At 54.0% G+C, this 139,114-nt stretch overlaps 4 protein-coding genes and 1 non-coding gene across 22 annotated transcripts; 1 reads left to right on the top strand and 4 right to left on the bottom strand.

Moving 5' to 3' along the window:
- Positions 1 to 40,134: 40,134 nt before the first annotated feature.
- LOC141748728 (Krueppel-like factor 5) lies at positions 40,135 to 67,080 on the bottom strand. 2 transcript variants are annotated; one of them, XM_074601222.1, is made up of 5 exons: positions 65,692 to 67,080; positions 51,011 to 51,058; positions 46,550 to 47,453; positions 43,661 to 43,720; positions 40,135 to 40,313 (listed from the first exon to the last, which is right to left on the bottom strand). In XM_074601222.1, exons 1-5 carry the CDS (start codon positions 65,854 to 65,856, stop codon positions 40,135 to 40,137), a joined length of 1,356 nt encoding a protein of 451 aa, XP_074457323.1. In that variant the 5' UTR covers positions 65,857 to 67,080. The 2 variants fall into 2 exon arrangements, with proteins under 2 accessions (XP_074457323.1, XP_074457324.1); XM_074601223.1 differs by lacking the exon at positions 51,011 to 51,058 and having other exon boundaries at positions 46,550 to 46,826; positions 46,884 to 47,453.
- A 10,489-nt stretch (positions 67,081 to 77,569) lies between these two features.
- Positions 77,570 to 87,419, bottom strand: KLF8 (KLF transcription factor 8). 5 transcript variants are annotated; one of them, XM_074601227.1, is made up of 5 exons: positions 87,291 to 87,419; positions 82,688 to 83,234; positions 81,984 to 82,086; positions 81,728 to 81,861; positions 77,570 to 80,474 (listed from the first exon to the last, which is right to left on the bottom strand). In XM_074601227.1, the coding sequence occupies exons 1-5, from the start codon at positions 87,315 to 87,317 to the stop codon at positions 80,293 to 80,295; spliced, it is 993 nt and encodes a 330-aa protein (XP_074457328.1). In that variant the 5' UTR covers positions 87,318 to 87,419; the 3' UTR covers positions 77,570 to 80,292. The 5 variants fall into 5 exon arrangements, with proteins under 5 accessions (XP_074457328.1, XP_074457327.1, XP_074457329.1 ...); XM_074601226.1 differs by having other exon boundaries at positions 77,576 to 80,474; positions 81,984 to 82,110; XM_074601228.1 differs by lacking the exon at positions 87,291 to 87,419 and adding an exon at positions 84,386 to 84,469 and having other exon boundaries at positions 77,576 to 80,474; positions 81,984 to 82,110.
- Positions 87,420 to 93,272: 5,853 nt separating this feature from the next.
- LOC141748391 (ras-related GTP-binding protein A) lies at positions 93,273 to 107,325 on the bottom strand. The gene is made up of 10 exons (XM_074600355.1): positions 107,072 to 107,325; positions 106,539 to 106,572; positions 104,206 to 104,305; positions 103,127 to 103,193; positions 101,958 to 102,180; positions 99,760 to 99,855; positions 98,058 to 98,180; positions 95,812 to 95,903; positions 94,808 to 94,923; positions 93,273 to 93,811 (listed from the first exon to the last, which is right to left on the bottom strand). The coding sequence occupies exons 2-10, from the start codon at positions 106,563 to 106,565 to the stop codon at positions 93,714 to 93,716; spliced, it is 942 nt and encodes a 313-aa protein (XP_074456456.1). The 5' UTR covers positions 106,566 to 106,572; positions 107,072 to 107,325; the 3' UTR covers positions 93,273 to 93,713.
- A 171-nt stretch (positions 107,326 to 107,496) lies between these two features.
- Positions 107,497 to 107,568, top strand: TRNAE-UUC (transfer RNA glutamic acid (anticodon UUC)). Its single transcript has one exon. It is a non-coding gene; the product is annotated as a tRNA-Glu (tRNA).
- Positions 107,569 to 111,596: 4,028 nt separating this feature from the next.
- Positions 111,597 to 118,903, bottom strand: LOC141748748 (DNA polymerase beta-like). 13 transcript variants are annotated; one of them, XM_074601254.1, is made up of 8 exons: positions 118,519 to 118,821; positions 118,019 to 118,230; positions 117,320 to 117,381; positions 116,297 to 116,357; positions 115,296 to 115,329; positions 114,576 to 114,688; positions 113,040 to 113,476; positions 111,597 to 112,128 (listed from the first exon to the last, which is right to left on the bottom strand). In XM_074601254.1, the coding sequence occupies exons 2-5, from the start codon at positions 118,221 to 118,223 to the stop codon at positions 115,322 to 115,324; spliced, it is 336 nt and encodes a 111-aa protein (XP_074457355.1). In that variant the 5' UTR covers positions 118,224 to 118,230; positions 118,519 to 118,821; the 3' UTR covers positions 111,597 to 112,128; positions 113,040 to 113,476; positions 114,576 to 114,688; positions 115,296 to 115,321. The 13 variants fall into 13 exon arrangements, 12 of the variants coding, with proteins under 12 accessions (XP_074457355.1, XP_074457364.1, XP_074457353.1 ...); XM_074601263.1 differs by lacking the exons at positions 115,296 to 115,329; positions 116,297 to 116,357 and adding an exon at positions 113,995 to 114,135 and having other exon boundaries at positions 113,040 to 113,431; positions 118,519 to 118,903; XM_074601252.1 differs by lacking the exons at positions 115,296 to 115,329; positions 116,297 to 116,357 and adding an exon at positions 113,995 to 114,135 and having other exon boundaries at positions 113,040 to 113,421; positions 118,519 to 118,900.
- Between the last annotated feature and the right edge of the window lie 20,211 nt (positions 118,904 to 139,114).

Below are 139,114 nucleotides of genomic sequence, written 5' to 3'. Positions count from 1 at the left end.
GAAGAAGAGAGAGGCTTTCACGGCACATTTCTTCTGTCGGTTTAATCCAGCCGCTCCTGAAGATATAAATAGCACCGTCGTGCTCCTCCGCTCCCTCCCACCCAGCAGGGACAGGAGCTGATCCCACGGGCAGAGGCAGAATGAAACCATCCTGAGTCTTTTGATTGCTGGTCCCAGCCAAACTTTCCCCTGAAAGTCTGCTCCGAGGAGCAGCTGAGATGGGCAACGTCTCCCTGCTCCAGAGGCCCTCAGGAAGCTGGACTAGGACATCTTCTGCCACTTACCACACCTACGGCTCCTGTGTGGTGTCACCTCTGGCCACAATATTGCTGTCGCACCCTGTTCCAGAGATGTGTGAATTTCCATGACGTTTCTTGGAAAAATCCATTTCTGGAGAGAACAGGCAATTATTGCCAAATAACAGCAAGACCTCGGGGCTCTTTGAGGCAAACAACATCTTGGAAAATCAAGCGCTGGTTGTGTTTTGAAAGAGCTCCAGCCACAGATGACCAGATCTCCTTGGGCTGGACCCAGGTCAGGACTTTGATATCCCACGGCAAGGGCTACAGTGAGAGGTTCTGAAGGCTAATATTTGGGTTTGGGCCAGTAGAAGTCACCGACTTAGGGCGCTTGCAGGCATGAGCAGAAGGACCAGAGGCATGGCTGCAATGGCTCTGCAGGCCTCCTGGAAGAGAGGACAGGCAGAAGGAGGGAGGGAGGGAGGTTTTTCCCTCCTGCTGCTGCATGTCAAGCTGCCACCTTGGATTTCACGCTTGTAAAAGCATGAGAGAAGCAGCTCCCCGGCAGCGGCTGAGGATGGGCACCGCACATCCCTGTGTGGAGGAGGAGGAGGAGGAGGAAGAGCATCCTCCACTCTGCGGTGGCCGGAGAGGACAGGAAGGCAGGTGTCACAGGAGCATCCCTCGCTCCCTGCTCCATCTCAGTCCAGGGACTGGTCCAAGTCCCACAGCAGTGGCCAAAGGATGGGGAGAAGATGAGTGCGTGAACACCTCTTCCATCCCAAGGGAGGACCTCTGAGCACGTGTGAATGAATTAACGTTCATAGAAGCAGCCTCTAAACTCCGCCTCTTATTAATAAACATCAGTAATGAGGTGTCGGTATGATCCCACATCCTGTGGCGATCTGTGCCTGCCTCCCAGCCTGCGAACCAGCCCCCACAGTCATGCCGTAGGCAAAATTCCCATTCCAGTCAGCAGGACAGAGGCTCTGGGCTTTGCTCATGAATAACTCAGCTATCCCCCGGCTGCGCCAGAAACCTCTTATTCCAGCCCCTGCCTCCGCAGGGATTTCTGTGCCAGCCACAAGCACTGGGAGCAGAAGAAGGACTCGCTCGGGCTCTGCTGGAGATGTTTGCTGGGATGGTCTGGGGCGTGTGTCTGTCTCACCTCTGGGTCCCTTCAGACCCTGCCCACATGGGTAGCTCTGCATGGCCGACCCCATCCACGCCAGAAGATGCTCCCCAGAGGGGTTTCCTCAGAGGCAGAGTTGGGGTTACCGTTGGTCTACACACTGCTGTCCTGATTTAGCTGCTCTGGGGACTGAGCCTCTGACAGGAGCCAGGAGCTGCTGAGACCACCCGAAATGGGCATTGCCTGAGCTGCGGTGGGGCTGCAGACCAGCCCCAGCCACCGAGGTTTGGGCACGGGTCCTCTCTGCTCAGCCAGGTCACACCACTTCTCTAGGGCAGGTGAAGACTGGTGGTCCTGAAGCCACCCTTGGTAACGATGGCAAAGGCACTCACCCTGTTTGACCTCCTCATGGCTGGGAGGAGAATCCCAGCCTCTACCTGGTTGGGGTCTCCTTGCTCCCTGGGGCTTACAGCAATCATTAGGCAAATAATCATTATTTTCTCATGAGTGAGGAGCCTGTAGCCAAGCGGCAGCCCTGCAACACGAGCCGCAGGACAGACCCCCAAAGCGGGGGGTGGTCTCGTCCCCAGGCAGGCGGCTCCCCAGGCATCGGGAGGCTTGACCATTCACAGCCTCCTGGCTTCCCGGTTTCTTAACTCATTTGGATTTTTTCTCGCGTTTCCGCTATATCAAGGACTTGCCAAGTCAGAAGGAAGATGGGGTTTGGGTTTTACACACACACACACACACACACACACACACACACACACACACACTCATACGGAGATGTTGGGAGATGACTCCGCTTGTCACCTTGGCTGGTTAGTTCGTGCCTTACTAACTGAGACAACCAGCGAAGCAGCACTGCAAACGCTGCTGTCAAACGTCACAGCCCTGAGGACACCAACAAGCCTTAATGGCCCTGAGCAGCCTCACCTGGGGCCTCCACCCACACCCATGGGCCCAGGAGAGCTATTTAAGCTCGGCCACAGGCTTTTTCCTCCTTCCCTAAGCTGTGCTGGAGGAGTGCTGGTCCCCATCTCAGCCCCAGCTTGTGCCTGGCTATGGACCCCCTTGATGTGGACCTTGATCTGCAGGCTGATCTCCTGGATTGACCTTATCTCTGCCTTATCACCATGGTCCTTGCCTGATGCTCTTGACTTATCATCTTGACTTTAGACCTGCCTCATCACTGTGCTATTGCCTTACGGTTTGGGCTCTTGGTTGGACCTGGCCGCCATCTCTGTGTCTGTCCTGCGTGGGTAACATGGGACTAGGGCCTGTCTGGCCCTGCCCTGATGGCTGTGTGATCCACCTGGGCTCTCGGCTCACCTTCCCGAAGGCAGCAGCCCTGCTTTCGCTGCTCCATGGTGACTGGGAGCACGGGGGTGGTTGCAAAACTTTGACCGCCCATGGCTGTTACTGTGTACGAGTCCTCCGGTAGCGGCACAAAACAAGAAGGAAAACCTGAAAAAAAAAAAAAGGTAGGTTTATGCGTGGAGTACGTTCTTTCTTGAAAGTGCTTCACCTCTTTTGTAAAGACAAAAAGTGTTTTGATGAGTGAAATGAGATTTTTGTCTGGAGTAAGGCAGGAAAAAAAAATGCAAGCAGCCACACCTCCTAATTTCTCATTAACTTTCCAGCTTCATGGCAGCTCTCCCTCCTGGGCTAGGTGCTTACCCATTAGTATGATTAGCTGGGTGGAAGTAACAGTTTGCAGTCACTACACAAGGAAATCTGCTTTGAGATATTATAAACGCTGTTCTCTTTCAGCCACATGCTAAAATGCTTTGATTTCTAAATGGCTGAAGTCCTCTTTTTGCTGCAGAATAAATAGGATATGGCTTATCATATTTATCAGCCCCACTGTGGCAGGGGCCTCCTCTCTCATGAGAAGGCCTCCTATGGACCATCTAGACTCCTGTCTCTCACAGGAAGGATGTTTTTTATGAACAGGTAACAACAGACAAAGCATTTCATGGTATCCTCTCCGCTGCCAGCCGTTGCTGACATAGCGGAGGAACCGAAGACTTCAGAGTCCTTGCCAAATCCCTTGAGCTCCCTTCAGCAACCAGGGCATACCAACCAATTAATGAATATAGACAGATTTTTATGAAAAATGCATGATGAATGTACATCTTATCTCAGAAAAGGAAATGTACATCTATTTCAAGCCTGGAAACGCACCAGAACCTTGAGGAAGGTACCTGGAGTTCACCTGAATGACCTTGTAAATGTGGAGAAATTATTCTGCCCGCACCGGGAAGGATTTGAGTGCTCTTCGCCACGTCTGGCTCGCACAGACAAGAAGTAAAAATGCATCGTGTTCTCTTGCTAACATCCCTAATGTCAGGGGCACATCTGAGCCCTGCTATAATAAACACGGTGGTGGGAAAGGCAGAGTCCCTTCCGTTCGAGGGGGGAGTCACACTCTTGGCATCTCACTGTCTCCTCAGGGGACAGAGCCTCTGCCCTTATGGGGAGGGACTCCTGGACATGAGCTTGAGAAACCAGACTCTACCTGGAGACCAGCAGCAAGTGGCGTATTTCAAGGGTCTGTCCTGGGACTTGTCCTGTTTAATGCCTTTAATGACCTGGAGGGGATGGAATACTTGCTCAAGGTTTGCAGATGACATCAAATAGGGGGGAGCAGTCAATGTGCTTGAGGGCAGCATTATAGTGAGTGAACATCTCAATCGATTCCTTTCTTGGGAAGTTCCAGGGCCCTGGAAATTAAAATAATCAGCAAAGCCTATCCTGCAACCACAGACTCTATAATAAAATCCTGTCGACATCCTGAGATGTGCACAAGTAGGCATTTTTTCCTTTTTTCTTATTCTTCAGAAAGCATCAGGATCCTGGTTTCTGGGGGAGAAGCGGCCGAGGCAGCTTGCAGTACTGGTGGGGGGAGAGCAGGAGGCAGTTTTTGTCATGAACCAGCAGCACACGCTGGGGAGATGGCACATCCAGGGCTGCAAACATCACGCCGGCTTCCTCTATTACATGGTTGTCGATGGCTTATTGCTTCATCGACCAAGACCGTGACCGGGTGTGAATCACAAAGCCAAGCAGGCAGGGACAAGTCAATGTGCTGTAATTCCTCCCTGTCTCTCCGGAGAGCACGCACTGACGTTGTGGGGTTGGTACTGGTGCTGACAGTGAGGGAAATAAGGGAAAGGGACGCTTGCTCACTTGGAGGTCTCTGGCTGCAGGACTGTGGTGCCTCCACATCCGTGTCATTGCTTACTTGACTGGGCCAAGAGCTACATACTGCTTTAACCCCTAGAGAATTTAATGCTACTGAACTTGGTCTTGATCGCTTACTGCTTTAAGGCGAACCTTCAGCAGTTTATTCTATGCAGATTGCTTAAATGTTCCCACAGTTGATACCAGCCTACAATCAGCACTAGCTGGGGGCTGACCGTAGCTTCCACAGCATGTTTGGTCGGTCCTCCCCATGCTCCGGAATACGCAGTTCATCCCTGCATGGAGTGACGAGGCTTTGGAGATTTAATTCCCTGAATTTCTTAATGTAATCCTACTTCAGGTATTGATTCGCTTCAGGAATGGAGCACTTAGATGTGCGGAAGACGATTGTCTTTTTGTCACAGGAGGATCTTCAGGCCATCCTGCCTCCCCTGGCGCCGGCGAGGCACTGACGGACCCTCTGTCCTACATCTACACTGAGGCCAAACACTCATCTCTGCTGCCCAGAGCTGCTAAAGACCCCCGCCCTGCAGCGGAATTGATTTACAATGCATCTAAACAAACTGTAGGAGGCATTGTTTACTGAGAATCCCACATATTACTCCTGGTCTTCTCTCCATCCTGAATTTGAATAGAGTACTTATCTGTCATGCTCGCTGTGATCCCAGATGGCCTCAGATGAAGTTCATCTGTCTGGAAGAGACTCTTCCCCATGGATCTTCCCAGCACGGAAGCATCTGCACACCTTCCCAACATCCCCAGTTCAGAGCTGGGCTGTTCTCATCCCATCACATCTTTTTGCACTTCCCTGAGGAGTGAGAATTGTCCTGCAGAGGATTATTTGAGCAGCCGATTGCTTAAATACCTTTGTTACCTCGATATGGGCATCAAGAATGGTCCTGGCTTCCTGTTGCCACTTATCTCATGAAAGATAACAGGCAAGTCCCTTCCCATATTCGTATTGACGCTTTTATTTGGTCTTGAGACAGCTTTGTGTATGTGCTCCTGCACAGGGCACGAGGTCACCAGAAGGAAGTCATTCAAACTTTTTTTTTATTGGCAAATAAATATAAAAATTTCTCACTTTTCAAAAGATCAAAAAGAAAAACTCAAGAAAATGAACTCTTCCCTCCCCCCCTCTGCCTGGCTAATTCAACAAAACTTGTCACTGCACCAGCCGTCTCTCTCTCTGTTAATCCTTCCCTGCCTCAAACAGCATCTAAACCAAATGCCGGCTTTCCCCCGGTTTGAAGAGAGGTGCAGAGGACTTAGGGACAGTCAGGCTCTTACTGGCCTCATGAAAAACAGTAGGTCAGAGTGCTTTTTCCACCTGGTTGTCTTATTACGTGTTTTCCCCGCCAGATTTTATTGCTGGGGGGGTGTCCTATAGCCAAAAATGTCATATGTTGGGTTTGTTTTTCTGCGAAAGTCGAAGACCAATTTTCCATTTCTGCCCCCAGCTCTAATAAATAACAAAGGCATAAAGCCTCAGACTTAGCTAGGAGCGTTATTAATAACTGGGAAATCTCGGGGTTTTTCCTGCTCGCTCTTGCTGAGAGATGAACTTCCTAATCTCCAATGGAAAAGCAGCAAAGCTAAGGTACATCTCTTGCCAGCCCAGGCTAGAAGGGTAATTTTTTTGGCCGCGAGGCGTTGGATGAAGGTGTCGCTGTGGTTCCTGTCTTTGTGGGAGGTGAGTTGCATTCAGAGCCTTCTGTCTGCTCCGTTTCTTGGCTCGGTGTTGTTGACCCTGAGAGCTGGAGCAGGTCTATACTGCCAGAGATAAGGCAGGGTGTTTTAATAATTTCTAACAGTTTGTGCAGCCTGGGAGCCCAGAACAGGGAATTTATTACTTTACTGTCACAAATTCAATACCACAAAACCAGCAATACTACTGCTGACATCCTGAGATGTGTGCGGGCAGTGGGGGTGTCTTCATGACGTGCATTTCAGGCTGTGTCAGATGCTGAACGTAGGGTGCTGCGACACGCTCTTGGCTGAGAGCACCATCTTTCTGCATGACCTTCACGGTGGCTTTGGCTGCCTGATTTGTGGGACGATGTGGATTTTTGGTATTTCGCTGCTTTGGGGTGATGGCGGGGGTCCCGCTGGCAGCCCCACCGCTGCTGGGGCTGTTGTGAGGACAGGGGGTACCATCTCAGAAGTGCTATTGCCCTGCGATGGCACTAAGGGCTGCACTCGATCATCTGAAAGGTCCCTTCCAACCCAGGCAAGTCTGTGATTCTATGCCCTCTGCAGCTCCAGCTGTATTTCAACTTGCTCTGGAAGGGGAGGGTTTTTTCCGAGCGGCTTTCATGCCAAATCACCGTTTTCCACTTCCACGGCTGCGAGAGGAGATGAGGTTTCACCCCTGATCTGGACCTGAACAGGGGAATCCCTCTCCAGAGGAACTGGCTGCTGAGGAAATAAAACTCTCAGCTGACACTTCCATCCCTCCATTCATCCCTCACGGTCTTCAAGGTGGATTGTGTTAAATTCCAGGCTGATATGGATTATTGCAGCCAAGAGAAGTGTGCAACAAGCTCTTTGTGCACAGGATTGCTGTGCACAATAACCGCACTGATGATTTTGGGCTACGGGGAGGAAGCACAGAGTGAAGGGAGAGAGAGGAAGGACATATGGAGAACTTCGGACAGGAGATCTCTTAATGTTGTTCAACCAAGCAATATTTTGAAGGCTGGCTCTACTAACCCCGCAGAAGGGGAAACTGGCTGAGATTTAAGGACTCTTCCCGTGCTGATGCAGTCAAAACAGCCTTTACCCTTCTGGGGGCAGCAGCCCTTTCTGTACTTCCAGGGGCGCTGCTTTGGACCCTGCCAGAACAACCCAGTGACTGTCTCTGGACAAATTGTGAGCCAAATGGGAAGGGCCAAGCTGAAAGCTGCAGGTCCACAAGTCAGCTTCAGTGGGATGGTTTTGCTGTTGGGCAGGAAAATAGAGCAAAACCACAGCAAAACAGTAAGGAAAAGAAAAAGCTCCATCTTTGTGGGGTAGGCTATGAAGATCAACAGGCTTCAAAGGTCTGGTTTCTTCCACCTACTTGTAAATCAGCAGCACTAAAGTCAGCAGCCACCTCCGGCAGAGAAACTGGAGGTGACTTTATGAAATCAGGGCTTTGAGAGCCCCTCATTTGAGTCGAGAAGTCTGCTCCCTGCCTGCTGCGCGCATTAGCATTGAAAAGGCTCCCACTGAAGCACAGAGCAACCTTTGCAGCCACTGATTGTGCTTGTAATTCACCAGGGCTGCAAAAACCAGCCTTTTTCACCTATGGCAGTGAGGCACAGCTCTGGCAAGGCAGTGCCCTGTCTGGACCAAGCCTCCACCTTGCTGCTGGCGTCCATCCCTGTTGGTGTCTTCAGGCCATGTGTCCTGGGAGCCAAAGGCACAGTACGCTCACGTGAGCCATCTCCCCGGCTGCGGGACCAATGTACAAAACCTAAAGGCTTTTTTTTAGGTGTATGTAATCTTAATATATCCATTTTACCATCTCCATGCACTCAGATACTATGCAACTTAACTTTGTCAGTCTCTTCTCCCGAGTAACAGGCGATAGGACAAGAGGAAACGGCCTCAGGTTGCACCAGGGGAGGTTTAGATTGGAGATTAGGAAAACTTTTTACACTGAAAGTGTTGTCAAGCATTGGGAAAGGCTGCCCAGGGAAGTGGTGGAATCGTCATCCCTGGAGGCATTTAAAAGATGGGTAAACGTAGTGCTTAGCAATATGGGTTAGTGGTGGTTTTTGTCAGTGTTAGGTTGGTGGGTGGACTCAATGATCTGAAAGGTCCCTTCCAACCTGGGCAATTCTATGATTCTGTGATTAACTCTCTTGCTACTCCATGGACACACAGGTTAGAATGTGCGTGTGTGGGTTTGGATTCTGAGTTTCAGTCATTTTGAGGGGAAGCTGGTGAATGTATGTGCCGAGTGAACGTGATCACTGGTGATGCGGCTGGCTCAGGGCCCGGAGTTCCGAAGATGCTCTGGAAAAATCACCATTAGGATGAGGGTTAACAAGGGAGGAGAAGGCAGGTTGGAGCAGACCCTGGTGCATGTGCTCCCTCTGCAAGGGAGTTCTTGGCTGCTAATTTGTTTCACAGTCCATTGAAGGACCTTGTGCCAAGCAGCTGTAACCCAGGGCCAGATCTGCTTTCATTTGTTTTGTTCTGCTCCAGAGGAAGAGTTGGGTGGTAACTTGCTGTTCACCACTGCATTAAATGACCGTTCCTCCTGCAGAATGTGTAGTTACAAATCAAGATAGTCTGTGGAATGAAGTTGTTGAAACACTGGAAGTCCTCACACAATTCCTGATGACCCAGGGAGGCCGGAGAAGGATCTGAGCTGGGGTGGCAAGAGCTGGGATGTGGCTGATGGACCTGGATATGTCAGAGAAGCAGGAGATACAGCTTGTCGGGCCTAAAGAAGGTCTAAAGAGAAACTGGAAGGGCCTGGAAATGTGGAGGAAAAAAGTGAATAGATGAGTAGAAACGCTTGGGGTGAGGTGTTGGCTTCTCCTGCTTCAGAGAAACCTTGCATCCAGTCACCTAGAGCCTCCAACCGCTGTTGTTTAATGTCAGGGCAGAGCAACCCATCCCTTCCACAAGCCCTGGGAGAGAGGATGAAGGCAGTCATCCCACTTGGGAGACTGCTGCAGAAGAGGCATCTGCTCCCACCAGCAGCTCTGGGTGTGGTGGGACTGTGGTCTCTACTAGTACCTTTCACAATAAAAAAAAAAAAGGAGCTAAACAAATCGTTATTGAACCCTTGTAACTGATAGCCAGTGACCTGGTTTTCCATAAAATGAGCATACGTGGCAAAGATTTAACTTGATATTTGCAAAAGCACCGCTAGAAGTACCAGTAGCCCAGCCGGGGCCAGCAGACTGGGCACATCAACCTGGAGAACGTGAGAATGGATCTGAAGACTCAGCATTGCCATCGACAACCTTGGAGGGGCAGGGGACCACAGCGCTGGGGTGAGACGAAAAGCATCACTGAGAGTGACCTCAGCTTACACAACGTACTGACATGTCTTCTCCTTTCTTTCAAAGACTTCGCTTATGCATAAAACAAGAAGCTGGCCGAGATGCTTTTATGCTTATGAGGCTCTCAGGAGGGAAGATGGGAACCTGAGGTTGGGGATGAGAGAGGAAGGACGTGACCTGGGCTGGCAACAGAGGTGGAAGAGTGGTGACAAGTCACAGCTCTGCAAGATGGGTCTCTGCCAGGGGTAAGAGTCACAGGGAAAAACATCTAGGAGTTTTTCTTGAAGGGTCATATAGCTTGTGTTAGTCTCTTCTGTTTCTGTTTCAGTTAGTTTTGATTTTCTTTTCACTTCGACAATTGACTCTCCCCACCCTCGACTGCCCTGCTCGGGCATTTGTCCCCTAGAACGCCGAGGAAAATGGGTAAAAGTAAGCATTGAAATTTCAGCTGTGCTTTCATACCCAAGCAATGCAGGCACCACTGGGACCGGGGGCAGCAGCGCTGGCTTGGAAAATCCCAGCCGAGTCTCAGAGCAGTTAAAAACAGTTAAAAACACCCTTCAGAAAACCCTGCTTCCTTCTCCCTTTCTGGCGGCAGCAGGAGGATGGGTGCTCCTTCTCCTCCCAGCTCACTTGGGCTCAGATTTAAGTCTGTGTCCTCATTCGTAGCCCCTTGCTGCTTGCTGTGAGTCTTACAGCCCACCCTATCTTAAAAAGTTGAGAAATAAATTCAACCCGCAAGGAGTTTCTTTGCCGCTTTTTTTTTTTTTTTAATCCCTGCAAAACTCCCCAGCTTGGTTGGTCTTGAGCTTCATTATGTCATTTTTGGCTTACTGAAAAATGAAAATAATGGAGAGATAAATCCCCCTGAGGAGACAAGAAGGCAGTGTGCTCCCACCTTCATAATGCCACATCCAGTCTTAGCTTGGGGGGATGACACTAAGAGGAAGATTGCCCCTGGGGCTTCCCGGGAACATCTCTTCCGTGTTATCCTGCTGGTCAAAGAGGTTGTCAGACACCAGGAATAATGTGTGTTTGTGGGGAGAGGTACCTCTTGCAAGGCTTTCCTGCCTGTCGATGCCTCGGAGACCGTCCTGTGCGCGCCATCAGGCCAAGCTCTGAAAGCCTCCCTGTCTTCCCCGGGCTTTGCCCAAGAGGATGGAGAGTGTTAATGTGGTGCTGGAAACCTCATGTTCTTGTCAAACCCCCAGTGATTAGTGTTCCCAGATTAATAGATACAGCTCTACTTAAAACCAGATCAATAGTTTTCACTCACTTTTTTGGGCCCGTTCCCTGGAGCTGAGGCATTAAGCGATCGCTCCTGGAGATATATTGCACGAGGTGCAGTTCTGTATGGAAATGAGCTTCCCGAGGAGAGCGAATGTTCGGATAATAGCTCATGCCTTTGACCATGCCTTTATGGATGGCGACTGCCTGATCAGGGGTATGTATTATTTCAGGGCTGTGAATAATTACTAACCTCATTCGGTGACTGATGTAACGGGAAAAGTTTCTTTCTGGGGACTCAACCAAGTGTTAGTGAATAAAGGAACGCGTATCCCTGGCTCTTCACAAATGCAGGGAGTTTAATCACCCTGCCCAGGGATAAGCCTGGTGAACGTCAGGTGCGATCAGGGGTGTTCTGCTGTCGCCCATCCCCTCACAGCCCTTTGGGACTTAGATTTGTCTCCCCGAGACCCCCTTTGCCCAGACACCAGCTCACCACAGCAGGCTCGGGGCAGAGACGTCTGGCTTGTCCTGCAGTTTGGTGATAAACCGCTGGGCCACGGGGCACCCCGTACGTCTGAAATTCAAAGATTAAATACCCATGGCGCAAGCACATCTGGGTAGCAAAGAGGGTTCTTGTGTTTCTGTTTTTCTCCAGGCAGGAATGATGCCAGGCAGAGGCCGTTGTCACAGGGTAATGGGTCCCCCGCTGATGCATCAGCACCAAGGCGAAGCTGAGACGCTTATTTTCCAAGCAGGAGATGCTCATCTTGTGACAGAGCTTCTTGTCTAATGACACTAAATGATTGATGCCGCAGACGCAATCATTTGCTTCGTCGGACATTGCGGGAGCTGTGGTGATACACCGTAAAACCCATTACTGAACCGCGCCGTCCTCATTGTCTCCCTCACGCTGCAGGACTCGCGTCTTCAGCAGGCACCAGCCCATCTATAAAACAACTCCTCATCCAAAATGCATCTTGACTCAGTTATCAACAGGGTCCCTGACTGACTAAGCTTTATTTTATCTTTTTAAATGTTTTCCTGTCTGCTTCTCTTCTTTTTACAGGGTGACAATGTGTCCCTGGGAAGATATTGCACTCAAAGCAAGACGGTGGGAACTCCGAAACGACGGGTTTGTGTGTGGGGACTGTTGCTTGTGCAGAGGCATTGCACGAAACAATAAAAACTTCCTGCCCTGGGGGAGCAAAAAGCCCCCGAAAAACCTCTTCAGCTATGTAAATGTTGACAGACTGTTTTTCCTCTGTCTGGCTGTGATGATCTCTTTTTGGAGGATGTAAACTTTGAATCTGAGTAGATTTGCATATGTTGAAGGGCTGTTTCTATAGGAAATGACTTGGTCCTGACTGGACCCCAGACCTGCCCTGTCCCCACAGAGGTGCCTGATGCCCTTGGCTGGGGGCTGCCTACCCCGCAGAGAGTCAACAGGGTGTAAAAATACTTAAAAAGCAGCAAGGGGCTGGTTATGAATCTGTTGTGACACGTCGCAGCAGGGCAGGGTTTTTAGATTTGCTTAAGCATTGTATGTTGGGGAGCAGGCAGGAGCTTTGGCAAATGGTGGCTTTTGGAGTCTCTCCTCCCCATGGGCGCTGCTGTGATGGGAGACACATAGGTGCGTAGTGGGGTGCAAGGTGCTCCACACCTCCCCGGGTGCAGCCTCGGGGACGCTGGGCTCAGCCCTATAAGATCTCTTCCTTCCCCATGAATGTCTCTGCAGGCAATACACCCGCCACGGAATAAGGACGGGCAACCAGGACAACTTCCATCCAAACCCGTGTGCCCAAGCCTTGCCAAGAGGCTGCACAGCCCTTCCCCTTGTCCTGAGGAGGTCTCTGCGCCCACAGAAAGAGACACAGACCCATGCCCAAAGCCTGGCACCCCTTCCTCTGGATGGACCCTTCTCCTGGTGATGGCAGATCATACTCTACGGCACAGGTATGAGCAAACAGCTGAGGCGACCCCTGGTCAAGGCTCAAAGCTCTGAGTTCCTTGAGGGCAGCAAGGTGACAGACCATCCATCCCTCTGTTGCCCCCGTTCTTCTCCCTTCTCAGCACCCAGAGACATTCGCGGCTCTAATTCCCCAGCAGCTGAATGTCCTGCCCTCTGGAGCTGTACAACCTTGTGTCTGGCTTCCTTCATCCCTAATTTGGCAGCCCCAGCCACGAGGTGACGCTGGGTGTGCTGAGCCTGCAGGAAGGAATGGGCTCGTGGGGGTGTCTGAGCTCACAGAAATATGAAAGAGAACGGAATATTTTCCCCTGAGCTAGTGTTCCTTTGCATCGAGGCACATCGGGCTATTTGGTGTCTGCCCAGGGTCAGAGGTTGAACCAGTCTGAGAGCTGAGCATGGACCTCAGAGGCCTTGGCTTGGTCTGCAGCCCACAGCCGCTCAGGATGAGCTACGGTTTGTCCATGTGATCCCCCCCAAGCCCCTCTGACGGTATTCCAGAGCTAGAGCAGAGGCGGGCAATAAGTAACATGTTTCACACACGCCTGGCCCTGCTCTGGGGTCCGTAAAAACCTCTGTTCAGTTCTCGCTTTCTGCACACTCCTCCTCCCGTTTTCGCTGCCCGGTCTGGGGAAGCATTAAACCACCGCAAGGAGAGGTGCGAGGGTGTTACTGCCAGCCGGGAAGCTGCCCTGGCAGGGGCAGGGCTGTGGGTTCGTTCAGACGAGCATCACCTGCCACACGGAGCACAGAAGGGTCGAGATGAGCCGATGGATTTGCTGGTGGCAGCAGAGCTCCTGGAGCTTTGTCTGCCGGAGGGAGCACGGGCAGTGGGGCGCCGGGGGCTGTGACACCCTCGCTTCACCTCCTCCCTTAGCCAGAGCCACTGGGAGTGCAGGCATCCCATTTTCTGCGAAAAAGCCCTTGGAATCTACTGCATTTCCACTGAGTATTTATGGAATTGCCCTTTATTGTTTCCAGTAAGCACAAATTATATTTTTAATATAACTCAAGCCACACGCTGTCGTCAGCACAGCGCTGCGCTCCCGTCAATACGAGCTAATTGGGGAAGAGACTTCCCCCGGTAAAACAGGGCCGTGGAGACACGCTGCAGTCCTTACGCAACCGGCCAAACTTTTTACATCGCCGTTTAAAGTGATCAATGAGCCTGGCACATCCTTGTAATTAGATTTTGCTGCTGATATCTAAGCTCCTGCTAAATTAGACTAATCTCTTGCTCTCAGAAGCAGATGCGAGTTATCTGCCACTGACACGCTCCAAGCGCAGAAGCAACCGACGGCTCCCAAAATGTGGGTCTTGTGTTTTGATGGAGTGATTCCCTGCAGGGAGCCACCTCTCCGGGGTCTCGCAGTGTTTTTCCTTCCCCTGAAAACTCACGGATTTGCAATTCGCTGGGGTTCAGGGTGAAGTGCCAAGTACTCTGGGTAGGTTGCCAGTGGACCTGGCCAGAGGTGGCACGACACAATGTTCTTCCCCTCCAGCCGTCTCAGCTGGGATCAAGCCCTTGTGTGTCCGGGGCTCGGGAAATTGCGTTTTTGCTGTGGCTGCAGGTGCAGCATCCTGGAGGCGCAGGTCAGTGATAAGGAGGGTTAAGGATTGCTGAGTGGCCTTGGCATTGAGTTATTCTGAGAGTATCAAGTTTTATCTCTCCCTACTTTGGGCCTTAGCCCTGCACCAGTGTTACCACCCGCCACCCTCACCCGTGTGCTTTCTGCTCTGTAGGGGATGCGATGCTCTATTCTCTGAGGTTTTTGCTGGCTGGTTGCTCTTTTTTGTTTCTCTCTCTGCTCCAGCCACTTCTTTACAGCAGGCTCCGAGAAACTGGGAGCTCCAGGGAACAAGAAACTCCACCAGAGGCAGGAGAACCTGCGGCCAGCGATGGCAAAGGCACAAGAAAAATAGTCTTCCAGGGTGGAGCTCAGGGTGATGGGTGGGAAGGACCCCCCATGGAGGCGGGGCTCACAGTCTGCACCTCTGCTTGGAAGTAAATATCAGCCAGGGTTTGTCCCCAGGCCCCGGGGTCCTTCGTCATGACAGCGTTCACCTCCCCTCTGCCAGCTTCCCCCAGCCAGGGCGTCCTCAGCCACGCTGGCTTTTGGGAAGACACCCTGTCGGGATATGGGCTATCCTTTGGGAGTGTATCCTGTTGGGATATGGGCTGTCCCGTTGGAAGGTATCCTGTTGGGATACCCTTTTGGGAAGCAGTCCCCAGAAAGGCAGCACGCTCTGCTCTGCCCAAGGGCAAACAAAACCAGCTCAGCCTCAGGATGCGGCCGGGAAGGGATGACCAGCAGCAGCAGCAGCGCTCATCGCGGTGTGTTTCACGGGGTGTTAAGCGATTTCCACAGCCAAAAGCAGAACCAGGAACAGTTTAGAGAACAAAATAACACCTCTTTAGAGCAATCTGAATTTCCCCTGCTGCGCTGCGAAGCAAACAACGTTTGGGTGGCAGCGTTCCTTCTCCTCTTGCTTCACCTCTCAAAGGAAGCATCTTTTCTGAGCCGAAGGCAATAACAAAAGGAAAAAGCCTTGGGGAGAGTTTACGAAGTGTTTTCCAGTAGTAGGAGAACGGGCTGAGCTGGAAGTCCTGCCCAAGCCCTGGCAGCTCCATCTGGAGGTGGGAGCCTGGGGAAGGGGGCCAGAAGCTGGGCCAGAAGCTCCTACCCCAGGACCAGGAGACACACAGCTGAGCCCCTAGCTGGCTTGGCTGGTCCTCAGGGGACGGTGACATCTCCGGCTGCTGGGAATTTTGCCCAAATAGGGGAAGGGAGGGCAGTGAGACCTCAGCAACTGCAACCTGAGGCCAAACCTGACAAATAGCTTTGGTCTAAAACACGAGGAGAACCTTTTTGCAAGTGTCAGGACATCTTTTGTTGACATTTCCTTAAGTGTTTCCATTTGATCTTCTCTTACGGTATTTCAGGACTTCCTGGCTTCAGGGCAACATTTTCTTCCTTTAAAATGACATCTGCTCTTTTTGTCATTGTAAAGGGCGCCATAAAGTGCAGAACTCCAGTGAGCTCCACACGACGCTTCGCTTCGGGCCATGCGAAGGGCTCTGGGATGACGCAGTGGTTTCCTCCTCCTGCAGTTTCCAAACTATGCCAGCCCCTAAATTCTGCTTGATCAGCCCAAACCTTCTCTCTCTTCTTGTGTGCCTTGGCTGAGGGGCTCACGCTACTGCAAGCCGGGGCTTCCCAGGGGGTGGGCGGTGCTGTGAGAAGCTGGACCACCTTCCCTCTGAAGTGATGCACTGCTTCCCACCAGCATCATCGGGGGCTTCCCAGGCAGCTTGCCCTTGCCCTGCTTTGCCAAGCCTGGGAATTTAATTATGGACCAAGCACAGCTGGAGGCTTGTCTGATCCCAGCAGCTTGTCACCGTTTGCATGGCCCATGGATCCAAATGAGCCCAGGAATCCCCTAACCCGGCAGCTCCTCCTCTCCTCTGGCAGAGTATCACCTGCTCCCAGTGTGGAGCCGGAGGAAAAAAAGGAGAGGGGGGGATGTGAACTGTGGGATCCTGGAAAGGCAGGATCATCCCAGCCTCAGGAGAAGCCGCAAACCATCTCGGTGTTTGCAATAAGGAGAATGGGAGAAGAGGGGTTACCCCAGATGATGTTGCTTCCCCGGATACATCGTCCTCCCGGCACAGAGGGGTGTAGGTGCAGGCAGGAGAGGTGAAACCCCACCACAGGGACACATCCCACGCTCCCACCCATGGGTGCTGGGTTGCTCCCCGCGCGTCTCTCTCCCTTTCTGCTTGTTACCTGTTCAATTGAAAACAGAGGGTCAAATTTGACCCAAATCTTCCTTCTCGGGCGTGCAGGAGTTTGTGCCTGGAAGCACTTTGACCTCCTCGCTCCCTTCCACAGCCCCATCCTGCCTCTCCGTCTGCGGTGAGCGCTCATTGACCCCGGGATGTGCTGACCCACCTCCCCTGTGCGCAGAGACCTCGGGAAGTGCTGTGTTAATGATGCTGCTCCCGCTTTCCCCAGGGACCTCCCGCCAGCGGGGTTAATTGCAGCAGGAGCTTTCCAAGGAGGCTTTTCCAGCTGGGTGCCAGCATAGTGGAAATCAAAACCTTTCCCTGCCCTGGTTGCTCTCCATCGAGCTAATTACGCACAGGACGGCTGCCCTGCTGCTCCTGCAGCACGGATGGATGAGGGGTCGTGCAGCAGAAGCTGCTGCAAAAAATCACAGTTTATTGTTTAACTGAATTTAGCATTTCCAGCCTGCGAAAAGCTCTGTTTCACAGCGTGCGTTTGTAGAAAGGAGTGCAGGACAGGACGGGTGACCGGGGCAGAGAGCACCCACGTGCTGCTGCTCTCGATGTGCTCACGGCGGGGCGGTCGGATGGAAAAATCACATCCAAGATACTGCAGTTTTTTCCAGCACTGATGCTATGGAACGTCCTAGCAGGGAGAAGTATTTCATATACTTGGATGATGCCAAGGGACCAGAACAGGGGACAGCCTTTTCTCCTGCCTCCATTAGACCGTTCAGGTCACAGAAAACTGGCTCCTTCCAGGACATGCTACATGGATGCTCTTGGTCCTCAGAGAACATGCCCACCCTCCCCAGCTCAGCACAACTGCATCAAACTGGGGGCAGAGGGTCTCCTAAACCCGAGCAGCCGGACCTCTCTGCTTGAGCATTTCAGTCTCCAGGACATCTGCAGAGATACCCAGAGTTTGCCCAGATCTCTTGTCCTAAATTCCTCTCTTGTGACCAGACATTCCCAGAGCAGCTGACACCCCCCCTCACCCAGCTCTGTCTGCACGACGGGAAGAGCGCTGTTATTTTAGCAGAACATAGGGATTATCACGATAAGTTAGGAAAAATATTGGCCGAGGGAAAGGCTTGCAAGGTGTCCAATGCTGTCAAAGATCTAGGAAAGATATGGCCACCACGGGTGTGGCCGGGGGTTAACCGGTATTTCTGGAAGTTATTAAATCTGAAAAAATACCTGTCGGGTGGCGTGCTGTGATTAGAGCTCTGCCCTCTTCGGGAGATAAGGATCTATCTGCTTATAGACTTGTCAATTCAAGAGCTGCTTCTGCTTCGGTTTAAAGCAGCCACGTACAGATTCACCTGCAGGAGCCGTCTCCATCAGAAGTGGAGGTGAGCGGGGAAAGGGTGCTGGGCTCGACTCCCTGGGCCAGGCAGAAGGTGAGGGCACAGCACAAGGTGGCATTTCCCAGTCGAGAAATTGAGGTTTTGGATGAATAGCGGCAGCAGGTAGGGGACGGGAGGTGCCAAAATGCTCTGGGAGCAGAGCCGAGCTCTGCATCATTCCCCGGCAGCGCACCGGTGCTGGGGGAGCCGTAAATGCCACTGGTGCGATCCGCAGTCCCTGATTTATGAACCTGGCCTGCCTTCTTCCAAGCGACTTTCCTTTCTGCTCACGGAAGCGGCCGCCCGGGAAGGCAGTGTCTGGGTGCCACCGCGCCCACCGGCTCCGATCCGGGGACCCTCGCCCGGAGCGTCCCCCAGCAGGGTCCCGCCTGCCCCTCGCTTCTCCAGGATCCCTGAGCTCTGCTCTGGCTCTGTGCTGTGTCCTGGACACACCGTCTGGCCACGGGGGCCAAGCAGAGTCGCTCCAGTGGGTACCCAGCCCACGAAGCTGACCACCCCCCCACCTCATCCCCAGCGAGGACGAGCCCTAATTACTGCTTGTACCGAATCATTTATTATTTACTACACTAGCAGCATCCTAAAATGCAGGAGCAACACCTTGCGGCTCTGTTCTGGACCGAAAGCCAGCTGAGACTGCGCCGCAAAGCTCTGTTTTCTATAGAAATCTCAGGCGAGTTTATTCAATGAGGCTGAATGGTGTCTGCTCCCCGGGCGTTTAATTTGTCCCCGTTTAATAGCGATCATCCCGGGCTGTTCCTTGCTGCCGGGGCCGTTCCTGCCGTGCAGCCCTGCCCTGAGCTCCGTGAACGCCGTCCTGCCCCGGCAGATCCTGAGCGAGCGCGGAGCGACGCCACAGTGAGCTGCAGTGCAGATAAGAGCGAGCAACCCGCGAGCTGGCGCAGAGGACTCTGCCCTTTATTTCCCACAGGCCAGCAAGCAGACACGCACTTTTTTTTCCCTTTTTTTTTTTTTTTTTTTTTTTTTAAATATGCAGCCTGCAAGTTACGCCTTGATAAATACCAGGAAAGTGACGGTGGCTGTGATTCAGCTTAAACAGAGCGAAGGCTTCTCACTACCGTAGGGACACAACTGCTCTGCGGGGAGATGCCTGGGTCCCGATGCGATGCCAGCAGCCCCCCAGGACAGACGCCGTACAGCCTGGGGTCAGCAGGTCGAGGGGAGGAGGGAGCTGGAGCTGGTGCAGGTGAAATAGCGGGATGAAGCAGCGAAGCGTATTCCCAAGATTGCAGTCCCATTCGACCCAGAGAAGCGGCGTTCCCTTTCCCCGGCACACGGGAAGAGAAACACGTGGTCTTGTCCCCCAGCGTGAGAGGACTTGGATGCGCCACGTGGGGAGAATTCAGAAGAAAACCTGCACACCAGCCCGAGGTAAGGCTCCTTTGGAAACAGCACCCGCACCTTCACCCTGCTCCAGCTAGCCGAGGAGGAGACCATCTCGTCAGGCTTCCCATACAGTTAAACCCCCCTGGGCTCTTGTAGCCGCTCTGCAGGGGAAGATGCCGGGCTGCATCGGGGCCGTGCATTGACCGGGGTGTGGGTGAATGGTTGCAGACGCTGGGTCACAGACACACAGACCCCAGAAGTAACGTCACTTCTCAGCTGCCTCGGGAGAGCCCTAGCACGTCCCTGCAGCCAGCACCACGGCAAGGCAGGCCGTGGTGGTAACCCTTCGTGTCCTGGGGGCGGCTTCTTGCCAGGTCCCACCGACAGCTTAGACCCGCTGCAGGGAGACCAGCCCGTCTCCTCCCGCTGCGCACAGCGGCAGCCAGGCAGAAGGAGGTACCAAGAGACGTGGAGAACCTGCGGAGATGCGGAGTGGCCTGGAAAATGAAGCTTTTCACTTGCAATATCAGCGCCACGAAGAGGAACCGTGCAGTCCCAGTGCCTCGGCTCCACTTACGCTCCTCGCTGTAGCTGTCGCAGGGGCCGGGAAAGCAGCAACACGCTGCAGGCAGAGGCGGGACCCCTGGCCAGCATCAGAGGAGATACCCGCATGGTGCAACTCATGATGCAGCCTGTCTTTCACAGGCTTACAGTAAAAATATCTCTTGCCAGCGAGGCTTGGTTGCATCTCTCCCATCATCCCAGGCACACGCTTCTCCTCGCCGGGCAATCACACGAAGGTCAGGTCTTCTTGGGGCCACCACAAGCAGCTGCCCGTCCCTCCACCCCGCTGCCGTGCGGTTCTTGGGCAGTAGGAACGGGCAGGATGGGGGATAGCCAGGGGGAACACGTGGACACTTTGCCCACCCCACCTCAACCAGCAGGTCCTCCGTGCGAGCTGCTTTCTGAAGCACCCTCCGTAGAGCAGCGCAGCTCCATGAAACAGGGTTCCCCACCCCGCACGGCTGCCAAACCCAAGGGTGTCCGAGTCCAGCAGGACAAGGCGAAGCAGGGGGGTGGCCACTGACCCCACAGACCTTCTGTTCCGAAGGCTGAGCGCAGCGAGTGGCCGACGGGCTGCTGGGGAGGAAGGGTGGAGAGGATTTCCATCACCCTGCAGAGCCGGCAGTCTGCAAAAGAGCTCGCCGGGATCGGAGATGTTGGGGGTGGGGATGGGAGGTTATCCATTTATTTATTTATTTATTATTGCTTTCTTCCCCTCCACAAATCTAAAAATAAATCAATTGAAACACATAGCAGGAGCAGATCAAGGCCAGCGCGGGCTCCCAGCACCTCTGAAGAGCAGCAGGAGCGGGCGGCAGATTTGGATGCAAAGCAGCCTGATGGGGCTGGCATTTTACTTCCAACTTCTTTTCGCCTGGGACGCAAAGGTCACCGCATCTGCTGCCGCTTTGTCTGCCCACCCCTCTTCCCCCTGCCTGCTGCGATGAAGGCTTGCCGGCAGGCTTTGATCTTTAAACATCGCAAGCTGAAACCTCAAGCGTCTCCTCTGGGATGTGATCCCCCCCTCCGGGAGAAAGAGCTGCCGCGGGCACCCTTGTGCAGGAGATTGCAGCATCCCAAAGCTGCCATTGGCTCCCCTGAAAGTGTCCCAGCACTGCCCCAGGCATGGCAAGGAGCCCACATCATTCCCTGGACCTTCCCAAACCCCCTCACCCGTTCCTGGTGCTGTGGCCACCCCAGGAGCTGCAGCACTTGCTGCTCCCATCGCTTCCCAGCCAGGTCCTCAGGGAAAGCCCCCAGAGATAGTGTCACCCATGAGTCATGGCCCGTTTCAGCAAAGGCTTGTGATGGATCTGGGGCCCGCGGAAAGGAGAAAATGAGGATGTTGTCTTTTCCCCTTGCATTTTGCACTGTTGCCTGAAAGATGAACTTTTATGGGACTCTGGTGAAGAATTTGCACTTGGGGGTTTGAAGGGACAACACCTCCTGGCTGGTAGATCTGGCCTTGGCTCCTCAAAGGCTTTGAGAAGTGCTTTGGCTCTACTGTCATTCCTCTTCCCCTGGTCAAACGAACCCAGGGATGTGACTCTTTGAGCACGGACCCCTGGCATGTAGCTGACTCCAGGCAGCGGTGTGACAAACTCTGGGTGGGATTCCTCCAGCAGTCAAGGAGAAGAGTGTTAGGGGCAGCACAAGCCCTTGGAGACCAAAAATCCTGGGGTTTATTCCAAGATCCGAGGCTGAACTGCTGGCAAGCGCAACTGAGTGCTTCTGCCACTTTACCACTGATAAAGGAAGGGTCTTGCTCCCTTTGTAGAAGGCCATTGCCACCTCTATAAATAGCAAAGGATCTTCTGATGGGCTTGTGCTAAGTGTCCTCCTTATGCCAAAGCTCTGTGACATTTAAACACTGATTCGCTACATGCCTTAAATACATCGTTAAGCTTTTGTAGGGGAATTGCAGTCAGTTATGAGGCTCTTGTAAAATCCTCTGTCCCACAAGGTGATCTTGCAGCTGAGATGGTGGTGTAGATGCCCCAGCAGGATGGCAGGGTGGCTGCACAGCCCTGTACCACTGCCCCCCTGTATCTTCAGCTCACTGGGAGGCTGAAGATACAACTGAAGAGGTCCAGGAGCCTATTTGCCAATTCAGAACAAACACCTAGAAGGAGACCCAAGGGATATAGACCCCTCATTCCCTTGGCAGATGTGGAGCTTCAGACTTAGAAGCAAGTCACTGGATTCAGATATTGTGTCCCTCTTCTACCCCCAACAGCCCTAAACGATGCTCATTGCTCATCCCCATTTTCAGAAGTGATTTTGGCTTCTACCCGTCCATGGCCAGCAGTCCTACAAAGCCCAGGGACTTGGGCCACAGCCAGGAGCCCCTCTGGGAGGAGGAACCAGTGTCTCTTTGGAGAGAGGTCCCCCTCCTTCTTCAGGCGTCTCAAAGCCGCTGACTTGCCTGAACCCCAAGACTTCAGCCACGTTTCTTGCAGCCTCCAGATTTTTGCTGTGGATATTTCCCAGCACAGCGGTTCATGCCATCAGAGAAAACTAAACTGGGACAAAGTGGGAAACTGCCATTTGGTTTCCATCGCCAGCGGTCCTGGGATGAGCTGATGGTCAAGCATGGAGGCTCCTCTGCCTTACCGGGACATGGGGAGCAGGAGGCTCTCTTAGGGCGAATGCAGCGTGCTCGCCGTGCCTGCTCGCCGGTGGTCACGGAGCGCCTGCTCTCCTAAAGAACTCTCCAGTAACTCTCCCTGTCCTTCCCCAGCACGGTGATTTGTTCTGGGTGTCAGCGCAGCACTCCCTGGGAGCCATTAAGATGAGTCTAATAAATATAAATACGACCTTGACAATTCCTCCACTGGCGGAGGCTGGAAAGAAAAGGAAAAAAAAAATAATTTATTTTACGTTTCGGTAGCACGGAGGACATGCAGCAAGCGGCACTGCTGTCGCAAAGCTGCATCTGCGATCACGGGTTTCAGTAGGGAAGGTCTCTGCTGTCCCTCAGCCAGCCACCACCTGCCCTGAGGGTCACTTGCTCTGCTGTGGGCTGGGGGGGTCCCACGCACCCCTCATTATGATGGACCTCATTATGATAGAGCAGGAGCAACTTTAGCAGAGGACCGCAGAGACGGGTCAGGGGCTGGAGCCCCTGCCCTGTGGAGGGGCTGCAGGGCTGGGCCTTGCCCAGGTCGGAGAGGAGGTGGCTTTGGGGACCTGACAGCAGATTTCCAGCCCCTGGGAGAAGAGCTCAAGAAGATGGAGCCAGGCTATCACAGCAGCACATGGCAGGAGGGAAAAAGACAACGGACATGAAAGAAACGAGAGTGGGAGACACTGGACATAAAAGTTTTTTTCACAGTGAGGACAGTGGGGCACGTCCCCAGAGGGGCTGTGCCACCTCCTCCCTGGGAGGTTTCCAGGACCCAACTGGATCAAGCCTTAAGCAACCTGGTCAGACCTCACAGCTGAGTGTCAGGGCCCTGAAGGAACTAATTGGCTTTAATGGCCCCGAGCATCCTCGCCTGGGTCCTCCACCCACACCCATGGTGCCAGGATCCCATTTAAGCTCAGCTTGGGGCCATTGCTCCCTCCCTGGGCAGTGCTATGGGGGTGCTGGGCTGCAGTTCACCTGCAGCTATGCTTGTCCTTGCCCATTGCTACTCCTGATCCAGACCTTGACCCACAGAGTGACTTCCCAGCTCAACCTTGGACCTGCCTCATCACCATGAGCTGCTTTGTTGGTCTGCTTGGCTGACTCCGGCTGATATCCCCATGTCTGCCCTGCCTGGAGGTGGTGGGACCAGGTCCCTGCCCTGCTGGCTGTGTCCGTGGGTGGATCTCCTGGGGGCCTCTAGAGGGTTTAGTGCCTGAGGTTTCTCCTTGCGCAGCATCTCTTCCATCTGGAGCTGCCTCCAGAGACGCAAACACAGGTGAGGAGAGGCTCCAGGTGGGTATTGCTTCTGCTGCACTGGTCTTGGTGGTGCTATCCAAAGTGGAGGATATTTTAGACCGGTGTTTGTGAGGTGGGTCGTTCCTTGCATTGTGTGCTCCTGCAGGCGAAGATGCTGTAGAGGAGCAGTGGGTCAAGGTAGTTTCATGGTGGAGAGGGAAATGTGGAGCCCACCTGTGCAAATGTGGGCTCAGAGAGATGACGGGAGCAGCCGTTCCTGGTGGCTGAAGCTTTTTTGGCAGTCAAGGAGAGCTTAAAGCAGCCCCAGCACCCACCAGGGAAGGACTGATGCTGTGCAGCCACCCCCTACCACCCGGGGGTCAGGGCTGGATTGCTTTCTCCCCTGATGGCTGTGGTAATTAATATCACCAGGGAGGTAGTACACAGCTATTAGTACTTGATGGTGATTAATGGCTCTAATAGGATTCTACCAGCCAGCCATTTTTGTTTTTTCACTGTGCCTTTCTGAGCCCGGCAAATGCAATAAAAACAGTGAAATAAAGACCACATTACTTCAATATTTCAGCGCTCTGTTATTGAAAAACGTTAGCCGAGGCTTCTTGGCACTATGAACTCGGACACTAATGCAGCTCACCTCCCCGGGCTTGAGGGATGGGTGTTTTCCCACGCTACGGAGCCAGGCGCTGCTCCCGCACGGGCACGGCCAAATCACAGCCATCCCTTTGGCACGAGCGGAGCTTTTTCCCCCTGAGTTCGGAGGACCAGAGGGCACCTGTGAACCCAGGCCTACAAACCCATCCTTCTCCAAGAATTCTTCCTTCTTTAAAAACTTTAAGGACCTTCGCTCCCTCCCCAAAGCATATGCTAATCTAATTTAATCGTACCAAGTAATTCTGAACATTAAGTCCTCGGTGAATTCCCAGGGTGATTCTCCTCAGCAGCGCAGCAGCAGGGCCGCTCTGCCGAGCGACTCGCATTCCTCTGCTGGAGGCCGTCACCCGCTGCAAGTAAAACAGCTCATTGAATGCGTGGCTGGGGCTGTGCGCCGCCCTTGGCGGGAGCTGCTCTCTGGTAAACAGCGCTGGAGCCAGAGCTGTGCGGAAGCCTGCGCCCGCACCGCAGTGTTGCACGCTCAACGCCTCCTGCTGAAGCACCCGGCGGTTCCGGAGGTCACGTTGGTAAGCGGGAACTTGATGCTTTGTGTAGAAAGACCACCCTGGACCACTGCTGCTGCAGTAAAAGGCTGCCCGGAGCTGCGCTGGCCCTTCTGGCTGTCTCACCGAAGACTGATGCCCACCTATTCCTGCTGCTTCCAACTCCCGTTGCAGTCTTTTTCCCCGTACTTTTCCCCAAATGTATTAGCTGGCTCCTCCTGATCTATTCAAGAGGAATGCGGACACATCAGCTCCAAAACTGACCTTCCCAAACTCGGCCCGGGGGCTCCTGCAGGCAATGCCCCCCGCCGCCTCCACCATTGCAGCTTGCTGCAGAAGGGGTTAACGGGAACAAGCTGCTGCCAGCAGCTCCTTCCCCATATTTCAAAGCTGTCCCTGCCCTCCCCTAAATGCCATCCAGCCAAGATGCAGCCTAATTGATTCTTTCCCCAGCCCCTATTTGGTTCCTTGCTGATGAGTGTTATTAATTGTAGCCTGCCCTCCCTGGGGGTGTAATCCAGCGAGGACAGCTGTGCCCTTCGCTCCATGGCAGAGCTCATGAATCTCCTTAGAGGAGGAATGGGAAAGCCCTGGAGGACCATGAGACCGAATCAGCTTCGAAGAAAAGTTCAGGAGGTTTTGCAAAACCTCCTAGAGCCTTGGTGTCACCTTAAAGCAGCAGGGTTAGACTGGGACGGGAACGCAAGCTCTGCATGAGCAAAGGAGGCTCTAAAGCGTCTGAAAGATGGGATGTATGGGGAGTCCTTTTCCCCATCGTGCTGTGGAGACTGAGCTTATCTTCAAATGCTCCCTTATTAGCACATCTCAAGCAAGCTGCTCTTGCTCTCTCCTAGTGCTGGTCTTGTCAGGACTGTTAGTGCTACGTGTTTTAAAGGAGAAGTAAAATGCATCTCTTAACCCAAGAGAGATGATCCGCCAAGACCTCCCTGATGTCTGCTGACCATGCAGAGCTTCCCTGCTCAACCCCACAGCCGTGCAGGGCTTGCTGGGTTTTCCATGCTGAGTCTGCACTGAGCGATGGCTTGGGAATGGCTGAGGATCAGGCACTGGAGTCACCCAGGTGGCAACCACGAGCCTGGTGCAGCTCTGAGGGCTGCACACCCAGCTGGTTTGCAGCAGAGCTTTGCTGCACTCTCTGCAAGTCCAGGTGGTGGAGACCACCGCCATCGTCTCAAGGCAGGCTCTGAATCTGCTGGTGGGATGATGATGCTGGTGCAGGTGGTCCAGGGAGGTCTCTGGGAGCCCTTCTCCAAGCAAAATATATCTTCATTTCTCTTCCAGCACATGGTGAAAGCTCTGGAGAGAAGATTGATCAGCTCTGAAAGGATTATCCATGGGGCTTAGTGTTCAATTAATGCCCCAGATCTAATGACGGGGCAATTTTTCAAAAGGGACCACCCCCCCACCCCCCAGTTTAGGAGTAACGCAATAGCTGCTGCAACCTAATCACGCTTCCCAACGAGCCCTGTCACCGCTGGTGATGGATAGCGTTAATTACAGCGTGCCCTACAGGAGCCGCGGCCCAGCCCAGGGGAAGGGTCCTTGAGCTCTCAGCGAGCCGCCGAGCGAGGATCTAAATGCTGCTTGCCAAAAAAGCTGAAGCCATCAGCATCAGGAAGAGTTGCCCTCGCAGTGGCCACACGTCTTCTTTTTGGCAAGCTCTGGTTTGACGGGCAACCTCGGGATGTTTCGTACTGCGGTTCCAGTACGGCTTTCATACTTTCGGAGTACGGCTTTCGTACCCCGAGGCTTCCAGTGCCAGGCAGGTCATGTTCCTGCGCGCGGAACGGGGACGCTGGCTGTGTCTCTGCAGAAGATGTCTGACAACGTGGTGGAAGAGGCCGGGGATTCATCTCCTGCCTAGAAGCCTGCTACTTGACACGGTTGCTAATGCCTAAGGAAGTTTATCCATCCCTGTGGCATCTCACTGAAATTAAGCGTCTTGAGTGGCAGCATCTCACTTTGATGAGATCTAACAACAGACTTTTTCTTCCCGCTTTTAAAGCGACTCTTCAAAGCCAGACTCTATCTGCTGTAGATAAGAAAACCAATAAATCAGCTTTTCCTTCCACAGGAACGCTGCTGGCTCTCAGAAAGCAAGAACCTCCCTCCAGCTGAAATCCCAACGGGGTTCAAGGAGTCGCAGCTCCCACCTGAGCCAGAGTCCTCCTGCGACGCTTTTTTTCCTCCAAATGCTGCCATGTTTTGCCCCAGGTTTGCTTGTCCGGGTTTACCCAAACGTATTTGCCCTGGGGAACGGGGATGAGGAGCACGCTGCGCCCTGCCACTTGCTGCTGGTGTCTGGCTGGAGGTGGGAGCTCCGCTTTGGCCCCGGGTGGTGGAGGGATGCAGGCAGGCTGCTTTCTGGGGGTGCAGGCAGCAAACGCGGACCTTCGGAGCGGGCTCTGAAAGTGGATTCAATTAGTGAGAGAGCAATGATGCTCCCTTATTAAGTGCTGCTCTCCAGGCAGATTCTGAAAGCAGCCAAGCAATGGTATTAGAGGCTTTTAATTTGTTTTCCTGGCCTTCCCCGGTGGATACACACACCCAGTGCTGGCACAGAATGGGGAGGACTCGCAGTGTCCTGTCTAGTCCTGCCAGAGGGGACCTGCCCTGGTGTCCCCTTCCCCCGGCTGGAAGGGGCCATGGGGTAGAAATCTCCAAAAGATGAGTGGGATGGTTCTGCCGCTGTCCTGGGATATGTAAAATTAGGGTCTTGCTGGGGTATTGCAGAGAGCTGTGTAGGTGTCCCCAGCTCCAGAGGGATTTTCCCACTCGGAGCAGGGCCAGCATCCCACTAGATGGCACAGCAGGACAGCCAGGGACACCACCTCCAGGCAGCGCTGGGGGTGCAAGGCCAGGGCAGCCTCCAGACCCCCCTGAACTGCTCCAACCTCCGGGCAAAGACCCCAACACCTTTGCCTAAAGCTCTGAACTCTGCCAGGAGCCTGAGCAAACCTGCTGGTGTGGACGTGCGCTGCTGGTACCATCCGTCTACTGGGTGATGCTTTAAATGACCCAGGAGATGTGATTTGAGTCCCTGGAACAGCCAGGACCTCTCTCCACTTCATATTCCTCCTCTTCCAGTATTGCATGTTTATGCAATTTATACTTCTGACTGCTTTCCCACCCAGAACAGCCGTGGGAGCCCAGGCAATGGGCTTTGAACGTGGAGCTGAGTCCCTGATCTTCATAGAATTATACAATAGTTTGGGTTGGAAGGGACGTTTAAAGGCCACCCAGTGGCACCCCCTGCCCTGGGCAGGGACACCTCCCACCAGCCCAGGTTGCTCCAAGCCCCGTCCAACCTGGCCTTGAACCCCTCCAGGGATGGGGCAGCCACAGCTTCTCTGGGCAACCTGGGCCAGGGGCTCACCACCCTCACAGCAAACAATTTCTTCCCAATATCTCATCTCAATCTCCCCTCTTTCAGTGGAAAACCCTTCCCCCTCGTCCCATGGCTCCCCTCCCTGCTCCAGAGTCCCTCCCCAGCTTTCCTGGAGCCCCTTTAGGGACTGGAAGGTCTCCGCGGAGCCTTCTCTTCTCCAGGCTGAACCCCGCCAGCTCTCTCAGCCTGTCCCCACAGCAGAGGGGCTCCAGCCCTCCCAGCAGCTCCGGGGCCTCCTCCGGCCCCGCTCCAACAGCTCCGTGTCCTTCTGCTGTTGGTGCCCCAGGGCTGGGGGCAGCGCTGCAGGGGGGTCTCCCAGAGCGGAGCAGAGGGGCAGAATCCCCCCTTGCCCTGCTGCCCACACTGCTGGGGATGAGCCCAGGCTGGGGGGGGGTTCTGGGCTGCGAGTGCATGTTGTCAGCTCATGGCCACCTTTTCCCCCCTCCCCAGCACCCCCAAGTCCTTCTCGGTGGGGCTGCTCTCCATCCCTTCAGCCCCCAGCCCGTGTGGATACCGGGGGTTGCCCCAGCCCAGGCGCAGGACCCAGCACCTTCCCAGGGCTCTTCCTTCCTGCTCAGGCTGTGACACTTCACGCCGTTTTCTGTGGTGCTGCTGCACCGGTGCTTGTCCGAGCATCCCCCCGCAGGGCTCCGCTGCCAATGGTCCCAAGTGGGAAATACTGCCTGCAGCTTTCCTTTTCCTTTCTTTTTTTTCCTTTTCCTTTCCTTTTCCTTTTCCAGCTCTCGCTCAGAGCCGGGCGGCGAGGAAGAGGAGTTCCTCGGGCAGGTGACGCCTCTGCTGTGCCCGCTGCCAAACCTCCCCCCGGGCTGGCCCAGCTCCCAGGGAGGAAGGGCTGAAGCTCCAAACCAAGAGCAGGGCTCTGCTGCCCCAAGTGCTGCGCAGACGAATGGCATCGGCGGGTGAGTTTGGGGAAGGCGAAGGAGCCGGGGGTGAAGATCTGGCTCCTCCCTGGCTGGCCATGTGGGACGAAGGCAGGTTGCCCCTGCTCTTCCTCACACCGGGGCTACTGGCAGATGCCTTGGCTCCTCCTGAGCACGCAGACCTGTCCTGGGAGAAAGAGGTGGCATCGCCCCCAGGAACGAGACCCCCCCCTTCCCAAAAGACCATCGAGCGAGGATGTCACCCCTTCCTCCGGCGTGGTGACACCGCAGCCCCCGGGCTCCGTCACGCCGGGATGGGCTGGAGGACACGCAGCCCGGTGGCTGGTTTGTTTGATGAGGGCATACTTGGCTCGGCGTGCCGGCTCTGCCTGTTTGCACAGGCCTCCCCCTCGCCGGCAGCTCCCCGGCACCGCTCTGCCCGGGCGCTCCGTCTTGCGGTTCGTCTTGTGGTTCACGGCGGGGGCAGAGCTGGCGTTCCCTGCCCTCATGTCTCTTTTGCAGGTTCCTTCCCTAAAAATCAGCCCCGTGTGACCCAGGGCCCCAGTACGGAAGGAGGGAGCAGCAGAGATGGAGATGAATGTAACCACCAGAAAAACTCGGTTCACCAGTGCAATGAGTTGCGAGGTCTCTGCGCTGGCTCGGCTGAACTGGTGTCCAGTGGGAGGTGGCGGGAGCATCAGTGGGCATCGCTGTGGGTGCCCAGGAGGGGCTGCAGTGCCCGGTGGCCCTGGCGAGTCAGAGGACATGGTGGGAGCAGAAAGGAGGTTCCCCTGCAGGGTGGGATTAATCCTTTCCCATATAAACTGCGAGTTTGCTCTCCTGCTCCTGCACCCTTCGCGGCCACGGGAGAAAGCCTGGTGTGTTCAGAAGGAAAATGGTGGGGCAAGGGGGGTTGAATCATCTTCTCCTGGCATCTCCCCCCCGACCCCCAGACATGCAGGGACCCTCAGTGACGAGCCAGGGCTCAGGGTGCAACAACCCCCTGTGCGTTTTGCAGCCGCTGACACTCTCCAGCTCAGGGTTTGTCCCCCCCTTTACCATCTTTCTGGTGCTTGAGATAGATCTGAGCTTCGACGGGGCAGTTCTCCACCTGCCTTAGAGACCTCACGTTCTTCCTCCTGCCAGCAGGGATTTTTTTCACCAAAACCTTTCCCAGTTTGATCGCACCCAGCCGCGTCTCTTTCCAACCCACCCACGATGGGGTGAGGCCAGAGCAGATCCCCCCCCCCCGGCAGTTGGAGGTCCCCGTTTTCTTCAAACCAAAGCCAGCCCCGGGGGACACCTCCCACACCCGTGGTGCCACGAAGACACCCCAGAGAAAGGTGCTTTGGGAAGCGGGGATGGTTAAACCCTGCTGATGCCCGGGCCAGGGGAACCCGCGTGGGAATGGACTGCAAAGCCGGAGGATGGGATGGGTTGCAAGGAGGGCGCTGGGGCTGTTTGCTGAAGCTTTTGAGGAGTAGAGCAGCCATTTCTCCAATCCTTCTCCCACCCCTGCTCTGTCCGGCAGGAGCATCGGAGCGAGCCAAAAAGCGAGATGACTTGGCAGAGGTGTTGGGAACCGATTCTCCCGCTCCGGGGCCCCTCCGCTTCCCACCGTGCCAGGTAATGTTCAGGTCTCCTTGGTGACGGATTACGGGATTAGAGGGTTCAGGTGAGCCCTGCTGCACGCGATTCGGTTACTCCCGGGAACGACATCATTTCGGCACACGGTGGGAACGTGCCCGGGAGGGACCGTGCACAGGCTGAGAGAAAGATGGGGAGGGAGAAGGATCCATCCGGCTGCCTGGTGGTCACGGGTGCTGGCGTCCCAGCCGCTTGGCTGCGGCTCAGTGGCCGGCGGTGGCCAGGGCTCTCCCATCCCACCTCCCGGCAGCGCTGTTTGCCATCTGTTATTTAAGCATTCATCTTGTTTAAGCACCACTTTAGCGCTGCGGGGCTGGCGGTATCTTGTAGAAAAGAAACAAGAGCCTTCCTCCTCCCCTCCCTCACTTTCCCCCGGGCCTGTATTACCCCAAATAAACACTCACTTTGGGTAATAGTTAACTTTAATGGCTCAGTCCTGAGCCTTCGGCTGTATGATAGAGCACCACGGGGAGACTGGAGGGGTTGATAGTCCTCAGGATAAAGGAGATAAGGTCTGGGTTTGAAGGGCAGCACTCGCGGCTGCTGTCACGGCAAGCATGGCCGGGGTGGGAGCAGCCACCCGACACACGCACCCCTGTCGCCCTCCCCAAATTTACCCTGCCTTTGGCACACTCTCTTCCCACCCCTTCTGTTTTCCAGATGGCGGGGGGTGAGAGCAGCACCACGGGAGCTTGGCCCCCTGTCCCTCATCTCCTGGGTATCATCCCAGCCCTGGGGTGCCATCGGAGTCTTTGCCGTACCCGCTGGTAGCCACATCTCTGGCCCACACCACAATCCTTTGCTGAGCTGCAGAGATACCTGAATAACCCGCCCGGCAGCTCTTTCTCTCTTAATTGTGTTTTCCCAAGTCAATGGATAACTTTACAGCCCGGGCCATGAAAACATCAAACAGAATAACCTTGGGGAGACAGCTATCTGCCGCCGGGGAGATGTGCTGGGTTAGTCACCTGGGGGGAAGGGACAATAAAGTTCAAAAATAAAACCACCCTGAAAGTCACGGCCACATCCACAGGCATTTGCGGTCTGCTCGGCCAGGCGGGGGATGCGAGGTGGGCATCCACGGCATCTCCAGATCCCAGGGAGACCTAGGTTAGGTTTTTCTCTCGTTCCATCCTTAGGTTTTTCTCTCGTTCCATCCGACCAGACCTTGGGCATAGGGTGCCACTCTGTGGGTCTTCGCTGTCCTGTAGCGGTGGGACCTTCCAGCCTTCCCCTCCGAAATCACCCCCGGGGGCAAGGGGAGACCAGAGCCTCGCTGAGCCTCCCCCAACTGCCCATCTCCTCCAAGCCCACCAGACCCTCCTGCCTTGGTGAATCCCGTCGCTTTCCGGGTGCTAGACACAGCATGGTGGCATCAGTGTTGCTTCCTTCTGGATGCCAAGCAAAAAAACCCAGAGCACCCTTGCGTCCTCCCCAGTTGGTGCCTTCACCTCCTGGCCATGCCATGCGAGACCATGCAGCAGGACCCTTCCTCCAGTCTTTTACCTCTGGTTTTTATCCCCCCCTCCACCTCCTCCTTCCCTCCCTGTCCTTGACCAGCCGCGATCTTGGCATTCCTGCAGCTTTAACAGCCCCATAACTGCGCAGGAACAGTCAATGCGATCGAACCAGGGTTTTACAGCAGCGTTGCTTCATCCCTGGGGCACAAACAAGGCGAAGTCGGTACCGGCGGCTGGGGGGGGGGACACTGCAGGCAGTGAAAGTCATGGAGTGGGTAAGGGGGGGGTCCTCTCACTGGCTGGGTCTGTGGGGTGAAGGGCTTTCAGCAGGATGAGGGTCCTGCTCTGCTGAGAATCTGAGCCTGAACTCCCAGCTCCACTCTGAGCTGTGTCCCAGATCTGCCGCTGTATGTGGAAAGAGGATTATTTTTTTTTTAATTGCTGCCTTCTCCTCTGTGTTTCAGGGAGAGAGCTGACCTAAAGGGACCCGAGTGGGGTCTTACATCTCTCCATCGGGGATGCCCAACACAAAACAGCTCCCCAGCACCCAAAGGGACTGTGTCCTCCTGGGACATCCCAGCCTGACTTTGAGATGGACTCACCACCCCTGGGTCAGCAGCGGACCCTCAGACCAGAGCAGGGCCTCCTCAGGTCCGTGATGCCATGTGGGTGAAGCAGAGCACCACCATCCCCAGGACAAAGGACCAGGGCTGGGGGCCTGGGCAGGGAAACCTGCCTAGGGCTTTCCTGCAAGGGCATTTTTAGCTTGAGTGACCCAGAAGGTGAGCTCCTCTCACCACCTCCTGAGCTTTTCCCCCCCGAGCTGTGACCCATGGCTACAGGAAGCCTTTCTGGGACAGGAGGGTCCCAATCCCGCATGACAGCAATGCCACCGAGGAGAAGAAGCCATGGCAGCCCCATCCACACTCTCCTCTGATGCCCTCTCTGGGGTTTTTCCCCGCTGCAGCTCCATTGAGGAAGAACACTTCAGTTTTGCATGCGATAAAATTGCCACTCTCTGGACTTTCCTGACATCATGGCAGATCCCCGTTATTCCCTGTCCTGGTGATCTCACTAGGAGCAGCTTGGCTACGCAGCCAGAGCAAAGTCCGGAGTGCAGCGGTGTTCCGAAGGACAGGCCGGGTGGAAGGAGGGGGTTCAAGGAGGTGTTCAGGTGTTCAGGCACGTGATGCCTCTTCCCATGGGAATGTATTTAGCAAAGATGAATGGTACCCCGGCTCCGTCCGTACCAGCCAGCATGAGGCCATACATCAAACAAATGAGTTGCCACAAATACTTGCAGAGCAGGAGATGGCTTCAAAGGCGGTGCGCTGTGCCCAGCAGTCAGCCCGTGGTGGTGATCTCCACAAGGCCTCCAGACCTCCCCAGAGGCTTCAGCCACTGGCCCATGTTTTCCTCATATCTCACTCCACAGAAATTCCCGTCTCCTTTCCAGCCCCCAACCTCCCTCCCTGAGCTGAAGGTGGCTCTGACACCCCCATGCGCGAGGATGGGGGTCCCCCACAGCATCCCCTCCCTTTCCCCCCACTTCTAACATTATTTGTGGGCAGAAGAAAGGCAAAACTGAGGCTGTTCAGGAGCTGAAGTCAGCAAATAACGACAGGTTTCTTCTCCCCTTTGCCAGCCATGCAGCGAAGGAGCGGTTCCTGGTGCAGGTTTCTCCCCCAGCCTCCCCTGCCCATGGGCTGCACAGGTTGTGGCTCCCAGCATCAGAGACGCCATGGAGAGCCGCAGCCGGATCCTTCCCAGGACCAGCACTGCCCAGCGATCCCTCCTGCTCCGTGCAGGGCAGCTTTGCAAAGCTCTGCACCTGCAGGACAGGGACAACACGAGAGGGCACGTGGCTCGATGTCCCTCTCTCCCTGCATCCCCTCTGGGGCGACCCCCCTGCAGCGCTGCCTCCAGCCCTGGGGCACCAACAGCAGAAGGACACGGAGCTGTTGGAGCGGGGCCGGAGGAGGCCCCGGAGCTGCTGGGAGGGCTGGAGCCCCTCTGCTGTGGGGACAGGCTGAGAGAGCTGGGGGGGTTCAGCCTGGAGAAGAGAAGGCTTGGGGGAGACCTTCCAGCCCCTTCCGGTCCCTAAAGGGAGAGCAGCTCTGTGGAAAGAGACCTGGGAGTCCTGGTGGACAATAGGATGACCATGAGTCAGCAATGTGCCCTTGTGGCCAAGAAGGCCAATGGCATCCTGGGATGCATCAAGAAGAGCGTGGCCAGCAGGTCGAGGGAGGTCATCCTCCCCCTCTACTCTGCCTTGGTGAGGCCGCACCTGGAGTACTGTGTCCAGTTCTGGGCTCCCCGGTTCAAGAGGGACAGGGAACTGCTGGAAAGGGTGCAGCAGAGAGCTACAAAGATGATTGGGGGACTGGAACACCTCTCTTATGAGGAAAGGCTGAGGGATTTGGGTCTCTTCAGTCTGGAAAAAAGACGGCTGAGGGGTGACCTTATCAATGCTTATAAATACTTAAAGGGTGAGTGTCAGGAGGATAGGGCCAGGCTCTTTTCAGTGGTGCCCGGGGACAGGACAAGAGGCAATGGGCACAAACTTGAACATAGGAAGTTCCGCCTAAACATGAGGAGGAACTTCTTTACCCTGAGGGTGACAGAGCACTGGAACAGGCTGCCCAGAGAGGTGGTGGAGTCTCCAACTCTGGAGACATTCAAAACCCGCCTGGACATGTTCCTGTGTAACCTGCTCTAGGTGACCCTGCTCTGGCAGGGGGGTTGGACTAGATGATCTCCAGAGGTCCCTTCCAACCCTATGATTCTATGATTCTATGAAAGCTGGGGAGGGACTCTGGAGCAGGGAGGGGAGCCATGGGACGAGGGGGAAGGGTTTTACACTGAAAGAGGGGAGACTGAGATGAGCTCTGAGGAAGAAATCCTTTGCTGTGAGGGTGGTGAGCCCCTGGCCCAGGTTGCCCAGAGAAGCTGTGGCTGCCCCATCCCTGGAGGGGTTCAAGGCCAGGTTGGACGGGGCTTGGAGCAACCTGGGCTGGTGGGAGGTGTCCCTGCCCAGGGTAATGGCGGGGACTGGGTGACTTTTAAAGGTCCTTTCCAACCCAAACTATTCTATAATTCTATGATTCTATGACTCTCTGGTTCTGTGATTTAATCTTAATTAGGTCTCGGTCCCCGGGTTACTTTTCAAGTCACGGTGAAATCTGGAAACAGCCAAGGGAGGAGCAGAACATGGAAGGTACAGCAGTGCAATGCCTGGGGACTGTCAGCAGGGCCTAACAGCGCAGGAGAAGGATGTAAAACAACTCGTCTCAGCATCATCATGAAGTTTAAGCTGAGGGAACATAATCAGAAGGGAAAGACGATTTTTTTCTTCATGAAAAATGTGGCTGAAATGCAAGACCTTTGGAAAGCGATAGGGAGTTGTTGATTTTTAATGTGGAATAAGACTCATGATCCTGCAAGCACAGCCGGGCCAGGAGGCGACTGCAGGAAGCGGTCACAAAGAAGATGCTGGAGAAAGCAGATGGGATCCTGCCAGGAACTGCTTATAAAGGCTGATTAGTCCAGCAAATATATATAGAGAGAAGGGAGGTGGGGTGTATTCGTAGGTGTTTGCATGTGTGCGTGCGAGTGCGTGTATGCAAAAGGCTCGACAGCCCTGGCTGAGCCCCTGCTGCCTGTTTGCATATGTACAACCGTGTGTACATAGACACAAAGGGATCGTGGCCATCGCGTCCCCAGCCCAGCCCTTCCTCCCCTGTCCCCCCCCCTCTTCCCTCTGCCGCTCCTCTCCCTCCGACCCGCTTGGCCGGAGGAAGGTCCCTGCTCCCCTCGCAGGGAAAAACATGGGAGCACGTAGTAAAGGCGGAGGGAATTGCAAAAAAAAAAAATAAAAATACGTCCTGCCCCTCCTTTTTCTTTGCGCAGCATTGCAACATCGGCTTGAGAAAGGGCTCGCCATTCCGCCGAAGCGTCAGCTCAGGCCACGTAACAACACTAATAGCGTTGCCTGGCGCTCCAGGTTTATTCCATCCAGGAATCCTTCCCCTGCTCCGATACCCATTTTCCGAACCCAACCAAATAACAAGGCTCCCCCCCCCTTTTCTTAAGCCTGTAAAATCAACACACGCACAGGCAGCAGCAGGTAAAGGCCAAAAGCCCTTCCAACGGGAGGGAACAGAAGAAAAAACATGTCTCCACGTGATAAAATTTTATTACAAAATATGAGATTAATAGTCGTAGGGGAGTTCTGGGGGGGGGAGGAGAGGAGTTATGTAACAAACCAAAGCATCACCCGAAAAACAAAACTTCCACCCAAGTTTTCCAGGTCCCAATCATTATTATTTTTTTTTTTTTTTCACATTGTGTTCATCTCGGACAGTAAATGATCACTTTCAATCCACGCAGACCCGCGAAGCGATACAGCGCTCTTTTCCTATTTACAGCGATTTCCCCCCCCACCCCCGGCTATGATACAGGCAGAGACGAGGCGCTCCCCCCCCACACCCCCGCCAAGCCCGGCTGACGTTTGTTCTTGCAAACCTCTTCCAACGTCCCCATCACCTCAGTGTCCCAGGGGAGCGGGGATGGAGGGACTTTGGTTCAGCTGGGGGTTCACACCCCCCCCGAGACATCCCTCCCGCAGCGCAGAGGGGCTTTGCTCCATCACCCCCCATCTCCCCTGGGAATCGCCGCCCTCGGCCACCGAGAGCTGCGGGGAAACGCGAGGCTGTCCGCTTCTGTACACACAGAAACAGAGAAATGAAAGCCGAGGCTTGCTGTGGTTTTCCCTTCGGAATTTTTTTTTTTTTAAAAAAAAAAAAAAGGTGTTGCTTTTGCGCCTAGTAAAAGATTTGCATGTCAGCACTTTGCGTGCAGAGCAGCGGTGCGGCTTGGGAAGCAGTACTGGATTGGGGTGTCTTTTTGTTAAGACACTTCTTCCTCTGGCCCCCCATCAAGTTAAAAAAACATAATATATATATATATATATACACACACACACACATATAGTCTATGTGAGGATGAGCAGATGCATTTTTCCTGTAGTGAAAAAAAACCAAGATAATCAGGAAAATTATTTAAAATTCTCCTAAGCTTTAAAGCTGCCTGTTGGTTGTTTTGGCTTTGTACTGGTTTTCAGCAAACAGGTTTTCGGCTCCATCAGCACGAGGATGGGACAGATGGAAATGTGGGGAGCAGATATTTCCTTCTCCAAAAATAAGGTGGGGGGGGGGGGGGGGGGGGAGAGAAACAAGATCCTTCTGAGAGGGTCCCGGGTGAGGGCTAGCCCCATGACCAGCCTGATGGCCCACGCGGTGGCTGGGTTGTCCCCATGGCCTGTAGTTTGGCTCACACGTTCAGGAGGTTCAACCACAACAGATGCACCAAAAAGAAGGTCTTCCCGCGTGGAGGTTGCGGTGACAGCCGTGGGGGCTGCTGGCTCCCGGGGGGATGCGGGAACCGCAGTGCTGCAGCCTCACCGTGCCAGGGCTCACCCGCCGAGGAGCTGCATGGGGTGGAGCCCAGCAGGTCCCAGCACGGCCGCGTTGGGTCCCCACCAGCCCCACCAAACCAGCCTGAGCTTCCTGCAGACACCGGCGGGGACCGGCTGAGGCATCTCCGCGCTACCCTGAAATTCCTTTGGCGTGAGCTCAGCCTGCCCGCGCCGGCAGACACGCATGCTCCTACACCACCGCCATTCTCCGAGGGTTTTTTCCATAATCAGAGACCTTCCCTGAGCCTCTCCAGACCCATCTCTAAGCAGAAGAGGTAAAACTGTCCCCTGCACAGAGGCTTCAGGTCATGCACCACTCCTAACCCCCCATTTTTTGCGGGGGGATGGCACTCCACGCCCTACTCACTCATATAGCTTATTCCAACCTCCAAGGTGAGATGGGAAAAAGAAGGAGCCTGTGTGACAGTGGTGGTGTTGGCAAGGTCCTGCTGAGGAGCCAGACCCCACAGCCAACACAGTAGATGGCAAACGAGCCCATCTTCTCCGGCACCCACAGCTCCCCAGTGAGCTGTGACGACAAGCAATGAAAAGAGTTGGAAAAAGGACGTGGAGGACATGCACGTGGTCAGCAGAAGTTGATTTATGAGCCAGACTCTCCAATCCTCACTTGAACACGGTGTCAAGAGGGTGCCGTCACCAAACCCTCCAGCCAGGTGAAGGCCCCTTGTGCTGAGGTCTGGAAAGCCCTTCCCACACACCGTCAGGGAAAGTCACCCAAACCGGCTCCCGGCGACTTGGTAGCCTGACTTCACCTCTCCATTCCCACCCTCCCTGGTGGCACGGAGAAAGGAGGAGGCTTCTTGCGAAAGAGCCACACGAAGGGCTCACTGCAGCACTGCACCACCAGCCCCGGGCACATCCTCCACCCCAAAGCCTACACCACACCATGAACACCCCCACCGAATCCTTCCTGCCCTCTTCTCCGGCCACGCCAGACCAGCCACAGGCGCTGCAGGTGGGATCGGTTTGATTTATCGAAGGCAAAGGAAAACCAGGAACCCAGCTGCGGTTTTCGGCTTATGTGCGGGTGGCCTTCAAATTTCCACTGCCTGGAGATGCCACGGTTCAGCGTGGCCTTTCAGTTGACGCTGCAGACGCTCATCAGCCGGCGCATTACTTAAATTTGTTCGAGGAAGAATAAAAGAGGAGGACGGCGTGGGGGAAATCAATATTCTGTTGAACGCCCTGGGCCCATTATTTGTTCCTGATTTATTTATTACCTGCACGGCTGCTGTTTAAACTGGCATGGCCTGGTTCTTCTGCCTAAGTTTAACCCCCAGTAGGCTTTGAAGACCAGCTGGTGCGTCCCACGCGTCACGGCGCCCCACGGGAGGAGGAGGGAAGGTGCCTTACGGAGAACCTGTGAGGTAGGTAACATGATTACAATCTGAACCGCGGGATTTATTGGAATTTGCTTCAAAGATGCTTTTTGCTTTTCTTCTTTTCTGTCTGAACGCAGTGAAACGGCAACAGCAAAAGCCTGGTATGGTTGGCGACGCCTGATTCCTTGTGTGCGTGTCCAAGGCAGGAGCAGAGCCCACCCCGTGCTTTGTGGAGAAAGGCACAGTGTATTCTAGGAAACCAGAGCTTTAGCGGTGGCTTTTTCGCAGTCCCCTGGGTGGCTTCAAGACCCATGCTGGTCCTCCCAGAGACACCTGAAGTCAAAATTCACCTTGGAAGCAGAAATGCTAAGGACACAACCAAAAAACCTGGCCAAGTAGGGCAGATATTCGCAGCCCCGAGAGAGCTGGCTGCCAGGAAACTGCAGGTGGCCTCGAGGGGACACAGATGATGGCTTCTGTCATCTGCTTTTGTGCTGTCCCTTGCTTGAAGGGCATGTCAGGTGAGTATGTCATTGGCCCTTTTTTCTATGCCCCCACCAAGACTGGGATTGTCAACCCAAGGAGCCGCGTATGTGCTCCCGTCGTCACACATCAGAGGTGCCGCATCCACGGCCACGCCGTGGGGCAGTCCAAGGGGATTGCACCAACAGTTTGAGGCGAGACCTCTCACCAGCCACCAGCCCCTCACAACCCTCCTCGGGCGACGCTCCTGAGTGACAAATAAATAGCAGGTTTGCTGGAAGAAAGCCCTTTGGAATCCAAGGCCGATCGCCCCAGTGTCGCCAGGAGCCTCGTCAGGAGATCAGTCTGTAATTATAACTTATTTTTTAATGAGATTTCTTTTAAAACCAGAAGAAGTTGGGGACAGGGCTTGCAGAGGAGGCTTGCCAGCCCCCCCTGCCCTGCCGGTTGCTCACAGCATGGGTTTGTTCCTACGTAGGAGAAGAGGAGAGGCCCCTCAGAAAAATAAAAGAGTTACAGCTGCTCTTGGAGACGTGGTGAACATCGGCGGCTCCTAGTTCTGGTGCCGCTTCATGTGGAGGGCCAGATGGTCGGAGCGGGAGAAGCACCGGCCGCAGGCGAGGCACTTGAAGGGCTTGGCGCCTGTGTGCTTCCGATAGTGCCGGGTCAGCTCGTCGGAGCGGGCAAAGCGCCAGTCGCAGCCTTCCCAGGTGCATTTGTAGGGCTTCTCGCCTGCGGGGGAAGAGTCACAGGTCACAGGCAAAGCACAGCCCCGCCGTGCAAGAGCCTGCGTGGACACGCACCTCCATCACGCGTCCCAGCCACCCACCCCCTCCTCCTTGAGGTGCCCCATCCCCCTTTGGAAGGCCCTGGAGGGCACCCAGGGCTGGTGGCCACGCTGGTGGCCACTACCAGGGTTCACTAGCTGTACGCAGTCCATAGCCACCACAGGACAGTAAATTATTGAGCTGCACTAACCAGGTCCTGTCCGTGTGTCCCCTCCCACTTTGCTTTCTAGGCTTGGTTTCTACTGCTGTTCAAGTTCCTGTTGGATTTTGGAGCATTTCTGGCTAAAAAATCTGTTTAGTTTTTTGTTGGTTTGGGTTTTTTTTAACTAAAAAGCCAAGAATTCCTATGAAAGTTGTTGCTGCTCATACAGGTCGGGGCGGGGGGGCCGTCAGGAGGAAGAAGGGGGTTATGCCGTATAAATTTTCCTCCCATCTTTGAAACCACCACCCAACGCTCTCTGCCTGGGCGCTCAGCCCTGCGGCGGCAGCAGCTCTCCGTCCACAAAACATTGTTTTTTCTCCGGAGCGTTTGGGTGACGTAATGCCCTGTGTGTGTGTGTGTGTGTGTCGTCCCCCCCCCCCCGCCCCCCAAGGCTCCTCCCGCCCATACACACCTATTCCCCAACCGAAATCAATCAAATTGTGCAACTTCTCGGCCAGCTGGGAACTGGACTGGAAAAGCCCGTGCTGGCTTCCAAGCTCCCTGCGTGCCCGGGTTGTAGAGCTGAACCCTGGCTGCAGCCCTCTCCGCGCATGGGTGGGGTGCTCTCAAATATTAGCCCTCGCTCTTAACAGCCTGAACAAGCAGGCAGAGTTCAGGGAATGTGCTGACTTTCACGACCTCAAATATTTACCCTTTCATCGGCCCATGGCTGAGCGGCACCACCACCGCGGCGTGAGCGCACGTACGCACGCAGCCCTGCGTGCACTGGCATGTGTGTCGTGCTCTGACATGTTCCCCAGCGCGCACGGCCATTCCTTCCCCGCAGCCTGGGGGCTCGGCAAGCGGCGGATTTGGCCGGGAAACAGAAAAGATTCAGCCACGGCAAGATCGGCGGCGTCTCGCCCTCACCGCACGAAATACGAAAGCGCGGGGATGCCAACCCGGAGGAGACCCCGGGCACCAAGACCACATCCCGCTCCTCAAAAAGCCCCTGAGCTCTGCACCGCGGGGAGGAGAAAGGTGTATTTTATGCGCCTCGGGTAAATACAGAACTTAAAGTCAAGTTTTTACGGCATGCTAAGACAAAGGCGGGATTTGCACTGCGCAGCCACAGACATTGTCCCAGGCAGGTCACCTGGCCGGGTCAACCCTACCAAGGCCCTTTAGTTTCAAACAATAACAGGTTGATCTCCAGGATAGAAACAAAATGCTTTCCATTGTCCCAGGAGCTGGCTCCGTCTCCCGGGACAGCACGGCAGGGCAAGCTCAAACAAAGGACCCAAACTGGCATTCCCAGCCCCCGGGAGGCGGGTGAGCAGCCACCGGGTTATATATTTAATCTCACAATGGCACCCAGGAAATGAATGGTGTCTCCAGGAGATGAATACAGCCCAGCCCATGGCAACGGGCAAACCACAAGGAAAGATCTTAGAGATCGCGTACTTCCCAAGGCCCAGCTCCCATCAGGCGAGGAACGGAGAGAAAGGGCGTTATTAACCCTTCGAGTGATGGCGTTGGGACAGGCCCGGCCGCTGCAGCTCCGGCCAGGCTGAGCCCCCAAAAGCAAAACAGGAGGCTTCAAATCTTGGGCGCAGACACCCTGAGCCTGCCTGTGTACGGCTCTCCGGTTTGGATTCCCTTCTTTTTGCCCGCCCCACAACGCCACCAGTTTTCTTGACCACTCACGTCACATCCCCCTTCACTCTCTGCCCTTCCCTCCTGCAGCAGGTGGAGTGGAAGGAGGCAAACGCACTCGGATTTCCAGCCCAATTACTGGGAATCCTGGAAAAATGACTACATTTTGTCGGGTTCAAAAACTGCCCGCGTTTGCCTGGATGCATCTTTAAATTGCGACTTGTAAGGATGGTGCCTGTCTCCGACGGGTCGCATCTCCGGGCACAGAGCTCAGCCCCATGCTCCGAATGGAAGGGGAGAAGAGATATTTAATTTTACAGCGAGAGCCCCAGCGTATCCCTGAATCCAGTTTGCTGTTGTGACAAATGCTTATCAGCACCCAGGTCTCGGAGCCGGGACAATGTCCTTCCTGTTCCTTTCTTCCACCCCTTCCGTGTTGTTCTCCAGCCCCCTCCCACCCGGGCCCTGCCAAAAAAATATTGTACCTCATGCACAAAGAAAAATTCTTTGCTGGCTTGTTCGAAGGACTGATAAGACGAAAACGGAACAGAGCCAAGTGCAAGAACTGATTCCCAGCCCCAGGATGGGTTTTGTTCGTTGTTAATAAAAAAGAAAAGTGAACTCTGGGCCAGCTTAATTGCTTTCAGTAAAGATCAGCCCTTCTATAAAAGAGATTTATGAGGGCACTGATAGTTCCTGGACTACCTGGGGATCTGATAAAGTTTCAGGTATAATAAATGCCTTAATGAGGAGACCTGTGCTTGAATGCACAAGTGCCACTGAGCCAGGCTCACCCTGGGAAGCTGGTTGTGGTGGGAGCTCCTCTGTGCTGGTGGCCCTGTTGACACCAGCAAGGGCGGCCCACGGCACCTTTTCCCTCGGGAATGATGTACGGCCCTTTTCTATCTGTATTTTGAAGCCCTTCTGTACGTGTATTTGGCAGCTCCAGTGACACACCGCTGGAGCTGCTAAAGGGATGAGCACCAGGTGCGAGTGGTGTGTGTGGCTGGTACCCAAGGAGGTGCGAAGGGTTCCTTCCTCTCCTTGGGAACCACGGGGGTGCTTGACACAAAAGAGCCAGCCCTTGTCTCCTCAGAGGTCCTATAACGCACCACACGCCTTTACGCAATCCTTCTGTAGGCTCAGCAGCATCAGAGCTGGCTGGGCGTTGGGAGATCCCAAAGGAAGAGCTCCAAGTGATCAAGGTTTTGGGGGCACCTCCTCCTCCCAATCCATCCACTCAAGAGCCTCCAAAAGTTCTCCTAAATTCTAGACCATCCCCCCAGAAGGCCAGCAAGTGCACACAGCAGCGTACAGTCGCTATAAACCAGTGCAACCATTGGACTTTTTTAACATCAGTAGACTTAACTGTGCTCCTTACCCCGGTAACAACCCTAGATTAAGGTAATCAACGCAGCTACGCAATCAGCGCCATTAACAGGCGCAGCGTAAGAAGTGTGGGCTGGCAGTTTCCCGACGGCGTGTGCTCTTACCCGTGTGAGTCCTCTGGTGTGCCTTCAGGTGGGAGCTCTTGGTATAAACTTTTGAGCAACCTGCAGAAAACAGGAAAGACACAACTTCCCTGTGAGAAAGGGGCTCAAACCAACCCAGAACATTTATATTTGAGGTTAGGGCCAGAGCCGGCCTGAAGAGCACCCTGGGTACCAGCATGCAAATAAGCCTGGCTCTACGCGTTTTGTTTCAGCGGTTAACTAAAGAGCATTTGTTCTCCACGACAGACAGACCTTTACAATACTCCATCTTTTGCCACAGAAGCCTGACACCCGTAGGCATTGTGCTGGGAATTAGTGGGGGGGGTGGCGGGCAAGAATAAGGCACAGAATTTCAAATCCCCCCTTCTTCATGCAGGTCTTCCAGGCGGGATGAAAACATTAAATTCACCACCGTTAGCTGCTGGCGTTGTGCTGCCGTTTGTCTTTCTGGATTCCAGACGTAACTGATATCACCACTGCGTGGCTGGAAGGAAGATGTCTTTTGTAACCGTCCCAGCCCTCGCAGATGTGGTAAAAAATGTTCCAGGAAGGAGGAAACGCCAGGTACGCTGCGGAGCCACAGCTTGGCTTTCAGGATCCAGCATAAAGCCGGTGGGAAGTTTTTGTTGGGTTTGTGTTTGGTTTTTTTTTTTTCAGAAGATCAGCAACAACAGGTTTAATCAAAGAAAGGCTCTTAACAGAAACGCCGTGACTTTGGCAAAAGTTTCAACCAGAGGCGCCTCAAAGTGAATCATCGCTAGTTCCTCATTTCAGTTAGATAAAGCTTAGAAAAGCTTCTCGTGCTGCCTTTATGGCCCTGCTGCATTGTGTTTTGACAAGTATATTAAAATATGAATTTGCATTTTTATGACCCGCATAAGCAACATAGTCCTATTTTTCGTTCCAGTGTTTCCCCGCCGCCTAAAGAAGCCTCTTGCAGGAGATGGTCTCTCCGTCCTCTCCCGCTGAGGAGGTGCGGGAGCAGCTGGCTGCCGTTCCCCTCCCCGTGGCAGGAGGGATAAGGGTCGGTGATGGTGACCCAGTCCAATAGTGCTTCTGATGCCCTGAAGCCTCAGAGGTCCCTCACACTTGGGAGAGAGATGAGTTTGCACAAGACCAAGGGCTGCCTCCCTGCTGGGGATGGAAACGGAGCCCGACAAGAACCCGGAGCAGCTCCCAACCCCGGAGGGAGCAGCGCAGGGAACAGGACATGGCTGGGCTTCATGTCTCCATGGGCACGCAGGGAAAAAAGTGCTGGAGCCACCAGCTGGAAACTTGGATAGGAGCTCTGCAAACAGGTCTCCCCTGTTCATCCAGTTACCGGCGTGAATCTGGCATGTCTCCGGTCGCTTCCTCAACGCAGACCGTGTCAGTAAGACCTGCGGCCCCTGCCATCAGCCCTGACTGGTTTCACCTCCAGCTGAACCTCGGCGTGAAGGATTAGAAGAAGCCCTCCTCTGTCTCTGCACGTACACGCTATCGAGACACATGGTGTTTATTCAGCGCAGTTTGTGGGTTTTTTTTTTGTTCCTGCCTTCCTATGCAGGCCAAAATCCAGCTGAAAACAGGCGAGCTCTGCTTTGGCAATGCATCCTGCAGGATGAGGCTCTTCCCCTGACCTGTTCTGGCCAGAATGGAGGGGTCTGTCTCAGAGCAGTGGTCCACTGACACCCTTAGTCTCTCTCCCACCACCAGAAGGTTAAAAAAATTCAGCACAAGCTGTTTAACCGCAAGAACACGGGTGCAGCTTCTGGCTCAGAAAGTCCCTAATCTGCAGGTTGCCAGAGGGTGGGAAGGTGTAAGCACAGAAAGATCTCTCTAAACGTGTCCTATTCTTACGTACTTCCCCGGGTCACTGCTGGGGACAGGATCTGGGCTAGACGGGGCTCTGGGCTGACCTACTACGGCCACTCTTGTGCCACGGAAAGAGCACATAAATCTTGCAGGAGGCAGTTAGGAAATGACTTTCCTCAGTTCACACACCCCCATGGGAAAACTGTTTGCTAATCCCCAGCAGCTCCGTGGCTGGGGCTCGGCCCAGGAAGTGGGAGGTGCGTGTCCCTGCACCAGGACTGGTGATTTTTCAAGCCCTCAGACTGGTTTCACTGGGGTTTCTCACTAGGGACACGGTTGCTCCTCTCCCATACGGCATGGATGAGAGTTTGCAGCTGTGGGTCCTGCAAGCTCGGTGCAGGAAACCCTGCAAGATCTCCTCCTGCCAACCCATCACAGGTCTTTAGATGGGCATGCTCATGCAATGAGGTGACAAACAAGGAACGGCTTCATCTCTGGGCTGGTAATTACCCTGAAATGCCTTCCCACACCATCCTGATGTAGTGCATGAAGCCGATGAAGGATATGACACAGGGATATTCAGCTCATTGCCTCTTTGGAAGAAGAGAATTCGGGATACAGGGAAAGACTGTAAAGGCTGCTCATGGAAATTACGTGATGGCTTGCCACCCGTTATGGGCGAGTGGGAAAGGAAAGGCCAGTGAGAAAGCCAGCATGGTTTCACCTGTAGAGAGCATGTGGCTGCTTTGGGCTAGGCAAGACCGGAGCGAAACGGGCAGCTAAGGCAGCAGATTTCCAGGAACATCCCTGTGCTTGGCAGGAGCTCTCTGCCTCTCAGAGTCAGGTTTGCTTTTGCCAGAGGAAGGGAGAAAAAAGGCATCAGGCAGGATCAACCGCTTCTACTCCCTTGGTGGTGGTAAGAACCCCACTTCCCTGGGGCTCTCCACCCAGCTCCATAGCTCCCTTCATCATCTAGACAAAGTGATTTTGGATTAAACTCCTGTGGATGCCCAAGGCTGCCCCCAACCTCAGGGTGTCAAGAAGAGACTCCCCACCCTCCCCAAAACCAAGCCAGTGCATCAACTATGAGCATACCTGGGTAATCGCAGTGATGGATTCTCCTCTTCTCCAGCTCAGGGTTGTTGCGTCTATTGTATTTTGGGGGCTGCATGACAATGTGCCCTTGGGAGAGGGTCCCAAGGCCGTTGGGGACTGGGGGGACCTGCGATGACTGGACCAACTTCAGTCCAAAAGTGGCTTCATAGGATGGTGGGGGAGAGATGGTGTTGATGAGCTCGGGTTGATTTTCTGGGCTGCCAGGCTGTGAGTTGGGGGGTGAAGGGGGCAGGTTCACCCCTGGAGCAGGGTAGAACTGCCCTGAGATGTTGAAGTTTCCCTGTCCTTGGGAGATATGTGGGTACTGCTTAACTGGCCCTCCTGGCTGGACAGGTCTGTGGACCACACTGGACATGGTGTTACCTGTGGACATGGTGACACCACTGAGACTGTTGATGGCTGTGGTGCTGTTGGAGGAGGATGTCAGAGTGGTAATGTCAGCACTTCCATTGCCAAGGGGCATCTGGTAAAGATGGGATTGCTGTGGATTGGTGGATAAGGGGATCTCAGAGGGCATCTCCTGCTTGATGAAGATGTTGTTCACTGCCACTGACTGGGGCATGCTGAAGACACTGGTGAAGTCGGGCAGGGTCTGTGTGGAGCCGGAGGCAGAAGAGCAGGGCTGGGCGAAGCTGGTGCCAGGCTCTGTTTTGATCTGTGGGAATGGTGTCATGGGTTTGGGTGGCCGGTAAAGTCCAGTGCGCAGGTGCGTCGTGTCTGGCAGAATCACGTTGATGTTCACGCTGTACGGTGTAGAAGTGGGCTTCTCTGTGGAGAAGAACTCATCCACCACTGAGGCACTCTCCCGCCGGTACTTCTTGTCTGGTATCATTGGGATGGGAGGCACCTCGTTTGAAAGGTACTTATCCATTTCGGACCGTGCCTGTGGCAAAAAATACAGACAAGACAACTTGTGAAGAGCGGCCCTGACACACTGGTGGTGGGAGTCCAACGTTCAACAAGTACCTAAGCCAGCAGGAAATGGAGAGAGCAGCAAGAACAGCCCAAGAGGCACAGGCTGCCGTGATTTAGCTTCAGTCTCTGACTCAGGCACAGGCTCCCCAGGAGTGAGTCACTGTCCTCTGTCCCACTTCCCTCCTACCTATCTGCACTGATAACAGAGGGCAAGCTAGGCAGAGGATGCAGTTATAAGAGAAATATAGCCTGATAAAGAAGAGCCAAGCTTTGGGTACAAAGTTTTGGTCACACAAACAGGAGAAAGGAACACTAGAAATGGGATGAAGTCAGAAACTCTGCTCCCGTCAGCCTCACGCTTTGGGCACGTTGGATCTGCAGCCCACCTTGGACACGCTGACTCTGCTCTCCTTTAAACTCGACAGCCTGAGATGTATTGCATTTTATTCTCGCTCAATATCTTTAATTGACTGAGAATATTCTAGGACGATATCTTTAATTCATTGAGAATAATTTGGGCTATACCCCAAGAAATCTAAGTGACGTTGCCACTAATTCAGTGGACTGTGAGCCTGAAATGGAAACTGCCAGACGTACCATCACTGTCTTCTCTTGGGAAAGTGTCTCAGCCCTCACCTAACCTTTGGTTTAGTTGTAGTTTTGTAGAGCTGTTTTTACAAGCCTGGGTCCTCCCAGCTAACAGGACCTCTAGCTCAGACAATCACCGCTTGCCAGGTTTCTTCTCCTCCTGGTTCATGTCTGATGTGGCATCCGACTGGATCCAGGCCCGATAATTCAGCAACCTGATGGAGCAATCCGCTAGGAAATTCATCCCCTGGCATTTGATGACTCAAGTTCTGCTCCTTGTGGTTAAAGATACCAGCGCTAATGCTCTTCCATAAAGCTACAGCCTTTAATTATGTGGTTATCCATGTGTCAAGCTCATTGCAAAGCCCTCGTAGACTCATTCATATGTAGAGGAGCTGGCAAAACCACCGGGTTTCCCTGGCAGAGCCTACGGTGCACTTCAGGAGAGCAAGCTGATCTCACCCCACACCCTGCACGCTTGAGCCACGGGTTTTACAGCTCTGAACTATGTCACCGGAGTGCAATGGGCCAAAGTCATCCCTGCTGCAACTTCATTGCTCTTAACAAAGCTGGACGGGACCCAAGAGATTTCCTCGCCCTTTCCAGCAAAACATATCACCTGTGCTTCCAGCTAATTCAAAGAGCCTTTGCACCTCTGCAAGCCATACTGGCAACGCATGGGTAAGCTGGCTTCCACCCAAACACAGGTACGTGCCACAAATACAGCCTCTTCTACACGGGTAGGAGCTCTGAGCAGCTGGACTTGGAAGTGCTAGGCTGCACTGGGACCGCGTTTTCTACGCTGTGCTCGCTGCACTGCTGTGTGTACACAGCGTGCTGTAAATCCCGTCCGTCCCCATCCAATGTGCAGGCCCTGAAAAGTCCCTGCCCTCATTAAAGCAAGCCATGTGTTGTCACTAGAAGCTCACCTTTGTGTCACATCCTCACCTAACCTCTTCTGCTCGAGTGTTGCCTCCAGCAACAGCCCCAGCCACGCTGCAGGGACCCTGGAGTATACCCTAAAGCTAAGGCACCAGCGGGAGGCAGGGAAGAGCGTCAGAGACCCTCAACCCAGTCTCCACAGGCCGGTCCAAAGCCCCGATTTTCCTCCATGCTCCCCCCTGCAGTGTCCACCTTGGGTTCCTGCCCAAGAACCACGCCAAAGCTTTGGAGCCGAACCCCGGGTGCTGCTGCCCTGTGCACCCGACGCTGGGATTTCACTGTCACCCTTGGGAGTCAGCTTGCTGGAGGCAGCGCCGGAGGCTGCGAATGCCGGACATACCTGAGCAATGAAATGTCCCACTTGCCAGGAGCGGGGGCAGGGGGAAGGTGCTGGACGCCTTTTTACTTCTGCACTTCCCTTATCTCTGGCATTTAACTTTCTCACCTTGAGTTCCCAAGGGAAGGTCTCACTCCCCACAACTCCAGTGGGTCCTTACATGGCAGGTGACCAGGCAGGTATATTAAAGGTAGGAAGGCATGGAGGGCCCTAATTTCAGATCCAAAACCTGCATTCTCAGCCAGAGTTGTCCCCCCCGTCCACTGCCTGCCCCTGCTCTTCGGTGTCCCCCAGCCTCCTTTGCCCTCGCAACCACCCCTACCTGCACAGAAAAGTCTGATAAAGCCCGATAAATCCACTGCTGACCCTGAGCAGCCCCAGGGTCCTGGGCAAAGGGGGTGTTAAGGGGCAGTTGGTCAGCAGAGCAAAAGCCATGGGCTTTCACCAGACTGCAGCGGATACCAACTCTGCTCATAGCTCCAGCCCCACCGGTGTGTGCAGGATGGGGACCGTGAGGGTTCTCCCCCCGCTGGAATCCAGACTGTCATAATGCTGCTGATTGTGTCACGGGTTCCACACCCCCTCAGAGTCCCAGCATCCTCCCAAGAGGGAGAAAGGGGCGCTTTTTGCTTGTTTGTGGTCCAGAAATGCCTAGCAACCCTAGTCCGCTCCGGCACTGCTCGTGATGGGTGCTGACACCTACTACCTACGCACCTCCCAGCCAATGGTCTACCACAGAATCACAGAATGGTTTGGGTGGGAAGGGATCTTAAAGATCATCTCATTCCCACCCCCTGCCCTGGGCAGGGACACCTCCCACCAGCCCAGGTTGCTCCAAGCCCCATCCAACCTGGCCTTGAACCCCTCCAGGGATGGGGCAGCCACAGCTTCTCTGGGCACCCTGGGCCAGGGGCTCACCACCCCCACAGCAAAGAGTTTCTTCCTCAGATCTCGTCTAAATCTTCCAGTTCAAAACCCTTCCCCCTCGTCCCATGGCTCCCCTCCCTGCTCCAGAGTCCCTCCCCAGCTTTCCTGGAGCCCCTTTAGGGACTGGAAGGGGCTGGAAGGTCTCCCCGGAGCCTTCTCTTCTCCAGGCTGAACCCCCCCAGCTCTCTCAGCCTGTCCCCACAGCAGAGGGGCTCCAGCCCTCCCAGCAGCTCCGGGGCCTCCTCCGGCCCCGCTCCAACAGCTCCATGTCCTTCTGCTGTTGGTGCCTCAGAGCTGCAGTACTCCGGGGGGGTCTCACAATCCCAGACCAACTCCTCAGCCCACTGGGATGACTAAGTGCTGACATGTCTGGGTGGGATCCAACCCAAGTGTCCTGCATGCAGGTGACTCTACCTCTGGCTGTCACTCACGGCTCCTTTCACTGTTGGTGGGCATCCAGCTAATGGAGCCATGGAGGAGATAGCTACATGGGCACCCAGGTGGCTTGCAGAGATGGAGACACCACGAGCGGGAGGAATGCACCCCAGCTGGGGGGGAGCGGGAGGAGGGAGCGGAGGTGCTGCCATCTCCTCTCCTGTGGATCTGGGCAGCCTGCACTGGGGCTGGCTGGGGGGGCACAGCCCCCAGCACAGTCTCTCGGGGGCTTTAGAGGTACCTCTCACCAGCGGGGACAGGAGCGTGCAGAGGGAGGGATGAGGAAAGTGCTTCACCTCAAGAATGAGCGGCGGCATCCGCTGTTCCATCCTCATGGGGTGCAGCTGTGGGGCAGACAGGGATGGGTTAGTGGGGTTGCCACCCCCCACCGGCCTCCCCAACCACCCCCGGCCATGGCGGGCCTCTCCCACCCTCTCCCCAGCCCCTCACGGCCTCCAGGACCTCAAGCTGCCCATCCCGTTAGCATGCAGGTCCCCACCGCCACCACTCCTCCCATCCAGACGTGCCTTGACATCGCCATCTCTCTGTTCGCTAACAGGGATTTTATTTTAATTATTTTTTGTTTTTTCTTTCCTGTTTAACACCTCCTGTCCCAGAGTGGGGTGGGAAGAGGGACAGAGCAGCCCTCTGTGGGGATGAGCAGGGGCTCGGTTCCCAGCTCACACCAACCAGTCTCTGGTTTTATGTCTTAATCCTCGCCAAGAGGCAGAGCGGGATCTGCCGTGGCCTTTGGAGCTTCCCCAAGGAGGACAGCCCCTTGGAGAACCCGGGCAGAAGCTCGGCTCGGCTGCCAGGTTTGGTGAACTCTGGGCTTCTCACAGGGAAAGAAACACAGAGCTTTCCAGAGGAGGCTTTGAGGCACGGCGCAAAGACCTTCAGAGATTTCCAGCCCAGTCAAACCAGTATGTTCTCCCAGTTCCCATGGGGCTTCCATCTACAAAGGCTACCTTAGGGTAGGCAAAAACGTTCATGCTGCGTCCTCGGAACAGACTGGAAACCACCAGAGCAGGCAATGAAGGGCTGAGCCCCTATCACTCACTCACTCACTCACTCACTCACTCAAGTCATGCATGAGGGGTTTTTTGGTGCAGACCTGGGGCTGGGACTGTGCCGAGCCCCAGGCACCTTCCCCCTGGAACGGGCACCCACCACGAGGTGCTGTGATAGCCAGGAGACACCATGCTCAGCTGCACGACCAGGGCCTCAGGCGCAACTCCTCTCCCCCGCCTAACATCTAACAAGCTCCCCATGCCACAGGCCATGGTGTCTGCAAGAGCAAGGATAGGAGAAGCTTTCTCCAGGAGGAGCCTCAGCCATCCACCAGAGCCTGGAGAGACCATGCTTCCCGGCAGAAGCGTGGCAGCACCACAGGCTATATCCAGCCCCTCTGAGGCGAAGCTCTCAGCATCACACCACTGCCAGGCTCCTACAAAAAGGGGACTTGGGGAAATCCCGTCTCCTCAGACACCCCCGGCCAGCCCAAGGACCTTCTCTGCAGTTTACCTTCAGCTAGCCCATTCCTGTGCTTAGCAATCTCCAAGGTGGAAAGACTTTGCTAGGACTTAAATCTCCTTTATCTTTTCCCCCACACACTATAGCACGCTTGCAAATGTCCTGTATGCCTCTCTTCTCCTGCCTCCATTCCCCCCAGCTTCCCACAGAGGGCTGAGGGCTCTTCTCAGATCTCTCGCCCAGACCTGGATCCTTTCTCCAAGGTCAGGGCCCAAAACAGGCCACAGTCCTCCAGCACCAAGTAAGTTTAAAAAGAAGGTTTATCTCCAAATCCCAAAAAAGTATTTATTTGCCTTCTGTGGGTTCAGCATCCACCTGTGCCCCATTCCCATTCCACATCCTTCTCCTGCAGCTGCTCCTGCTCACTTCCAGTGTGCCCATTTTCTCCTCCACAACCACCAGGTTTCACCCTAACCTCTGCCATTTCTCCAGTTCAACAAACTTCTGGTAAAGCCTTTTCTCACCCTCTTAGTCTGGGGTCACACACACATTGTCAGGCTGGCCAGTCAGACCAGCAAGGGCTAGAAACCAGCCCAAGCTTCCCTCTCACAGAAAGCCAGCAAAACCAACACAATGGACTCAGCTTCTCCATTTTTGGGGTGTTCATATTCTGGGAGTTGCATCTAAATGGAGGATGTTCCTTGTGAGGCCACAATAGACCACAGAGACACACGGCCTTGATAGGACAAGTACAAACAGGCTGGCAATGCTGAGAGCTGCCATCCCTGGGGAGCCACTGGTCTCCACATGGTCTTCATGCCTGGAAGCATGAGGAGATGCTTAAACATGGAATCTCCAGGTCAGAGCTACAAGGGTTTGGAGGCTGAAAGTTGTGTCACATCACCCCATCAGCTGGAAGAAACAGCTTCAGAAGCACCTGCATACTTCTGCCAAGCTCCTTCGCAGGTAACGCTTGAGCCTACAAGGGGTGGTGCAGCTGCTGGATCCCTCATTTGGGGGTCAACCACACGAGGAGAGCAACAAAACCCTCTGCTCTGCCAGCCATCTGCATTCAAGACCTGCCATGGTAAGCAGCACAAATACGAAGGAGGCAATTGAGGGCAAAGCAGGCCCCACTAGGAGGAAGCCCCATAGACACTGGGTCTCTGCAGATTCCTTGGCCAGCCCCAAGCGGGTCCTGGCTGCAGCCCTGCCTGGGGCAGCTCCAGAGAGGGCAGCTGAGGACACTTCAGTGGGCTCACAGGAGACAGCAATGACTTGGAATGATCAGCCCATCCCTTCCTCTCTGTCTGCCAGCCACAAGCAGGGAATTAACAATTTTCTTCCCTTTTTGAGAAGGACTGGAGTCATATTGTAGCCAGGGAGCTCGGTTCACCTCCATACCGCAAGAGATACCCACCGACTCTTGATGGAAAAAGCCTCCAGGGCCTTCTAGCTGACAGGTGACTATGTCTTTAGTGGGTTCAGTGGCCCAGTTTCCCCTATAGTCACTAGCAATGCCATTGCTGCAACCGCTGGAGATGAGGATGAGATACAAGGTCTGGAGGTGGGCATGCCCCAGACTCCACCAGCTGCATCAACGAGGGCTCCAGGAGGAGTCACAGGTCAGTAACTCAGGCAGAGAGTGAGCAACGGGGAGGTACAGGCAACGCAGACATCAACAAGACTTCTCTGATTTTAGAGGTGTCCAAACTGGGATCTTTGGTTTGGCGAGGAAGGGAAAGCCAATCAGAAAAGCCTGTCATGCAATAAAAGCACTGACCTCCTGTGGTATTTTCCCCTCAAAAATAGTGTCTATTTCTGACCATGGAGAAGGGCCTTTTCAACTTGCCAGAGAAAAGACTGACAAAAAAAACACCAAGCAGGAAAAGGAAAGGGTTTAGAAAGAGCACTCTGTCCTCTCCAGACAAGGCCACGGGACACCAGTTTGTGTCACTGGACCATCAGGACCGTGTTATGCTCAGCACTGGCACATCCAAACCTGGGACGTGGCGATCGACATTCCCTGGATGCCGAGATAACCTCAGCAGCCTCTGAAAGAGCACCCAGCACTGTGAAATCATCAAAAACCCAACCCTGAAGCCAGTCGCTCACTGAACAAAGCAGACCACGAAGCCCTGCTTCCCCCAGCTCTCCCCTGAGTGGATTCTCCTGTGGCTAATAGGCACGGCCACGGGTCTCCCCCCTCTACCATCTGCCAATTTTCATAAATCCTGCGGGAACATCCTGCCTTGGAGACCTCTATCTCTCTTTCAGATGTTGTCAAAGGCAGGGTGAGGCGTTATCAGGACATCGATTAATGCACGCAGAGTCCAAGACAAACATTTCTTGGGAGGATGCAGAAGAAACCGGCACTTGAGGCAACCGTGCCACTTTGCCGGCGATTAGCCACGAGCATCGTTAGAAGAGCGCCAGGCACTGCAGGCTGTCGAGGCAGGAGGCGGGACATGTCTTTCCCATGATTAAACGCTTTCTAATCTGAAGTTGATAAATAACAAACCGCCATAGAAACATCAGATGTTGTCACCACACGGGCAGCAGCAGAGAACAAGGAGAGAAATCAATGTTTGCTAAACAGGCAACCAGCTCGTAAAGTTGGCAGAGGGAGCGGTTGAGGGGGGGAAAGGGCTCGGGGGGAGAAGTTTCTTCAGTACTTGGCAGGTTCCAGCCCTGCCTGGCCACAGTTTCCCCCCCATCCCGCTCTGCAATGCTGGGGGGGTATCGAGCCCCCCCCTTCGCGGCTGGGTCTCCAGCTCCTGCTCAGATCCCAGCCGTGATGCTGGACGGGTCCCCACTGCGAAGAGCATTTCGGGGAGAGGGGTGCAAGCAAAATGCCAGCTTCACCGTGGCAGGTCAGCCAGCGGCTCAACCCTGCCAGGTGGGGGTTCAAGGGATGGGGGGACAGCAGGGCACCCCCTCCAGCTGCAAGGGAGGGTCCTCTCCTCGGGGCGAGGGACCCTCCCCAAGCACAGGCATGCGTGGGACAACGGTTGCACCCGTTTTCTGGGCCCTGGGATTACGCGGAACAGCCTTTTTCTCATACATGCACCTGCACGAAACTCCAACCTCCAAGGGAATCAGCAAACAATGGGGAGGATAATCATCAATCAAAAGCCATGGCAAGTACCTGGCAGTACCCCTTTAAAGGCACATGTTATAAATAGACCGTATTTATATACAGATTTGGTTCAATATCAGCATTTATTGTCTCCTAGTTAAATATTGACTTGAGTAAATATTTGTTTCTCTGATCATTTGGTTTTGATATTGACCTCGATCGACGTTATTTTCTGTTTGTTCCTCAAGTCTTCTGGAACTCTCTGCAAAACGGGATTAGTGAAGAAACCCCCGGGACTCTTCCTTTCAAGTACACACGGGGCCAAATATTTCCCTGCTGTAAATAACAAAGCTCCGTCGCAGGCAGCCAAGCCCAACTCCGTGCTTGCCGAGGTGGGCGCTGGGCTGCAGAAGACCCCGGGTGGAGTCCTCTGCTTGCTCTGTCTCAAAGAGGTTAGGAGGAACTCCAAGAAACTAGTGCTGCCCTCGAAGCATTCAGCATGGCGTGCAGTGGGGCAAGATCCACCTTCACTAGCTTTGGCCACCTGGAAAGTGGGCATCTAAGCTGAAGTCTCTGTGCAAGTTCTCTTGATAGAAGTCCTCGGAGAAGACTGCCTGAGATGATCTATCCCACCTATCCCACCAGCTTTCCATCTTGAAGCTTTAACACTTTGCAAGAGCAGTGCCTGAACAAGGCCACAAAAATAAACCATGTTTCTGCCAGGAGCTCATGGATGGCCCAGGGGCTGAGCCACGCTGCTCTGGAGGGTTATTCTGGTACTCTTTTCTGCCCTTGTGTTTGACCGACCCAAGGTAATTATCACCTCTCCAAAACTAGGAATTGCCTTGAGGCCAAGAGTCACCATCAAGGCAGATGTGGGCAGCTGGGAGGCTGGCTGGCCTCTGGCTGAGCCAGTAGGCAACAACATTTCCAGCAGACTTGCTGACTCTGTTTGCTATTCCTTTCCTCCGACAACTGATAAAGACTCACTCAAAGGCAATCTACCTTGGTTATTTATCGCAGAAATCATGCCACTACAGTCAGCAATCCCAAAGGCCAAAGAAACCAGGAAGAACACCCTCATCCAGCTCCAAGGTCAAGTGCCTGGAAGAGGAGCAGTTTGGAGCAGCCAGGCTTCAGCGGGTTTTAAGACAGCAAGCAGAAACCTTTCCAAAAATAAAGCCATAAATGGACTGAAAAATAACCGTCAGGGTAGACCTTGGAGAAAGCTCTGGCCCAGCTGCACCATCTCTCGGCCCTACTGAACACAGTGGCCATTCAGGCCATCTGGCCTTAGGCAGGTCTGGATGAGGGTGGGGGTGTCCCAGGTTGACATCAGAGTAGCTCCAAGTTGGTTTCCCCTTTTGCAGAACTACCACGCACAACCTCGGCACTGGAAGGAGCCCAAAGGCAGGTGGGGAAACGAGGACAGCCGTCTGTCCTCACCCATTGCTCCCCGCTCTGCCCGGGCAGGAGGGCATCTCTCTCAAAGCGTGGGAGAGGAAGACATGAGGACTTGATGGAGTCATGCCTTCGTACACAGCTTTCTATTCCTGAGCTGTTCTTGCTCAGCGAAGGCTGGGGTCAAGCCCATCAAAGCCAACTGGAGGTTTTCCATCAAGCTAAGTGGGCACACACTGTTGGAGGCAGGAGGCTGAGCTGGGTAGGACTTTTGGTGTGAGCTGGTACAGCCATTTGGATGGTTTGTCTGGAAAGATGAAACCACCTAATGTTGTTTCAACTCCTGGAAGATCAGGAGGCTTGGAGCTACCTCAGCCCCAGCCAAAACATGCAGGAGCTCAAGTGTTCCCCCGGTTTATGCATTGCACACAATCAAAAGTTGAATTTGGACAGCCATGCAGCCCCTGCTTGTACCATCAACTAGAAGCAGGCCCACCTGCCGCTCCATTTCTCCTTCTCGGTTGCAGCCTCTGCTCCAGCACACCGTCTCCCCTGAATCTGAGAGGACAGAGGCTCTCAGATGTCACCATTCCCCAGGATGACCTGGACAATTTTATCCACCTGTTTCTAGCTGTTGCTGGGCTTGTCCTTGAGCCTTCCAGCTCCCCTCTGGTTACATGCCACCCATCCTGAACTGAGTGTGACACGGGGGAGGCTGTTAGAGCTCGCAAGGAGCTTCCCCAGCTGCGTTAGGGGTGGGATTCATTCTGCCTCACTCAAACCATCTAAAAGCTCACACTCATCACCTCGCCTCCTCCGATCAGAAGCACATTCCCAGGGCAGGGTCTGACAAAGGCGGAGTGAGTCATCCACTGCTTGCTGGGGCTTGCGAAGTCCTCCTGGCATTCAGCAAGGGATGAAACAGGCCAAGAAGCCTGTTCTTCCCAGTACAAAGTGTCAGGCAGACCCATTACCCCGTGCACGACTGGGAAAAGCAAGGTCAGGTTTCACATGCGGACAGCAAATCCCACCGCCCCTGTGGCCCTCCACTTCCTCGCCAAACCAGTTAGCAAAACAAAACAAAACAAAACAAACCCTAAGGCAGACGAAAACATTGTGTCTGAACCAGTAGGTCTTTGGGCCAACTCCCTTCTTGCAAGCTCGCACAGCACCTGGCACAGTACAAGGCCAAGAAGATACAGCCCGAATCAAGGGCCGAGGGGGAAGTTGGAGCAGGTCCACCTGCTGCAGCCCCTTCTGCCACGCCGCCCTATGTATTTCCTAGCATCTGTGCTGCTCGGAGGGTCCTTCTCTCGGCCTGAGAGCAGAAAGCCTCAAAGAGTTTCCTCAAGATCCGTTTCCTCCACTTAAACTTTCTCTTTCCACATTTTCCCTGTGTAGAAATTGGTTGATGGTTGGACTCGATGATCTGAAAGGTCCCTTCCAACCTAGGCAATTCTATGATTCTAAACGAATTGCCAATTGCTGTTAATTAAGGGCGACTGATGATGGCACGGGCTGATAACGGGCAATTGACAGTTCCCCTGGAGAAGCACCGAGCCCTGGAGAAGCTCCAGCCAGAGAATTTTGGAGCCTGGGGTTTGCCAGGCCCTGGGAAACACGAGGGCTGTGACGCTCGTGTCTCAGAGGAGATGTCAGTCAGCCAAGATAATGATTTTGAGTTCTCCCAAAGCCACGGTGCAGAACCACAAAAACATCAGATGTTGGAAGTTGCTCAGAATGAAAAGTTACATTCTAAAACATCAGCACTTTGAACGACCAGGGCTGGGAAGGGGAGATGCCCCAAATTTTTCCATTCAATTTAACAAACTTGGGTCATTTCCACATTTTAGAGAACACCATCAAACCCTCTATTCCTGAGAAGGGGTTTCAGTTGAATATATTCAGCCACCCCTGGGTTCAGCTCCCTAAACTGTCCCTGAGGAGCATCAAAAAGGAAAAGGATAATTCTGTACAGGCAGCACTAAAAGGATGGGCTGAATTGGCTGGTGGGTAGGTACCCACATACCTCCGCCCTCTCCAGGATGGGTTTGGATTCATGAAAGAAATTGCCTTAGATGTGATAGACGTGATAACCGGTGGATAATATCATTTTCTCCTCCAAGTGATAAGTACCTGCATTTTCAGACCAGCTATACTGGGACCAATTTCTTGCCATTCTCTTCTCCTGCTTGTACTGGAAACACTACAAAGAGCAAGGTCATTAACTGCATTTTAATACTTGCAAATCCTGTCCTTGGTGGAAACTGGAAGGTCCCCATCACATTTAAAAAAAAAATAAATAAATTAAAAATAATAATTTTCAAAGAATTCTCCAAGCATTTCTGAACTTTAATGAAAGATTCTTTGTTTGAGTTTCAACCTGAGCTTGGAAGGGGCTGAACCTCTTTGATGTGGTAAACAGCCCATGGGGGTTTTTTGAGAGTTTTCATGCTAGCTCAAGTTCTGAGAACATCTGAATTGTAAACACGAGTTATCCAATCCCCAAACACCAACCGTACCCTGTGACTCATGTAATTCACCAATGGAGCGCAAGAAAAGCAAATATTCTAATCAAGGGGCTCAGCTAACAAGACGGTCGTAAGTGTGATTATTTGCAGTGGATGGGTTAGATAAAAGAACTCACTGGACCAGGGAACGAGAACAAAATAGCGTAGGTAGCTGACCAAACAGGTTTGAGAGGGGAAAAATTCACAGTTGATGATGCACCAGCCAGAAATGCGCTACCCTAGACCTTCGTGAGTAATTTCAGATGACTGTGTTTGCTTCCCACAGACCGTTCAGGAAGAGCGATAAAGGGAAATCCGTTGCATTTATTATGGAGTCGGAGTCCCCTGCTCATTTCCTCCCTCAAATACCTGTGTTTTCAGTGTTCAGGGGAGGAAAAAAAAAAAAAAAAGGAAAACCAAAAGCCAACAACATGGGTCTGTAGCTAATTTGCAACCCCTCCCATGATGGCGAGAGGAAAACAGGTCCCAGCGAGGGCTGCGCGGGAGGACAAGGAGCAGCACACCTGTAATCTCCTTCTTTCTCGGCGCTGCCCCTTTCCCTCGCTCCCCACCGTGCCCGGCCAAACTTCCCCCCCACCCCCCCCCCAGCAGAACAATCAGCCTTTGTACCACCCGGACAAAGCCATTGTGCTCCAACCAGCTCAAAGTTCGGCCAAGCCGTTCCATCCTACACCTTGGCGGCGGCTTCCAGCAGCGCCTGCGTGCGCACCCGCACACACACACACACGCACGCGGGCAAGCCTGCGGGTTTGGGGGAATTAAAAAAAAAAAATAAAATAACAAACACCAAACACGGTGGCCGAGATCCCCAAATTCCCTGGTCTCTGGCTCACCGGTAGCACTGGTGTTGTCCAAAGCCTGCTGAGCACTGGCAAGCTCCCCACTGCCTTCGGACCCGCTCCCACACCAGGATCTGGTCTGCAATGAGCCCCCCACCTTCCCCCCCGACACAGGGCTGTGGTGGGGAGTGTCCTGCCTGGGGACTGTCCCTGAGGGACTTCCCGCAAGAGTAGAGGGACAAATTCATCCTTTCTGGGGGCTCCAGCTCAATTTCCAGTGGCCCTGCAGACACCTGCCAGACAGAAAGCCCATCGGACTTGCAAATCTGCGGGCCGGGCCTGAAAGCGTCAGGCTCCCGCTGATCCCAAAGCAAAACAGCCTGAAAGGATCCCTCCCTCGTGAGATCCCTCTAGAGCCACCAGCTGCCATCCCACCACCTTGGCTTGTGCTGAGAGGGATCAAGTGAGCCCGTTCCTCCTTGCCCAGCCTTTAACTCCGCGTCTCTGCGTCACCAAACTCTTTCTGCACGCCCCTCGAGCCTGCTGGCCCGCTTTGAAAATGAATTTTGCACACTTCTGCGGGACGCATGGACATTTTTGAACCCTTCTGCAAAGCCGGGGGGATCCCAGAGGACAGAACTTCTCGGCCACCCAAGAGGGAGTGAAGAACCGCGACTTCAGACTGCCCACAAAAGCACCTGACGTGGACGGAGCAGCTCAGAAAGAGGAAGAAGGGGCTGAGTCACGGAGCCCTGGGCAGGTCACACCATCCCGCTCCATTTCCCCGCCTGCCTGCGCCGTTGTGGATGCAGGATGCTGGGGGAGGCCTGGGCTCAGCTCCCTGCTCAGCTGGTGGAGCAAAGGATGGGTGAGGACCGAGGGCGGCACACGCGGCTGCTGCCAGCGTCGTGAATCGCGGCTCCTCCGACACGTGGCGCTGCAAAGCCTGCGCCGTCCCCTTGCACTGTCACCCACCGGCAGAGATGGGCAGGGGAACACCTTCACCTTGCAACACCGTGAGCTCAAAGCCTGTCCTCAAACACCGGCACAGCCTTGAAAACCGTCACTACCCCGCTGAGCTCGTGCCTGTGGTGTCCCCATACCTGGGGCCACGTTCAGACCTTCTCCTCCGGCGCACAAAGAGGACCCCAGGAGAGGACAGAATATTTTCAGTCCCCTCTGAGCACACAAGGAGTGACTTTAAACCCCAGCAAGATGCCCGGGCTCGGCCACCCCCATCCACAACAAGCTGTCAACATCCCATTGCAGGCCCAGAGCAAAACTCCAAAGCTGCCATCTCCCCTTTCCCCCAGAAAAGCTGAATTCGTTCATTGCATGCAACCCTCAACAGTGCAAGGAAATGAATCACTCCTTGACAGCTGTGCTATGGACTTGTACAGCTCCGCTAACAAATAAAGTGGAGCGGGACTCCTTCCTGGCCCCGGTACAAACCACATCTGTATGAACAAGACCCTTCACCCTGGTTCCAACTGAGCTGTGCAAGATGCTGGACCACCAGGGAGCTGGAAAGCCCATCCCTGGTCCAAGAGAGAGCCACCATCGAGTCACCACCCCGGCACAGCCACATTCATGACAAGGACATGGCCAAAGGGCCTCAGACCCATGAGATGCAGGACACAGCACGCAGGACCCCGCAGGGACAGAGCAGGACTGAAACAGCTCCTGCATTGTCCAGAAAGCTGGAGCACACCTAAAAATGCTTGGGCCGGCTTCTCCTGTGATACCAGAAGCAAAATCCTTGTCAGAATAAAGCCAGAGGAACACCACAGCACCTATGTCCACTCCGTTGAAAGAGTATGTGAAATGCCATTCTTGGTACTGAGGATCTGAAGCTGTCGGGGAACAGCACCATCCTGATACCATCTAATCTCTTCAAGCACCTCCCAGATGCTGGAGCTCTTTTCTTCCTGCGTGAGCCCCCCACCCAGCCCTTGGGCAGGGTAGGAGGGAGGTGCACCAAGCACAGGGTTGAGAAACTGCCTGTGGGGTAGGACCTGGGCTTAGAGGACACAAGGGGAGCCGTTTGATTCCCATTTCTCAGCTTGCAGCAGTAGAGACCACCCAAGGAAAGGGAGGCAATGGAGGACGAGCTGCCTCGGGGCTATCCCCAGCCACTCTCACCAGGATCTGCCTCATCACCCATGACAGCCTCTGTCCCCTCTGGGTGCTCACCAGCCTCAACACAACTGCCCTTGGGGCTCCTGATACAGGTAGGCAAGGGGTTAAACCAGGGGACAGGCTGTGGGTTTTGTCCATCTCTTCCCAGCAGCTTCTTCCCCAGGTCCTGACCTCACTCAACGCTGCCGCAAACCCAGGTGACCTCCAACATCAGACGGCAGCTCTGAATTCGTGGCCGGTATAACCCATTGAGGCAGGAACTGCCTTCCCCGAATCCTCGAGGACAGGCGATGGCAGGGCCGACACCCCCGATAGCCCCCATTCTCCCCACCGTTTAATTGTAGCCAACCCAACCATGGAGATGACCCTGGGCCACCCCTTCCACCTCACCAGCACCTGGTGCTCCTCACAACTGCAAGAAGGCCCATTAGGAGCCAGGTCCTGTCCTGCACTTGTTGGGCAGGGGAAGTGCCATCTCCTTCCCAACCATGCTGGCAACCTTCCTTCTAGAAACAGTTCCAGGACTGTGGAAACCTGGGCCTGTTCTCACCATCTCACTTTCCGACAGGTCTCACAAGAGGGCAAGGATCGGGCTTGCACCACTGAAGACCACACTTACACCCAAGAGAGACCATGGCATGAAGCCACGTGTGGCGCCAGGAGGCTCAGGAGTGATGGGGACTTAGAGGACTTGGCAGTGGGGTAGCTCATCTACCATGAGGTCAAGCCCAGCCCAGAGGGACACAGTCACCCGTCTGACAAGCAGCAGATGACCCCAGGAGGGCTCCCGAACAACATGGTGCCTGGGAGCTGCTTCAGCTCATCAGACCTGGAGAACAAAGCGCAGCAAGGTGGGAGCAGCAGATGAACCCTGGTGGTCCCCAAGTCCCCTTGCTCATCGGGGGGTGCCTGACAGCCACACAAAGGGAACGTCTCCCCCTCTTCCAAAGTGCTTCCCTGGACGTGCTGTGCTTTTGGTTTCATTTATTGTTATTTTTTACCCTTCCTTCTAGCACCGACCTCTTGAGATTTAAAGGGGAAAATTCTGTTTCTGGCCGTTTCTGTTTCAAATCAGAAAGGAAAAGTGCTTTTCTCTCGCAAATCCTTTTCCCTCCTCTTGTCTCTTTTTGTTTGTTTTTGTTTTTTTTTTAATTTGGGGCAGGGCGGCTGGAAAGGCAGAGAAAAGGGAAAAACTAAGCGTAAACTCCACAAAGGCTCTATTTCCACCTGACTCGGATCGAATAAAATTTTCGACAGCAAATAGCCCCCACCTTCTACTCTTGTTTGAAAAGCGATTTGTGGAGGGAGGAGGGGGCGGGGGGGGGGGGACTTTGCAACCATCAAGATAAAGAGATTAACTGCAGAGTTCGCTCCTTTCTTTGCCGGAGACTCAGGTGGGGAGAGCTGGAGCAGCGGGAAATGCCCCATGGGCGATAGCCAGAGCTCTGACAGGTCACAGCCTTTTCCATAACTCTTGTCAAACTGCTCCGATAAACACCCTCCCGGCGCAAAGGCTTTCCCGGACCTGCAGCCATCCAGCTTTTCCACCCTCCAGCTACAGCGGCTTCTTCAGCAGCTCTTCCACAACGAGCCCGGCCTTTGACATGCCTTAACAGAAGGGGGGCCATCACATGGAAAACTGCTCCATGGGAAATGTGGGGTCCAGCCCTGGGCTCTCGGGGTTTTGCCACCCATCACGCTTCACCCCGGGTGGGTTTGCAAAGTTCTGCCGTGGCTGTTGGGGGCTGAGGGGGTGATGCAGGGAGCATGGGTGAGCTGGTGGAGCTCCAGCCGCCATCCCAGGGACCCCATTGTCCATAAAGGGACACAGGATGGTCTTATGGCAAAGGGGTGACGTCTCTGATCGTGCCACCCTTGGCTGCCTCCACCCCAGAGCAAACCAGCAGTGGGGTGGCATTGCCCCAGGGACCAAACTGGGGTGAGACACCCCTCTTCCTTTTGAAGGGCAGCAAGGAGGGTGTCGTGGCATGAAGGGGTTTCCAACCATGGGTGGGTTCTCCGTCCCCACGTCCCCCACGAGGAGGACAAGGTGTGGCACGGGGCTGGCCACTGTCATGGCCAAGGTGTGGGGCAAGCACCAGCCCCACAGCCTAATCCCACCCAGCAGCCAGGGCTACAAAGGCGGAGAGAAAGCAAACCTTGCCCTCCCCCCAGACCAAACAGGGACCTGCCACCCTTTCCCACCAGGGACGGGCCCTAGAGATAACCCACACCTTTCTGAAGAGCCACCAGCCGACCCTCCGACTTCAGATAACCTCCGGCAGACCCGGGGTTATGGGGAGAGACAGCGAGCCGGGACCACCGCAGGGGAAGGAGGAAGGTCCTGCATGGCCCTCTCCCCCAGGTTTTGACCCCCACATCCACGACCACCACTCGCGGACGCTGTGGATGCCAGATCACCGGGGCGTCACATGGAAATACAGCAATGGGGACGCTGCCTTCATCTCACCACCTCCCTCTGAAGGACGGAGCCCCAAAACCGGCCCTTGGGACATCAGTGCCGCGGGGAGAGGGGAAGAGGGCAGCGGAGACAGCCCGCTCCACGCCAAACCGTGGCCGCCCACCATGGGGGTGCCCTCCCAGGGGTCCCAAGGGGGACCAGGGGGTCCCTGCGGGGCGGCCGTGGAGCGAGGGGCCGGAGCCGCCCTCCCGTCCTGATCAAAATGGCGCTGGGGACGTGGGGCGCGGGGTTAATCATTAGCCACCGGCAGTGCTGGGCACCCCAGCTCGCCCCATTCCTCCAGGGGGAAAAGGGACTGAAGCGGCAGCAGCGGGGTGGGGGCAGGCCTGGATCACCCCTTTTTCCCACCAGGAAAAGCAGCTGAAGGCTCTTGGTGGTGGGACGAGGGGTCCGTCACCCAAAACACAGGCGAGGAGCCCTGCCTGGGGTGGGCAGCAGGGCCTGAACCTGCTTCTGCCATGGCCCATGGGTGGGTGACCAAAAGTGCCCCAAATCTGCTTATCAGGGTCTTTATCTCCGTGGTGCGAGGGGGGGATGCCGCCGCCGGGGAATTTCAAGGAGCATTCCTTCCCCGCCATGGCGGCGGAAAAAAATAAATATAATAAAATGGAATAGAACAGAAGGTCCTGTTCCCCCCCACACACCCTGCCATCACGCACAGACACAGCCGTCCAGTTGCCCACGTCTTCCCCAGGGAGCCGGCGGCGGTGCAGAGCCCCTCGCACCCCCTCGCCTGCCAGCCCCGGGGGAGAGGGACCGAGCCCCGGCTCGCGGGGAGCCAGCAGCACCCGGGATCTCCCCCCAAAACGGGCGACGGGGCGTTCCGAAGAAAGGCAGGAGAAAGAGAAAAGAGAAACAAAAAAAAAAAAAAAAAAATGAAACCCAACACGCCCATGAGAAAATCCGGCGGAGGGGGAAGCACGAGCGTACAAAGCGACGGAGGTGTTTTAGCAAAGAGCGGAAAAACAAAGCAGAATTAAGTCGAAAATCCACCTTTGCCTTTGCAGGAGGCATCGAGAGCCTCCCGGCACCCAAACGGGCGAAGCTGGCCCCGTCCCGCGGCCCCCCGGCCAAGCGCCGGCCCCCGCCTTACCTGCGCCAGGTCGGGTGGGTTTTCCAGGGGCCGGGCGGGGGGTTTGATGTCCTCAAAGACGGGGGGGTCTTCGCCGGGTTCCCCCGACATGCTGACGGGCTTCAGGGGCGTAAACGCCGAGGCGTCCTCGGGGAGCGGGGTGCGCAGCACCAGCCCGCTGCTCATTCCTCCCGCGCCCCTCGCGCCCGCTCCCCCGGGGACGGGAAACAAACCGTATTTAAAAATAATATTAAAAAAAAAAAAAGGGTTGGGGAGGGGGGGGATAAAGGAAGAGGAGGGGGAAAAAAAGAGAAAAAAGAGGCAGAGGCGAGCCGGAGCGAGTTGCTAATCCTGGAGGCCAGGTGCCGGGTCGCGGGAAGGCTTTACCTGGCTGCGGGAGGAGGAACGCCAACCTGGAAGCCAACCTGGAAGCGGCGGCGAGGCCGTGCCGAGCCAATCAGGCTCCCGCCGACAGCCCCACCGGCAGCTCCCGCGGGCCACCGGCCCATAAAAGGGTGACCGGGAGCTTCGCCGTCAGCCATGCTCTGCCACGGCGCATCGGATCCCGCCGGGACGCAGGGACTCGGTCCCACCGGTGCCACCCTGAGCCCGGACCCTCCGCCGGGGCTGGAGCCCACCTGCGAGGCTGGGGAAGGGCCGAAACAACCCGCGGTGGGGAAACGCTCTCCCAAATCGAGCCCCCTGCACCGAAAACAAGGGGGTTATTTTAGATTTTTAAAGCAATGGCTTTTTTTTTTTTTTTTTTTTTTTAAATGAGAAAATGCCGTTTTCCCAGGGATGGTTGAATTTTGCATGAAAACAGATTTTTAGAGACAAGGAGATTCCTGCTCGCTCGCACTTCTCGTTCCCAGGGGAGAAAAAGGGAAGGATCAAAAATAAGTAGATTAAGTGAAGGGGAAAAGGGATAAACTTTGTAAAAAACCAAAAACCGACAACAAAGGAAAAGTTTAAAAGGTGCAGCTACGAGGGCACAGTGCTTTCCAGCTCGGCTTCTACGGAGAAATCAAACGACTGTGTTTGGGTTTCTCTTTTTTTTTTTTTGGGGGGTGGGGGGGCTGGGGGGAAAGGAGTGTAAAACGCCAGAGCAACAAGGGAATAAAAATCACCTTTCTGGGAGAAAAAGAAAAAAAAAAAAAAAAACAAAAAAAAAGCCATTTCTTTTCCCGACACATCAGCCCCAACTGTCCCCAGCACCCTCCCGAGGAGCCACACCGCGTCAGGCCAAGCGAGACCCCGGTCGCAGGGTCTTCTCTCCCCCTCCCCGCTCCTCCACCCCAAACCAGCCCCGAGACCTCCCTTCCCCACTTTCTGGTGCCTCGGGGGCAGGATCCCCCATAGGCCGTGCCCTTGCCGGGGGGGCTGCTTCTGTCACCCCCTTCCAGGACAATCCCGGCACCTTCAGCGGACTTGGGGACCACAGAAACTGGGGGCGGGGGGGGGGCTAAGGCTGCTTGACCTCCCCTGGCCAAAGGGAAGGGAGCGGAGCTCCTGCCGGGGAAGCGGAAAGCCCCTTCCCATGGGGTCGCTGCCACCCTGATGAGTGGGGGCGGGGGCCATGGGGACTTCCCAGCAGCCACACACATGGTCAAAGCTCGTGATCGTTCGATCAATGCCAGGAGCCATGGCCGGCGAGTCCTGGTGCCTCGCCGCCAGCGTTCCCCCATGCCGCATCCAAGCCAGGGTCCGAAAAGCATCAGCTGGGGGCTGAGCATCCCAGAGAGCGGGGCCAGGGGTGATGGCTCCGAAGCGCCGCTGGGAAAACACCTTCCCCGAGGGTGCCAGGTCTACGGAGTTGGCATAAAACATCCTCCAGTGGGGAGAAAACTTTGCCCCGAGCAGGATGAGGCCCTTAATAAACACAGGGAGAGCAGTGCGGGATAGGGATCAGCCAGGTTTTAACAACTTCTGGCAGCATAAACATGCAACGGATATGCCACATGAACAGTTTATATCCATGCGAGACTTTGGACCAACGTCCAGGTCCTTCCGAGGAGCCGCTTGTGCTGAACACGGGGAAGTTCAGCCCTCGTGGTGGGGGTACGGGGCAGTCAGAAATGCTGAGCCCCTGGAAAAGCAAAGAAGGGGGAACAGCTCAGGCTTTGCCAGGAGCATCTTCCCTGCGTGGCTTTGCTTTCCAGGGAAGCCGTGCCGCTGCTGGAGCAGATCCCTGGGACAGGATGGGCTCCTAAGGTGATGCCGGGGAGATGGAGGACACCTCCACCAAGCCTTGCAGAGCCACGCGTGGAAACCAAAACCCGCCAGGCGACAACCGCTTGCTGGTGGCAGCGCAGGGTGGGGGTCCTGGGTGCGAGGGGCACCGGCAGCAGGGCTGCCCCGTGCGAAGGCAGGCGTGGGGCTGGCTCTGCAGCGCCTTCTTTCCGTCTTTGGAGGAGTTGGTCACAACAACTGGACCCCGTCGTGGAAAGCAGTTAGACAATAATGAACCTCACACTCCTCATACAGCCTTGAGGAACGCTCGGGTATGTTGTTATGAAATATAAGAAGTTTGGAGAGAAAACACTAGAGTCAATACCTGATGAAAGCCTAGCTGCTGAACTTATTCAATATTCAGGTGCAAATTTAGGTATTAGGCACAGGGGACAATTCTGGTTCTATTTATCTGCTTAGAATTTGGGGATAATAGCCTATGGAACCTGGATAATTGCTGCATGTAGACCACTGAATGCACCCATTCTTTCGTCCTTACCCGAGCACTGTCACAGACCAAGGAGGAGGAGATCAAGAACTCCATCTAGATCTCCTAGAAGCAGCAGGTAGTTCAAAATCCCCACGCAGAAGGTCTCCTTCTCCCAAAAAGCAATCAGCCCACCTTACACATCCTTAAGGAATTTGGACAACTCTGTCACAACCCTGAATCAAAATTTAATAAGGACTGGAAAATTCCTCTGTTTCCTTCTTGTCATCTAGAAGAAAATTGTAAACGAGCCATACCAGGTAGAAGGTGGGCCCTACTGCTACCTGCACACTTATATGTATCTAGGGCGACTTATTTCCCATTTTTTTGGGCCTTCAAAAATAAATATGAGGTATCATTACTACGTCTGGTCATAGCCATATAATCTTTTTGAGTCTGGTATTGAAAAGGCAGTAGTAAGTCCTGGGAATGTTTGGGGAAAAATCTACGTTTGGGAACGTAGCTTACGGCCTACGGATGGGAGGCACAACGGGGCACTCAGCCCCTCAACTTCACACCACAAAACAACGGGTATCAACATCCACAAAGATACCAAGGAACTATTCCCAAGATTCCATCTCAGGAATGGGAACAGGCCAGAAGATGGCACCTCAGGGATACCTGGGTGCCTGATGAATCCCATGAACTTGGACTTGACCAGGGCAAGGACCCAACTGGTACAAGATGCAGCGAAGGTCCGTACTGGACTAAAGATGAGAGAACCTCCTCCAGCACCACCTCAACCGCAAGTACCTCCAGAGCAACCACCCCCACCCGTAGGGAACTGCCCGGGAACAGGGCGGGTGTTCCGGGATGCCCTGGCACAAGAAGCGGGGTTGGGATCTCAAGATTCTTTACAGGTTCCGGATCCGGCAGCATCCCAGAAACTGAAGCAAGAAATGGGAGACGCAAGAAACAAGGAGGAATCACAAGCAGCGATCAACGCAGCAAATGTGGCACGGGTAAAGGTAAAGCAGAGACCCCCAAGGAGTTCCCCGTCACAAAATGAGTCTGTAAGGCCTGTTGTCGCATCCAGGAACGGTTTGTCCTTACCAGCCTCGGGACCAGCATCCCACAGTGCCGTCCTCAGCGATACCACACCAGGAGAGAGGGTCTGCACACGCAGAACGCACACCCATCACGGTAGGATCAGAAGGGTCCCCGTGGCTGTTCGTGTTATTAACAGGGGTCCCGGGGGCTGCTTTCTTGGGGACAAAAATCCTAGAAATGCTACGAGCGGTGGGCTTCTCTCCGTTTTCAAGGAAACCCCATAAAGTGTCCTGGCCTGAGTTTGCTTGCCCAGACCTCAGGGCATTGCCCCAGTTATTGCCCCGAGGAGCCTCAGGGGCATCATTGGGTGCTTTTCATCTCATTTCTTTTATTCCTAACGCTGCTTGCTGTGGTACTGTTGGGGTACCAGCATTATGAGGGTTCTACACCTGCACATCCCCCTCTGCCCGATGGGGATTTTCCCAGAGAATCACACCTCAGATCAGGGCTGCAAAAAACCCCAGAGTCGCACAAACAGCGAACCCTGTTGCTGTTCCAAAACTACGAGTGGGACTGACTCGTGGTGTTGCTGCACCCCATGATCACGGCATTCAGGAAGCTTCCCATGGGGATTGCCCTCAGCCCCTTTCTCTTGTCTTTACTGTCTACATTACTTCTTCAGTATCACAGGGAACCATTTGACCATATTTTTACTTTTCCTTACGTGGGTGATTTGGGGGGGGGGGCATAAAAACCTTCTTCATGCAGCAGTCCGTCGTCTTGATCATCATTTTTTGTCACCAGGAGTAAGTACAGGTAAAGATAAATGAAAGTTTTCAGGAAAATATTTATATTTTCTTGGTTGCCAAGTGGGAAGTTTTGGAATTTTACCTAGTGATGATAAAACGTATAAATCAAGAGAGTTACTTTACTTTTCTCTCCATCCCGTCGCCAGCGCGTGGGCTGGCAGCAATGGGGCGGGATGAGCCCGGCTGCTGGACACGGGACACATGCAGAGACCAGCCTGGCCATGGCTTCCCATGGCAGAGCGGCTTCTCCTTTCGGGAACAGACCGAAGCCTCCGCAGCGCCCTTATCTGCCGCCAGCCCCACGGGAAGGGGAACGGCCTTGAGTCTCTCACCGCCGCCGGGCACTTTGCTCCCTCTGCCCCCACCGCAGCCTCCAAGGAACCAGGTGTACCCCGAGCGGCGCTGGTCTAAGGTCCCGTTTTGTCACCACGTGCCACACGACGAGGACAGCACGTCTTGCATGAGCGAGATAACAGTGATAACAGCAGCTGTCCCACGACCCAGCTACGCAACCCACTTTCCTCCTGCCGTTCCTCAGGTACGGAATCCTCCCCGGTGGGTGTCGTGGGTTAACCCCAGCTGGCAACCAGGACCCCGCAGCCACTGGCTCGCATCCCCCCGGTGGGATGGGGGAGAGAATCAGAAGAGTAGAAGTGAGGAAAAAACTCATGGGTTGAGTTAAAGACAATTTAATAGGTAGGGCAAAAGCCGCACACGCAAACAAAGCAAAACAAGGAATTCATTCCCTGCTTCCCGTGGGCAGGCGGGTGTTCAGCCATCCCCAGGAAAGCCGGGCTCCGCCGTGCATAACGGTGACTTGGGAAGACAAACGCCATAACTCCGAATGTCCCTCCCCTTCCTTCTTCTTCCCCAGCTTTACGTACTGCCCATGACATCGTACGGAGTATCCCTTTGGTCAGTTGGGGTCAGCTGCTGTGTCTCCTCCCAATTCCTTGTGCCCCCCCAGCCCACTCGCTGGCCGGGGGGTGCGAGGAGCAGAAGCAGCCTTGGGAGCTCAGCAACAGCCAAAGCCACCAGTGCCAATCGCACCATTCCCATCCCAAACCCAAAGCACAGCGCTACACCAGCTGCTGGCCAAAAAGTTAACTCCATCCCAGCTGAAACCACGGCAGCGGAGCAAAGCTGACACCGAGATGCTGAAGGGGGTTTGGGGAAGGGAGACCCTGTCAGGAGGGTGAGGGAGGGTCCGTGGTGGAGCCAAAAGGGCCTCTCAAACCAAGGGCCATAGCTGAAGCCTCCTCTTTGCAATGCAAAGGGGGGGATGGGGCTCGCTGGTTGTCAGTGGGGAAGAGCTGGGAAGACAGACCCTGACCCCCCGCCCAGCACTGGGTGGGGATCGAGCACTCGGGGTCCATGGGGATGGTGAGGAAGGACACCCAGGTCCTCCTCCCCGCAGCGAGCAGAGGCTGCAGGAGCCAGGAGGTAAAGCCCTGGGCTGAGTTACAGAAACTTGAGCTAAAAGGCAAGAAAGGCTCCAAACTTTGAGGAAATCTGGATGAGCTTGAGCAATGAGTCTTGGTTCCCACCTCCCAAACCAGCCCAGGCACTGCTGGCAGCCAGAGGCACCCCCAGCTGGTCCCCAGCAGCGCTGGCTGAGCCCCAGGGGCTGACAGCCACCCTCAGACCTCACCAGTTGGTGGGGACCAGCCACCACTGGGTTGGGTCGCATGGAGCCCCAGGAGCCACCCGCCATGGGTGACAGCCCAGCATGACAGCCTTGATCCCATCCCTGCCCGGGATGCAGCACGTGCTACCAAGGAGGAGGTGGCAGGCATGTGGGGCAGGGGAAGGGGGGGCCAGACCCTGGCTGGGGGGTCGCTGAGCTTTGCTTTCCTCCTGGTACAGTCACCAAATTCCTCCACCCACCCCCCAAAGCGATGGCTGGAGCACCCACCTCTCGCCGCGCCGTGGTGGACATCCCCAGGTCCGCTCTGAATCTGCCTCCCTGGGATGAGACCACACCAGATTGGGGCCAGGAGCCACTGGCTCAGGCTCCGTGCTGGTTGGGAGCCTTATGGGCTAGCCAGGGGAGGGACGGGGACACACACACACACACGCACACAGAGCTTGTCTTTCACCAGGACCAGGAGACAAAGGTCCGCAAAGCTGCCGCAGCAATCCGCCAACCCGCTCCCCCCATCGAAACCCAAAACCACCTATTTTTTTGTCTTTTCCTTTCTCCTCCTCGGGAGGTTTCCAGCCATCAAATCCTTCCTGGGAGTCCTTCAAAGGGAAAGCGGCCACCCCATCCACTTGCTAAACCAGTCTGAGCGGTGCCGGGCTGGCAGGCGGGAGAGGCCCCCGGCACCCCCCTGCCTGCCGCAAACCGGGAGAGGACCCAGAAACCGGCCGGAGGGACCTTGGGTGACCCCAAAGCAAGGAGACGGACGAGCATCACTCCCCACGGGACAAAGGCATTGCCACCCCATTGCACGCCCCAGGCAGGTGGAGATGCCGCCAGCCAAGTGGGGACACCCCCCTGGCAGGCTGCAGTCCCCCATCGCTCCCGCACGGGGGGGAAGCGATTTTAGGATTGCTGAATTTTTCAGCCTGGCCATGACACAAGGGGAAAAGGCAGCTGGGTGATGGGGAAAGAGCCCCGAGGAGGCCCCAGTTGGGTGGTGCTGGAGCACGGGGAGGTATCACACCCCCGGGCAGGGACATCCAGCAGCTACCCCAGGCCTTCCTGGGAGAGGAGGAGGGCGGTGAGGAAGCAGAAGGGGCCGAGGTACGTTTGCAGGACAAATGGCCGGGTGGAAGGGGAAGATTTCTGCCTTCCTCCCCCCAAAACCCCAGCTTGGACCTTTGCCAAACCCAGAAAACAACCCGGGGCGGGGGTTCCCTGTGCTCCCACCTGGGCTGCAGGGATGAACCTGGGGGTCCTGCGTTGGGGTCTGTCCCACCAGCCCCACACGAAGTGGGAATAAACCCAACCCAAGGGAGGCACAATATAGACAGAGGGGTTTCAGCCGTCTGCCCTCCCCGAGCCCCACCTGGAAGAGCGATGCCCAAGAAATAAAGGCAATTTCCAGAGGTGCGGCAAAGCCCAGGCCTGTCCCAACAGCACAGGGGACCCCCCCAGCACCCACCGAGGGAAAAGCCCAGCTACGAGCACAACCCCAGCCAGCCACCAAGGAATCCACCCAGAGGACGCGGTGCTGGGTGACCCCCTGCCCACAGGGTCCTTGACGAAGCTCAGGCACTTTCCTCAAGGAAGGGGGTGGCACAGACGTTCCTGGGCTCCACCTTGCTCTCGGCCTGGGCACAAGTAGAGGCAAAGGTGAGATCTCAGGGGTGTTGGCTGGACATCACAAAGACACTGGAGGCTCTCAGACAGGTGGACAAGTTACCTGGGGGTGTCACAGGGTCAAGATTCTGTCCTCCAAAACAGGTCCTGGACAGCTTCCGGGTGAAGAAGCTTTGCCAACCGCTGCGGGCAGCCTCACCATGGAGGTCACGAGAGGTATGTCCCCACGCGTGGGGCATGGTGAGGGCCAGCAGCTCCCATGGGAGTGACAACCCAGCTGGCAGGCCCAGGTTCACGGGGATGCGGCAAGACCAAGGTCAAGCTGAGGAGCCAGTAGAGTCCATCACTGCAGTGGAGCTGAGACGGGTACAACAGCTCAGAGAAGAGCTGGAGACCCCAGCCTGAGCTTAAATGGGCTCCTGGGCCCGTGGGTGTTGGGTGGAGGTCTCGGGTGAGGCTGTTTACAGCAATTAAAGCTAATTAACACCCTCAGGGCTTTACAAGGAGAGGGGGCTGGGAGGAAACAGAGCTTGGACCTCATGAGATGGTGATGCCAAGTCCTGGGCAGGGGTTAGCACCCTGCTGCCTTTTTGGCAGGACCTCAGGGTCTTCTTTAACCACAGGGCGATGCCTGTGCTGGAGACAGGACTAACATCTGTCTGATGCAGGACCTTGTGTGACGCCCACACGCACAACCCCACAACTTTGTGCTTCCTCCCAAGACCTGGGGGCTTCACCCCACCTTCCCACCACCCACCCCAGCCTACGCCGACAGCTCCCCCCACCCCCACGGCAGTGCCCTGCTAAGGGACCGGGGAACGCTGAGGTCCAGCACCACAGAAGGTTTCCTAGAGGCAGGAGAAAGGATGAAGGGGGTGAAATCGGAGCTGGATGGAGCACGGGGGTCCCACAAAGGGGTGGGGTGGGGGGTCTGAGGGCTCCCCGAGCTCATCCGTCAGCGGTGACGAGGTGAGCGGGACCGGGCAGGAGGGATGTTTGCGCAGGGGCTGGAGCGTTTGCCCCGTCCCCGTAATGACACTCAGGCCATCACGGACCGGCCGACCACATGTGGGAGAGGCAAAGTGGGACAGAAAGACGGACAGATGGAGGGACAGAGGGACAGGCAGCTGGTGGCTCGTTCGGTGGCGGTGCAAGGGCAGGGCTGGCTTGGCAAGGTCCAAGAGCATCACCCCAGACACTGTCCCTGGGCCACCATGGGCTGGGGGAAGCGGCTCTGCACAGACTGGGGGCGGGGGGGGGCGGCAGAGGGACAGGGGACAACCCCGTTCTCCCCCCTCGGGTCACCAGGGTAAATGTTTACAGCTCCCGGGGCCCGGCAGCGGCTCCTTGGGGACATTGCAAAACCCAGAGCACGTTCACAGGGAGCTGTAGCAGGTCTGGGTCAGCCTCCTCCTCCTCTTCCTCCTCCTCCTCCTGCCAGCCCACATCCACCACCCCACAGGGCTGTCAGGAAAACACGGGGAATGGGGCCGGACAGGGGAAAAAACAGGGAAAAAGACATTTTGCCCCAAAACCGTGTTCCCGCCAATGTGAGCTCAGCCAGCTGAGAGAAGCAGCTGACGTTTTCCTCCCTGGGGGTACGACACAGCTGGGACGGGGCACATGGGGACACCCTGGGGCTACGTGCCACCCATTTGCAGCCGGAGCTGTCTCTGTCATCAGTGTGGCGAGTTTCTCCCCTGCCAGGTCTCAGCACCCCTTTCTGGGTGCGAGCTCTGTCTCGGCCACCGTCACCGCCAGCATCCCTGCACGGGGACACGGTTTCCCTTCGTTAACTTGGGAAACAAGCGCGTTTGGGGACGGGCTGAGGGGCCTGCGGGGCTGGAGGCCACTCTCAGCCCAGTGGCTGCTCCTGGGCTGCTGCCGGTCTCGCCGTGACGGAGCTGCGGAGCCGAAGCCAAGCGGTTCCAGGCCACCATCCAGCGGAGGGTTTTCATGGACACAAAGGTGCTTTTTTCCTGGGGAAACAGCGCCTCGGCGCCGCCAGAGCTCTGCCACCGGACACCATCGCCGTGTGTCCCCTCGCACAGCCACCTCCCAGCGTCCCGTTCAGGTCTGGGGACAAAGCGCTTAAGGTTTGACACGCAAAGGGCAAAACCTCACACAACACCATCGCCAGGGTGTTTTTCTTGGACAAAAAAGTGCCCGTTCTTGTTGCTTTTTGCAATTTGTTCCTCCATGGGTGAAGCCAAGCAGCTGGCGGGAAGCAGCTCGTCCCCCCCCTGGCCGCTCCCACCGTGGTGGCTCTGGAGCATCGTGTCACCCAGCGCGGTCCATGGGCGCCACCGGCTGCACGAGCGCTGCGTGCAGGGGGGACGCAGCACGGCGCCCGGGCCGCCAACAGGACCCAAGGCGGTATTTTGGGATGCCCACCCCCCCACCTGCAGCATTGCCCGGTCACCCCCTGGGGGACAGCAAAGGGCACCCCACGGGGGTCACCACCGTGCGTGGGAGGGAGGTGCCCCCCACCTGTGGCACCCTCCCACGGGCAGCGTGTGACTGCAGCCACCACCACGGCAGAGACCAGGGTCCCGGGGTGCCAGCCCTGGGGGGTGCTAAGCAGGCCATGGGGGCATGGGGAGCCCCCACCGGCAGAGGGACCCCAGGGCGCTGGCGGGTGGCGAGGAGGGGGGAGCCCCAGCAGGGCCACCCGAGGGAGTGCCCCATAACCAGACCTGGAGGTGGGGAACAGGAGGGTCCTCGGGGCACGGCCTTGGGTACCAGCACCCCCAAAGGGCCAGCACAGAGCCCAAGTGCCCCCCAAGGCCTGCAGTGCTCCCAGAGCGCCCCCCAGCACCCAAGGGCCTCCATATACCAAGGCACAGGGTGCCAGCACACCCAAAGCCCCCCCCTCAGCAGCTGGCAGAGGGTGCCAGCACCCCCAAAGGGCCACCCAGAGACCCCAAAGGGCACCCCCAGTCTCTAGCACAGGGTGCCTGCACACCCACCCCCCACCCTGAGTGCCAGCATCCCCAAAGGGCCACCTCGAGCCCCCAAAGGGCACCCCCAGCCCCTGGCAGAGGGTGACAGCACCCCCAAATTGCCACCCTGAGACCCCAAGGGGTACCCCCAGTCTCTAGCATAAGGTGTTGGCACCTCCAAAGGGCCCCCCTGAGTCCCCAAAGCCCCCCCTCAAACCCTGACACAGGCTGCCAGCACCCCTAAAGACTCCTGAGCCCCCAAAGGACCCCCACAGGCCCTGGCAGAGGGTGATGGCACCCCCAAAGGACCTCCTGAGTCCCCACAGCCCCCTCAATCCCTGACACAGGCTGCCAGCACCCCTAAAGAGTCCTGAAACCCCTAAATCTGCCCCCCAGCCCCCGGCAGCACCCCAAAAAAGCCCCCCCAGCCCCTGAAGGACTACCCCCAGCTCTGGCACAGGGTGCCAGCACCCCCAAAGGGCCTCCTCGAGCCCCGGGACGGACCCCCATTGCCCCCCAGCCCACCCCCGGCTGCTGCCAGCCCATCAGGAGCCAGGGGCACTGATCCTGACCCTCCCGGGATGCCGAGAGATTGTCAGAAAACCTTCGCCTGCTCCCAGGCATTGGGGCGCATTCACCCAAACTCCTCTACAAGTCATTTTTCCCTTTAAAATGTGACTTTTAACGAGCCGCTGAGCCAACTGATGGCAGCAGGAGCCACGGTGGGACGGGAGGGCATCGGGGGGGGGGGTTTAGCCCCTCTCCCTGCCTGGGGCAGTGGGGGACCACCCCCCCCCTTCATTGACCCCTCGGGGTGGGGGGGTTCATCCCCCTTCTCCACCTCGGGGGCCCGGGGTGCCGCAGCGGTGGATGCGGGGCTGGCCTCGAGGGGAGCCCCCCCCTCACAGGGGTCACTGCTGGAGCCAAAAGCCGGCCGAGACGCCGCAGAGTGTCCCGCTGGGGACATTTAAAAGGAAGGAAAAGCCACTTTTTTTTTCCCACAGCTCTGAAATCTCTTCCGTTCCTGGGAAAGGGGAGATTATTAAACCAAAAGCGGCCGTTCTGCCCTGCTCAGCCCCTCTCCTCGGCACGGAGGAGGCAGGAGAGGCCCCGCTGCGCTGCGCCCCTCTCCCTGCCCCACCGCTGCGGCCAAGCAGAGACACACACGGAGGGAAATCATCGACTTCCAACATTGTTCCTGCGTAGAAAAAACGTCAAACAGTTTCGTATAAATATCACAGCTCCAGAGTTTAAAATTGCATGTTGGTGGGGTTGGGTTTGGTTGTTTTTTTTTGAACAAAATGGAAAACAGAAACGCACCCCCCCAGCTGGGGGCGTAGGGAAGAGCAGGAGGGCAAGGTGGGGTCCCCGGCGGTCGGGTCCCCAAAGCCTCAGGGGAACAGAGCGGCCCCCAGACCCCTGGGGCGTTCACAGCCTCCCCCTCGGGGGTTTCTCGCCTTCTCTGGGCCAGGGTGTCCCCGGAGGGGTGGGGGCCATGCCGGGTGGAGGAAGGACACGGGGTGCAGCCCTGGGAGAAGCCGATCAGCTGGAGCACAGCCTTGGGAGAGGGGACACGCGGTGGGATGGGGACACACACACAGACCTCGCTGGAATCACAATCTTTTAGGTTGGAAAAGAGCCTTAAGATCTTTAAGTCCAACCTCAAACCTCACGCTGCCATGTCCACCACTAAACCACGTCCCTCAGCGCCACGTCTACACGTCCTTAGATACCTCCAGGGATGGTGACTCCACCACTTCCCTGGGCAGCCTCTTCCAATGCTTGACAACCCTTTTAGGAAAGAAATGTTTCCTAATGTCCATCCTAAACCTCCCCTGGTGCAACTTGAGGCCGTTTCCTCTTGTCCCATGGCCTGTTCCCTGGGAGAAGAGCCCGACCCCCCCTGGCCGCCTCCTCCTTTCAGGGAGCTGTAGAGAGCGAGAAGGTCTCCCCTCAGCGTCCTCTTCTCCAGGCTGAACACCCCCAGCTCCCTCAGCTGCTCCTCACCAGACTTGTGCTCCAGACCCCTCACCAGCTCCGCTGCCCTTCCCTGGACACACTCCAGCCCCTCAATGGCTTTTTTGTGGTGAGGGACCCAAAACTGGACACAGCACTCGAGGTGGGGCCTCACCAGTGCCCAGTACAGGGGGACAGTCACTGCCCCAGTCCTGCTGGCCACACTGTTCCTGATACAAGCCAGGATGCTGTTGGCCTTCTTGGCCACCTGGGCACACTGCTGGCTCATATTCAGCCAGATGTCAACCAACACCCCCAGATCCTTTTCCGTGGGGCAGCTCTCCAGCCACTCTGCCCCCAGCCGGTGGCATTCATGGAGTTGGTGTGGCCCAAGTGCAGGACCCAGCACTTGGCCGTGTTGAACCTCACACCACTGGCCTCAGCCCATGGATCCAGCCTGTCCAGATCCTTCTGCAGAGCCATCCTGCCCTCAGGCAGACCAACACTCCTGCCCAGCTTGCTGTCCTCTGCAAACTTGCTGAGGGTGGAATCAATCCCCTCACCCCAGATCACTGATGAAGACACTAAACAGAGCTGGCCCCGGCACAGAGCCCTGGGGAACACCAGCTGTGACTGGCCACCAAGGGGACTCAACCCCGGCCATGCCCAGCCCCAAGAGGGCCAGGGGCAACGCGGGGCTGGGGCCAAGCTCTGCCCCATGAAACATCTCAGCCGATGGATGGAAAGCAGAGGAAAAGGCATTTCCCAAACATTTGGCAGAGTTACTCCTAGGGGAGAGGGGTCTCTGTCTCCCCAGGCCCTCTCCACACTGGTTCCTCCTCCCCAGGCCCAAAGGCATGGGCTCAACAGGAGCTTTCGGGAAGCTCCCCCCACACCCAACCAGCCCCACAGGGACTGGGCGGGGACAGGGGTGTCACAGCTCCTCATCACCCTCCCTACCACCCCACAGCCGCGAAGCTCCAACCCCGAATCTTGACACCCTCCCACCGTGACAGTGGGGATGCCCCTACAGGTGGCATGGGGGGTTGGCTGGAAGAGGGGCACTCCTCCAAAATAAAAATTACAATTAAAAAGAAAAGCGTGTGGGCACAGTCTGCCTTTTTAACTTAGAAATGGTTGAACTGTCCCATAGTCTTCAATAAAAACAAAGAGCTGGCGGCCCCCGCCCTCCCCACCCCGTCCCGCCCCCCTTAAAACTCTGTAAAATCACAGTTCCACGTTCCGCAAAGTTTCCTTTTTTCGGTGGTGGTGGTGGTCTTGTTTGGGGGGTTGCTGTTGGGTTGCTGTTTTGCCCCCCCTTCTTGCTTTTTCTGTTCTCCCTGGCCCTCCTGCGAGCCCCCGGCTCCTCCCATGCAGCCCAGCACGTGCCGAGGGATGCAGAGAGGTAACGTGCCAGGGTCCCTTCTCCCGCAGGGACAGAGACACTGTGGCAGCAGCTTTCTGGAGAGGAAAGAGGCCAACAGCTATTGCTTGGGGCTGATGGCAGAGCACCCCCCTGCCTCTCTCCTTGCCGTGGCTCCCAGATTGTGTCCACAGGGACTGGGAGGGGACAGGGGACTGCAAGCACACGAGATGGAGATGGGCAAGAGGCTGAAGAGGCAAACGTGCAGGTCCGGAGGCCGCTGCTGGGTGAATCCTGGGCGAGGAGTCAAGGAGGAGCCTCCAGATGTTGCGAGCAGGGAGAAGCCCAGGAAAAACAAGAAACGGGTGCAAGGGAGAAGGAGGACCAGTCTGGAAACCATCTTTTGACATTTTGCATCGGTGGGGCTCCTGGAGAAGCCACAGTTCGCTCGCCGCCGGGCGAGCTCAGCCTCTCCACTCCTGCAGTCCCTCCGCCAAGCGTGGGGGGGATGCACCCCCATTTTCCACCGCCGTCCCCCCACCCTGATCCCAGCCAGGTGCCCCAGGGACTGGGGCTCCTCACATCATGATGTGCCGCCGGCGGTGCAGGGCCAAGTGGTCGGAGCGGGAGAAGCTGCGGTCGCAGTCCGAGCAGCGGAAGGGCTTGATGCCCGTGTGCTTGCGGAAGTGCCGGGTCAGCTCGTCGGAGCGGGCGAACTTCCAGGTGCAGCCTTCCCAGGTGCATTTGTAGGGCTTCTCGCCTGCGCAGGAGGAGCAGAGAGGGGTCAGCAGAAATTTCCACCACGTGCCGTACAGAAAAAAACAAGACTGGGTTTCTTGGCTGCAGCGAGATGGCCAGGGCCATGGGAAGCCCTCAGCATCTCCATGCCAGTCCTCTCACACCTCGGCGGTCCATGGGCGCCACCGGCTGCACAAGCGCTGCGTGCAGGTGGAACACAGCACGGCACCCAGACAGCCAGCAGGACCCAAGGCAGTATTTTGGGATGCCCACCCCCTCACCTGCAGTATTGCCTGGTCACCCCCTGAGAGACAGCAAAGGGCACCCCACAGGGGTCACTACCGTGGGTGGGAGGGAGGTGCCCCCCGCCTGTGGCACCCTCCCACGGGCAGCGTGTGACTGCAGCCACCACCACAGCAGAGACCAGGGTCCCGGGGTGCCAGCCCTGGGGGTGCTAAGCAGGCCATGGGGGCACAGGGAGCCCCCACCGGCAGAGGGACCCCAGGGCGCTGGCGGGTGGCGAGGAGGGGGGAGCCCCAGCAGGGCCACCCGAGGGAGTGCCCCATAACCAGACCTGGAGGTGGGGAACAGGAGGGTCCTCGGGGCACGGCCTTGGGTACCAGCACCCCCAAAGGGCCAGCACAGAGCCAAGTGCCCCCCAAGGCCTGCAGTGCTCCCAGAGCGCCCCCCAGCACCCAAGGGCCTCCATATACCAAGGCACAGGGTGCCAGCACACCCAAAGGACGCCCCCAGGCCCTGGCAGAGGGTGATGGCACACCCAAAGGGCCCCACTGAGTCCCCAAAGGCCCCCCCAGCCCCTGACACAGGCTGCCAGCACCCCTAAATACTCCTGATGCCCCAAAGGCTACTCCTCCAGCCCCTGGCAGCACCCTCAAAGAGCCTCCCCAAGCCCGCAAAGGATGCCCCTAGGTCTGCCACAAGGTGCCAGCATCCCCAAAGGGTCTCCTCGAGCACCCAATGGACCCCCCCAGCCACTGGCAGAGGGTGCCAACACCCCCAAAGGCAAACCTGAGCCCCCAAAGGATTCCCCCCATTTTTTGCAGAGAGTGCCAGCATTCCCAAAGAGCCTCCTCGAGCCCCTAAAGTGCCCCCCAGCCCTGGCAGAAGGTGCCAGCACCCCCAAAAGACACCCCCCCAAGCCCAGGGACGGACCGCCATCGCCCCCCAGCCCATCCCTGGGTGCCCCCAGCCCATCGGGAGCCAGGGGCACTGATGCTGACCCTCCCAGGCAGGGGGTGCAGTGCTGGCCCCTACCTGTGTGTATCCGCCGGTGAGCTTTGAGGTGGGAGCTTTTTGTGTAGACCTTATTGCAGCCTTCGAAGTCGCACTGGTGGATGCGCCGCTTCTTCAGGTCAGGGGAATCAGCTCGCTGCCCCCGCGTCGCCGGCCTGCCGGGAGGAGGGAGGGATGGAGGGCATGGCCCCCACGCCCACGGACCCCGCAGGGCGCCCAGGGACATGGCCAGAGGAAGGGGGGTCAAGGAGGGGGACACACATCCAAGGAGACTCACTCTCTCTGGAGGTCCTGGAAAGGGGCTGGGCCGCTCTCGGAGGCACTGTCCTCACTGTCGCTGCTCATGGCCATAGGGTACATGGAGCCTGGGTCAATTTTCACTGGGGGGGGGCGGGAAAGAAGAGCTATTGAGAAACAAGGAAGAAGGGGGTGAGGCTTGTGAGCAAAGAACAGAAACACCCCACAAACAAAAAACCAAACCACCCCCGCAGCAGAGGACCAACCCTCCCCCTACTCCTGCAGCACCCCAAATGCTGCCCCCCCCCCAAATAAAATATAAGTAAATTTTGGGAGATGGAGAAGCCCCCTACGCTGTCCAGTGCAGCAATACAGGGTGCACAACTTGGGGGGGTATCCCTTTCAGCTGTCTGCTCATGCTCGGAAGAGGGGAGATAGAGGGTCCCCACCCCGGATAAGGTCGGAAGCTGGGAATGTCCTGGGGAAGGGGATGGGGGGAACACGGTGGGGGGGCAGCTGAACTGAAACCAGAGCACTGGCGGTGGGATGGGTGGCAGGCAGTGTCATGCCCCATGTGTCCCCTTTGAAGGCACAGGCTGGGAGGGGTCAGGGGGACTTTTGGGGACCCATCCTTTGGGTGAAGGTGGCAGATGTAGGGAGGCAGATGGTGGGTGAGGGGACAGCCCATGGTGGAACGTCCCCCTTCCCCCAAAATGTCAGGGTTTCCCCTGCATGTGCCCTTACCAGACCCGGCGTTCTTGCCGTCTCCCCCGATAAGGGGTACGGTGATGGCGGTGACGCCGTCGGTGGGCATGGTGGTGTAGACGACGGGGAGGGACTGGACCACCACGGGGATGGTCTGGAGGTTGCCCATCTTGCTGGGCAGGTTGACAGAGGGGATGGTGTGGATGACGTGGAGGATCTGCTGCCCTCCGCTGCCCTGCGTGGAGGCCAGGATGGAGCCGGGCGAGAGGACGGCTGGGATGGCTGAGGTGGAGCTGAGGCCGGAGGGCGAGATGGAGACAGTGGCGGGAGCGGGGAGCGGGGGAGCCACCAGCAAGGGGGAGGACTGGACTGAGGTGGGGGGCGGCGGCGGTGGGGCCGAGGCCGCTGCCACTTTGGATTTGTTGAGGGAGAGATCGACGGGCTCGGCCTGGGGCTGGCCGCAGTCGCTGGCCAGCAGCTCCTCGGGGGGCTCCGTCTTGATGTCAGACAGCAGCACCGGGGGGTCGAGGGGGCCCTCAGCCAGCAGCGCCGAAGAGCTCATGGCGGGCGTCACCTTCCCTGGGCCCTGCAAGAGACCCCGCAGCCCGTGAGGAGACCTCGGTGCGTGAGGAAACGGGGAAACTGAGGCAGGGGTGGAGTGGGCGTGTGAAGGGCTTTGGCCGGCCTCCCCCCCACAGGTGGCCACCCGGGCTCCCCGGGGCGGTACCTCAGGGCGGGGTGAGGGGACGCCGGAGGCGGCTGTCCCGGCGGAGCGGGAGAAGTCGGAGGCGCCGGGCGATGGCCGCCGGGGCCGGCCGGGCCCTCACGACGGTCCCCTCAGCGCGAGCCGAAAGCGGGAAGGGGAGGCCCCGCCCCCGCCCCGCGCGCGGGCCCCGCCCCCGGCCCCGCCCCCCGCCGCCTTTGTGCCGCCGCCCGACCCCGCCCCGCCCGCGCGCCCCGGAGGGCAGGGCGGGGCCGCGGAGGGGGCGTGGCCGCCGCGGGGCGGTGGCGGGCCCCGCCACGCTCCCCTCCCCCGCGCCTTAAAGGGGCCGCGTCGCCGTTCCGCGACCACCACCACCCCCCCCCCCGCGGTGTAAGGGGAGGGGGCGGCGGCGGGTCACTCACCGCCCCGGCGGCGCGGGGGGGGCTCCTCGGCGGGTGCGCGGCGCTCATCCCCTCCGCGGGCAGGATCATGCTCCCGCCGCGCTCCGCCGGCCGGGCCGGGCCGAGCCGAACGAGGTGTGAAGGGCCCCGCGGCTCCACCCTGGCTCGGCCCGGGGTGGAGCTCCTTAAAAGGGCCCGGCCGCCGCAGGGAGGGGCTGCGGGCACGGCCCCGCCCGGCCCCCGCGGGAGGCACCCGGGAAGGGCCCCACCCGGGACACCTTCACCCCCCCACCCCCCCCCCATCCCCCCTTCGGACACCTTCCCTCCCCCCCCCGGACACCTTCACACACACTCCCCGCTCCGGGATACCTCCCCCCCTCCCCCGAAACGCTGCGGAACCGATGGACGCCCCCCCCCACCCCCAAAAACGTTAAGGTTCCCCCAGCACCCTCACACGGTCCCCCCTTGCTGGGGTCCCACCGGTACCTGGGCACGCGTGGGGGTGCCCGGCACGCAGACACACACACACACACCCCCCCGAGCAGCACTTTATCACCCCAGCACGGACACCGGCTCCCCCCGCCTCCCCGCCACGGGCCCGGACCCCCACGGGCAGGGACCCCCGGCACGTACCTGAGTGCGGGCTGAGACCTTTCCCCCCCCCACCCGAGACGGGCACTCGGAGCCCCCCACGCACACTCACACAGGCGCGGCCCGGGCCGGCCCCTCCCCGGGCACACCCAGCGCACACGCCCTGCACACACACACCCCCCCGCACACACACACGCACCCCCCCGCACACACCCCCCCTGCGCACACACACACACACCCCGCGGCAGGAGCCTCCCAGCCCTCTCATGCAACGGGGTGGGGTGGAGGGAAGGGGGGGGGGGACCCTAAAACACAGGCACGGCCAGGGACCGCCCCCCCCCAAGACCCACACTCAGGCAGGGACCCCCAAAACACACACCAACCCACACTCAGACATCGCCCGGACCCCCAAAGCACCCCCAGACTGAGCCAGGGACACCCCCCACACCCCCCCAACACCCTCACATATCACCGGGACCCCCAAAGCACCCCAACACTCAAACAGGGACCCCCCCTTGACACCCTCACACACAGCCAAGGACCCCCCCCAACGCACCCACACATCACCGGGACCACAAAAGCACCCCCAGACTCACCCAGGAACCCCCCCAGAAACCCTCACATACAACCAGGGACCCCCCAACACCTCCCCACACAGATATCACCGGGGACACACCCCCCAAACACCCCCACTGCAAGCCAAGAACCCCCCCATACCCCCACACAAAGCCAGGGACCCCCAAAACACACCCCCCCACACTCACACATCACCAGGACCCCCATAACAACCCCCCCAAAAGCAGGGACCCCCCCCAAGCACCCCCACTCTCAGCCAGGGACCCCCCACAGAGCCAAAGACACCCCCCCCGTACCCCCATATTCAGCTGGGGACCCCCCAACACACACGCTCAGGCAAGGACCCCCCCAGCATACCCCCACACAGAGCCAAGAACCCCCCCATACCCCCACACAAAGCCAGGGACCCCCAAAACACACACCCCAAAAGTAAGGACCCCACAAACACCCCCACTCTCAGCCAAGGACCCCCAAACACCCCCCCACACACACATACCCCCGGGGACCCCCCCCAGCACACCCCTCTACAGAGCCAGGGATCCCCCCAGTACCCAGATATTCAGCTGGGGACCCCCCCAACACACACACACAGCCATCGACCCCCCCAAACACCCCCATTCCGAGCCAAGAACACCCCCAATACCCCCCCACAAAGCCAGGGACCCCCAAAACACCCCCCCACACACACTCACACATCACCAGGACCCCCAAAACACCACCCCCCAAGAGCAGAGCCCCCCCTAAACACCCCTACTCTCACCCAAGAACCCCCCAACACACCCACACACACTCACACACCACCGGGACCCCCAAAACACCCCCCCGAGCTGTGACCCCCCCAAACACACCCACATCCAGGTACCATCCCCTCCCCGGGGACAACCCCAGACGGCCACACGACTGCTCCCCCCCCAAAAGGGGACCCCCACCCCCAGCACACACTCCCCGACCCCCCCCGGGACTCCAAGACCCGCCCCCTCACACCTGGTGGCGTCCCCACAACCAGGCCCATTTTACGGGGGGGCCACAAAGGGAGGGACTCCCCCCCGGGGCCCTCCCCAGCCCCGCTTTGCGGTGGGGGGGCCGACTTGCATCTCAAAGCCCCCCCAGGGCCCCTCGCTGCCCCCCCCTTGCACCCCACTGGGCTTTCATCAGTGAACTGAATTCCTCCGTCCTCAGCCCGGGCGCAGCCGAAATCCACCCAGGCCGGGGGGGGGTGGCTGAGGGGACCCAGCCGCGCCCCCCCGCAAAGCCCCATGTCGTGGGGGGGTCGCTGTACACCTCCACCCGCACCGGGAATAACTAACGACCCCCCCTTATTGCCCTAAAGTGGCTCCGGGAGGGACGTGGGGCGCCCCCAAACCACGGCGTGACCTCGCGGGGGGGGGGGGACGACAGGCGTGGGAAAACACAGGCAGCTGCCTTCCATCTGCCTGGTGTGTGTGTCCCCCCTCGGGGTCCGTGTCCCCCCCCCAAACACCGCGGGCGTGGGGGGGGGGGGCACACCCCGCCGCTGTCACACCCCCCCGAGGAATTTCCTCCTCTCTCCACCCTCCGCGATGCCGGGGGGGGGGGGGGGTCACCAAGAATGGGAGGGGACGGACACACGACACATTTTAGGGGTGGGGGACGACTCCCCCAAAACCAAGATGGTCCCTCGCTCCCCCCCCCCCCCCTTTACTCCCCCTCCGGCTGGGGATGGGGGGGAGGGGGGGGCTATTTGAGACCGTGTCCGCTCCCGACTCGCTCGGCCGTGCCTGCAGGCAGCCATCTGCTCCACCCCCCCACACCCCCCCCTCGGTTAACACCCCCCCCACCCGGTTAACCCCCCCACACCCGGACACTGGCGGGGGGGGACACACACACACACACACACGCAGACGGACACCCACGAGGAGGGTCGGGCCCTTTAAGAGCAAAGGGCGTGGGAGGGGGGGGGGGGAGGGGAAGGGCGGGGCTCAACGCGACGTCGCCCCACCGGCCCCCCCCCACCCCCTCCCATCGTTCCCCCCCCCACAACGGCCGTGACCTCCCAAGCTCGCACCGCCCCGGAAGCCGCCACGATGGGGGGGGGCCCAGCGGGGGGAGAGAGGGGGGGGAGAGGGGGAGGGAAGGGCGGGGGGGGGCGGGAACCGCCCCCCCCCGCCCTTCCCTCCCCCTCTCCCCCCCCTCCCCCCCCCACGCCGGGCCCCGCTCTCCCAATTCCCCCCCCCCCAGCAGGTCCGTTCCCACCCGTGGGCGCTGCCCCTTTAAGAACCCCACGCAAGATGGACGCGGGGCTTCGCCCCCCACACCCCACCCGCGGGTTTTCGGAGGTTGGGGGGGGGAGGGTGGGGGAGGTGTGCGTGTCCCCCCCCCTCTCAGGACTCACTTTCCCCCGCGACTCCTCCGAGCGCATCCCCGCCGCCGCCCGACCGCCGCCGCTGCCCCCGGGGCGGTGCCGGGTGGGGCGGGTGGGGCCCCACGGGCGGGGAGGGGCGGGGCCGCGTGGGGCGGAGCTCTCCCCCCCCATCCCCCACCCATTTTTGGGTGTGGGCACCCCCCCCCTTCCCTTCCACCCCCCACCCCCCTTCATCCCTCCCCCCCCCCCCAAAATATAATCAAGGGGGTGCCCCGCCCTGCGGTGACATCATCAGCAGCCAATGGGCGGCTCCCCGCGCATCCGGCGTTGCCATGGAAACAGATACAGGATTTGGGGGGGGGTGTGTCCCATCCCCCCACACCCCACCCCACACAGCCTCCCCCCCCCCCGTCAAATTTTAGGGGGGGAAGGGCATGCCTGCTGGAGGGGCTGAGGCCTGGCGAACTCGTGTCAGCGATGGCTGGCCCCATTTTGGGGCCATGTCTCCCCCACTCACAGGTGACGGGAAGGGGAGCGTGTGTCCCCCCCCTGCACCCACGCTCCCCCCACCCTCCAGGGACACGGAGCACCCCCAAAATCCCGTGGCCGACCACCCATGGGTGCCCCAGGGGGACATTCCCACAGGGGGGGACACACACCAGGCCCTGGCTACACCCCTGCCACTCACCTAACCCCCCCCCAAAATATCTGGGGGTCCCTCAGCTCCTGCCAAGGTGAGCCCCAGCCTCGGGGGGGGGCCCCCCACGGGCAAGAGCACGTGTGCTGAGTTAGCCAGGGCTCAGCTGCAGCCTGCGATGCTGGGCTGGCCAAGCCCCCCCCCCCACTGCACCCAGGGCAGAGCCAGGGTGGGGGTAACCACCCCGTGCCCCCCCCACAAACCACAGATCCCCACCCTGACCCCCACCTCAGCGTCACCAAGCTGCAAGTCCTGAAATGCCAGGGAACCCCCCCAAAAAAGAGACAGAGGATGACTTCGGGGGTCAGAGAAGGACCCCCCAGGGCAGGGGGTGACGCTGGGGGGGCCCTGCAGCTCCTGGGGGGGGCAGACACACCCCTCCCCACAGTGTCAGTGCCTCCTCCAGCAGCTCTGCCCCTAGGATGGACCCCACATTTATTTATGTTTATTTACATTTATTTACAGAGTCAACCCCTTTCCTTGGCCTCCTGCCCCCCTACCCCCGCCCCAGGAAAGGGCCCCCCCCTCCGTGTCCCTTCTCCCAGGGGTCCCTTCAGCTTCGGGCATCTCAAGCCCCAAGGGGAAGGTCCAGCCCAGGGCCATGGGGACGGCCACCACTGCCAAACTGAAAAAGAAAAAAAAACAAACCCCGAAGTGTCTTAATTGTTATAAATTGCTGTGACGGCCCATCCGCCCCCCCAGGGAGGGGCTGGTTCTTCCCAGGTTCAGCGTTTTCCTGGAATCTTGGCCATTAACTGGGATCAAGTCTTGTCGGTCATTGGCAAATTCTGGGTTTTCTGAAGGTAGTTTATGCGTCAAAGTAGGAAAAAATATTTAAACTTCAGGAGCGAATGGTACCTAGCTATTATTAAAGTAATTTCCTACCAAATTTCAGTTTTACTCAAAAGTTTCTGAAATACAGGTAAAAAAAAAAAGCGACGGAGTGTATTGGCCCAGTTTTGTCTTTATCTTCGTCCTTCGTTTGGCCGGGAACCTTTTTGAGAGAAAGATAGTAAATCAAAGCAAACCAGCACCCCACAGCATTTCTGCCCAAATAATTAAAATTTGGAAATTTTAAAAGCTGCTGCTTTAACGCCACCTTCGGCCACCCCCCAGGAAAGAGGAGGGCGGGTGGCAAACAGGGAAGGTCACTGGAGAAGGTGTGATGGACGCGCTGGTGGGTGCCAAGGGCCACCAGTAGCTCTCGAGTCTCTGGCGCAGCAGAACACGGGCCAGAAACATCTCCCCAGCTCCAGAAACGGTGCGCGTTGCTCTTGCCCGCCCTGGGAAAAATCAAAGCACCCCGGAAATGGGGGTGTGTTGCTGTTGGCCCCCCACCCTGAGGCGAGGAGCTTTTGTGGAGTACGTCCAGACCCCTCCTCGATGCAGTGAGCGGGCACAGCAGCTTCGTGTCACTGCTTTCAAGGTTAACCACGGGTGCCATCATCGATTCCACAAAGTAAAACCCACAGGATCTTGGCAACGCACCATCCCACCTCTCCTGCCCCATGAGCCTGACCCACCACTGCTGGCATCCTGAGGTGCCCAACGAGTCTGATCCACCACCACTGGCATCTTGAGATCCCTCATGAGCCTCATCCACCACTGTTGGCTTCTTGAGGCCCCCAACGTGCTTGATCCACCACCGTTGGCATCTTGAGGTCCACTTGGACGGAGGTGTTTATGCAAACGGCTTTGGCTCTGCACGGAGATGATCCGTTCCCACCGCTCTGTCCATGGAGCCAAGTCCCTCCATCACAGCCACAGCACCAGATTCTTCCAGCCGTGGTTCCATCAAATGCCCAGTCGCTTCCCTCCCAGTGCGGGTCTCAGACCCTTCCAGCCTGACCACTTCGTTCTTCATGTGCTGAACACTTGAGCAACCTCAAACATCAACACGGTCTTCTTCAGAAATGTATGGAAACATGGATGATAAGGTGGAAAATTGAAAGAACTATTGGATTCAAAGGGTTGAGATGAGCATTAGGAAGTCCCAGTGGTCACTGGTTATGGAGGAGGTGACTATTCCTCCTCTCTCCAGCACTTTTGAGACCACAGCTGGAGCCTGTGTCCAGTTTGGAGCTCCCGAGTACAGGAAAAGCGGGCATGGAGATACTGGAGCATGTCCAGGAGGTACAAGGAGAGGCCAAGGGCACTGGGTGAGTGCTTACCAGGAGGGTACCAGGCTCTTTGTGGAGATGGGTGGTGGTGACAGGACAAGAGGCAACAGCTCAAGCTGCAACATGGGAAGCTGCAATACATGGATTTTTATTATTCATTTTAAAGCCATGAGGGCAATCACCCATTGGAACAGGGCTCTTTGATAGAAACACCATCCTTGGAGACACTCAAGTCCCTGAGCTATCTACCCGGACCTGCCTGGAGCAGGACGACGGACGTGGAGACGGGGCCTTGCCTGCATAATGCTGTGGCAGGCCGCAATTGTTTGAGATACGGCACTGTACGATCTTAACCGCCCCAAATTATCCCTTCCCCACCTCACATATGGGGAAGATCCCTTGTCTGGCCAAAAGCGATTCCCCAGAAGGTCCCTGAGGCTGTATGTGATTCAGATGCAAGATCTTCTGAACTCCAGGCCCTCCAGGATGGTGCAGATGCCTCTCATGAGGCACCTTGAAGCCACAATTAAGCAGAGCAAGGCTATTGTGAGGGAACTTGAGCTCAACCTGCAGAACCAACATCACCCACTGGAGGTGTCCGAGGAGCTCACTCCCAGGTGGAGAGCAGGACCTGGTGTCCACCCCACCCAGCCACTTCTCTGGAGCCGGTGACACTACCGCTACTACGTACTGCTGAGGAGCTTTGGGAGAGCTCCAAAAGTTAAGCTGATGTGAACACAGCTCATCACGGGGTCACCCTCAAGTCGACCCTACTTGAGTGATCCACGGCAGCAAAGGAAACGGTTGGAAAAGCCATGAGCAGGGAGGCACAGCACAGATGGACACAGCAAGCCCAACCTGCCCAGACCCCTTTGGAGAGGGACAGCTGAGCTCACGGCCACCAGCCCATCTCGCCGGCCACACAGCAGCTCTACCAGGAAAGGAACAGGGCCAAGCAGGGGCCTTAATTCAGTTTCTTCATGCCAAGTGGCATCAAGTTCCTACCAGTTCCAAAAAGAAAAAAGGATGGACCTCTGCAATGTCACCAAGATTGTCCGGTTTGGCTCTTTGGGGCCAGACGTGTTTTTGAGACAGCAATATCTGGAGCAGGCATCAACTTTTTTTGTTTTGGATAGCAAGAGCTGCCAGAGTCAGGTGGAAGAGTCCCCCAGAAGGTAGGGTGAGGGTGCTGGAGCCTGACCCACCAAGCCTTGTGCTGAGCGATGCCAGGGCAGGGTGGCCAGTGGCTGGAAAGATCCTGCCTGGCACAGCTGGGGCCTGACTGACCCTCAGCTCCAAAAAAGGCCCCAAGGTTTGATTTTGGGAGAGAAACAGACAAAACACAACACCCTACTGTCGAAAAAGGGAAGGTGCTTGCCCTGAAATAAAGCCACCCGCGTATTTGGGCCCACACGGCGGGTGGTCACTTGGCAGTGTGTGCACAGAGCAGCGCCAGCAGCGTCTCTGCCAGGGCAAAAGGAAAACGTTGGTTTCAAGAGCCACCCAAATTCATGTACTTTAGGAAAACAGATTTGTAGCACGAGAGAACAGCAGAACTTTAGCTCCCACCATCGTACCGCTGGTCCCGGAGAGGCTGCAGCAAGCCGGACTACCTGCATGCAGGGTTTGGCTCCCGACCTCCTATCAAACTGCAGTTTGGTACCTCCCCATGTTTCCCCCCCTTAACATTATCCCACTTTCACACGTCAAAGTTTATCCCCCGAGGAAACACAACGGCAGCTCCTTGCAACCATGGAATTAAGGCAGCGCTTCCCACTGTCCTGTCCTGCATCCCCGGCAGAAGAGCCGCCTGCTCCGAGAACCGGCCGCAGCAGAAGGTGCTTCAATCTGCGCTGGATCTTCTGCTCTCCTGAAGCCGTGACCACTGCCTGTGCCCTCCAAGCAGAGCCCTTCCCAGTAATCCCTCGGAGGTGATGTTCCACAGCATACGGAGCGGCAGCGACTCATCCTCTTGCTCGGCAGTGCCGAGGCCACGGTTTGGGTGCAGAAAAACCGTGAAGTTTCTCCACTGCCCGGAGTGAGAGCAGGGACCGACCTTGTCCAAGCGGTGGGGCAGCATCCGCAAGAGGAAACCGTCGTCACGTTTCGGCTTTGCTCCAGCCCAACGTCAGGGAAAAGTGAGATTTGCTGTTCCCACTCCAGGACCAGCACAGCATTCCACACCTGCACGCACCGAAGACAAAGGCAAACCCTCCGCTGCATCTCCCGCCCATCCACAACTTCTCCAGGAACTCCGGCACCTGAATTGTTAATGGGAATCTCCGTGTGCTCCTCTCCCACGGGGATGCTGACTTGAGGATTCTCCCGGAGCACACACCCAGCCTGACCGAGCACCGACGCATCTGCTGCGAAGGCGGCGCAGGACGCGGGTGTCCCATACCCTGAAGATCCAGAGCAGGTGGAGGATTCCGTGCGGAGCCCACTCTCGGCTCTCCGGCCCCGATGTGCCCTTCAGCTCCCCGTTCTCACATAACAGGCTCAGAGTCTTTTTCCCCCCCCGAGTACGTGTGTGGGCAGGGATACACGGGACAGCACGATTTCCAGAATACAAAGAGCGGGGCTGTCACCACACCCTTTTTTATATAGTAATTTGATGCAGCAAGAGAGAAAAAAGGAAGAGAGATGCTGGCAAGCGTCAGCTCAGCTCCCACCCAGCAAGCCAGAGATTCCCCTAACTCACAGAGCTTTTGTTGGTTTAATGGAAATGCACACAAAAAAAATTAATTAAAAAAACACACAGTAATGGCAAATAACGTTGGTGCCAAACACCGTCCAACTGGCTCGTGGTGAACGCAACTAACACAGCTCATGCACACACCACCCGCAACTGCCACGGCCCAGGGCTCCTCCGTGCCCGCCCCAGCCCCTCCTGGCTCACCAGCACCATCCCGCCGCTCCCTCAATTGGGATCTTCTGCCCCTTTTATCTACCGAGATCTTTCCGTCGCTTCGGCAAGCGTGAAGAAGTCAATGTCAGCCTGAGCGTTTCGCCCGCCGAGGGAATTAAGCCTCCGCGCAGCAAAAAAAAAAAAAAAATTTATCTTAAATGAAACTCCGGAACGGCCTTCAGTCAACATCCCCCCCGTAACGCGAGAGGAGAAATGCATCTGTTACGCACCCGCCTGCCAGCGCTGCCCTAGGCTTCAGAAGAAAGAAAACCCACTTTCCAAAGCTCTAGGATCTGAAATCCCTGGTAGCAAAAAATTTATTTTCATGACTGAAGACAAGGAGAAATTTATAAACGTATTCTAGCAACCAACCAATAAAACAGTAAATATTCCGATTCCTGTGACTTATATGAGATCACCCGGGAGCAAAACATCCAACACAGCTGTGCCACGTGCCACTACGACAACCAGGAGCATGACACCACGTGCACGTCACCTGTCCTTACTCCTTCCCAACCCCACATCCGCCAGGGAAGTCTCTTTGGAAGGTCCGCAGTGCATCCAGACATCCTCCGAGTGACTAGTGTCCAACGTTAAAAGGAGAAAAAATAAAGCAGCACACTCATTTCAAAGCCCAACAAAGACATCAACATTGTTAGATTCTCCTAAAAATAAGTAGTTCCAATTCATTTTTTCTCCCCCCAAAGACCGTGTGCCTTGGCCAACGTTCAGCGCATGAGCAGGCTGTGCTTTGGTCCATCCACTCTCTCCAGCTTCTCAAAGTGTTTTCTGGCGTTGCGGATGTTGATCAGCGTAGCCGCAGACGCTGGGACGGAAAAAGGACCGGGGAGATAAAGAAGAAAAGTGAAAAGGGACGTGAGTATCCAAGTCCTCAGGAGTTACGCAGCGCCTAAAAGCAACCTCCCCGTCAGCAAGCTCTTATTTCACCCCCCCTGTTCCACAGTTGGGCAGAATTTAACGCTGGGAGGTCCGGGCCCTTCGCTGATCCCAGTGCAACAGCCAGGAAGGGTCAGAGCGAGCCACGGACAAGCAGTTTGCTCCCAGGGAGAGCCACACGAGTCACCCCGGCCACCCCTCCGCTGCTCCTCCAGCACGGTAATACCCCAGCTGGTAACTCAGCCACGGGGTTTACACAGGTTCGCCCTAATTCAGTAAAATTCCAAAGAGGAGGAGAGGAAGCACCAAGGCCGTGAGCCACAAGGCTGTCCTGGACAGTGTCTCTGAAGCACCTCAAATCCCAACAGGAGCAGTTTCAGCTGGAGCTGTGTAAACAGTTAAACAGTCACACGATGCCCGTCAGGGCTGGCGCTGCTGCTGCAGTTGCTTCTTTAAGATAAATAGACGCTACTATAATTAGCGGCCTTGCCCACCAAGACAGTCCAGGCAGCAAGAGCAAAAACTCCACTGCGATCCATCGCTGCTTCCTCTCGAAAAAAAAAATCAGCGGGGCTGCCAGATCAGACCAGCCCAAAATAGGTTATTAGACATGACCTACTAAATCAGGTCACATCTGTTAGAGTGGTTCCCCACCGCTGCTGCCATCCTCCACCCGGCAGCAGCAAACAGCTCTGCTCTCAAAGGCGCACGGCTCTCGCCTTCCCAAAAGTCACTTTTTAACCGCCTTCCCCCCCCTTTCTGCTCAGACACAGCAGATCCCGCTCTATCGTTTAATTACGCTCATTTTTATTGCTCTGCCTGCTGTTTGTCATTTTCTAAGAGAAACAGAGTTTAAACTAGACTTATCCGGCTTTTTGTCCCTGCAAGCAAAACAGGCCAGAGGTTCATCTTTGCTTTGACTTACGTATTGAAGGGTCTGACATAACCACCATCACGTATGTATTTGACGTAAAGATGTCAATGAAAGCAGCAAAGTTAGAGTTCCTGACCTCCATGCTCTGGAAAGAAGCTGCCAGCTTACTAAGAGGGGAGGAGGAAAAAAAAAAAAAAAGAAAGAAAAAAGTAAATGAACTACTACTGTAACATCGCTCAAACAGCTTTTGCGCCCACAGAGGCGACATCCCAGGATCTGAGTTGTTGGTAACGAAGCAGCGCTGGAGTCCCCACTTGGCAAGCAACACCAGGCGCTACAAGTCTGGTTGTTTGGGTTTTGGTGGGTTTTTTTTGTTGTTTTTGTTTTTTTAAAGAAAAAAACCTCTTTAACTTTAGGCTAAATGAGAAGAATATAGACCGATTTGCGCATTGAATGGCGAAGGTGACTCGAGATGCACAACCCCACGACACTGTCAGTGACAAGGTGAGAGCTCGGCCACTCCGCAGGACAGTTGCGCACTGTGGGTAACCAGGAGAAATAAGTATAAACCCGAAACGCGTGGAGACAGCTCTGTAACCCATGCAGCCCCGTCTCCATCCTCGTCAGGCTCCCAACACTTGCAGATATTACCAACCGACTGCGGACCCTGGAGCCTGTTCAGAAGCCAAGCGACTCCAAAGCCAGCTTTCCACTTTTCCAGAGGGAATATTGGTAAGTAGAGCCTGCAAGCCTCTTCCTCCTGACTGCCACCAATTTATCGGCTCAGTCCTGGAACTTCCCTACCTTGCCCAGGAGAATGAGGCCCAGAAGAAAATGGTTGTTTCAAAACAAACCTCTTTCAAGCATGGGCAAAGGAGGAAGTTACAAAATATAACAATTAAGTCAGTTGTGTTTAAACATGGGGCAGTTTGACTACGGCAACTCAGCCTGAGGAGTCACAGAACTAGCATTAACTTGGAGAGCCTTCGTGCTTCTGGAGGAAGCCGAAATACCTGCTGAGGCATCTTCCCCACCTAATAATTAAACCAACTCACCTGCAACTTAGCTTGAATTGTTTAATAATGTTGCTGATTTTCTCAAATCTGTGGACATCCCGCTGTTCTTTGCACTGATAGTGAGAAATGACCTGGAAGGCAGGAGGAGAGAGAGGGCAGAGCCAGTTAGTAACCGATTTCAGCGCAGGTTTCTCGGGCTCGACAGCAATGATGGGAAACGGGTGGTGACCGGGACAGGGATTCCCTTTGCCTTTTGCTGATTGAAACTACTTGCAGCAACACTTGTGGTGCTTTCAGGGTAAAACAAGCCTCAGTAATACAATCACCAGGAGGCCTTTCACAAGTGCAGACGCAAGTATGCAAGAGACACTATTGTCCGCCTGAGGTCTGAACACTCCAACTTAGCAGCAATTCAAATCTTGATTCAAAGGAAAAGAAAGTGCAAGGAGAGGGGGGGAAAAAAAAAAAAAAAGGCAACAGCATCACCTCAGGTAGGGGAAACACATTTGATAAATGCTGGAATAGCTTTTCCTTCCTAAGTCTATCCTGCTGCAGATTCTCAAGGGCTGAACCGGAGAAATTCCCCACTCCGTGCAGGTAGGACGCCCAGCTCCGCTCTCGGAGCCACAGCAAGCCCTTCCTCCCTCAGAAAGGCAGCTGGTTTCCCTGGGAGCTCTCTCTCCACCCGCGAACCGAGTCAGACCCAGGCTGCGCTAAACTGCCAGCCTTTGGAGCGGCTGCCCTCCTCTTCCTCCCGCAGAGCCATCCAGCACCAACCCTCTCTCCCTGGCCACCAGGCCCGGTAGCCTACGGATCTCTGCCCTTCACCCACATTAGCTACCGGGCCGAGAACTGCATTTACTGGGCAACGGGACACAACCAAATAGTTACATCATCTTTGTTCCCACAGAAAACCAAAATGGAATATTTTTAAAAAAGCCTCGTGCCACGTGCTTTAAGCTCTTTAGAATTATGAAGCCAACTGCTGAAGTGTCAGATGCCCCTGAACAAGGATATTAAACTCTTTTCTACCTATGGAGCCACATTTAACAGCCTTGGGAGAACTAAGTTTTTTGGGTGGTGTTTTGTTTGTTTTTTTTTTTTTTTTCCCCTTGAGTACCTTAAAAAGATCATCATGTGCTTCCTACTTTTTAAAGCTGCCCGATTATTCATACGAGTACAGGTTTAGCCAGATTCAAGGATTACATTCATACCAGCCTTCATTGTATGCAAGTTCATTCCTTAACTTTCCAGAGAGGTTTTTCTGTTACTGTGATTTGAATACAATTTCAGAGTAAGATTTCACTTTGGGAGAAAAGAGTCCTGGGGGAAGTTTAAATACATGAATAAAGTGAGAAGAGTCTTTTTAAAAGTCACCATTACTCTGAAAATAAGCAGAGAATTTTTGTAGCAAAGATTGTTCTTTTTCAGTGGAAAAAAAAAAAAAGTACTTACAATGAAAGTACTGTTACATACTGCTAAGGTGGAACTATTTATTATCTACAAAAAGTCAAAAAGCAGAACTTGCCAGAAATGGCAGGTGTTTACTTCTGAGAGGTTAAAAAGTGAGAAAAGTAATGGCTCCCTTTTCACGTTCCCTCCCTCATTTCAAAAATCAGACATCTAGCCATCAAGAACAGCACTGAAAAAAGTCAAAATCCTTCTTTCAGGTCAGCAAGAGTTACGGTGCAAAGTCTGACGAGACCAACCCAGAAACCGAGAGTACGGACAGACGAGCAGCACCGGTGGTTTTAACCGACACATTTTACCTTGCAGAGACAAGGGCCTGGGAGCAGTTACCACACAGCCGGTAACTTCGAAAGCCATTGCAATCCAACTGCTCGCGATCCTCTATCCGTACTCTGGGTTTGTAGAGCATCAGATAAAAAAATAAATTAAAAAATAATATCAAGACCAGTTAAAATACCAGGCCAGGAGGAACTGAAAAGGCTTATTTCAAGCTAAAGAAGGTTCTTGCCCTGTGCAGAAAGGAATTCTCAAAAAACTCCCACGGCTGAATGGGGATATGAAACCCTCTCGCAGCTTGGAAGAGGGAAATACCATCAAGCCCTCAGTTCAACTGCTAGAAGTGGAAATTTTGGGAAGGTCCCGTGTGCCACGGAGTCACGTCAGCTACTTTCAGTATCACAAGGCCTGGATCAACGCATTCTGCCACCTGGCGCTGGCACCTCTCTTTGGGCTACTGCCACAACAGCACTTTCCAGCCAGGGGACTCCGTCCTAGGCTGGGCAGAGGAACCCGAAGGGCAGAACTGCGGTATTCACCAGGAAAGTGGCTCTCTCAAACAGAAGCACTTCATCTGCCTCGATGATCTGAGCAAAGTTCCTCAGGTTCATTTCCAGCTGCTGGACATTGGGGATCAGCTGATAGACTATACTGGACCAAGCCTGCCAATAAAGAAAGACACAACATAAGGGCTGCATTAGCACTTCTCTGCTCCATCCTCTTATTACAAAATGTGCTCAAAAACTGACTATTTGCCGTTCTGGGTGTTGACAGCCTAGGCAAGGCTGAGAAGCTTCTCCCGCCTCTGTGTCCAGTTATCTCTACTACAATGGAGACAACGAGTGGTACCCCAGACCTCTTTGTGAGGTCAAGTTCTTCTCCACATCAGTCACAGGGAAACTAGAATATTATTAAACAGGCTTAAATCATCCAAATTTTAAGCTGGCAATGCTTCTATCTACTGCTCCCAGATAAACTCAACTCAAGTTTTCAGAGTTTTTTTTTAAATCTTGAGCAAGGTCGATGTGCAGATGGATACTCGGCAGCTCGTCACTGATGCAAACAGAAAGCTGCAATCTGACCCAGTGAGTCAGGAATGAGCCCAGAAGGGACTGGGGACGCTGTAATGGGCACCTGTCCCCATCCAGGCTCAGGTCGTCCAGGCTCAGCTTCACCTCACTGCCCCGGGTTTGTGTCAGCGCCTGACCACACGCTTCCCCCAGGAGTGAGGGTGGATATTTGTGTCTCCCATTTACCAAGTAGCTGGTATCTACCGAACACTCCCACCATTGCACTTGCCAAGCGCCAAGTTAAAAGCCCAAGCCAAAGGTGGGAGCTCTGAAGAGCTCTGGCAGGGCTGTGTCTAGAATAGCGCAGGTCTGCTGCTGTATAAACTGCTCAGAGTAGCCAGCTAACTGATGAATGTTAGGGATGCCTGCAAGAAAACAGGGAATGCCACCACTTGGGAAGGCTGATTTCCAGAGGGAGCTGGGTAGGCGTTTTGTGAGGAGTGATGTCTGGCGTACGGTGCTGCATCAGTCTCAGCCAAACACACCATACCCTGAAGGCAGGGGAATTTGCTACGGCTTTGGACAGATTTGCCAGGACAGTGAAACCTGCCACGTGAAGCCCCACGCAAGTCAAGAGAAAGAGCCAAATGGTCCTCACCTTCAGCTATTCATTGACCTTCGCCAGTCATTCTTCATCGGCAACCCAGCCACTACGCTACCACCACTGCTCATTAGCTGGCAATTATAACGATCATTTGCTACCAGCGTAGCCCAGGTAGCACTCGCCACTCCCACACCTGGAAGACCTCTGACACTACAGTCAAGGGTAACAACAAAAAAACCCATTCCCTCCTGAAAGCAAAGCAAATTCCCAGAAGGGTAAATGCTCGTCTTTTAACAGTGCTGCAGAGAAACACAGGAAACAATTCCCTGCTGGATAAACACAACTGGAAAATGCACAAACTCTTTCTAAAGTAGCCAGGCAAAGCGTTTCAGCAGTATTAGCACACTGACACCAAAACTCCAACAAGTGGAGGGGTTTTACTTTTTCTAATTAAAACCAGGATGCTCTGATGGCATTTACAACGGCGAGTCTCCAGAAGGAGTTGCTGCAGAACTAAAAAGGGCCAGTCACTAACAAACCAGTAGCAACTAACCACTCGCCTTCCTCATGCTCTTCTTTTCCAAGAGGGAGGGGGGAAGCCAGATACGGAGAAGAACCCGTACAAACCTTGTAAAGTGTTTCATCCCAGATGGAAGTTCTAAAACAAACACATTCCAAGGGCCGGGAAAGGCGCTTCAAGTCTTCCTCACGCTCTTTAAAGATCTGGGAAATAAAAAGATTAGCGGTTGAGTGTAAATATCTCTGCCTTTGGCGTGGTTGCTGTATGGCACTTACATCACGCATTTCAAACAAGTCTCGAGTACCTACGGCGCTGGAGAAAAGACAAGAGCAGCACAGGCTGGCCAGGCCAGGCTGGCAGAAACCCCTTCCGCTGGAGCAGCAGGGACAGGCAGACGACGGCTGTCTTGCAATACATCTGACTGGGACTGAAAGCTGAAATAACTACGGGTGTTGCGGAGCAGGGGTAGAAGCAGACACGCCTGAGTGTCTCTGAAGACCTGAATTTTGACAAGGTCACAAGCAAAAAGCCCCGTCACTGAGAGCAGGACAGGAAGAAAGCACTTGAGGTTCATCAGTACGAGCGGCTCTGAGGTACGTACTTACAGAGCCTTCTCTTCTCACACCATGCTCTGCCATTAGAAGTTACAAAAAAGGGGGGAACAGCAGAAACCAGACAGCCTTGTGCCAGGCTCCTACAGAAGAGCTAAAAAAGCAGCAGGACTTGCACCAACGCGCCTTCGCAGCGGAAGACACAACGACCACCTTCTCCTCAGCTTACTGTTCGTATGAACATTTAGGAACATTAACCGATCCCCATGAAATGCTGCGTAGCCCAACACTTACCACTTGGGTCCTGCGACACCAAAGGCTTCAGTGAGATTTACAGAGATAGTGATTTGGCCCAGTATTTGCACGTCCTTCAAGTAGCACATACGTTAAAACAGATCTTGACTGGTGTGCAATGATACACATTGAAAGCACATCTGAAGAAAGGCCCCTCTTCTGCCTACCCCTCACTTCAGGGCCTCGCTACATCTGCACAAGTATGTAAAACCAGCATTTGTCCACCAGTCCCAAAACAAAGATGGACAGGACAGTATCGAGAAGATTTTAGACTCATGCTTCAGTGTGGAGGGAAGGCAGACGGAAGTGAGGAAAAGCTCCTTGAATCAACCCTATGAACAAGCTCTTTGAGCTATTTCTGCACCGAGCTGGAGGGCAGAACTCAAACTGGAAGAGGAGGATCACGACATTCAGGCAGCACGAGTGATGTGAAGCCAGCCTGTGATGTGGAAGAAGCCCATCTGTGCAGGGAGGTCAGGGGGTGGTTTCAGCCACAGGACCTCGCACGGCCTCCTTTGCAGCTGCCCAGGCACATGCTCACCAGGAATCCTAAGAAAGTTTAAGAAGACTTCTTACTTTGGACAAAAGCTAACAGCCTAAAGGGGCCTCCAAACTTGCTGCAAGCCAGGGATGTGCTGGTCTAACCCACAGAGCTGATTCTTCTTTTGGTATCAGGTGTTGGTTGCTTTTCAGTCCAAGCTGATAAAGCAAAGTTGGTAGGAACTCAACATCTTCCAAGCTCCCTTCAACCTTTCAAAAGCTCCAAAAAGAACAGAACACACCAAACCTCTCTGAAAGGTTGATCCCCAGCCTTTGCTGGGGCAGAGGAGTGCTAAAGAGGTGATGTCTGGGCAGGCAGGCCACAGTGTTCTCTGACAGAGAATCAGTCAGAGATTGATCAATCCATAGAATCAACCCATAGAAACCACCTTCTGGGTAACGGGGAAAGTTTCAACTCTTGTTTTTGGGGTTTTTTTTTGGGTTATGTTTTAGAACAGAGCCTATACTGGACTGAAAGCAGCAGCTAACGAGAAACCAACCATCACTGTCACCACCACCATCCGCAAAGTCATCCAAACGGCGAGCAGTGAATTTAAGGTCACTGGATTTCTTGAAAGAAATTCTTTCTTTCTACCTCCCTCTCAGTTCAACCTCCCTTCTGGAGCCAAGGTCTGGTGAAAGTACTAGAATTGGTGCTATAAAATAAAAGGCTTAGAGTGGTTGTCACTAAAAATCACGAGTTCTGTTTTCTACTAGATTATATGCAAGAGATAGTGATGACATACGATTTAGAAGATGCAGAAAAAGCTTAGAGGGCTTTGACAATTCTTAATATCCGAGAAACCCTTCTAGGAACAGTGCTGACGGGGCTGTACTTGAAGCAGGAAATCGCAATGCGCTAGCACAGTCAAAAGATGTTCTATTTGAAAGCATTTCTATGGCAACTATCAGCCTCTCACCAAATCCCGCTGATCCTCCTGCACCAAGTCCATCTTGTGCACTAGACAAAAGATCTTTGCATCAGGAGAGTTCTGAAGAATTGCCTCCAAGCATGACTGGTAGTAGTGCATGTCCTTCTCCAGTTCACGGCTCTCTACATCAAAGACATAGATGAGGACTTCTACGTTGCGGAAGATGTTGTCCCGCTGACTGGTGAAGTAGTTCTCCATAAATGTGTCCTGTCTGAGGAGCAGAGCAACAAAGCAAAGAGACTCCCATTAATTAGAGCAACCAGGTCCTGCTTAGCGTTGTCAGGAAAGGTGCTACATGTAAAATACCTCCTGCGAGAAAGGCAAGGTTTGCGTTTTGAGCTAGAGACGCCACCGGAGGAGTCTAGACAAGAGCCCCACAGGTGGCTACATTCCCCCTGACATCAGGCTCCCTAAGCATTTCCAAGCCAAGCTGGATGCTGCTGAAGAGCTCACCAGCCCCACAGGAAGCTGAAGCTTCCCTCCTGTCAGCTGCCTGCTCAGGGTCCTCTGCAAATGGAGCTACATTGCATCTGGACCCACTGGCTTTTGGAGAGTTGGATATAAAAGAGCTGCATCAGCAGAAGCTAAAACATAACCAAAACCATCAGTGTGGCCTCTTCTTACAGGATTTAAATCTCCCTGAGCTTTTGCTGAACACGGCTCAGACAACGCATGAGGCCACGAGAGCTGCTGAAGCTTAGCGAAGTTGCACGGCTCTGCTGAGGCTCTGCCAGCGCAAAAGCGTTCTTCAAAAAGCTGCTTCCAGGAGCCACAGGATCACTGTCAGCCTTCAGCGTCGCTTCTCAGCACACATCCACTTTGGATCAAGCTGGTGATAAGCAACTCTGAAACCAGCGTCACCTCCTGCCACCTCAGGAGAAAGTCCAGGTGAAGGGCTCAGGCTTTGTACCAGCAGAAGAAAGCAGCCAGCGAGGGAAGGGTGGACCTACGCACGGCTCCTTTCATGTAGGGATAACTCAAGAGACAGCGTAATCGTGCCAACCCCTTCCACCCACCTCCACACACATTCTATTCCCTTCATACACAAGCAACATACTCATCCCTCCGGGGCAGGAGGGCCTCTGTTACCTCCCCAGCCCTATTCCCCAGAGCTAACCCCCAACGGTTTCAAAAGCAGAAGAACAAACAGTACCTACCCTCCGCAGTCCCACAGGTTTAATACCAGGTTTCCTAGAAATCTAACATGGGAGTGCTCCACATCAACTGGAAAGAGACAACAGGAGTTTACTGACTGTACCACGCGCCCAGATCAGAGCTACCTGCGCGGGCAGCCGAAAATGTCATTCTTCGTAACACAGCCCACAATTTGTAAAATCCCATCTGAACAACACTGTTGCACGTAAATCAGTAGCTGAAGGCACTACGGAGAAAGACAGTTCCCAAAGGAATTCAAGCCTTCCTACTCTCTACCCAGGACACTATTCTCCTGAGAAGCACAGCAGGTGGTTCCTCTTTAACAACATGTTCTGTGATCTTTGTGATATTTTAAGAACAACGCTAGTTCCAGTGCACTCCGCAAGGCCTTAAGCAAGCCTTAAAAATAAATCAGTAACACAAAGACTGTAAACTTTATGAAGAGGCCAAGTTTACAGCAAAGAAGAAACGTACACCAATGCGTGACACTAAGTCCTCGCAGGTGCTTCCCAATGAGGAGCATTAGATCCTGACAATTCAGAGGAATCACTTGCTGCTTTTTCAGATCAGTGGCTTTGGAATAAAAAAAAAAAAAAAGAGGCAGAAGACACTAATTAAGCCTAATGTGTCATCCTGCCAAACCCACGGGCGCACAGCAAGATCACTGCATCTCCCACTGCGCTAGTGATCAGCTGGCTAACAACCAGAAAGCTTCACCAACAAGGAGGACCACAAGGAAGCTCTGAACGCTCCTCCAATAACTGGTGGAGCTGCAGCAGAGGCTGCTTCCTGATAAAAAAAAAAAAAAAAAAAAAAGAAAAAGAGTGAAGGATAAAAGTTCAACAATAAAGCAGCAAAAGTGAACCCAGCGCTGCCTTCCCTTTCACTCTGGCTTCCTACCCGCCCTCAGCTGAACGCAGGAGTGAAGCTCCCTGCGAGGTGTGGCCGCTGGAGGACCAGCAGACACCCACCTACCCCAGAGCGGAGGAGAGGCGGGGATTGCTGGAGGGAGCAGCCTCGCCCCTTTAATGAAGGGGCTTTGAGCCCTGAGAATTTGCAGTTCAAACAAGAGAAGTCTTACTTGTGGCACCCAGGCGCCGTGTGTCCCTGGCGATGTAGTTTGCAAAGATAATGGACCTCATGCTGGTTTTCCCAGACCCACTTTTACCCATCAGCAGCACCTGGGAAGAAGAAAAAAAAAATAAAGAAAGAATTAGCTACCACAGAATGCCAAGTCCTCCGTGGCTGTCTCTGGGTTAACATCCTCCTGCCAAAGCCACCAAAATACAGGGCCAACATACTTGAGATGTGAATGCATCAGAAGAGAGGCAAAGAAAAGCACCACGCCTGGGAAAGGAGGAGACAGACATCCTCACCTCCTTGCTATGCACAGCCACTGAACGGTGGTCAGACCGAAAACCTCTCCACCTTGTTTGCATTCTTGAATTATGCCCCCCACCCTCTCAGGCATCCCTGCCCTTCCACGTACCACGTTCCTCGTCCTTCATCCCGCTGCTGAGCGCCCAGGAGGAAGGGCAGCAGCCCACCGCCGCTGCCCACCAACCCCCTTTTCCCAACGCACACTGGCAGAGGGCTCCTGGAGCTCACAACTGGCACTCGGGGAAGGGCAGGAGCTGCTCCCGAAGCTGCCTCCCCCATCCCCATCCCCTCACACCTGCACGCCTTCTAAACGCACCTGTGCCACAGGTGAAGGTGTGATGTTTTAGATGACAGCAAAGGACTTTGCCAAGACAAAAGAACAGCTCAAGGCCTTAAAGCCAGGCTGGAAACAATCCCCAAAACAATCCCTCGCTCACTCACCACTGGGATTTTACACCCATTACTTCTCTCCTAATCTCGCTCTTTTCCTTCTTGTAACATGATTTGGTTTCTCTTCCCTGACAGAAGTGAAATACGAGTTATATTTCAAGTCTCGTGTGTCAGAAGACCAGCAAAAAGTTAAAAGCAGTTGGGACAGCCCCGTTCAAGCGCACCAGGCTATCGTGCAGGGGAGACACCTGCCTCCAGAGTCCTGTTTGCAGATCATCACGCCAAAGGAGAGGTAACCATTCTGTGATTCTCTAACACCTTTGTAGACAAAACACTAGGGGATGATTTGGCGGGGCGGGGAAGAGGGGAGGCCGTCACACAAGGCAAGACTCTACATTGTGATCTAAAAATAAAAATTAAAAAAAAAAAAAACCAACAGTGACAGCTAACCCAGACTTGCTCACAAAACAGCTGTTAAACAAGTTCCGGTTACAGAGTCAAATTCAGCCTTTGGCAACAGCTCTGAAAATGTATCATCAAAGATAGGTTTAACGAGAGTGCAACTGGCTTGAGCGCCTGCCCAGCCCACACCAGTGCCAGACGCTGGGAAGGCGCTCGCTCGACTCCCAACCTCACTCCGCGACTGCACGGCAACAGCTGCCAGACTCTCAGGGCAAAACAGGAGAGGCAGAATCGCACCATCCTGCTCGCACAAGTCACCCTTCTGAGAGCAACTGCAACGTTTCACAGGCTGGCGAGCGCCCTTTCCAAAATGAAGCTGACCACACGCCTCAGTGATTCAGTAAAGAGGACTTTTCCTGAGAGGCAGGCTGGTCAGGTCACACCTTACAGCCTTTCTGGAGCAAACCCCCAGAAAGCTACTTTCTCTTTTCCCCTGAGCTACGCACAGAGAGAGAGAACATCGGTATCTCTTATTTCATACTGCCTGCAGAAAAAGCACATGCAGAAACTCAATACGGCTCCAAGGCACAGCCCAAGGCAACCTACCAGCGAACCCAGTTCCTAAGTTTCAGACTGCGGAGGCCTTTCAAAGGGCTCAGACACCAACACGTAGGGCCCGTCAGGAAACCCAATCCTACCACACCACAGACAGGCAGCCATATAGTCTCTACACAGATGCTTTAATGGCTTTGAATATGCTTACTGCTGGAATATCCCCCCCGATCCTCAGTAAAAGCATTACTCCTTCCCTGTGTGTTAAGTTTCATCCTCCCAGAAGCCCCCACTTAATCACGGGCTCCTCACGCGAGTTTCTGTCACACAGCAGAAGGGTCTCCCCATGGGTCAGCGGAGTGGGTTGGATCGTTCCTCTTCTCTCGCACTGCCAGAGGCCAGCAGCGGGCAGAGGGTTTTGCAACATGTACCAGAGACACTCACGCAGCCGTTATCGCAGACGGCTCTGCGGTGAGCCTGCCCTGCCACGAATGCCAGCAAATACACTCAAACCCAATATTGATTTCTAGCACTTTAGGCAAAGGATGCATCTGCTGACTCCGAGCGCCTTAGGAGGCACCTGACAGCCACAGAGCACAGTGAGGTACAGATGCAGACACACAGAGACATCAGGAAATGCAGGTGGGGAAGGAAAACCCAACTGCAAAGGATTCTCCTTTCCTTTCTTACCTTTTTCTTCATGGCTGTGCTTGGCATCACCCACCTACGAGAAAAGACCATCTTCTTACATTGCTCTATTCCGTTACAGGCTTCACTCCCCCACCCAAATCCCACCCGCAGAAGCACCCTGCAAAAGGGGAAGCGCTCCCACACCGACACAATTCCCCCCAGCCTCCGCCAGGCGCCTGACAGCTCCTGCTCCAGACGGCGGGGGGAGACTCCAGCAGAAGCCCTCCCCGCTGCCAGAAAAGCCTCCAAGGCGCCCGTGATGGTCAACGCTCCCCTAAATACAGGGCCGACGCAGGCCTAAGCCGAGCCAGCGCTAGAAGGCGGCGAGAGACACTGGCTGGGCTCTCCCGGCACAGAGCTGCCAGGGCCGCCCTCACCCCCAGCCCCTTCCCCGTCCCCCCGGGATGCTCCGGAGCCCGCACCCAGCGACCCAGAGACCCGCCCCCCGCCCCGGGCCGGTGCCTCCGCCCGCCCCCCGGCCTCCCCCAGCCCCACCAGGCCCAGCTCGTCCAGCGCCGCCCCCCCGCCGCTACCTCTAGCCGCGATAGGCGCCTCCCGGCCCGGCTGGGCAGTGCCCGCGGGCGGCGGAGCTCGGCGGGTCGGACCGCCCACCGCCCCAGCTCCGGGATAGGCCTCAAAGCCGCGGCCTGGCGTGATGCCGCCGCCCCGCCGGGGTCTCGCCGCGCCCGGGGACCCCCCGCCGCGCCCCCCCCAGCGGCGCTCACGAGACCCAGCGCTCGGCGGCCGCCGCCGGTCACGTGAGCACCTCCACCCCGCCCTCTCCCACGCGCCCCCCTCCTCCCGTCATGTGATGCGGGGCGGGGCGAAGGGGGCGGTGGCGACGCACCGGCCGCCATCTTGGGTATGGGCAGCGCATTTCTGGCAGGCGCGGCGCCATGGCGGGGGTGGGGGATAAGGCGGAGTTATAGGGTTGTCTAAGAAACCGATATCCAACACCTCCCATATGGTCTAGCGGTTAGGATTCCTGGTTTTCACCCAGGCGGCCCGGGTTCGACTCCCGGTATGGGAAGTTGTAATTTTTCTCGGCTGGGAGCGGACAGAGCAGCCGTCTTCGTGAAGAGTCCGGTCAGAGTCCCTTCACTTTCTCTCACCGCATTTTTGCACCTTTGCGACCACGTTTCCCGGAGCCTCCTGAAGCTCCACCGCTGTAGACCCCCGCTCCCGCCTCCGCTTCAAATGTTCGACTACATCGGACGAGGGAGCGCCCCGCTGAACACGGGTTAATTGCCTTTTTCTCTAATGCGGGCGAGAAAACTGCTGCTCGCGCCCCACAGCCTGTTTTAAACCCCCCACCGAGCATCGCGCTGGGGCTGTACTGCAACTCTAGCAGCGGGAAGCTGCTAAAGATACACACACGTAAAAATACACACGTGTATACATAAATGTGCGCGTATGGCCAGCCATATACCAAGAAAACCCCTCAGCAACACCGGCTCCGTGCAACAACGCCTCCACTAGCAGACCGCGGGGGGGCGGAAGGCGGGAGAGCGCCCCGCGCGCTGCGCTGCCACTATGCGCATGCGCGTGACACCGCCCCTATATAAATTCGGCGGGCGGCGCGCGCTCCTTCAGGGACGTTGGAGCTGGTGGTGCCGGCGGTTTCATGCTGTGGGGCCAGGCTGAGAGAGCTGGGGGGGTTCAGCCTGGAGAAGAGAAGGCTCCGCAGAGACCTTCCAGCCCCTGCCAGGCCCTAAAGGGGCTCCAGGAAAGCTGGGGAGGGACTCTGGAGCAGGGAGGGGAGCCATGGGACGAGGGGGAAGGGTTTTCCACTGCAAGAGGGGAGATTGAGATGAGATATTGGGAAGAAACTCTTGGCTGTGAGGGGGGTGAGCCCCTGGCCCAGGTTGCCCAGAGAAGCTGTGGCTGCCCCATCCCTGGAGGGGTTCAAGGCCAGGTTGGCCGGGGCTTGGAGCAACCTGGGCTGGTGGGAGGTGTCCCTGCCCAGGGCAGGGGGTGCCACTGGGTGGCCTTTAAGGTCCCTCCCAACCCAAACCATTCTGTGATTTTATGTAAGAACAAGTACAAATGTGGTAGTTCTGTAGGCTCAGGGCAGATAGATAAGAATGAAAATCTGTTCCATGTCAATTTTGATTGAAGTCAATACAGGTTGTGGAACCTGATCATGATCCTGGTGCAAACTCCCCTGTGCCCCTGTACAGGCTGACAGAATACCTGACAAAGAATGATCCCATAATCACAGTCAATATTGGAGTTTCCTTGTCAAGGCTGCAGTTTTTGTAACGTGTTTGTGTTACTCCCACATGCTGTTCAAATGGCAACACATGCCATGCTGATGCGCTCTAAGAATTGAATTAAAATCAACTAGTTGGCAACTTCTGAGGCAAAGGAACAGAACTGCTGTCCCAACGACAGTAAGTAATGCAGTATGGGGATCTGCTCCCAAGTCCAAAATAGTCATTGCCTTTTGAAGTGATTTAAAAGGAGCTCTGCAATCAATCAGAGCTGTCAGGTTTCAGAAGAAGAGGCACGCTGACTCTAGGAATGGTTGAGATGAATCAGGCCAGCTTCTGGGTACTGTAAGCTGAAGGAAACTTGGAGCTCTGCACCAGATCTAGGGGCAGAGTGTGGGTCCTGCATCAGGAGAGGGGTCACAGCATATTGCCGTGCTGAAAGGGTTTAGAAGTGAGGAGAGAAACCAGCCGGGCCAGAGCTCCAGCGCTGCAGGAGTCCTCCTCTCACAATGGAAATGAAGATAATAGGAATTTACCTCGGGTAACTCGGGACAGCACCAGTAACAAACGCCTCATTCAGCATCTGTACGTCAAACAGGATACAGAGAACTAAAAACAGCTCGGAGGAGACAGCTGGCAGCGCAGCCTGGAGTTCTGAGAGGGAAGAATGCCTGCAGCAGCCCAAAAGATGAATCTCTTAACCCGGAGAAGACGGGTTAGCCAGGAGAAGAGGTGCAGTCTTTCGTCTTAGACATCTTCAGGGCCAGGATTGTTGCTGCTAGATTAAATAACTGTCTGTCTAAAAGCCTACATTAGACAATTCTACATATTTAAATCAGGTGCTTTTTTAAAAAGAACTGGTAAAAAAATACCTAGCTTATTCCTCATAAGCTGAAGCTTTTAGTTCAAGGCTTGATTTCCTCAAAAAAAAAAAAGGAAGGGGGGAAAAAAAAGGTTGTCTTACATGAAAAATAGAATCTTTGATCTTTGTCAAGAATTTACTTCTGTCTTTCAAATTTATGCAGGAATGGATCTTTGAATAGTTGAGAGTATCAGAGAGGGGAGGCACGGAATACATTGTTTTTTCTCTCTAGATACAGAAATTTAAATTTTCTCCCAACAGGCACATCTGCACGAAGCCCTCCACTGATATTATGCTGTAGCTCTACACTTCCTTTTGCACCAGAATTCTGCCAGGCTGATGCAGCTCCCCCAGCCGGAGAACGGACTGCTGAAATGGATGGTTCAAATGCAAAAGGAACATCCCAATCCCAGAATCAAGACAATTGTTTTAACATCTCAAAACAGTAAAGGTAACGTCTCAAAGGGGGCTCTGTGTGTGATATATCTTAAGAAAGTATTTCAGCCTACCAGGACAAACAGAGTATCAAAATTATTTAGTGTACAGTCTCCCAGGAGGACTCTTGGTACTCCCTGGGGAAGGTCAGCGCTCGCCCTCTCCCTCCTGCCCTGAGATTCCCAGAACACTTTGGTTATTGACTGCTCTTACGTGCCTCCTTGTGACAGCGCACCAGCCTTAGCAGTACCTTCACAGCGCTGGTCTGTATTGACTTGGGAAGGTGTTTCCTTTTTTTCTTCATAAATAAAGGTCGTTCCTGGCAAGAACATCTGTGAAGAGAAGCCCCACAGTGTCATGTGCAATGAGAATGTTCTGTCCAGACCCCATTATGAAGAGTGGATACGGAGCTACAAAATACAGAGAGGAAAGACAGGGCTGATGGACTGAAAGACAATCTGCGCTGGTAAGCTAAAGGCGTATGTCCTCATGGGTTTGAAAGCTACAGCAGTTGTTGCAGCCAGTTTCAGCTGAATGAACCCTGTAGGGAAGACATTAGTGGGAAGAAAAGCACACTGCTGCTAAATCGGTGAATGTAGCAGCTAGGGCAGCTGAGGCAGAAAGCAATCCCTTTAGAGTCAAGGAGGATTTCCATGTGTGCAGTGTGTGCAGTGTAACGCACGTTTAGCCAGTGAAGGGACTAGTTTCTTGGATACTGGATAAAAAACGTCCACACAGCAGACAAAAGGGTTTTCCAAAGAGGGTAAATGACAGCTGAAGAGACCAGTTTCTAAGACAGACAACACCCAACTACCTGTGTTTATTGCAGAGTTGCTGAGGTTGGAAGGGACTTTGAGACTGTCTAGTGCCACCACCCTGCTCACAGCGAGGTCACCTAGAGCAGGTTCTCCACGACTGCGTCCAGTTGGGTTTTGAGTATCTCCAAGCATGTCCCACAACCTTTCCGGGCATCCTGTTGCAGTGCTTGATCACACTCACTATGGGTTTTTTGTTCAAGTGGCAATTCCTGTATTTCAAATTGTGTCCGCTACTTTTCCTTTCGCTAGGCACCACTCTGAAGAGTCTGGATCCATCCTTAGTCTGAGCAGCAGGTGTTCATACACACCGAGATTCCTCCTGGAGCTGTCTCTTCTCCAGGCTAAACAGTCCCAGCTCTCAGACTCTGCTGGTACGACAGACACTTAATATCTTCGTGGCCCTTTGCTGGACTCATGTCACTATGTCCATGTCTTACCGTGGGGAGCCTAGACACCTCCAGGCGTCTCCCCAGTGCTCATCACCCCCCCGGACATGCTGGCAACGATTCTTAATGCAGCCTCTTGGCTGCCTTTGCTGCAAGGGCATGTTCCTGGCCCAGGGCTAGCGTCTAGCAGCAGCCCCAGGCCCTCTGCAAAGCTGCTTTCCAGCTGGTCAGCCCCAGCAGGTACTGGTGCCTGGGGTTATTCCAATTTACAAACCGGAATGGTACACAGTAAGTAACAGGCTGGTAGACTGCTAGGAGATTCCACTCCCTTCTCCTTAGGCAAGTAAGCTGAATTATTATTAGTTTAATTTAAAAAGCAGAAATTGTACAGTCAAAATACTTTGACATTTTTCACTCTGGCAAAATGACCCTTAACTATTTAACAGTGTTGGAATGCAACTGATTGCCCCAGAGATTTTAGGCTTTTACGCTTTAAGCTTTTTTTTAAGCTTTAAGCCTTTTTTCCACATTATTTAAGGCTTTTAAGAGCCAACACAGACATGAAGAATGGTTTTACATGTCTCCTTTTAAGACGGGGAAAGATGTAAAGAAAACAGCCACCCCACCTCCTTTTTATATTTGCTCAGTTCAAACATCTCGTACAACAGCCTTGTCAGACCCTGGACCTGGAACCGGAGAGCTCTGTGGTTTTGTCTGGCTCCGGGGTATATTCATTTGACACTCTCACAAAAGAGACTGCAGTGGCAGCTGCGACAATGACTCTGCGTTCTGTAACAACGTGCCAAGGTCCACCTTTGCCGTGGGAATTCAGCAGCGTTTCAGCTCTTCATTTCTCTTGCTGAACTCTCAGATATCCTAATTAAGCAGAAAAAGTTAAAAGTGTGATTAGTTGTGAAATGGCATGTGAGCGAGCCTCTTTCTTTGCCAAATTTGTTCTGAAAAGTACTATGCTGGTTAGCAGTTGGTGGAAAGTCAAAACACATTATTTTGCATAACCACTGTTCCAAGCTGCTGCTACTGGATAGCTGTTCGCTATTCATTGTAAAATATGTTTTTTCTCCCCCCTGCCCCCTTCCTGCTGTACACCTCCCCTATTTTTAAAGCGTATTTTCAAAGAAAAATGTGCAGATTATTCTGATAAAATCCTTCTAATTCCCGGATATCGTAATAGGAGAGAAACTTGCCTGAAATTTTGGAAGGGAGTAAGTTAATCACTGAACTGCACGATGCCAGCATTCATGTACTGCCAGCACTTAAATCTGAACTATCGTTATTTATGAAGTGCCTTCTGCTACACAGATTCTGTACGTTGTACGCTCAAGTTATTAATGCTAGAAGCTTTATTGGCAAAACTTTCACTTGAACAATCCAAAAGGCTCTAAAGCTATAAAAATTACAGCTCAGGGCCTGTACAGAAATAACACCACCACTCCATGAGACAATCTGCAAGCACTGAACGAGCAATCACACTTCTTGGGACTTTCAACCTCTTGCTTTTACGGTTGTTACGCACTGTAAATCGCCCAAAGAGATCTAGCTGTGCCGTTTCCTTGACAGCCTGCCCCCGTTTTTGTATTGAGCACTAAGGGCTGTTTGCACAGAGACACAACACGATGATACCAGTACTCTGATCATCTTCCGCAGTAGTACAGGAGATCAGCTAGGAAGACTTGCTCAGTTCCAGAAATATCTGGACTTTTCTAATTGTGATCCCAGCCTAAGTGCCTTTACCATTAGAAAAAGACTAAAATAGCTTCATTGCCTACCTATTGTTAAGTTGGCTTCATCATTGCTGCAGCTGTTGCACTTAAACAAATCAGTGACTCCACAGAACTGTCATCATTGATCAGTCCCCACCTTCTTCAAACTGAGCTGCCAAAACTTAAAACCATTTTGTCTAAAAGTGAGAACTTCCTGCTCTTCAGGGTAAAAAAGCAGCCTGCGATTCACTGTTCTCTGGTAAAACTCGTATTACATGCTCAAGCAAACGACAAGATATTTTCTTCCAAGGGGTCTGACCACTGTACTGCCTTCACTGCAGGCTCTTTTTGCAGGCATTCACTCTTCTCCTTTGGCTGCAGGTCCCTCCGTGGACATAGGCAAAGATGTCGTCTTCACGCTCCACTGGAAGGGCCTTCCCAGCATCGCCTGCAAGTACCTTATGGGTGACATCGAAAAGGTAGAAGTTTGGTACCACCCCGAGCTGCCAAGATTAAGACAAACTGCTCTAAGTAGAACGGATTTGCACAGAAACCACAGACCTTTTCATACAGGCACAAAGGTAATCGGGTATTGATAACTATCCATGTCAAAGGAAATAAGATACCTTTGGAGCTAATGCAATTTTGTTTTAAAAAAAGAAGTAGACAGGCAGCCCTCCCTTCTCCCCCCGCCCCCAACCTAATCAAAGGGCATCAATAAATCCCATTTAAATGAACGGGAACACCGTGCACTGCGCAGCTCTCCGTCTTTAGAAAAACCCAAGCTGTAGGTTAACAGTAAAACTCCCCGAAGCAGCCGAGGTGGGCGGAAGAGGCAATTTCTTTGTGCCTGTAGGGAAACAGCTGCCTCTCCTCGCTCCAGTGGCACCCAGAGTCAGTCAGTCGGTGAACCACAGCATTACCAGAAGCGTTTCCAATACAGTGAGGGACCAATGCAAGAGGAGAATCACTCAGAGGATGTAACAAGAAAAAAATACCCTGCACAAAGGCATGAACTGACCCGTCACACCCAGGGGGTGGCTCAAGGCCACACTGATTGCAAAGCCCATTTCCACAGCGTGAATTCTTATGTTCTTATTGAATATATCACCGCTTGTGAAATGTGGTACACGACAGTAATGCTTTTCTCCAGGGCGTGAGCCTGGAATAAGGGAGAGAGGAAAAAAAACCATACACAGAAGACAAATATGAATAGAAGCCATTTGGAACTCAGCCACTCAGCCATTCTTCTCAATTTACTGCCCGTGAAGTCACAGATTGAGAATTCTGTACATTTATTTTCCCAGAAGCCTGACACTAGGCTGCAACACATACCAGCGGAAAGCACCGCACAGCTGCCTCAGCCTGTGAATTACTGGCGTTGGAGCAGCAGTGCTGGCCAGCCTGCTCAGAGCATCAGAGCAGCACGATAAAGCAGCTCACGGTTCTGGAAGTGGGCACAAAGGAGCCTGTTTTGCAGCTGTGAGCTGAGATCTCACTAACCAGCCGCTGCAGAGACCGGCAGCTGTACAGTGGCTTCCCTACAACACCAAGGAGCTGGGTGCTGATTAAATACTGTGTTTGGAGCATGGGATGACTCACCTGAACGCACATCTTCAACCAAACGCTCGTGACGTAGCGGAGATCTAGTGCGCTTGTCAGGTTTGCTGCAGATAGGCTGTTCCAGCTGCCTTATTTGGCAGGTGACAGACGCCCTATGAGAAAATAAATAAGGCAAAAAATACAAAATTTGAAATAAACACATCTGAGAGAGTCTCACAGAGTTTCACTGCACCTCTCCCCCACCACCTTTTGAAGTGTGTGTCTCTACTTGTAGCTCTGTCATCACACACAGACTTGAGAGGCTGGTAACAGATGGTGCTCGTTAAACTGGAATGAAATTGTAACACTGAAGTTTAACAATCCCAAAGGGATTTGCCACATGGACATTATGATAAACCAAAAGGGAGAAGTAAAATACTTTTGAAAGGTGTTGAGAGCTTTCAACCGCTTCATGCTATCCTGCCTCAGCCGCAACTTCACTCCGTCCCCTGGACCGAGCGCACGGCTGCGTTCAGCTCGTTACGGAAATCCACCTCCATTAGGCTCAATTTGTATCTGGACTCAGGGCTGATCCCCGCTCAGCCCGGAGGGCAAAGTTAATGCCCTGCCAAACTGCTTAGTTCAGTATTTTCCAAGAATATCTGGATGTCCTACAGCTGCGCATAAAACTCAAGCTGACAGAAAAGGAAGGCTCTTTGCTGAGAACTCCTGTCACTTTTCATATTGAACTGCTTTGTAGTCTCTGTGTAATCCACTTACCAGCTTTGTTGTTTTACGCCCCGTCTCTAATTACCTACAACAATCATGCAGTATGTGGAGGGAAAAAAAATAAATCAATGAATGGTTAGATGTGTTTGCACAGAGTGTCTTGTAAGATGTATCCTCAAGCTCCGTGCTGAGATTTCCCCTTCTATTCTTGGCTTTATTTTGGAAGCCAGACGTTGCCTTTGCTTTGTAAGTGATGCAGTCCGTCTCCCATACTAAGGCTTTGCTCTTCTCAGATTCTCGGCTGCAATCACACTTCTGTTTTCTGCAACATTCCTTTCTTATCTTCCACTTTGAAGGCAACAATTACCAAATCCTTTCTAAAACCTGTCAGGATTACGCAGCGCAAGTGGTCAAACTGTTAATGAGCTTGCAGGGCTCTGAATGCCAACTGGGATGCTGAGCCTCTCTGCATTAGCTCACAGATGCGCATTTAGCTCTAAATCAATACAATACGCACACTCTGTGGCAAGAACGGGAGTTACTCCTCCTCTCCCCATGTAACTGGCCTGGGAAACGGGAGGAGTCTAACAGCCTGTGCCAGACAGCAGGCAAAACACAGCAGGAGCACAAACGGCAGCGATTTCGGGAAGCTCATCTCACACGCACCCCCATGGATAAATCACAGCTTGAAGCAGCTCTTGCTCTTTCCGTTTACCCAGCTGAGCCAGGGAGGCTCCTCCAGCCAGTGATTTTTCCCAGGATTCTCACAGCCTGGTGGGTGAGACCACCCCAACTCCCGCACATTAGAGGTGATTTTGGCCAGGGGTCACCACGGCCACTTGAGTTACGCCCCTCCTCCTACTGCTGCCTCTGAGCTCTACAACACAGACCGAATCACAGCCCGAAACACCCAAGCAGCCACCGCTCTCACATTCCTCAACTCCATCTGTTCTGGTAAAGCCACAACTGGCATCAGCACAACTCTGGCCTCTTTTCACGTGCTTTCTCTCAACCAAGATTTTTAACCCAGAAGTGGCGACGCTTTCGCTTACCCCTCCTGAAGACCAAGAAAGCTCTCAGGTAGCTCCCCCTCAGACAGCCCCGCAAGCTACACTGGTGAAGACAAATTCACTTCAGATTATTTTAGCTCTTCTTTCAAGTAAAAAAGAAGACATTGTGTGCTCTAACAATCTCTTTCACCTTGGGAGACCAAACATCTTTAAGCACTTACACCTTCCAAAAGGTTTGCTTAATACAATATTTTTATTCTTTAGTAGGAATCCATAAGGCAGAGCCTTTTGGTTCATTGGTCCGCCAGAACCATTCCTCCAAGGAATTTCAAAAGCCATTGCTGAGACTGGTGGAACTCATCGCTCCCCGTTTCCCCTCATTGTTTTGTCCCCCTGTGGTTTTACTTCACTGTTAGAACTGGCTTTCGCCCAGGCTCCAAGGCCAGGACAGCTGCAGCCTGTAAAGAAAACTCTTTGGTGCAGCAAAGCAACGCACAAGCCACAAGTTCCAAAAAAATAAAAGCTGTGCCATGAGCAAGGGAGCTGACAAAATGCAACGCCTGAACTCGCTGCGCTCACCAGACACCCCCCCTATTCTGTATCACGTGCCCAGCCCACCAGCATACCCTCTGTCCCCACTCCGCAACAAAATACACAGGAAAGGAGAAAAAAGTATATTAAGCATTAGACAAAACAAGGTGAAGATGCACCTGAAAGCAAAAATCACGTTATTCCGCCTTAAACACCTTGAAACTACTGGGGGAGGAAACACGGGCTGAAGAAATGTGGCGGTGCCAAACTTGTGGGGAAATACAGGGAAAACAGAGACAGGGACAACACTGTCATGACTGTGGTGTCAGCGGGATTCAACTACACACGGTACAGCAGCGACTCCAGAAACGCCTGCAGATTTTCTACCACTGATATCTCTACAGGAGTAATTCACTAGGCAGCGCCCCCCCTCCCAAAACACACAAAAGCCCCCAACTCTGACCACCTAAGCAACACATTCTGTCTAACTTCTGGCGTGAGCTGCAATTCCCAGCCCCCAGAAACCCCACTTACCATGAATTCTGCTTCATGTTTCGGCAGCAGCTGCCACCACACGGACCTTTTCTTCAGTTGTTCTATAACCCGATGCAAAAATTTTGGATAGGAACAGCAACAGCACCAAAAAAAAGGAAATAGAATTACTTTACAAATAACAGAAGTCTCAGCTGTTTACCAAATAATGGCTCACATATGTACCATCCACCGCTGTAAGTATATAGATTTTTTCTACATGAAATATAACCAAGGGAAAGGATTACAACAACTGAGAGGAAAAAACTACCTGCTGTCAGCTTGCTCTTGTTACAAATTAGAACTTTTTCCTCTGTTTGAAGATGACGTTTCAAGGTATTAACTTGCAGGAACAACGTGAAAAATGTGAGATTTCCTTAGGATTTACACAGTCACCCCAGAGAGACCGCAAACCACCCGAGGGCGTTTGGGGTGTTTGTTTCTCTTCCAAAGGGTTGTGTGATGAGACACTTAGTTTGACTTCAATCACTACTTTATTCAGCTATTTGTTGCAATTAGAGGCTGTAAAATTATACAAAATTGGGGGTGGGGTGGAGACGGATGAGAGTAAATAGACAAAATATTTCTGCAAAAAGAACAAAACGTAAAATACACAGACAGAAGTGACCGCAACTCTTTACACTGAGCATGCTGGTCCCAGAGAACTGGATAAATAAAACAAAGTGTAAAAAGCGGCAGTACCAGCCTGAGATGACGTCATTCGAAGCCGGGCACCCTTCCGCCGGCAAGGCCGGGGGCGCCGCGAGCCTGTGGGGGTGAGCGGGATGGAAAACTGGGCTGCGCCGGGACGGACGAGGCTCCGTCCCCCCGCGCCGGGGGGACACCGAGCCCGCCGGACGTTCACCCAACCGCTGCTCGTCCCTGGGTTCTTCTTGTCGGCGACCATCTGAGCCCTGGGGAAAAAACGTGATCTTTAGGTACAAACATCCCCTTCCCCCAAACAGAAAGTAGGAGCACGGCCCGGCATGTCAGACAGCGCCCACAGGCGCCCCGCGGCGCCGCTGCTCTGAGGGTAAAACACGCCTTTACAGGGGATGTGTGGGCCTGCGGGCTCCCGCTCCCGGCTCCCCGCCCTCCCGCCGAACCCTTCCCCAGCCCCGCGGGCAGACCCCGCCTCGCCGCCCCCCGAGCCCCGGCCCCGAACCGCCTCCGAGCCCCCACTGGCGCTCCCGCTCCCTCACCCAAGCCGCCATGACAGCCCGAGCAGCCGGAAGTGGCGTCACAGCGCTTCCGGTGGCGACATCAGCGCGCCGCCCGTCACTTCTGTCCTGCCGCCTGCGCGCCGTTGCCGTTGCCGTTGCCGTTGCCGTTGCCGTTGCCGTTGCCGTTGCCGTTGCCGTTGCCGTTGCCGTTGCCGTTGCCGTTGCCGTTGCCGCCGGCGCCGCCCCGCGGGGTCTCTGGGGAGCCCAGTGGGGCCGGGCCGGGCCGGTCAGTGTGGGCCGTCGGAGGCCGCCGCAAGGACGCACGGCGCATGCGTGAAGCGCGCGGCTCGCTGGCGCCCCCTGCCGGCCGGCCCGCGCACACCCCGCCCTGACGCATGCGCTGTGGCCGGGCCCTGGGGCCGCAGCCGGGCCCTTCCCCCGGCACCGGGCACCGCCGGCCGGGCCCCTTCCCCGGGCACCCAACTGGCCGCGGGCCCCGCTCCAAGGGCCCCGCCAGCCCCCAGGGCTGCCCCCAGCAGCGACCCCGGCCTCCCCACGGCCTCCCCTCAGCCGCCCCCTGTTGACGGTGGCGCCTCGATGTTGTCAGTGGTAGATTCATTTCTGGAAAGTGCTTAAGGAATACGTTACAAGATCTCCCTCCGTTACAGAAAAGGGAGTTTTTTCAGCATCTTTTGGTGCGCAAAGGGATGAGGGGTGGTGGGGACGGCAACCAGATTTTATTTTCTTTCAAAACCTGCCGCAGGTGGAAGGTGCTGCTCTCGCTGTGGCAGGTCGGGCACAGCAGCGCGCTGCGGAACGTGTAATCGGGACACAAAGGTAAAAATTCAGGGTGAGGAATAGCCTGAGAAAAGAAAAGCAGCAGGAAAAGCCAAGGAGGACGCTGAGGGACTGTGGGAGCCCCGGCCCGGCTGGAAGGAACAGCCTGGGCTTTAGGCACGGCCTCGGGGATGGAGAAATGTGTTACTCCAGCCCACAGCAGAACAGGTGCTTCTAATCACCACCTTTAATTACCGAAACTGGTGTCAAAGCAGAAGGGACTAGAGGTGTCTACCTATAGCACAGCACACTATGGAGCATCTGCAAAGTTAAAAAAAACTCCACAAAAAAATTGAACAACAATAAAAAGCCCTGAGAACGAATGTAAAGGAAACTTGGCTTCAGGAAGAGCGATGTGGCTCTGAGGAAGGTGGAGTGGATCCATCAGTCACAGTCGCAGCTTGGGAACGTGCTCTGCCGACACGGCAGCAGCCTCGGCGCTCCTCCTGGCTGGCTGGGCAGGGTGATCCTCCCAGGAAGGACAACGCGGAGAGGAGCTGCCTGATCCAGCAGTAGGGTTGGGTTCATTTTAGTTGTTTTCTTTAAGGCAAGCGTCCAAGTACAGAAGGAATCGGGTGTCAAAAAGCAATAGGTTGGAAACAGAGGGAAGATGAAGTGCTGTCCCTCTTCTAGGCAGTGAAAGATTGAGAGAACTATGGGATAAGTGTGTGTATAATGCACCTTTTATGATGAACTACCATGACTGAAGTGAAACAGCAAATTGTAAGCAAACAAAGGGAGAAGCAGAAAGACATGGGTCTGACTCAAAGCTGCCTCCACCTCCACACGAGAGAAATCCTGTTTCGCTAAGGATAAATGTCCTTCCTCTTGTTATTGTCTACGGTGGTTTACAGATCACCAGCATCACTGTATGTAACAAAACATATATAGAGAGAAATAACTTTATGGACCTACAAAATATTATATTTTTGAGCTCTAGGAGAAGCTCAGCCAAATCACATAAGTCTACCAACGCTTTCCACAGCACACTGTACTTAGGCAGACGGTATCCCCTCGATGTAGCTTTTCAGCGCAGGCACCAGCAGGACGGCACCTGCATCCACCCGTGCCTTGGAAGAGCAGAAAATTACCCTCAGTGGAAGCCAGAGGTCCCTCAATTACCGGCATTGCAAAGCGCTGGGAGTATATGATGATATTCACTCATCAAGTTGATGACAGAGGTTTTTGTTACTGAGGCGATGACGAGTAAATGGTCGAAAAATGGGCAACTACAGTGTTCCTGTCCTGGGGAAAACAGCAGCAGCCATCAGTCCCTGCGAGGACGTCGGCTGATCTAAGGAGCGTTTTTCTGAGTCAGGGAAAAGCAGAGGCAGCGGCTCCACTGAAAGGAACGCGCTGTGAAGCTGAAAACCCTGCTCCACACAAAGGAGCTGGCTGTTCTGCACGGCCGGTCAGAGCTGGGCTCGGGTGCATAACAGCAGCATGTCAAAAGTGGCATTCAGTGATTTTTAATGAAAACCACCACCTTTCAGTGATGCATCAGGTGTTGTAGGACTGTTTTTGTCCAGTTATTGTGCTGCGAGCGCTGCAGGCTGCGGTGTTATTGTGTGCTACCACACGGTTGCTGGTCTATGTGTGACCCCGAGTCTCTGCCATCGCACAGCTGGTTTTGTAGCTGGATAAGCAGTAACTCATGAGAGCGAAATCCAGAGCATAAAACCACGTAACACACCGGTTGTAACAGCCCTTTGCCCCCAGAGTACAAATAATACTGGAACCTGCTGAATTCAAGGAAACCTCTGGAGCAACTTACAGCCTAATATTAATAATACTGGAGGCAGAAACTGTCTGGAGAAGCCGGAACAGCAGAGAAAGGTGCTCCAGGAAGAGGAGCACTGGGGACCTGTTGCCCTGACGCCCGTTACTGGCAGTACGAATAACAGCACGCCTCCTCGCCACAAGAAACGGGGTTTCTCCGGTTTGGAGAGACGAAGGCAGCTGTCAGTTGGATCCATTTGATTTTACTACTTCAGTCAGTTTACCTTTCTGTCTTCTCTTGGAGTTACAAACGTTGTCTCTTTTCCTTTTCACACATGCAATCTGATAACAAAACAAAACAGAAACAGTGAAAGCAAAGCTAAGCCGGGAACAGTTCGCAATCTCCACGTGGTTGGAATGGCTTATTCATCCCCCTGTGCTAGCGTGAGGAGAGAGAAATAACAAACGATTGTTAGCCAGTTACCCAGGCGGGGACACCTCCTTCTGGAGGGGTTTCTGGTGATATCAAGGGGCCCCTCAACTGCGCTCCTTTATTTTATCCAGTTCATTAGGTATTATTCAGAAAAACCTGTTCACCCATCCTCTCTCATGTCACCTGCCACCAGTTGTTGTTGTTGGTTCCATCTCTATAGCAAACGGATAAACTTTGCATTTAATTTAAATGAGCTACTGTAACATTTAAGCATAATTTTTTTACCACCGTCTTTTTCTTTTTTGTTTTCCTTAAAGGAAAGGTCTTAGTACACCACTTGCTGTAATGCATTGCAGCCAAAACTTTCTGGAAACGGTAGACGTAGTGTTTAAGCTTTGGTTATTAGGTAGGGAGTCCCCTAATACCTCACTATACCATCATCCGTTGGAGTTTTGTTCTGGGTCAATCATGTTATTGCTTGCAATAATTCTAATGGGAAGAAAGGGAAATGTGTGTGTGATTCACTACTAGGCATTATTCAGCACTTGGTAAACATCCAGCACACGGCTCTTTCCTTGCTTCTCGGGAGCGCTGGCGTGAGGCACCGCGAATCAACATTTTGGGGATGAGAATTTCATTCATCCAGCCCGTCCCCGGTCATCAGAACCCGCTTCGTGCAAAGCAGAGCAGCTTGAGAGCCCGAGCCTCGGAACCTGCCCAGCTGCCGGGTACGTTCATTTGGAAACCATCGGCCTAAATCAGCCTCCACGGAGGAGAAAGGCAGCGCTGAGCTCTGCCCCGGCCTGCGTTGCCGTGGCAAGTCATCGTGCTCCAAAAAAACAACTGGAGGAGACCCAGCCCTTCCGTAACAGCCTGGTGAGGGCTATCAGGAATCCGGTATTTATATCTCGCAGCAGAAGGAAGTGGTGGAAGAGTGAGGATTCGGAAAACGTGCAGGACATAAAATCGCATGTTCTGTTAGAGGGTGGTGGCACCACACTCGCCCACGGAACGCAGCTTCTTAATGACATCCTTAGGTGTCATTGAGACAAGCCCCTCAGCGAGGGCTGGGTGGCATCAGTTGTGTCATTTTATAGAAAAAATAGGTCAGATCTATTCCTGTGACTCACACTTATTTCTAAAAAATACAGGCTTGGTTATCGAGGGTTCAAGTTCCACCTTCTTTGCTGAGGAACAAAAGACTATCAGACAAATCCATAAGGTTTTCCTGGCTGAAAAATCATAGAATCACAGAATGGTTTGGGCTGGAAGGGACCTTAAAGGCCACCCAGTGGCACCCCCTGCCCTGGGCAGGGACACCTCCCACCAGCCCAGGCGGCTCCAAGCCCCGTCCAACCTGGCCTTGAAGTGAAAAATGCACACTCTTACCTGTGTAAGTGCTGTGCTGTGCCACGGTAAACCCTGGGAAAATCGGACATTAATGGCAAGAAATTGTCTGTAAAATATTCCCTGACGTGCTGGGTTATGTTAGCACGCATCGGCCGAAACAGGTCTTCAGGCCGTGGCTGCAGCGTCACATTACCAGGGTATGAAGATACCAGTGTATTGCTTTGTCCAAGCAAACTTTCAAGCTAAAAAACCCCTTTGGTGTTTCCCCTCCCATCAAAAAAAAACAAAAGACCCCCAAACAGGATTAGTTGCATCAGTCAGGATTATTCTTAGAAAATCGCATTCAGGGCATTTGTGTCTTAACAAGTTTGGGTGAAATCAGAAACTAATGAATTCAGCGAGTTTTGCTACTGGCATTCTCTCCTCCTCCCCCCGACATTCCCCTGAGGGAAAAGCTCCGTATAGGCACCGGATCCTGCGGAGACACAGTGCTGTGGTTACATCCCTGTGCTCAGCAGCCGTCACTCCTCTCTTTATATATGCACACGTATTTGGAGCCAAAAGGGGTGACTGAACTCGCACAAAGAAAAAGCTTCTCTGGCTTTTGTATTTTCTTGTGCCGACACACGCGTCCGTAGGCCCTGCAGAAAGCACTCTGAGCGTTTCTGGGCTACTGCTCATTACAGCAAGTATTAAAAAGAAAAAAAAAACAAGAAAAAAAAAACCCAACCCAAACTGTCAGACACAAGAAATATTTGCCTCGGCCCAGTATCGGCGTTGCGGCAGGAGAGGATGGGATTAATGGCTGCTGGCAGGCTGCGCGGCTCAGCTGAAGCAAGTGCTGCGGGAAGACGGAGGGCTCCAGCAGGCCCAGAGACATAGCGCGCAGCAGATGCCTTTGCTCTGGGTTCTCTTTCTCTCCCCTGGTGTGATAATGACCCTGATTTATTAGCGAAGATACAGCAGCACCCTCTTCCCAAGCGGTGTGCTGTCTCTGCAGCCTGCCTGGGTTCTTATTAATACTCTTCATCCCTCCCCTTTCAGAAAGAGCAACAGTACGAGGCGGAGGAGAAGCTGTTGCCTAGAGATCAGACCGTGACGTTGATACCCAGGCCATGCTGTTTTGCCAAGCATTGTTAACCAAACCCGTGCGATTTGGGCGTGGATTATTTGGTTGTAAGCAGGTTTATAGGGTGGCAGTATTAAAACAGGCGGGAAGGACACACGGCATCGGTATTCCTTCGCACGCAGGCACGATCGGTTCAGGTTTGTGATCTGCACGCTTTAAGGTGCAGCAGTTTTCACATCCCGGGCTCACTGTAAAAGTGTGAAATATTTTCCAGAATCAGATTTGGATTTTAAACTTTGGCTTTCCTAGCAGTATTGTTTTGCTTCTCCCATCCTTTGGTGAATCCCCGCCAGCCGTGGGCTGCTGTCTGGAACCGAAGTGTTGCACGACATTCAGGACCAGTGACAAACCCTGCCGGGCGGCCAGCTCGCTCGGCTTTCGGCACGCGGCAGCGTGTACACCAACAGCACCCGGCTTCTAAACCGCACTGTTTGCATCCAGCACTTCGCGCACACAGGATGAGCCTGTAACACAAATGACAGCGCCCCGTCTCCCGCTCCTTTATGTAATCTCTGCCTCCACACAAACTCGCGGCGGAACAGGCTCCAAAGGGACGCCCCAGTCACTCAGGACTTGCATCTTGCTCTCCGGCCATGGGCTAAATCAAACCCTGAGGCACAGAACACGTGTCGGGTGATGCAGACCGGCTCCCTCTCGTCTGGTGCAAAGCTAATCTTGCTGATTTTCTGGGCAGGATCCCTGGCATCCCTCCGGTCTGTCACTGAGCATCAAGCCCAGGCCCGTGAACCAGCCAAGCTTTAGCATCGTGAAGTTACCAAAGGATAATCCAAAGCATCACCCAAAATGCCTCTTCTGTCGGACAAATCCAGTTCTACATCCGTATACCCCGTTCTTAATGTTCTTACCCTGGGCCAAGTTTAGGCTGGTGGAGCCTTTCTTGAGGAAAGCAGGGTGACGGCTGGCATCTGACAAGGGAGACAGAGCCCGAGAGCATCCAAGCTGAACAGCAACTTGATCTCCACCGGCGGAAGCTCCTTCCCAGGCACGAACCACTCGGGATTCATTCACGTCACTGGGTAAGATTTTGGTTTCGGGTATATTTAAGCTAATTGCTTGCTCTGGCAGTGCGTTTCTCTCACTAAGCTCAGGTTGTTAAAGGTCTGGAATGAAATTTAGATGCAGCTTTTGTAGACAGCTCATTATGAGAAAACAAGAAGTACAAGGATGCTGAGCCATTTGAAAGTTGGGAAAAGCAGGCGCATTTTTACTAAATTATTAATTGTAATTACTAAATATACACACCGTCCTAAGCGCAGGGCGCTAGCCCAGACTTTTGTTGAAGAAAAGCTGCCTGGGTGGGACAGCAGGATGGAGGCCACATAGCAACCCCCACCCGCAGTGCAACAGAACACACACCTGAAAGCTCCTTCTGGAGCACCTACAAAAGGCGTCACGAGCTGCAGGTATCCTGCAGACACGCGCTGGGACCCCCTGCCTCCACAGGGATCTCGCTGCGACCCCCTGCCTCCACAGGGATCTCGCTGCAACCAGCCATTTTTGTCAGCTCGAGATTTTTTCAGCTCGAGAATGTCAGCGCATTCTTTGTGGGACTGTGCCTCGAAACTGCTGGGGAGCAAAAGGCGATGTGAGATCCTGCTTCCCGAGCGACGTGTCACCGCGAGAAAACACCACGCAACTGCTCTGGGCCCTGCACGCGCTGCCAGCAAGCTCCAGGTGGAATTCAAGATGTTCCCTTTTCATCCGTAAAGCACCGAGTTCGTTAGCAGCAGCGGCTGCCCTTTCCCTGCGCCAAAACGGTGCAGCTGAGAGCAGAGAGAGAGAAATGAGTTTGGGGCATTGTTGGTGTGAGGAGGAGGGAGCTGATGGCAGAGAATTCTTCATGGAGCTGCCGCAGCCCTCCGATTCCTAGCCAAGTTGGCTAAAGCCAAAAGGTAATAGTCTCTACATGTGCTGAAATACTCATCAATATTTCATCGGTTGTAGGAAAGTATGACCCAAGGGAAAAAAAAAAAAAGAAAGTATTTCAACATCAACATTGGGTTGATACAAAAATACAAAAGCTGTTATGTATTTTAATGTATGGCACAGGCCTTTCCACACTTGCAGAACTTAACTGTCACCGCTTAAATCACAACTACATTTGCACTGTTGTTAAAGTTGGGCCAGAGCCCTACCTCTGAGTCTTAAATTGTCTCACGTCCAAACCCTTCAGGGTGCAAACACGCCTTAGAGCACTCCCAGCCTCAACATTGCTGGCGCTGAACAGGCCTGTAGTGGCTGCCACATTGGGAAGCTGCCTGGATGCAGAGCGAACAGGTATGTAACGATGTTCCTTAGCTCCAAATGTCTATTTAAAGACTGTCCCTGTTCTAGAGGGTTTTGGCTTCTTTGTACTTTCTCCGCCTCCACCCATTTCTCCCTGTCTAACCATGCCCTGTCTCTAATGGCAAGGAATTTTCTCCGCTGTCAAAGTCCCTTCTTTTGTCCTTATGCTGAACCTTCATTATTGCGTTATTCTCTGCCGATGCGCTTGTGTCCAGACCCGCGCTCTGCCTGCTACCCACATCACCCAGCTGCTAATCCCCACCGGTCCCAATTCACCGTCCCACTCACGATTGCGCTCTGGGCGCCCGTCGCGAGCTGCTCGGTGCCGTCAGACCCCGCAGCCGCCTGGCCCCGGCTCCTGCTGGCCCCCGGGCAGTTTGAGCTCTCGCTACGCAGCGTCGGAGTGCAGTGAGACGCACCCCATGTCGCAGGCCAGGCGCGATGCAGAGTGTTGGCGTTCTGGTGCAGGTCTCCGCGCGGTCTCGGAGGAGTGGGAAATGCCGGGGAGCTCCGGAGCACTCCCAGCTCTCCCAGCCTCACCCTCCCAGCTGGCAGAAGGGGAAGCAGGAGGCATCTAGAGGGAATTTGGGAGGACGGAAGGGAGGGAAGAACAGGGCAATGAGATGGCAGAACTGAACCCAGTGAAAGGCAGAACCTTCCCTGTTCTCTAACATGCAGCTATTTAAAAAAAAGGGGGGGAGTCATTACATTCCCCAATGCCCAAACTCCTTCCCATGCAGCAAGACACCTGCTTCAGAGGGACACCCCCTGGGACGAGTCCAAAGAGGCTACTCCTGCCTACACTGGCTGTGGCCAAAGTATATTTTTAAACAAATTGCAAGAAACTGTTGTTCATTCACAATTTTTTTTTTTTTCATTAACAGGCAGGAGAAAATAAGCGGTCATCTGTCTAAGGGGAAGAAAAGCTGGTAATAAACTGTCCCATTAAAACAAATTACCTGGATCTGCTCTCCAAAGCTGGCAGCCCAGCAGTGTTTAAGTCTCCTATCTGCTCGTGCTTGGCTTGTTATTTCATTACAACAGAGATAGGGATGACAATCTAATTACATTGAAATGTGAATCTGGGCTTGGAACAGCACATCCCATACATGACCCAGGAGATACGGAGGGAAGAAAGAGTTTCTAGCATGGAAAGAGACAGCCACTTTCATTTATTAATGGTTTTTCAAACAAGGGACGTCTTGGAACCTGTTGAGGAGAGATATACCCGAACCATAGGGACTGTGTCTAACGGGGTTGTGTGTAAAGCACTCAACTGACCACGAGCCAAGGAGAGAATCAAAGGTTTGACCTTCTTCAGTCCTGCTGCCTGCCTCGATCATGGTCTCGTTCCTGAGCAGACGGAGAGGAACACACGTCTCCGAACTACCTCGTGACTGGGAAAAGGTGCCTTTTTCTCTCCACTATCATTACCTGTCGATGCCTCAAAAACAGTAAGGCCTTAAACAAGGTGTTTAGTTAAAGTAACATGCCCTCGTTATTGAAACGGGGGCAAACAGAGCGCTGAGCAGCCAGCGGGTACAGCAGCAATCCTCTGTCACCCCCATCCTCCTTTCCACGGTTAGACCACAGTCACTCCCGTTAGAAGTGCAAGAACCATGAAAGCCTCCAGGGAGCCTCCTGCACAGTCTGTTAAATGCAGCTGCTCCAAAGTCTCAGCCCATCCCACGGCTGCAGTGGCGGCTTCCCTGCCCGCAGCACCCCTGCTGCCCGCAGAAAACAGGAGGGAGAAGATCTCCTCTCTGCCAGCCCTTACCTGGGCAGTGCTCACGCTGCCCAGGTGCCACCTCGCTGCCGGCAGTCTGCTGCTTACCTCCGGTCCTTGTCATCCCTCTCCTCTGTTTGAGCACCGCGCAAGTCTTCTGCCGTGCTTGACTCCGGGTTCGTTACGGGGAGACAGCTACTTACACCAGCGCCGGCGCTGCCAAGGGCTAACAGAATAAACCTGATCTGCGCACGCCCGGGCTGAAGTGAGAGGAAGACAGCTAAGGCTCAGGATACTGGAAGTTATGTTTAAAAATAAGAAACAAAAGCAAAGCCTTTCCTGTCAGCTCTTACAGTGCTTCAGGAGAACCAAACGTTTCCCTGGGCAATAGGAGACGAAGGGGTGTTTCTTACGGCAGCGCTCCCACGTTGGCGGGAGGCAGCCCTGTAACCGGCTCTTGGTGTTACCTTTGGGGATGTCAAGGCCTGAGGGAGCTGAACAGCTTAAAAGTCACTTTCTGATTCTTTGCACCATCAGATTCCTCTCCGACTCGGGGCCGAGGTACACTGAGAAGAGATCACAGAAGAAAGTTTGATTTCCTGAAGCTATTGGTGAACCTGCCCTGTTGATTAACGGAGTTGCAATATCCCAAACCGCAAAGTTGGTTCAGTTTTCCAGCGTTAAATTCCCCCTCCCTTTTTTTTTTAAAATAGGAAAAAGCTAAGCTGAACACTACTCCAGCACCATTTCAAGTCTGTCTGTCCCAGGCTGGCAATCCTCTTAGCATTTACTGTCACGCCAGGAAAAGGATTTGACACATTCTATATAGGAAATGTATTTTTATGGCCAGGTAAAGAGCTGATAGCTGTTTGTCCCCTCGAAGAGCCAGGCAAGCATTCGCGGCTCTGAGAAACCACCTTCTCGATTCCAGTCACAGCCATGCCAGACCGGAGCCCGCAGATGAAATGGAAACGCTATTTTCATCTACGTCGAAACATGTTTTCAGCTTCTGATTGAGACAGAAAGGCGCTGGGTCGCATTCGGCTGGATGTACGACTACGGAGCCACGCTGGGCCAGCAGCTACAGAAAGGCGTTAGGAGGGAGGACTGGAACCAAATTAATCTTTCCAAGAAATTAGCTTCCCGTCTCCTAATCAAAACTGGATTCAAGCCTTCGGGCTGGAAAAGGATCACGCTAATACATTTCTCACCCCTCTCACTTTTGAATAATTTCTAACCTCCAGATGAGGTGAAGGGTCTGACGGAAGCGGCGTTGTGCCATCGCAGAACTGACCCGCGCACAGCCATCGGACCTTCCCCCACTGCGACCCAGCTCCAGCCCGTTCACAGGCGGGGGAGCAGGAAGAGGGAAAAGAAGTAGGTAAAAAAGTTACATGAGAACCATCACAGTCGGACACAGACTCGCGAAGCAGGCAGGGTTCAAGTCACATTTATTGCTGTTTGGGGCAGGACTCTCAGGCGGCCGTTAGCAAAGCCCTGAGTACGCCGATACTTTGAACGGGAGACTTCAGACAGAATTTTTTGAATGTTTAGATACAAAACGTGCCATCGCCGCAAACGCACAACCACTTGCTCCTGACCCAGCTCCGACGCTTGCGTGACCTCTGCTTCTTTTTTAGGGGGTGGAGAGGGAGGGCTGGGTTTCCAAGAAATGTGGGATGCGAAAGGAGTCCCGTTATTCCGAGATTGTACTGGGATCATTTCCAATGACCTTTAACCTTTTCAGACCAAGGGACTTACGTCTGCTTACACTAACAATAAATTTTGATCTCGGTCTCCGGTTTGGCAAATTAGGAATCTGAAATCCGAATTACTCTAATGAAAAGCAAAATGTTTGTTGATGCAGTTTGCGGTCGGAGCCTGGCCATTGAAGCCACCGGAGCCCCAGTGCCCTGCGCAAAGGAACTTCCGCGGTAGAGTAAAGGCGAATTAAGGGGAGGCAGCTTCCAGCTCAGCTGAGGAGCGCAAAGGACCAAAATGCCTGTTTCTAGTACATAAGAGCTGCGATTACAAGCTCATTATTTAAGCAGTGTACTTCTGATGTTTAATCTTCCTGGGTTCATTCAGACACTTGTAAATCTTTCTGAAAGGATCCTCAAAAACTCGGCAGGCCTGAGTAATTTTGAGTATTTTATTCTACGTTCCTCGGAACAGATTTAAATAAATTACATTATAACCTCTGTATTTTAATAATTGTAAAACCTGCAGGGGAAGAAGTAAAACCACTTCCCACTTAATACGAGTTTACCAACATAATCCATAATGTTTAAAAAAACCCAACACCAATAAACCCATGCAAACACTCTCCCCCTTGATTTTGAGAACAATTTACGTTTCTTAGCATAGCTTTTTTTCTGATTTAGCAAGGTAATGATATGGAGAGGAAATCAGCAGAAATACTACAATAACAACATTATTTTCTGTGTTGTTTATGAGCTAATGGCTTGAGGCTGTGAAACAGCTTTTATGTCGGGCAAGATGGAGCCTGGCTTCCAAGCAGGGAAAAGCACAATGTCGTTCATCAGATTAAGCAGCTCCTACCTGCTAGTGAGGTATTCAGCTCCTTATTTATTCTTCTTCCAGGAACTTTGTTTCCTTGTATTATAGTTGGTACCCTTGTGGTCAATGAAATCCGCCACACTTAACCCTCCTGCTAGGTTCTTTCTTCTCGCCATTATCCTGCCCAGCAATTTAGTTCTTTCTTAGGCAATAAATTGCTATAGAATTAAATTAGTATTTCTGTAGAAATTAGTCATAGAGTACAGGTAATATTATATGGGGCCTGATTAAAATATTCTTCTGAACAGAGCACGACAGCTATATTCAACTCAATAAAAGCGATATAGTTCTCTTCAGTCTCTTGGGGCCAAATTCTATTACCTGAGTGTACAACTAGAATGATTGTGCTGGCCCCGGAGCTGCTGGGAGGGCTGGAGCCCCTCTGCTGTGGGGACAGGCTGAGAGAGCTGGGGGGGTTCAGCCTGGAGAAGAGAAGGCTCCGGGGAGACCTTCCAGCCCCTGCCAGTCCCTAAAGGGGCTCCAGGAAAGCTGGGGAGGGACTCTGGAGCAGGGAGGGGAGCCATGGGACGAGGGGGAAGGGTTTTCCACTGAAAGAGGGGAGATTGAGATGAGATATTGGGAAGAAATTGTTTGCTGTGAGGGTGGTGAGCCCCTGGCCCAGGTTGCCCAGAGAAGCTGTGGCTGCCCCATCCCTGGAGGGGTTCAAGGCCAGGTTGGACGGGGCTTGGAGCAACCTGGGCTGGTGGGAGGTGTCCCTGCCCAGGGCAGGGGGTGCCACTGGGTGGCCTTTAAGGTCCCTTCCCACCCAAACCATTCTGTGATTCTATGATTCCACTGAAATCCCTACATGTTTTACTCTTAAGAATTACTCTAAAGAATATGCATTTGCATTAGTCTCATTGTTAATTCTGAGATTCAGTGGGACTTGTCCAACCCTTGCTAATGTCGCAAAATGTCTCAAAAACATAACAAAATAAACCAGCTCTTTCATTTCTAGGAACTGCACATCTTTTTCTTCTTTACTAGTACGATCGCACTGACCTGACGGCCGGTACTTCAGTTTTAGCTTTAACCCCCCGAGCCTGAAAGCTGGCCCACAATGGCTGAAGGGCTGTTATTAAACAAGCAGCAGTAACTAAATGAACGCATCTGTCTCCCGGGAAGATGCTGGGTTTGAAATAAAGGCGGTGGGAGAGGAAGAGGCACACAAAGCAGCGGCTCCGTTCACCACGGCTGTGGTGTGGTCAGGCTGCTGCCCCCCAGCAAACATGGTGACCTTTTATCTTGTGCTGTGACGTGAAGGTCTCTCCCGCTCCCCGATGCTGCAGACTAAGGGATCTACCAGTCTTCTGTGTGCTTCTAAAACTCTTCTATCAACAGGGGTGAACTCTGAAGGTTTACAATTACTAGCGGGACCCAGAGGCCTGGCCATAAGGAATTACTGCAATTTTGCTGTTTCCATGGCACTGTGACAAGGGGAACATAGAGTTAAGATTTAAGGGGGTGAGAACAGACTTCTCATATCTCAATGGTTTACTCACCTAAGAGTGACCACAGCCCACGGCCACCTGGCACCAGGATCCCAAATCCAGCAGTTCTTGGGCAGTCCCGGAATGGAGATTCACTTGTTCAACACCTATAAACTGACGCGTTTCTACTGTCTGTTAGCTTTGTTCTCCAGGAAAAGTAAAACCCCAAATTGTTTCACTGGGTGATGAAAATCAGCACTGAATGAGACACAAATGAGGAATTGAGGAATGTAATAGAACTGCAGATTTAATTGTCCAGGGAACTGCCTGAAGTGTAATGGGAAGCAGGTTCCCAGGTAAGCGTCCGCAGCACGCTGGAATACATCCCTGCTTTTCTTAAACAATGATGCCCTGCATATCTCACACCTTACTCTTACACAGCTGCCACCTCACACAACCATATTAAATAACTTGGTTACTTAAATGTGGGTTTGGAGCAGATTTATTTTCTCTCTTTTTGCATATTTTCATCGTATTTCTCTGCAATGACCAGATAATAATGGTAAAAGGTTTGTGACTGTGTCCGAGAGGAAAGAAAAGGAGTCTGTGATTATTTCCCCATTTTTCCTAAAAGGGGATGTCTGCGTCGCTTCTTAACCCTTGCAAGCAACCCCAAAATATATTTAGGCAGAAGCAAGTCGAAGTGAAGGCTATAAATAGCTTCCATTTCAAACATATGAAATGATAAACTGGAAAAAATAATGATTTGCCAAAAGATAATTAAGATATATAACCCTCTGTCAGAAAAAGAAAAAAAAAAATGAGTAGGATGTAGTAAAAATATCACGAGAAGGTTCCAGTACGGTATTCTTTCTGTTCCCTCCTAATATGGGGACAAAGACTCCTTGAGAGACATCAGCTCTGTATTCAAATTAAAAACAACAGCTGCTCCCTTCTGTAACACAGCCATTAAATTAATAACTACGCAGGGGGCAGGGGTGCAAGAAAGCCCCCAAGCTCACGCCAGGACTTGACTTGCCAACAACGTCCCAGTGGCAAATAGTGACGCTGAGTCAGATGCGAAATGGAGCTGCGCAAGCGACACAGGGCAGTGAAGAGCCTGGTGACGAACGGCGACAGCAAAGAGCCTGGTGACGAACGGCGCCGTGCTCCGCGCTGCTTGCTCTGCCTGGCAGGCGAGGGCTGGGCAAGGTCTCCAGAGGAACAGCCCACCTTTGGGGGTCCACGACAAGGACAGATCGAGTATCACCAACAGCTTTAATAATAGGACATACCTAGAATGTGCTGAGAAGTATTTCTGCTTCAACACTGCTTTTGTTGCCGCACAGTAAAACCAGAGTCCAGACCAACTTAAGGTGACCCCCATAAAACCTGAGAGGGGACAAAAAAATAAATCAGCTACCTGATTCTTCTCCTTGTCACCAGCAGTGGTTAATCTGCATTTTATGGTCATTCATCATCTTAAAAGTACAAGCACACAGCTGAAAACGAAAACATTACTGCAAATTGCCACCTGCCCGCTAACTTGTGTAAGGAAGTGCATCTTCACTCTTAGCCCATCGCACGATGTTCTCTCACCACGGGAGCGGACTGAAAACCTGCACAGGAACTGCTACTGCCGCTCACTCCACTGGAGATAATTTGCTAAGGCACTTCATTTCTTCTGATCACACACTAATATATTGGTTTAGTTTCCCTTTGTATTTATAGTTTGCCTCGCTTCTTGGCTTTTCAGGCACCGGTCCAGTATTACCTTGCTCGGTTCATGTTTTGCACATAAATAAGGCAATATTTTAACCTTTCCATCCCCTTTCAACCCATTTTTGGTCTACCAAAATAGACTTCAGCCTGGCCCGCTTCCAGTACGATCTTTAATCAGGGAGTTGAACTGCGTCCTGCAGAAAAATCCACGATAAGTATGTTACGTACAACCTTCAGGAGAAAACTTACGATTTAAGGTTATTTCATGGCACATTTTCTTAGCTTCAGAAGAGCTAGATTTACCTGGACAACTTTAACCTTCCACCTAAGTGAAGAATGAGCTGAAGTCCTTTCCTCTGGTTTGATTTATTGGGTGGTTTTTAGCCTGGTGTGTGGTGAGAGACAGGATTTCCTGAGCGCAGAGTAGCTTCAGGACAGGAGATCAGGACAGACTGAGCCCCTTTTGAGCATTTCGACACCAGCAGAATTCTCACTGGTAAACGGACCTGTAAATAAGGTGTGAAGAGACCAGTTTGTTTGCAGTTCTGCAGAGCAAGAGCACCAAGAGCTGGAAATGGTTTACATTTCCAGAGGACTTCATACCCATAGAAACAACCCCCTCAACCCCTCCAGTATCCTTCAGCCGCTCCTTCACCATGCCGACAGACCCGCCTGGACTCTTCTGGTTTAATTCTTGCTGTCAGTGGTGCACGTAATGATGTACAGTTTAAAACAGTGACACTGGAATATTTAGGTCTTTGGAAAATAAGCTTAACATTAAAGAAGCTTTTCACAGTATGCCACAAACGGTGGTTTCTGAAAACTTGTAAAAACATGAGCATTCCCCAGAATTCAGGGGACCCCAGAAGGTTAAATTAGCAAAACTGAACCCAGAAACTGAAGTGGCTGAAAACAGCAAGGAAAATGAACAACCAGCATTTCACCTTTCAGTCCAAGAGATGGAGACAAATAGGATATGCACAAATATGACCTTTGAGGTGTTATGCAGACACTTCCACTCAGCTCGGTGAGTACGCCAAGAAGAAAACTGTACAGAAAGAAAAGTTTTGGCCATTTCTATTTTTAGGCTGGGAAGTTTATCAATGCCAGTTACTCCTGATCCTAAATGTGATCCATCAAGACTGAAACAGACCAAAACCTGTTGGTTTGAGCTGGCAGTCTTGTACTCTAGTACACGCACTCAATAAATTAACATTTCGGAGACATGGTAATTCAACTGTCTCCTAATTTCCGAGTTCTTGGCCTTAAAATACTAGCATTTCTTTCAAATTCCTTGCACTGACCCGTAAGTATAAGTGACCTTAATCCGATGGGTTATGGTGTTGGATGGTGATCAGCTAAACTCATTCTTAGGTTTATTTACTTCCAAAAATAAAGTCTGGTCTGTACCTGGTTTTATTTGTTGCCAGAAACAGAACAAAACCAGGGCTCCCGAATGCTTTTGTGAATCTTGCTCCCATCCAACACGTTCCCTGGCCACCTAAGGACAAAAGGCAGTGCTGACCCTGGCAGCCTTCGCTGCAGTGACGGAACCGTCCTGCCCTCCCCACGCCCCCGAGGCAGGCAATGCTTCTCCCGCCCCAACTACCCGGAGTGCTGGGGCTCGCTGAAGCACTGACGCGCTCTCTAATGTGCTAAACGTGTTCTAAATAATACCGGTGCGTTCGCATGTCATCCTGAATTGTTGCCAGTTTTGATTCCCTTACGAGATGATATTTAATCTCTCTGCCACTCGTACTTTTTCTCGGTGCTACCTTTCAGAGCTTCTGAATAATGTTACTGATGTTTAGCTTAAATTTTTTCTGCCTTAGCTTCAGGTCATCCTTCTCTGTCCTATCACCAGATGAAATGGATTACGCTATCCCACAGGAAAGGAATTAAGAAAGGAAGGGATATGCACTAGGTTACCTTGAAGACAGTCAGAGCCTCCAGTTATGTCTCCTCAGAGAAATCTCTTTCCTAAATTATATAAATGTTGTTGTCGCTGTCATTCTGTTGCCAAAGTCTTTATTCCAATGCCCTCAAAGACAGAACCAGTCCAACAAATAGCACGGTTTATTATTGATCACCAGTGATTAAGTTGCTTTGAATAGCACAAGAGAGTGCTAATTTTCTCTCAAGAGTTTCACATTCTCTAACCTAAACAGTCACATCCTTGGGCTTCAAAAGAAAGTTTGGGCTGCTTCAAGAGAAAATTCTCCTAAGGATTGAAGCTGAGACTCTCATTACCATCTCCACGAACACCAGCTTCTCCCTAGCACGCTCAGAGCACCAAGAAAGAGAAGAGGACGTCTTTTACAAGACGGATGACCCAATCAAGAAAAACTAATCTGAGCCTGATGCTACAAGTCCTTGTATAAAGGACAGAGAGCAACTAATCGGAGCAGAGACGCTGCAAAGCTGCCGACAATTTATTTCTCTCAGAGCTCATACTGCGGGGATACGTACTTCAGAGCTGTATCTTCCAGTAAGGAGAGAAGTATGAAAGACAGAGCTAATCCAATTGGCAATGAAAATAAATGCCGAGTAAACAACCTCACAGAATGTATAAGGCTTCTGAAAAGAGCCACAAATGAAGGGGCCTCATTGCTGTTCTCCCGAAAAATCAACTGGTTGTAGCAGAAGGATGGCAAGAAGAAGAGGGCCTTAAAAGAAGCCCTAATCCTGAGAAAATGGATCGAGTTGCAACTCAAACAGCTGAATGAGAAAGAAGTTATGGATTCTTTACTTGCATCAGATGATAAGGGAATTTCATACATTTTTTTACCCTAAGGAAAAAATGAGGCTCAGCAACCTCATTTGAACATATAAACAAAATCATCTGTTACAGACAGCGTGAGATCTACCTTATCAGGGTTTCAAGAAGTTGAAAAACTCCTCCTGATTGTTTTAGGATGAGATTAAGACTATCTAAATACCCCTCAGGTTTGTATTTGATGCAATCGTGACAGTTAAATCCCACAGAGGACTCCGAAACCTGATGCTGTGTGCAGCCCTGTCCTCGGAGGGACTTTACAGCCAGTCAGTTGTCCCTGGATCTCCTGCTGATGCAGCGTCCTGGCGTGCAGCCCTGTCTCGGGCACACGAGGTCCAGAGAGAGACGTGAAGACACATTGCTGGTGGGTCGCACAGCCCATCTCAAGTTGGTGAACGAGACCAAAGCAAGAACCCCCAAACTACCTTCTGATACCACATAGGGCCCCTCCGCAGCCAGCGGGGAGAGGATGGTGCCTCCCTTCCACGCGCTGGATCCCCCGTCGGTGGTAACCAATTCTGTCCGCAGACTGGAGAGGAAATTCCTTCTGAGGACGGTTCTGATGCCTAAATCATGTGCCTCAATCAAGTTGTCTGAATCTCGGCATATGAGGTCAGGAGATGAGAGCCCTGTCCTTCCATGGACTGAGAACTGCACACGAGCTGGAAAGGCGAGGGGCTTTCAGGAACAGACTGTTGCGGAGAGCGCAGAGCAGGCTCTCGGAGGGATTAACTGCCATAGCTCCTCTGAAGCCGCTGGAGCGATGACAAGTGACCGACCATTTACCTCAGAGAGAACATCTATAGTTCTATGAACAGGACAAAAGAGATGTGTAAATGTGGCCTGTGTCAGACACACAGGTACCTCCGTAATGGTTCTCTACAAGAGCCCTCAAAAGGCAGGTGGATACTCTTCGAGACCGGAGAAAGGATGAGATGAGGCTCTTGCTATAACCCCCTGCAGTAATTCCCATCTTCCTACATCCAAAACTACCTGAAGAAAACAGAACCATAGGATTCCACGCTCTGGACGCAGCTTTTTGTGCTGCCTGCCAGTCCCACTGCTTACATAAATGTGCAAAACTGGCCAGAAAATTCATCTTCCAGCCAGCAGAAGGGCTACGTTTTTGCCGGTGCTATCCCTCTTTTAATTCTGGGAGTAGAATAGGAAAATATGAAATTCCTTTCTAGAACTGTGAAATCAAATGAAAATTCTTCCCATCAATTCCAGCAAACCCAGGATTTACCCTTAGAAGTGCTTAAAAAGCATGCAGGGTCTTTGTCCGTACACTGGATTGGATTTTCAGTTACTGAATGTAAGGTCTCTTATTAAGAAAGCAGGACATCCTCTGATAGCGTGTTCATGAAATATTCAGTTTATGACACAAAAGTAATACAAATCCGTAATGGTTCATGTGAGAACCACGACAGACAGTGATTACTATTAAATCAGTACTATTATTACTGAGACTAATAAACAAATAGTGTTTAGAATCAAAAGAAAACAATGAATTTTCGTAAGATGCTGTTTAAGGGAAAATAGGCAATTTCTACATATGCCTTCTCCAGATAGGCCAGTCTGGCGGCAGGTGCTCTTGTCCCATACGCCTGTGGATTGGTAACGTTTGTATTATTATTCTGTGTGTCTGTAACTATCCTGCCACTTCCAAAATAGATCCATTTCTTTTTTTCTTTTTACACTGATACGAGCTTACAAGCTCCTTCTTCCTAGTTAAAATGAAACACAACCCTCATATGTTCTTTGATGTGATGCCCCAAACCAAGCTACAAGTTTGCATGCTAAAACAAAAAACATCGAACAGTAAGAAACTGTCCTGAGCCGGTTACCGACACTGACGTATTTGGTCATGAAGGCTCCAAAGCTGTTGATTTCCCCAACTGCAGCTCAGCCGATCCAGGTATCTCCAGCCAAGAACTCTTCTCAGCGGTAGAACCTGCCTTGCTCAGAGGACACTGCCAAGGTGTACTAGTCATTAGAGAAATGCCCTGCTTTTGCAAAACCACCGTTTAACTTAGGCCAATAAATGACATATATTTAGCAATTGTTAAATAGGTATAAAAACCGCCAGGTCCAAGGTCAACCGAGGAAGAAGAGACAGTAACTCAGCGGGAGGGCTGGGACGGGCTCAGGGAAGGACACGGTGCCCGGGGCTGAGCTGGACCCACGGGGCTCCTGCACCACGGGGGGGGCAGGCGAGATGGATCAGAGCCCTCAGGGCCCGACACAGGTCTGAGGGGTTATTTGTAAGTCCAGTCGCTTCATCTAAGCCTTTACCTTGGAACGTGTGGGAAGAATTTTCCCACGTGTTGTAGCTACGTCTAAAATGTACTGGGGGAGAAGAATGAAAAGAAACGGTGTAAGCCGAGGTCTGGGGATCAGGACATCCAAGTTCCAAACCCAAACTGGACACAGACTTTACCACCTCCTTGGGGGGAAAAAGACATCTGGAGGAATTTCGAACCTTCACAAATAGATGTTTGTCAGGGCTTCACTAACACTACTAACAGCCCCTATGCCCACGCTCCTCTCGCTCCCACAGGTACCAGTTCACAACAGTGCCCAGATGAAATAACCATTTCAATTTTTTTTTTTTGTTTTACCGCTT

This window comes from Larus michahellis, chromosome 9 (genome assembly GCF_964199755.1).
Source record: "Larus michahellis chromosome 9, bLarMic1.1, whole genome shotgun sequence".
NCBI classification, from domain to species: Eukaryota; Metazoa; Chordata; class Aves; order Charadriiformes; family Laridae; genus Larus; species Larus michahellis.
The sequence above is the reverse complement of the archived record's forward strand: the minus strand, read 5'-3'. Positions and strand labels throughout refer to the sequence as shown.

What these genes read in the sequence shown, in the direction of transcription:
- LOC141748728 (XM_074601222.1), bottom strand. Translation starts at nt 65,856, where the DNA reads ATGAGCAGCGGGCTGGTGCTGCGCACCCCGCTCCCCGAGGACGCCTCG. An exon ending in ACCCACCCGACCTGGCGCAG is followed by an intron (nt 51,059 to 65,691) that starts GTAAGGCGGGGG and finishes TCTGCCCCACAG; the next exon opens with CTGCACCCCATGAGGATGGA. An exon ending in CCATCACTGCGATTACCCAG is followed by an intron (nt 43,721 to 46,549) that starts GTATGCTCATAG and finishes TGTTTTCTGCAG; the next exon opens with GTTGCTCAAAAGTTTATACC.
- KLF8 (XM_074601224.1), bottom strand. Translation starts at nt 83,842, where the DNA reads ATGATCCTGCCCGCGGAGGGGATGAGCGCCGCGCACCCGCCGAGGAGC. An exon ending in TTCCAGGACCTCCAGAGAGA is followed by an intron (nt 81,862 to 81,983) that starts GTGAGTCTCCTT and finishes TCCTCCCGGCAG; the next exon opens with GCCGGCGACGCGGGGGCAGC. An exon ending in TCACCGGCGGATACACACAG is followed by an intron (nt 80,475 to 81,727) that starts GTAGGGGCCAGC and finishes CCTCCTGCGCAG; the next exon opens with GCGAGAAGCCCTACAAATGC.
- LOC141748391 (XM_074600355.1), bottom strand. Translation starts at nt 106,565, where the DNA reads ATGCCAAGCACAGCCATGAAGAAAAAG. An exon ending in TTGAGAGAGCCACTTTCCTG is followed by an intron (nt 95,904 to 98,057) that starts GTGAATACCGCA and finishes CCTGCCTTCCAG; the next exon opens with GTCATTTCTCACTATCAGTG. An exon ending in CAATTCAAGCTAAGTTGCAG is followed by an intron (nt 94,924 to 95,811) that starts GTGAGTTGGTTT and finishes CTCCCCTCTTAG; the next exon opens with TAAGCTGGCAGCTTCTTTCC.
- LOC141748748 (XM_074601252.1), bottom strand. An exon ending in GGTTGAAGATGTGCGTTCAG is followed by an intron (nt 114,136 to 114,575) that starts GTGAGTCATCCC and finishes CCCTTATTCCAG; the next exon opens with GCTCACGCCCTGGAGAAAAG. An exon ending in CCACCCCCTGGGTGTGACGG is followed by an intron (nt 113,422 to 113,994) that starts GTCAGTTCATGC and finishes AGGTACTTGCAG; the next exon opens with GCGATGCTGGGAAGGCCCTT.